The sequence below is a fragment of the Perca fluviatilis genome, chromosome 9 (genome assembly GCF_010015445.1).
Source record: "Perca fluviatilis chromosome 9, GENO_Pfluv_1.0, whole genome shotgun sequence".
Taxonomy (NCBI): domain Eukaryota; kingdom Metazoa; phylum Chordata; class Actinopteri; order Perciformes; family Percidae; genus Perca; species Perca fluviatilis.
Window position 1 is genome coordinate 27,345,747 of NC_053120.1, and position 111,695 is coordinate 27,457,441.

At 40.7% G+C, this 111,695-nt stretch overlaps 4 protein-coding genes across 4 annotated transcripts in view; 1 reads left to right on the plus strand and 3 right to left on the minus strand.

Moving 5' to 3' along the window:
* The window catches only part of si:ch211-212d10.1 (granzyme B), a 4,851-nt gene extending 225 nt beyond the window's left edge, over positions 1 to 4,626 (minus strand). Inside the window, exons 1-5 of the mRNA XM_039811712.1 lie at positions 4,499 to 4,626; positions 3,411 to 3,570; positions 3,103 to 3,235; positions 2,627 to 2,854; positions 1 to 569 (exon numbers count right to left, since the gene is read on the minus strand). The exon at positions 1 to 569 is cut by the window's left edge and continues 225 nt beyond it. Of these exons, the coding sequence (XP_039667646.1) occupies positions 414 to 569; positions 2,627 to 2,854; positions 3,103 to 3,235; positions 3,411 to 3,570; positions 4,499 to 4,556 (735 nt within the window). The 5' untranslated portion in view covers positions 4,557 to 4,626 and the 3' untranslated portion in view covers positions 1 to 413. The remainder of the gene's footprint in view (positions 570 to 2,626; positions 2,855 to 3,102; positions 3,236 to 3,410; positions 3,571 to 4,498) is intronic.
* Positions 4,627 to 27,062: 22,436 nt separating this feature from the next.
* On the plus strand, positions 27,063 to 31,308 carry si:ch211-212d10.2 (uncharacterized protein LOC557710 homolog). Its single transcript, XM_039811440.1, has 3 exons — positions 27,063 to 27,515; positions 27,926 to 28,041; positions 28,723 to 31,308. The coding sequence occupies exons 1-3, from the start codon at positions 27,326 to 27,328 to the stop codon at positions 28,855 to 28,857; spliced, it is 441 nt and encodes a 146-aa protein (XP_039667374.1). The 5' UTR covers positions 27,063 to 27,325; the 3' UTR covers positions 28,858 to 31,308.
* cilp2 (cartilage intermediate layer protein 2) lies at positions 30,965 to 50,640 on the minus strand. The gene is made up of 10 exons (XM_039811439.1): positions 50,364 to 50,640; positions 42,833 to 42,910; positions 41,929 to 42,198; positions 41,524 to 41,706; positions 40,819 to 40,974; positions 40,406 to 40,723; positions 39,775 to 39,883; positions 38,786 to 38,943; positions 34,506 to 36,923; positions 30,965 to 34,415 (listed from the first exon to the last, which is right to left on the minus strand). The coding sequence occupies exons 1-9, from the start codon at positions 50,425 to 50,427 to the stop codon at positions 34,516 to 34,518; spliced, it is 3,744 nt and encodes a 1,247-aa protein (XP_039667373.1). The 5' UTR covers positions 50,428 to 50,640; the 3' UTR covers positions 30,965 to 34,415; positions 34,506 to 34,515.
* A 5,214-nt stretch (positions 50,641 to 55,854) lies between these two features.
* Positions 55,855 to 107,652, minus strand: yjefn3 (YjeF N-terminal domain containing 3). Its single transcript, XM_039811803.1, has 6 exons — positions 107,159 to 107,652; positions 76,423 to 76,531; positions 63,446 to 63,556; positions 57,562 to 57,675; positions 56,916 to 57,066; positions 55,855 to 56,639 (listed from the first exon to the last, which is right to left on the minus strand). Exons 1-6 carry the CDS (start codon positions 107,224 to 107,226, stop codon positions 56,443 to 56,445), a joined length of 750 nt encoding a protein of 249 aa, XP_039667737.1. The 5' UTR covers positions 107,227 to 107,652; the 3' UTR covers positions 55,855 to 56,442.
* Positions 107,653 to 111,695: the final 4,043 nt, after the last annotated feature.

Sequence of the window (111,695 nt, forward strand, 5' to 3'; positions counted from 1 at the left end):
ATACTTAATTTGTGTGCCATGTTTGTTAAAGTCTAGTAATAAAAATACCTGCATGTGCTTGGTTTAAATTTGCTTATATTCTGAAGTTTATTCACCATTTTTTTTATTGTCAGTTGCTAGCCCCCTGCAACAGAAGAAAATAACTGTACCATAAAAATCTAAAACATGTCATTTAAATGAAACAAATCACATTAATATATTTTCACTTCTCATACAGAAATGTAATTTGTATAATGTGGTAACGTCAAAGTAAAGCACATTTTAAATAAATCTGTGTAAAGCAAGCAAGTTCTTTGGTCTGACAGTGTCATGGCTATGGAATAGGTTGTGATATTAGCATCTCAATTATCAGCTCTCCAGTGTTATACAAACAGTAAATTCAAATCTTGTGATTTGATCATTTCAAAGCTTGTTCATGCATTTGTCATGGTCAATTGGATCCAGCTTCTGTAATCAGGAATCTTAGCGAAACAATGGATTACCGGGCCACCTGATTCTGGTCGAAAGTCATGGGACACCACACCGTACGCCTTCCTATCTCCACAGACCAGTGGACCTCCAGAGTCTCCCTGGAAGTACATACACAGTATGCAGTCAATTAATTTACATTGTTGACCAAGGTTTGTCTGTTCAATTATTAGGGGTGGCACAGTTCATGAAAAAACATCTGAACCGCTCGGTTCGCTTGTCTCGGTTCGGAGTGAGTGTGCGTCGCACGGTTCGACAGTTCATGGCATGCGCAATGTAGCCTCGTGCCAGTATGTGACCTTAGACAGTCTATTTCCCTTTTGCGTGAAAGAAGAGGTGTGGACATAGACAGTAAAAATGTAGTGTGGAGTGCTGCAGGTCATGTCACGTGTAGAAATGGCAAGTGGGAGAGATAAGGAAGGCTGCCCGGAGTTGGAGGATGCGCCAGCGTCGTATAAGGTTCTTATGCAATGCAAACGTTCACTCCTCCAGGAAATAAGAAAGATATTTATAGTCCGCTCGGCTCGTAGAACCCTTCAGCTTAGCTACGAGCCAGAAAGCTAACGCTATGCTAGCAAGATCCAAAGTCAATAACATTGTGTACAGTTGGCAATCAGTAAAAATAATTTGACAGTATGTTGAAAAACAAGACAAGCTGGCTATCCAGCCATGTCATTGACGACTTTTACGAACAATTTTATCCGCGATGTGTAACGTTACTGTCGGCCGCAGCCTGAAGTAGCGACCTGAACAGCGAACGTTATTCGCTGTGAAACAAAGTCAGTTCAGAGGGGCAGTATAACCATTGACATATAATGGACCAATAGACCCCGTTGCTCTGGACGGAGACCAGTGAAGGCTATTAGAAGCACTTTTCCGGTGATCTCTTGCTTTACTGCGCAGCCTCCAACTGAGAGAGACAACGTAAATGTGATGTGAGCAACCTGTCTGAAAGTTGTAAGTCTTCTGGTAGCTGTGCCAAGAGAAATCTCAATCATTCCCAATCTTACAGAGATGGAGAGTGTAGCTATATGTAAGGAGATAACATAAGCACAGGCTAATTATTGCTAACTAACATGCTAGTTAACATTAGTAATTAAACCTAAAACAGCTAATGTAAGTCGAAACTGCCTGCGAGCTTCTCCTGTACTATACGGTAATTCCTCTAATGTGCGACAGTAAGTCACGTGGTTATGACACAATCGTTAGCCTATTTTTACAAAAACGTCTGCTACGGAGCCATAACGTGAGGTACAAGGTAATGGAGCCTTTTATACGTTGTCGTGTTTCTTTAGAACTAAACAATGGACAAATAGAGTCTTTAAACGCTTCAGATGTAAAGTTATTCGCAGTCAAGTGACGTAAAAAAAAAATGGCGGTCAGTGGAATGCTAACAGGAGGTGATACCTTTGTAGCAACAAAATGGCGCCATCGGAGGTTCGTGTTCTGAAGCGAAGCTTACCCCCTTGAGTATAACTTACTTCTTGCAGCTTGTGTTTTAGCGGACATCCCGTGGTGTTCAGAGGATGAGTTGGAAATAACACATCAACATTTGCATTTTTGTTTTCATGTAGCGCATTCATTTAGAACAGTAAACAGTCAGTTTCACCGGAACTCCTTTAGTAGGTGTCCTACATCATTTTTTTATGGACACCTTGCAGCCAATCAGAATTGAGTATTCACCAAGACCATAAATGCTAAAATGCTAAGTTATTTCAATTGATATTCTGTAATATTTCAATCTTTGTGTGCTAAAAAGGCACATAAGTTCCTGTAGATAGCAATACACATTCTCCTTTTTTTGCCAAATAAATGAAAAGCATGTTGAAAACATTAATGTCTTCCCTCTTGCTGTATCAAAATCTCATCTGGCTTTCCTCAGAGATGGTCCCAATGATGTGCTTAAAGTCAAGTCAAATTCAGTTTGTGCATGATTACACGATATAACTATTTTTTAATACTGTATCCTACATTGTGGATAATTAAGCTATATATCTATGCTAAAGTATATTTCTGGAGTGTTAAAGATTAAAAGAAAAAATAACCACAAGAACCGTACAGAACCGAAAACCGTGACCCTAAAACCGTGATACGAACCGAACCGTGGGTTTTGTGAACCGTGCCACCCCTACCAATTATACGTTCTAAAAATACGTACCTTACCAGGTCCAGTTACTCCCTTAGAGCAGTACACGTTGTTAGTAGGACACTGCTTACTGTCAATCAGTGTTACATTGGCTTCCATGAGTACAACAGACATATTAGGTATGTTCTCGTCTGTTCTTCCCCAGCCGGACACTATACATGATTTTGGCAGAGAGCCATCACCTCGGCCTGCGAGAGCAATGGGTTGCACATTTTTGCTAAATTTTGCCTTGGAGCTCAACTTGAGGAACAGGGAGAGAGAGAAAAAATACACATAACGAAGCTGAAATATAAATTCAGGTGCTCACATTTGCCTGTTGTCTAATATATTTCCTGATAAGTTAATGTTCAGTGATATGCATACATGAAGTATTTCAAGCCTACTCTTTAATAATGCATAGCATTTGCAAATAACATTATGAGAAACATAAGTAATTACTAAAATAGACCAAAGCTAATTTTTGGCTCAAACTGGGAGAATTGACTTACCTTGAGAAGCATGATGTCATTGTTCAAATCAATTTTATTGTAGTCTTTATGTGGAAATGCTTGCTCCACAGATATACGCTGTAATTCATTACTGTTATGGAAATTGTGAAGTCCTAGTAAGACTGTGTAAGAACTGAAATGACAAAATGATATGCACAACAATTATATAAGAATACAATTATACATTTTATTCACAATATAGAAATATTAAGAGAATTGCATATTTGTCAAAATCATTAAAGCCATCATTAAACATATTTGCCTAAAATCATCATCATCATCATCATCATCATCATTATCATCATCACCTAGCTTGGCAGTGGGCTGCAGTCATCACAAAATCCTCATTCAGAAGGAAGCCACCGCAGTTTTTTCTGGTACCATCCTGCATGCGCTGCTCCAAAAGCACCATGTAGGGTCTGCTATGTGGCACAGCCTCCTGACCTCCAATGATTTCCCCTGTATGAACTGATAAATGTGTATATATGAATTCACAAAACTAAACTGACCATCGATGGCAATTAATGTTATTGATGTCTTTGAAATAAACAGACCCATCCTGCTGCATTGTATGTCCTGCAGTGTGGAATGTACAGTATCAGTCAAAAGTTTGGACACGCTTTCTCATTCATTTGAATGGGAAAGTGGAAAATGGTGAAAAGGCATTGTCATTTCACCATTGCGATATCTTAGAGAGACATACATTTTTAAGCTTTGACAATTTCAAACATTTCAAGTATGCTTGTTTGGTATATAAACTGTTACATAATCTTGCACCCCCCTCCGCTGCATGGCAAAAGGGGACTGTGTGATACCATTTAGATGCACCACTTCTGGACAAAATATATTGTCAATAAAAGGAGGTAAACTCTGGAATAGCTTGCCCCTCCCAATAAGAGAGTGTCATACATGTAACACCTTTAAAACTCACTTAAAACAGTTGCTTCTAGAAAACCAGAGATGCACTCACTTTTAACCGTCACACATTTCATCACCCATACACTTTCACTGTTAAATTGAATGCATTACAGAAGTGGATGAATAATGTCTTTGTCATCATGTAGTTTTGTTTTGTTTGTTTGTTTTTGTCAATGTATATGTCACCATTGTGTGTACCTTTTAATTTATAGTGAATGAGTGCTGTATGACTACTGCCTGTCTCTATTAGTTAGTCCTATGTCACCTGCCTAGGGACTGCAGATGAAAAGTAGTTATTTTGACTAATTCTGGTATATTTACATGGTGTTTTTCTTATACAACAATGTTCATAAATATGCATGGTCCCTATCAAATAAACCAATACAATAAAATAAAAAAAAATGTAGCTCCTCATGTGCTGTGCATAACAAGCTCAATAAAAAAAGGAATACAGCTGTAAAAATGCTTCGTAACTTACCTTGGCCATCAAGAGTCAGAGCAAGTATCAGTATTAGCAGTTGACAGTGGATAGACATGGTGAGATCACAGTCCAGCTGAGCTCCTGAAAAGCAGTGGCTCACATCACTGACAGGTTCAGTCTTTAAATGCTTCCTTGTATTAGGGTGGGTATTCTGCATATGCAAATGATGTGGCTTTGATGAGGGGACGTCTGTCACCTCCAGAGCATGACACAAAGTACTTTGTCATGCTTGTCATAAGATTTTCGTAGTACAGGTCTAACTTCTTTAGACAATGTTTTATTAAGTAGATGCGGTGTGTGTTACATATACAATATGTAATGTAACATATTTGAGCTGGAATTTAAACATGTGCAGCCATGACACAAACACTGATTCATTTTTTAAGTCAAGACTGATGTTGTGAGGCAAGTAATGCCTTTCACAGTAGACTCTTTGATTCGCAAATTATCTATCTATTATGAATTCACTTTTTACATAAAAAAGACAGATGCCTGTGACCGCATGTTAAATTGTCATTGAGTCAACTGTTGCAAGCTTGAGTAGATTTCAGACCAATGTAGTGAACTGTGATGGTCATAATTTATCCACTGATGCCTTTGTGGTAACATTCACAGCCTTGAAGATCTCTATTGGCATTTCATGTTCAAAGCTGTGGCTTTCTTAGAGGAGCCTCTATGTCTGTCACACAGCCCCAAAGGTAACATTATTCTGATGTTATCACGTCATAAGACAGTGTACAAAAATAGGATTTGTTTGAAAGTGTGGTTCGTGGAACTTAAAGTGAAATGGGACCCCTGAGCTACCAGAGGAATGAAGAAGTCATTAAGATTATGTTGGAGGCAAAATGAGATGTGAGATGAGATGAAACCAGCATTATAGTAACAGAATATTTTGGGACCGTCTTTGTCTTTTAAGCAAGGAGCCACTTTAACAATTTCTTTATTAGAAAAATGTATGTGTAACATAAATCAAATGCAATTCATAATGTGTGTTCATAGTTTGTGGGCTCTCTAAACCGTTTTGCTTCAGTTTGGAAAAAATAAAGGAAAACACACTTACTAGATACTGACTGCTCTATTTTTGTAACCAATGAGAAGGAAAGGAAAGCTGGATATTAGTTTAGAACAATGTGGATCAAATAGGAATGAAGGTCATTTGAAGATATGAAGAGATTTGCAACACATTAAAAATAGTGGTGGCTATAACCCATTCCCCTTCAGTGTAGTCAAGCCTAAAAGTATGCAGCTTATGGACCACAGAATACAGATATGTCTGTTACATCACTTCCTTAGTCTAGACTCAAGTATGTCCCTCTTATATCTTAGTCACAAACTTTATTGTAATTGTTTTGAATGATGCTCAATAAAGTTTTCATGTGTTGAAGAAAGGGGGGAAATTAGTAGGTGGGGGAGGATGAGAGGAAAAGGAGTGAACACGTTTTCGGGATGTGAGCTCCTGGAGTCCAGGGCAGTAATGGGAATTACAGGAGGAGATGCAGAGAGGAACTTGCTTGGTGGAACAGGGACTTTACGGTAAGCCCGTCAATTTTATGGGGACCCCGGGGCTAAGAGGGCTGGCTGGTTTAGCCATTGGACACAGCAACAAGGAAATGGGGAATGAAATAACGGCCATGAAAAACCATCAATCATAGTGCAAATTACATGTTTATTAAGGAGAAAGGAAAAGGACAACAATAAAAGCCGACAGACAGAGAAACAGACATTCCTAGAACAGTGATAGATCAAACCGTGGGTTTAACGAAATCACATATGGAACCGGAGGTTTATGGCCCGATCCCATGCTGATGTGACACTGTTCAACAATTATCCTGATATTAGCTGACTCATGTATATGCCTGTCTTATGCTGTGCTCACACCAAATGCAAATATAAGAAAATATTTCAGTTCTTTTATAAAAATTAAGAAATAAGACAACCCAACTCAAACTACACCAACTATAAAAACGTGCATGAATTTCTTATATGCTCTTTCTTACTTCAGATTAAAGATTACTCAGTGTGTTGTGGCCAATTCTATTTCTATGCTTGCGGCCCAGCATTCTGGAGATGGAAGCACTTCCTGTCCGCAAGAACGGACACAGGACGGATCTGGATTCCAAGACTGTAGCTCAGCCTCTGTGATGGGAATGGAACCACTGTCAGGAGAAATTAGACTGTTCCCAGACAAAAGTAAGACAGCCTTCCCGATTGGGCTAAACACACACACACACAATCACACATAAATCTATGAATAGTTTTACCAGCAGTTTGGTTTATAACAATATCCTGTGGCTGGTAGACTCCAAGGTGTTTAATCTTAAATCTTTCATCAAAAGGCAGAATTTCAAATTTGTGCTTTACAAGATAATCCACATAATTCACTGTGTGTGACCGCAGTTGCTATCTTCTTTAGAAGAAATACTAATGGCTGCCAACTACAAGCAAATGAAACAACATCAAATTGCAGCGGTGTAACAAGCAATCAGGCCCACATGGTGTCGGATGTATGCCCTGCACTTTCATTGCAAAAGGCTTTGGGCATGTGTATTGGCGTTTTATTTCCCACACTCGGGGCACTTGACATTGTAAGTGGCCTCTCTAATACACGTGTATTGAGAAGGGACCCTATTAACTTTTTCCGAACGGCATGCTGGGTACATTCAAGAACAGATGAAGAAAGAGAGACCGGAGATGTTAAATTGCAGCAAACTCAAACATTTCAAGCATCAGCAACTTTCGCAATGAGTGCTTTTGTTCCCGGAAATAGCCTGGTCACAAATAGCTAGCTGTTAGCAAATGACGCGTATTCTTTAGCATTGCTAGGGGACACAACTATGTCATGGTAGGTGTATTTCTTAGGACCCAAGGGAGCACACTGTCAAGGGTGAGCAGTACTTCCAGAAAACTAGATTCAATTTATTGACATAAATAAAAATAAAAAAATGTAAATAGTTGCTTTTAACTACAGAACTGTGATGATGCATGGCCTTGCACTTTTATCAGTTTTATCATTGCACCATCGTTGACAACAGAGCTGAGTGTAATTTGAAAAAAATTTAATCAAATTTACCCAAGGATGTGACATAGACCACGTTAAACTGTTATCTTTATTGCTAACTTGATCTTGACAGTCATTTACTCTCCACTGAACAAGAACCCACAGAAAAAATGAGGCACGTAGGAATGTGGTTACTAAGTGTCATGCAATCAGTACAGAAACTTGCCTTCCTCAAGATGAAGAGATTGAACATACAACTGCATTTTCGTTTTTGCTGATGCATGAGTAAGAATTAATGAATCATTTATTTGAAGATTGTTAAATCTACTACATAATAAACTATGAAAATAACTTTTTATTCCACTAAAATACTTATTACAATGACCTTATAACTCCATTCTTAATTGCCTTACCAAGGCCTACCTACAAGAAATAAAGTAGCTGGCAAAAAGATGAGAACATCTCCTAAATGTTTGTTATCAGACCTTGGCCACTTGTTTTAAGCCTGCATAGATAATAATTCATGCATTTATTTTCAATTCTTCTGAGCAGTATTTTTACAGCTGGAAAAGTAATGCTACAGCGATAGACAGAGCTGGCGGTTGATGCGTGCAGAGAGTCCACAAGAAGAGAGAGAATTGAAAGCATTCTCGAGTGCACCTGTGATTTCAATAAGAGATTTTTATTCCAAGTCAGGCTTTGTTTATATTCAATTGAAGTTAGATATGTGCTGTTCAAATGAACTTTGACAGACATTGCATGATGAAAACATCCCATAAACTGGAAGAGGATATAGAATTGAGGAGTTATTTGATTTTGCCAGGGGCTTCATTGACCCGACATACTGTCAGGGAGTGTGTTTTTATGTGAAGTGCAGCTTTTACTTGACTGACATAGTTGAAGTGCCTCATTTTACTCTGCAATGTTACTGCACAGTGCTGTGATTGGTTATGCACGAGAGTTCCATTCAAAATCTATTTTTAGACCCCAAAAAGTGCCATTAAGTAATATTAGTAATAAAAACTAATTTCCCACTCCGCATAAGACTAACTAATATCTTCAATATTAACCTGCATTGTATCTGATTAAAAACATTATAAGAGAAAGCTATTGGTAGCGAACATGTCAATTTAGAATAAGTATTCCTACATAATGAGTATGTGTGACAGCACTGTTGTGAAACACAGAAAAATGAAGTCTATCTTATGAAATCTCATCTCCATGGCAAAAAAAACAAACACTTTCAGTTTCCCACCGTGGACTCACATTTCTCTGTAAAAACGTTTTAGATTTGGCATAGTCCTACCACACTGATCAAAGCTACAGGAGATTAGATATTGTGATTCAAACCTACATATGTTATCGTATGCTGACTCATGCTGCTTCTCCTTGTTTGACAGCTTTCTGTGAAGAATGTGCTGCTATCCTCAAGCAGCAGATCTTCTTCCTCTCAGAAGATGCTTCTTTGCTCCAGCAGTAGCTTTTTGTTTGTTTTTTTCTCAACCACGTACAAACTGCATTAGGGAGGGACACATCCTTAATTTCCTGTCGTCAGTTTTATTCACTAATCTGGGCAATGTGGTTGTGTAAGCAGTAGAGCCCAGTCAAAATATTGACCTAAACAATGAAAATATGAATAGGCAGACAGTTAATGACAATATGTAATTACCTAAGAAAACCACAGGTGACTTCTCGCCAAAATGTAACCTCTACTCAAGTAACATGGCCAGCAAAAAGCAGACATAAAAGAGGCAAATCATTTGACTAAGCCTCAAATGACATAAATTATGTCAGCTCTATGGGTGTTTTTCTGTTCTGCTCGAACCATTTCAATCCAAAAAACATATGCGCTCTAGACATGGGATTCATATTTAGATGTATCAGATTCAAACCAGTATAATGAGATGATGGGAACTTTCTTCTTTTACCCGCTTTTCATTTGGTAAAGAATGAAGCTTTCCCAACAAAACAGTTAGGCCTCATTTTTGCAAGAAAAGTGATACCAGTAGCTAAAGGTTTTTGTGTCTCAAGTCGTGCAATTCATCAGGCCTTTGAGGAGGACCTGATGAGGATACTGTATAAACCCACTTGTGATTGCTAAAGTTAACAGTGTGTTCCTGTGTGTTGGCCTATTCAAGTCTCATAACAGGCTCCCAAATAAGAATGTAGAGTTGAAGTTAAGTAAAGGTCTAATTTCCCTTCCTTACAACATAATTGACCTTTCGCTAAGCCCTAAATAGTTGCTGATCAGGCTGTTACTTTTTCAAAAAGTCAAGTACAAACAAATTCAATACATAATTTGTTAAAATACGGTCAAACACAACTCGTATAGCTTGAGATACCCCCCCCTATTGGTGTCATATCATTGCACTGGGTGTCTTGAGTAAGACGTTTTTTGTGCTAATATGCGTTGCCATCAATAAAATACTTACACACACTGCATCTCAGATTCTTTGGTGTGATTATGTGATCAGTGTGGCTTTGGTCGCTAGCGTCCTCCTCCATTATTTATAAGCTAGTTAGCCGCACACGCTAACATTTGCAAGCTTAGTTTTTCAACATTCAGATAAAGCCAAAGCTTGACAAAGAGTTGCAGTAATTCTAAATTCTCATCAACATAGACATTCTTACAGTTTGTAAAGCCTGACTGAGGCATACAAAGCCTCCAGAATTCAAGGGATATAACAGAGGGTGACAACAGCCCCTCTCTCTCCTACACACAGATATGCATACACACACACACACACACACACACAAACAGACAAAATACCTTTGCAGTGTCTCCTCATCAGTCTGTCTGAGCACACAGATCAGATCTGAGCACACAGAGAGCACCCCTGAAAGAAAAACGTGTCGGTCAAACAGTGTGGAAACAAAAACAGACCTTTGAAAGGGTGCTGTATAGGTTTTCACTGTGGTGCAAAAGAGGTCTGTAAGTAGCAACAGAAGACTAATACATCAGCCCTTTTCATGGAGGGCAAAGTATGGGTCGGATGTAATAGATAGGAATGGTAAACTGATATTTAGACATTCCCGTTAGAGATTGGAGTGCCAGATGTGGAATTTAGAACTAGTTCAGTCTGACAATGTCATATTGGGTCATGGTATCCACCATAGAGCTTTGTTGTAGTGACAGAGGTAGAATTGAAAAAGTCGTCATTATTGTAAGGGCAGGGTCCAGAGGAAAAGGGATGACAGGTAACCTCTTAGATTCTTAGCTTCATCCTCTAAGCCATAACTCTTCCAGCCTTCTCTGCTCTGGGTGGCTGACGTGAACTTTGCAAGATGTCATTTTGCATCAGGTTTTTCGGTCTGCTTCGGATTTGGTGTGTGTGTGTATAAATATAACACACACAAATGATGTGGTTGTGTTAAACTTGAGGTCAGAAAAGTCCCCAACATATTAGATGTGTTATTCATTTCTTTAGTAGAGAAATGAATCAGGCCACACTCCTATACTGTATGCTATATGCTATATGCGTCTACTCTGTTGTTTGCATTGTGGAGATTTTAAAAATGATATTAGCGATTTGTGAGAGAAAAAAAACATCTACCATTATCTGTTAGCAAGCATATCTGCAGTGCAGTGTGGAGGCCTTTCATTGGGGCCAAGCTTCCAATTCCATTCTTTACTTTTACACAGGAAACCTTGAGTAGATTGGTCCCACTAGATGTAAAAGGACACTGGTATTCTGGGTATTTGGCAGCCAGTGGGGGAAGAATAGGCAGGTATTTGGAGTTCTTTGGACACATAGTGGACAGACAGGAGGTGGATAAAGAGGATGAGAGTGAGGACAGTGGAGTGGTCTGCCCTAGGGTGGAAGAAGAGTCAGACAGTCTGTGTTTGTCATTAAAGGAGTTTTTCAATGTAGAAAACAGATGAGCACTTCTTATCTGATGATTCCAGACAGCTGTGATCAGACAGGAGGGGGATCAGCGTATGAGTCTGTGTGGGTACATGCTTGCCATGTCCCTTTATGTTCTGTTTTTCTTCCCAAAGACCACTGCAAATGTGCTGTATTTTTTCTTCTGTTGGACTGAAGGTCAGAGTTAAAACAATAACACTCCCCACCATGTTCTTAAAACAGTCATTTAATTGCTGAGCTGCGATTAATTTTTCTGGCCAAATTCCAGAATATTTTTTATTCGGCTTCCTTGTGTTGTTGTACACCCTTTTTTATGATTTAGTAGTTGAGTAGCATGACATCAGCAGTTCAGTCACTCTCTTAATAGCTGCTATTTTTCACTGTCACACTTGTGTTTACTGACCTAGTTCTGACTCCATATGGCTGGGTAAAACTGTTTGAAAAGAAACAAAGAAAGGGAATCAACAGGAGGAAGCATGAGGAGATGGTGAAGTAGAACCTTGAGTTCATGGAGGGATCTCTGTTCCATTAGTTATCTCATTCCCATTATTGTCTAATTGAGAAGGCCGTTTGTGTTCCCTCACAGTATGTATTTAAACACATATTGATGATTGCATTATTGTAGATCACCTTTTTCAGTCTCTTCGGAGCAAAATTGTGGTTTCAATTTCTCCTTATTAATCAAATCTTTTTATTTTACATTTAGTTGCAGAAGATAAAAGCATTGACCATGGGATGTCTTCAGGTTAACTTGTTGATGTTAGTCACATCTGATATGTTGCATAACTGATGTGGTGGTATTAATACATTTCCCTTAGCACCTTAACTACTTGCTTACCGCGGCATCTTATGCATGACCTCTAGTAAGTTTAGCTAACAAAAGCTTAAAGAATTGTTTGTGGGGTCAGATGTAAGTATTCGTTCGTTTATAAAGAGGACCTATTATGCTTTACCTTATTAACTGTCATATATACAGTACAGGCCAAAAGTTTGGACACACCTTCTCATTCAATGCATTTTCTTTATTTTCATGACTATTTACATTGTAGATTCTCACTGAAGGCATCAAAACTATGAATGAACACATGTAGAATTATGTACTTAACAAAAAAGTGTGAAATAACTGAAAACATGTCTTATATTTTAGATTCCTCAAAGTAGCCACCCTTTGCTTTTTTGATAGCGCTGCAAACCCTTAGTGTTCTCTCAATGAGCTTCATGAGGTAGTCACCTGAAATGGTTTTCACTTCACAGGTGTGCCTTGTCAGGGTTAATTAGTGGAAGTTTTTCCCTTAGTAATGGGGTTGGGACCATCAGTTGTGTTGTGCAGAAGTCAGGTTGATACACAGCCGACAGCCCTATTGGACAACTGTTAGAATTCATATTATGGCAAGAACCAATCAGCTAAGTAAAGAGAAACGAGTGGCCATCACTACTTTAACAAATGAAGGTCAGTCAGTCCGGAAAGTTGCGAAAACTTTGAATGTGTCCTCAAGTGCAGTCGCAAAAACCATCAAGCGCTACAACGAAACTGGCTCACATGAGGACCGCCCCAGGAAAGGAAGACCAAGAGTCACCTCTGCTGCTGAGGATAAGTTCATCCGAGTCACCAGCCTCAGAAATCGCAAGTTAACAGCAGCTCAGATTAGAGACCAGATGAATGCCACACAGAGTTCTAGCAGCAGACACATCTCTAGAACAACCGTTAATAGGAGACTGCGTGAATCAGGCCTTCAGGGTCAAGTAGCTACTAGGAAACCACTGCTAAGGAGAGGCAACAAGCGGAAGAGATTTGTTTGGGCCAAGAAATACAAGGAATGGACATTAGACCAGTGGAAATCTGTGCTTTGCTCTGATGAGTCCAGATTTGAGCCGTGTCTTTGTACGATGCAGAAAAAGTGAACGGATGGATTCTACATGCCTGGTTCCCACTGTGAAGCACGGAGGAGGAGGTGTGATGGTGCTTTGCTGGTGACACTGTTGGGGATTTATTCAAAATTGAAGGCTTACTGAACCAGCATGGCTACCACAGCATCCTGCAGCGACGTGCCATCCCATCCGGTTTGCGTTTAGTTGGACCATCATTTATTTTTCAACAGGACAATGACCCCAAACACACTTCCAGGCTGTGTAAGGGCTATTTGACCAAGAAGGAGAGTGATGGAGTGCTGCGCCAGATGACCTGGCCTCCACAGTCACCGGACCTGAACCCAATCGAGATGGTTTGGGGTGAGCTGGACCGCAGAGTGAAGGCAAAAGGGCCAACAAGTGCCAAGTATCTCTGGGAACTCCTTCAAGACTGTTGGAAAACCATTTCAGGTGACTACCTCTTGAAGGTCATCAAGAGAATGCCAAGAGTGTGCAAAGCAGTAATCAGAGCAAAGGGTGGCTACTTTGAAGAAACTAGAATATAAGACATGTTTTCAGTTATTTCACACTTTTTTGTTAAGTACATAATTCCACGTGTTCAATTCATAGTTTCGATGCCTTCAGTGAGAATCTACAATGTAAATAGTTATGAAAATAAAGAAAACGCTTTGAATGAGAAGGTGTGTCCGAACTTTTGGCCTGTACTGTATAATTTTCCAATGTTGGATGTTCATGTTAAACATGTCCAAAGCTTCAAATAATGCGGTAAACATATGTAAAAGTAATTCCTGTGATTTCAGACCGTTATGAACGCTTCACTTCCAACAGTTGTTTCTACTTTCGGCCTAAGCTTCTGCCGGATTTCTTTATATGGTCATCTGCTCCAGCCATGTTACTGCAGTGTTTACATTACATACACTGCTACAATACATGTAGCTACATGCTAACACAGGGACACCTGTAATCTTCGTTGCCGATATTGTTAATTTATTTCCAATTTTGGATCATATTCCTGCTGGAACATGTTTGATTGTGTATTTTTGGGTTTAGAAGATTTTATTGGTGAATTTTCACGGTAGAAAGTGTTGCTATAACGCATTCCGTTACAGTCATTCCACTGCTACATGTAGCTACATGCTAACGTCAGAGAAAGCTGTAATCTTGGTGGTCAATGTTGTTAATTTCTCCCCAATTTCGGATTGCATTCCTGCTAGAACATGTCTGGTTGTGTAGTTTTAGTTTAGAAGCCTTTATTGGTGATTCTTCACCTTATAAAGTGCTGCTATGTTCTGTTACAGTCAGTCCCCGGCTGCAATGACAGAGACGGCAAGAGCAAAGAGCAGAAGACCCAGAAACGCTGACCAATCAGAGGAGACTGGACTAGACTGGAGGCGGGCTTAGAGAGACAGACTCAGGTGCAGCAGCCAAGGGCATATTGAGAAAAATAAAGTGTTTTTTGAACATTAAAGCATGTCAACATGTTTTGGTAGAAAGCCAAAATACAAGTATGGACCTGAATATGAACATAATAGCCCCCCTTAAATGCAGCATATATTTGTGCAAATATTATTTTGATGCAGGAAAACAGCTCTATGACAACTGGAAAGAACTTTTTAAAATTTTTTTATTTAAGATTATTTTTGGGGGCATTTTTAGGCCTTTAATTTTCATAGGACAGATGAAGACATGAAAGGGGAGAGAGGAGGAATGACAGGCAGCAAAGGGCCGCAGGTCGGAGTCAAACCCGCAGCCGCTCCGTCGAGGAGTAAACCTCTATATATGTGCGCCTGCTCTACCAAGTGAGCTAACCCGGCCACGGAAAGACATTTTTTTCACTTTATACTTCTTTAGTTTCACATGCTTAAAGGATGAATAAAAAGCTGTTTTGTCACAATGATTCATGGCTCAAGCGTCTGGCCTTCAGCAGCAGTCCCAATACGATATTCCTTCCAAGGTCTCAGAGTTTTCATATTGCAGGCCACAGCTTGATCTGGGAAAAGAAATTATGAAATAAAGCAGAATATTGCCGGGGTCAAATGCAATGGCAGTGATGTAAGCATTGTAAACATATCTTTCTAAGCTCCTTGTGAAGTGTCGCACACACAACTGCAACAATATATACCATTTAATCACACAGGATCTTTGTGACCTGTGAAGGCTGCTGCACAGTTGTCGCCTATTATAGAAAAAAATAACAAGGTCAAAAATATTGACTGAAGTGAACTTCCTACCACTTCTGCAGAAGTATTTTAGCTGCACAAACAGTATAACCTGTGGAAAAGAAGAGTAAGCAGTCAGGATTGAGGAATGGTATTTGGAGCAAAAGAAACAGCTTGAATTCACCTCTTTAAAAAAATATTCATAACTGCAATTTCAAACAACTATGTGCCATTGTGCCATAAGTACGGATTCAGCAAACCGATACAAGAATTCATTTTTAACGTGGAGGAAGTGGAAATTTCATATTATCCCCATTTGTTGAAGTCATTTCAGTGTTTAGCTCATTTGTTCTTCTTTTCCATTCTTCAGCACGTGTCCCTCCCTAACCCTTCAGATAGCTTGAACTAAATAAGAATGAGTATGTATAAGGCCATGTAACAAGGTCATGTTTAGTGTCAGAGTAGCTGCTGCAATTATCTATCATTTCATCTGAAACCCTCGCAACAACAGAAACTAGTTCATAGAACGCTGCTATGGTGACCTCATTTTAAAATCCTCTTTTAGTTTTAGTTTTAGTTCACAAGAAGTATATATTATCATATAATTAGAATATTATATAACATTATATATATATAATATAATAATAATAATAATCAGCATACAATATAGAATATCATTAACCACTTTTACTGCCTGAGACCACAAACTGGCTCTGGTTGCTATCTGGGGCACAAGGCAAAATATAATAAGCTGCATGTATAGTCTGATGCGTGCACACTGTATGTGAGGGGCACTAACACATAGAACACACACAGTGGTGAACACACACAGTGGTGTAGTCTACGTGATACGCAGGTGATACCCACTAAGAAAGCTTTCCATATACCCTCTTAAAAATGCACGCAACAACATACTTTCCATTATATTTTTGATATATTTTGAATTGTCATCTGTGTTTTTCTTCTTCGCATAGGCTAAATAAAGCTATTTCCACCGTAAATTGGTGAATAAAAGTTATCTGAATGCAGGAAATGAAGTCTTTAATGCTCAAAATAACCCTGGGGGAGGGCAGCCAGACCCCCCACTATGATATGCCTGCCTCCCCCAAAGGCAGATTCTGGCCCATATATATAGGCCAATATATTTTTATACAGTACACTATACCCACTACAATACATTAGACTACACCACTGAATACACATATTACACATAGAAACACGCAGAGTGGAAAGAACGGGGATCTGGTGGCCCACAGCTCATTTTGCCCGGGGACCCCCTTCTGCTATCTTCAGATTTCTTTTGAGTGTTTTTGTGGTTGGGTTTACAGCAAAAGTATCTTTTAGATCCCCTTTAGAATTGGACCCAATAGACAGAGTGAGCATTTGTCGGCATCAGCGTTTTATCTGGTGCAACTTTCTTTCTCAATGAGAGAAATGCATGTTTGTGATCCTTTGCAGTTGTTCTCATTTCAAGACCACAACAAGATGTGGGTGATAGGCACTTTAGGAAGTGGACTAGATATGTGCATTTTGCAAATAAAACACGACCTGCAGAAAGATATCAGTTTGAGTTGTAGATGCCTTTTGTGATAGAAATGCAAAGTAAATGAAGTTAAAAGCTGGTTGAGTATAGAGCTGCTGCTGTAGAGAGATGCAACAGTGCTATAATAATACTATGACAGAATATTGCAATTCTTTTTTATTAATCCATGTCCACACTAATGTGGAAACATTTTAAAACATATTTTATCATTCTGTTTTAGACTTCCATGCACACTAAGCTTTTGTTTAACATCCCCCACCAGTTAAATTTATACAAACACTCAACACTCAAGATAGCTTATTAGGCAATGCACATTCTGGGGGGGAGAGATTCCATAAATGTTGTATTGTTTTGTCCAGAAATCTTAATCCCTAATGCAGATGGGATCACTTTTACACGGAAATGTTGTTTTCAAATGTATCCCCACATGTGCAAACATTGCGTGAGTCTCCTAGACTGGGTAAACCCAGGCCGATCTAGATTGAGCTTGGTTTGGTGATAGCCAGACTATGAGTCTCCCTGAAGATGGTATAAAAACAGCTAACATGCTGGGTTTCACTCCATGAGACCTTTGTTTCTGAATGTTCACTTTCCCAGATGGACGGGTCCCCCCCTTTACAAATCGATCCCTTCTCCATAGGTCCCTGGCTGGAGAGGCTCTTTGTCCGAGTGCTGTGATGTGGTTAGAAGCTGTTGGCCAATGCACATTTCATTGTTCCCTTTCATGGTCTATCAAATGGCCTTTTATAGAGCTGAGCTTTCTTTGCTTAAATATTTACCTTCAGTGTGACCAGCCTATCTAGAAGATTGATAGACATGTCTAGGTTGGTGTTGTTTTTTGTGATCTTTTACATATCATCTGGTCATTACACCTTCCTCTCTGATGGAAACTGGGGAACATGTTAGATCTATTGATGCTGGAATGTAATATGGGATGAATTTAGTCGGATTGCTTCTGTTGATCTCTTGAGCAAAATAACTATGGAGAGTTATATGTCTCACAAGCTTACAGCCTAGGATATACAGTATGTGGACTTTTTTAATGATCTGTCTCCAATAAAACAAGGGACATGCACGCATGAATTCAATTGTTGTTTACTTTGGGAGAAAGCCATTGGTCTCCATTATCCGGTCTGTGATCTGTCTTGTTCCAGACTGTAATATTCATTCATAAAATGCACTCTCTTTGTTTTTCGAGGGCCAGGGAGTAAACTAAGTCAAGAGCGCTATTGTGGGACACATGCAGATCAGTAAGGCTTGAAGTATGCATAAGATGAAAAGTAAGACTTAGTTTGAGCCGGGGATGGAATCTACAGAAACAGTCGGTCAACAGACGGGAACAGGCTTAACATGTCTCCATGGGCCGCTTTCAAATGCAATGTTCCTACAACAGTTTTTCTCTCTGTCATGAGGCCCTAGCTACTAATATTTTTAACACACCTGAATCCATGCATCATGTATTTCATGTCACCTCCTTTACTACCTGCTACCTGTTGTGTTCTCTGCAGGCAAAGACATGTTTTTTTTTTTAAATTCATCAGGCTAAATTAGGAATTGGCCTCATAAAGTACTTCTCAAGGCACAATTAATTGCGGGTTGTTGGCCTGGTGGAGCCAAAATTATTGTTTAAGTTGCTGGTCCGTGTGCCTCAGGGCTGAATATGAATAATATGTTGATTTGTAGGAGCTTGATGTATTTCAGAAGGTCTGGTGTGTGACACCTGCAGACTGAGGGAGGGTCAAGTGATTATAGGCCTGTGAGTAGAACACTGTGTTCTGTGTAGTGGAGAAACTGCTCATCGTAGTGTGATGTCTGTGTGTGTGCACACATTTTTAAAATTATTTTTAACATTGTATGCAGGTTTCTGAGGTGGTCTCTCTTTCTTCAGTATCTGCATATTTAATTTTTAGCTTCATGGTTGAAATAGGTGTTTCTTTAATTTTTTTTTTGTAGTTTATGTTTTAAATAAAAAAAATGATCTATATATGTCCATTAAGATCCATTAATCTTTATTGGCATGATATTTTGTTCAGAAAAATGTTGCCAATGCATATAAACCGCATAAGATACATAAAGTGAATGCAGGGAATACACACAAAAAAGTAATAAAAAGCGGCACATGGAATTGGAGCAACTAGCAAATAACGATAAAGTGAAATAAGGACAAAAATGTGTTTTTTGCCCTCTCGCTCACTCTCAATGATATTGCGGCTTACTGTAATCACCCAAAATCCCTGGACCAACCGGGCACCCCTTATTTCCTTTAGCCATGCTAATGCGTGGCTGTCTGTAGGTCCACCACTTTGGTCCAGACTTAAATATCTAAATAACTCTAAACAAGCCGTGAAATGTTAAACAGAAAATCCACAGAAGCAGAATCCGAATGACTTTGGTGATCCCCTGATTTTACCTCTGGAGCTACCAGGAGCTTGACTTTTCTGCTTTTCAGTGAAATATATCCGCAATTATTTGCTGGAATTCCACTAAATTTTGATATCTATGTATGGTTACCACAGAATGAATGCTAATAATGGTGATCACCTGACTTTTCATCTAGCATGACTAAGAAGTTTAACTTTGTCCATTTCTTTTGATTATGACTAAATACCTACAGAACTAATGACCCTTCAGCCTCAGCGGAACTTTCTGTTTACTGATAATTAGCAAAATGGCTATAAGTAGCAAGTTGTATGAAGTAAAGAAAGCAGAAAGAAAATGTATCATACATGCTTGCCAGATGGGGCCTAGATGATTACATTGTATAAACACTATGTATGTTTTCTGGGTCTTAAATCACCCAGTTCCATTATACAGCTCAACAATGTATGCAGAGGCCTTACAACCTCAACACAAAAGTAAGTAAAGTATTATGTAGTATAGTCAGTGTTGTGCCTGAACGCGTTCATTGAATGATAGTTCAAGAACTCATATTTTGGGCAAACTTGAACTGAACATACTGTATTACTGCCTGATGAACATTACTGTGAACTCGTTCATTCTGATGTCTGCGAACGGCACGCTCTCTCAGTTTAACTTCATTCAATAGGGTGCCAGATTTCTATAGAGCCTTCCAGGCGAAAACTCGCCTAAAAAACACCGTAAACAGGCCTTAATATGTAGCAGAAAAAACACCCAATCTGGCAACACCAGCCACCAGTGTCACACCGCCGCATGCGTCATCAAAACAAAAAGCAGCATGGAGGCGACAGTAGCAAGGAGACTTTGTATGATCATTTAAACGAGTTTTATGACAAGGTCGGTGAGGATGGGAAAAATCTTACATTTCTGTGCAAACTTTGCCCGCCGGCTTTCAAAAAGAAAATCCGCACTTCAGTCACATCCACAGGAAAACTGAAACGGCGCATTGAACTGATTGGATATGAAGATGAAATCTGACGCATAGTTTCAGTGTTAAAACTGATGAAATAATTGCTGTCTGTGGCAATCATTTTTAAAAATAATAGCTTTCAGCAACATGTGGAAAAAAAGATCTATGAACTAGTTCATTTTTGGAACTGTGAACTTAGTTCAAAATTTTGAAGTATGAACTATGAACTGAATAGTTCATTTTAAAATTTTCAAACTGAACTTTTTACATTACATTTAACTGACGCTTTTTATCCAAAGCGACTTACTATATATACATGTCAGAGGTCACACACCTCTTGAGCAACTAGGGGTTAAGTGTCTGGCTCAGGAACACATTGGTCAATGTATCGCAGTGGGAATTTAACTCAGGTCTCCCATACCAAAGAAATGCGTCATATGCACTGCACCATCACCACTAGTGCACTACGTGAACTAGTTCATGTAGAAAGTGAACTTTCCCAACACTGAGTATAGTTGTGTATAATGCCCATTTAGCCACATACCATGAACTGATTCTGGGCTTCCTGAAAACGACCAACAGCATATATAACCAATCCTATTTCCTCCAATCAACACAATATATCAACACAATCCAACATAAACCCTATGGCGCACTGTAAAACCATCATCACAGAGGCAAGTCACAGACAACTACACGTCTGCATTTTTAGAAGGTGAACTCCTCACCATTCAGACACTACGTCCTCTAACAGTCCTCCTGTTAAGCTGGGAACCTTGAAGAACAAGATGTATTGTGTCTGGATAAAATCAGGACTGAGGACATGAAGGAAGGAATGTTGCATAGTCTGATCTCTCCTGCAGACATGTATGCAGTGGAGGTGGAGAGGTGGGGTCAGACTTTACAGAGAGTGACTCAGCAGCTTGATGTCATGCTCTTGCTGTTCTCATGGGTACAATTAAATGATGTCTTTCCTCGGCAGTATGGTTGAAGAAAAACATTCTAAGGTTTTAAGATGCTTGCATGTTAAAAAAGGTGCACTTTACAAAGCGATGCTTTCAATCTTGCTCTCTGTCACCTTCCATTGTCAGAACGTTACTTCACATTACACGTAAGGAAATGATGCTGTATAACATCACTTCAGATCACATTTATTCTGTCAGATTACATTTCTAGGAAAACAGAATGCTATATCCAAATGTCATCACTAACCTTTATTCATGAAGAATAACATTGTTAAGGAACATTAAGGATGTCAAAGTAAGTTTGTGGAGAGATGGAGAGATGTATGTTGACACGTTGAGAAATTAGACTGTGAAAATGTGGACCGAGTAGAGAGCAGGAAGTGTCTGTGTAACATTTCAGCACCATCGATCACAGTCCAATCTCAAGAGAAGCAAACAATAGCCATTAATCAACATTTCAAAGTCAATTTTCTTCATCTGTGTTTGAATTTTGATCCACACAATGAAAGAGGTTGGAAAAATAACCACAACACATAAAGAATGACTGACCTTCAAGTAGCAAAATCCCAATAATAAATCAGGCTACACAGATGTCACATACCTTGATTGTCAATTAGCAGCAAGAGGTCTGCTCGGCCTGTTTTCTGCAAGTTTCTGTAATTGAGACCAAAATTTGGTCTGATGAGTCACCTCACCATTCACCCTTTTTCCTTTGCTCAGGCAGCTTTATCTTTGGAAAAAGCCAAAGGATGCCTTTAGCTGTGTTGACTGCTGCCAACAGTTTAATACAGTGACTCTGTAATGGTGTGAGCAGCCATTTTGTGTCATTAGATCTGATTATTGCTCTGCGTGGTCATATAATAGCTAAAGAATGAGACTATTTTACAGGTTAAGTTGGTGCAAATACTATTCCCAACTACGATCATGTTTTCCAAGATCCTGATGCGCCCATAAACACTGCTAAACATATCAAAGATTAGTCTCTTGAACACTATTAAGAACAAGATCCTTCCATGTCCTCCCCAGAAACCAGATTTAAACAACACTGAACCTTTATATGAGATCGGGAGCAGAGTGTGAAGTAGCCTCCGTCCCATTTCTCACCGAACTGGAGGATTTCCTTCTTGACAAACGATCCGACCGCACTTATTTCAGGATTTATGTGGCAACTCTCAAAAGAAAGTTTAGGCTATTCTCTTATTATTTGGTGTTTTTATTGTATTGTCCACCCCGTGGATTTAAGACTTGGTAAGGACTGAGGTTGACCCTAATCAGGGTTCTCCCTTCTTAGGATCTGATATTATTTTTGAGGGGGGTGGGAGTCCTGCTGCAAAACAGGAAGCCCAGTCCTATTGTCAACCTAAGCAATGGAACTTTTCCAACTTTGGTTAAAGAGACACACTTACTTTCTTGATAAGACTTAAAGGTTACACTTTACTTGAAGGTATCTACATAAGAGTGACATGACACTGTCATAAACGTGTCATAAACATTATAAACAAGTCATAAACATTTATGACATAACGCTTCTTTTAGTAAGTGTCATTCGGCTTTTGTCATGACAAGTTATAGTCAGGGTTAGAGTTAGGGTTCATGTGTCATGACAGTGTCATGTGTTCATGACACTGTCATGTCACTCTTATGTAGATACCTTCAAGTAAAGTGTTACCAACTTAAATGTGAAGATTGACACCACTCCCATGTCAGTATGGTAAATATGAATCTACCAGCAGTCAGTTAGCTTAGCACAAAGCATTAAACAGCTAGCCTCGCTCTGTTTTTGGGTAACAAAATCTGCCTACCGGCACGTCTACATCTCACTAATTAACGTGTTACTGTATATCTTATTGTTTTAAACAAAACATACAAAAAACGTGTGTAGGTGTGTAAATATGACACGGGCTTCAGGGATTACGTGCCAGACTATTGCTTTGCCAGGCACAGTGACTTCCTGGAATCTTGTTGTTACCGTGATCCATGATCTTGCCAGACAACCACCAGCCAAAAAATAACTCGGCAGATTTAGCCTACTACTACTTAAAACAGAGCCGGGGTGAGCTGTTTCTCCCTGTTTCCAGTGTCTGTGCTGAGCTAAACTAACCTCTGGTTGTAGCTTAATTTCATTAACACGTTTTTAGTAGTCTGTCTCACGCATGTCTGACGGAAAAGATACGCTTCTATTTAAAGTAATCCAGTTGACACAGGCCACGTAACAGCTCACGCTATAGGTGTGTAACTGCGAGCCAAAAGTGTTCTTACGCCTCAAGTCTATTTTCATCCGGTTTAACACATGTAACTACAGTGATTGTTTGTTTGGAGTGCTGCTAAAGTGCAGGTAACCTACACTGAATACTGTGAATGAATGCATCCTCTGTAAACACAGATGGAGGACTGAACGGTTCCTGGAATTGCCGCTGTGCTAATGTTCTGCTCACGCTATGCCTCCCATGTAGACATGGTGTAAGAGTGGTGCCGATCCTCTCATCTAACTCTATGCAAGAAAGCAAATATGCGTATTTTCCCAAAATGTTTAACCACTTCTTGAACATCACCTGTGTGATCAATGTAAGTTCAAGAGGGTGCAAGGGCTCAAAATGCTTCACGAGGAATGAGCCGGCACTTGATGAAATCACGTGTTACCAGGGGAAAAATGGGTATCTGTGGCACCTGAGTGCGAGACTTATAATTCTTATGTAGTTTATTAAAAGTTTGCTGCTCTTTTGTTTGATCAGAGCATGTCAATAGCGTAGCGAATTGAGCCTTCATAAAATAACTAGACACAGTACTTGCTGCTGTATGTTGATGCACTGAGCCTCCTGTTATCCCTATTTTTAACATTAGAACACTATCAATTTTGGGCAATTCCCTCAAGCAAAGCCAGCTGCATTGCAAACTTACATAAAGTGTGCATAAAGAGCTCAAACGTTTATTAAAGAGCCCTTATAAGTACTTATCGTTTTCACAGTGGGACCGCGCAGAGCTTTGGGGCTTATTGGGAATGCAGGTCTGTGAGGGCAGACATTGGGACTGGGCCCAGCAGTCAGTTGTGGGTTCAGTTTCCTGTCCACTTAACATCAAAGTTGAGTCTGGATTTGCATTTGAAGTGACATTACGACATTATGGCTATTCAAGTTCAACAGTTATAGAGGACATCAAGTACCAAGCAAACAATAGTGTTATCCTTGTATGAGCTCCTTGTGGGAGCTTTAAATCACGCTTTCCTCATATCGGTACATGAAATGAGAACCACTTGAATGACAAGATCTTTTGGAACAAGGAGCAAAGCAAGCAGGTAGCGGTGTTTTGAGCTTGGCTGAAGCATTTGCTTAGCTAATGAAAACCACATTGGCTGGAGATTTTGTCTTCCCTCCATCCTTGGCGGATGAGCTAGGAGACATTTGAGGGTGGTTGCTGGGTTGTGGACAAGACAAGGCTAATGATAGATGAGTTTTGGGCTCAACTCTCAGTCTTATATCATCCAAGCCAGACTTTCTCTACTTTCTCTACAAAGAATTTGCCTTATACAGATAGTTACACTGTCCAGTGGTATTGCAACGAGAAGTCAAAGAAATCTATGGACAGCGCTATCCTCATTTTGGCCTGTCTCTCACTGTCTGCATCTTTGTTTACTAATCTCATCCAGCCTACTGATTCATTTTTTCCACAATAGGCTACATCATTTTGATGGATGTAATTACTTCTTTTTTTCTCTCTAAAAACTGAAATCATTTGGAGCTCATTTAATTTAATATCAGCGTGTACCTGGCAGTTTTCTCACCTTCCAGCATGCCAAGCAGAAGAGCTGTTGGTAATGTCTGTCAGTTTGTCAGTGCCACCTCAAACCTGCAGACTGTCCACTTCACTGTGCAGCTTTTTGGCTGAAATCCCTTAGGGACCATTTCCTAACCTCAGGACCCCACCCTCTAATTAGTAATACTTGGCTGCATTATTGAAAATAAACACCTTTGGTGATTTTCCAAACCCTAATGTATGAATGGGGCTGCATGATTCAAGCCTACTGTACCTGTGCTAATCAGCATGCCAAAATATTCCCAGTTGTGTTTTACTGCTGCTGGTTATTTGGGTTTTATTCTGGGTATTTTCACAGAAATGCTATAATTGGGAAATCTCTGCAAAAAAAAATAAAAAACACACAAAGATTTTTACAATACTATTATATGACATGCTAGTCCATAATATGTAGATGTTAATCAAAACTATTGGCATTAGTGGTGGACTGAGGCTGTCTGAGGGGCAGGGGTGAAAATAATAAAAAGGGCACCAGCTGCATGCGACGCCCAGCATGCAGAATGTTTTCTGTCTATATGGCTCTGCATTGCATTTTCTAGACTGGAAGGGCACTGTGCAGGGCACTTTATCATGTTTTCTCTACCAAGGGGGAATTGTTTTTTCGAACATTGGGGCATACAGTATGTAGCTTCAGCATTCACACTTAATATATCTACATACGGTTTTAAAGGTCCCAGTTGGAGATGTATGTAGATTGAGTTATAATGATGAAAAGCTGTCAATCTGCTTAGGCTGCCTAGAGCACAACATGTTGGAGAATTCAGTCACTTAGCTCAGGTTTCTTTACACTGGCTCTCCTTATTCTTCTGTGATTTTACTTCATATTTACTCTCAATGAGATCCAACTTCTGACAAGACGCAGCACACATTCTTTCTGCCTGCCCATGACACGTTTTCACAGCTCTCCTCTGCGCTCACGCTGCAGCCTTACATGAGACGGTTTCTCAAAGTCAGGAATCAGAACAAGTGGCTTCTGTTATGCATCACTCCAGTCTAGACAGTAACTCACATTCTGGGCTAAACTGCCTGCAGGATTGTTACTGGCACAATAAAGCGATGGAGACAAAGTGAATCAAAGTTGAGGAAATACAGATCATCATTTATGTGTTTTTGTTTTTTGCAATTTGCCAGTTGGACAAATTTGTAGGTGGCAAAACTATCAAATTCAATACTGCTGGAAAGGTCAGTTTTATACACTGGTGGTAATTATGAGTCACTAATCTTCTTTGATCTTAGACAGACAGCCAACTTATTCACAAATATAAATCTCTTTAAGGTTAAGCTGATTGACTGAAGTTGGATATCCTGTTTTAAGATATATCTTTCTAAGGCTACGTTTTATCTGTTATGTCAACTTTTAGTAGGCCTACTGCAGACTGATATGGATTTTTTTTTGCAGCGAGTGACAACATCACACAGTTGACCTGCAAGCTCAACAACTTAAACACTGGCAGAGACACAGAGCTCACAAACTATTAGTTATAATGTTAAGAACCTGCACTGTGGAAAACTCAACCTCAAGAAATCAGCCAAATCCCTGTCTGGAGCACCGTAGGCTACACATGGAGTCTGCCATGAAAGAACAATACCAGGCTTTATAACTGATAATCAAGAAATGGTTTTTAACTATTTGCACAGCACATAAAAAGTAATGTTCCACATTTACCACACTCTTTGGGAACAATTCCAATACTCTATTAAAGTGTTCTCAATAAACCCAACAGGGCAACCAAGAAAGCCTAGATAATTGGTATAGTTGCAGAGTTGCATTGTTTGAACAGCAAACGGTGTCACAGACTGACCCTACTCAAAGAACAGGAAAGGTTTGTCTGGGTCTATTCATAATGAAGCATGTTATGATGGACAGCAGTCCCCACATTAAACTCTGAAATGATGAAAGGCCCGTTTTTATGAAGCTTGGTCGGGCTGCGCCTCGATTATTTTTAGAGCAGCTGTAGCCTATATGTGCAACTGATAAGCCAATAGCATAATATATCTGTGGGTTTGTGAGGAATATCTGTGCTGTTTATTCATTGTTAACTTGCATGTAGCTTAACACGCTCAAGCGCACAGCGTGCCTCGGTGTGACGGTGTGACGGCTCGCTGGCAGCTGCTGCAGCCCGGATGAAGGCAGCCCAGTCCCGCACGGCTGACCGTCGCACCGCTCGGCCTGCTGGTTAATTTGGAATATTTTCACCGAGCGAACCGCCAAATGCATTTGCACCGGCGGAAAAAAGCTGCGCTGTAGTAGCTCAAATTAGAAAACCAGTAAATTCGCCGTTCCCCATGGCTTCTGGCTCCGGAGATGAAGAGGGAAACGCGGAAGGCGTTTCCTGGAGACTCATAGGCCCGGCAGCGGGGCTCTCCAAGAAGCGCTGCCGTCTAATGTACTCCTCCCTCGGCTACGACTCTGATGTCTGCCTCTTCTACGTGAAGGGGGAGTTTTTTGCCATGGATGCTCGCTGTTCACATTCCGGTAAAGCCTCAGTGCCAATCGCTTATATTAACCATTTAGCTCTCTCTAAAGGCATAATAATGCATAATGCATCCCGTTTTAATACATGTATAATAATACGTCTATTCACCGTAACGTGGAGAATGTAGGCTACTGTACTGTACTTCTGTGGGTTAGACTTTAACTGTAGGCTATGCTACCTCCAACAAAGCATGATGTATGAGGATATGATTTAGCCCATTTCTCCCTCAGCTGGTAGCCTACTTAAAGGTCTCTATGACAGCCCCCTGCCGCCATAGACCTTTCACCTCTTATCAGTTCCACACCATGTTAAGCGAGCCTCACAATCACATTTTCCTACAAGGAAGACAGCAACAGTCATTTGTTTTGAGAGGAAGAAACTGTGATTAACAATTTCCTGTGTCTCCCAGGCGGTCCTCTGTGCGAGGGGGACATCGAGGAGGCTGATGGAGTCCTGCAGGTCTTCTGTCCCTGGCACGACTATGACTTTGACCTCAGAACTGGGAAGTCAGGGACCTCCTTACAGGTCAGTTATAAAATATGTCCTTATCTCCTTATATGTCTCAGTATACAAATACAATATTAGTAAAACACATAAATAAGACTCCAAACATATCCCAATATGTCATCAGTACTTAGTGCACACAGCTATGTGTGTCAAACCTCTAAATAATACCCAAAAAATCATATGTGAACGTCATTGTATCCCCATCTTCACTTGCTGACTGCACCTGGAAGTTGACGTGAACATTTGCAGTGATATGTAGACAAATCATCCACTATTAGATGTAGGAAGTCTCACTGATTGACACGGCATAAGAAATCAAAGCTCAAGAGTCAGAGTTAAGATTATGTTCCCCTTTTTTTTTGTCAAACATTTTTTCTCCCTGTGTTAGCATGCAATGAACAGTCCAAACAAGAGTTTCACTTTCCATAAACATCTCGTCTTTTTTTCCATTAATCATTTGTATAAACTGTTGTTCCTCCAGTACATCACTGTGATGTCAACTATCAAGCAGTAGAAGAAATATTTAAAGAAATATTGAGACTTTTCACAGGACGGTTTGCTACATTTCTAACTTGTAAATAGTGACATTAAATACATATGTAAGTTTACTTGTACCTGTGTGAGTTCCACGGTAGCACATGATGGCGTGTTTCTTCCAGCTCTTATGTCGTTTTGTATTCTTTGTTTTGATTTTTACAGCAACAAGTGTATGAAGTCAAGCTGGAGGATGGCAACGTGTACGTGAAACATGTCAGTCGTCTCTCCTTGGAGCCTTTTCCTGCAGATCAGAAGAACAGCCTAAGCGTGACAGCCTCATCTTCCAGCCCTTCGTGATGCCGCTGTTAGAGGTCTATTTTTAAGACTTGTTCCACAAACCCAAGCCATCTGAAACATTCCTTAGCCTTATCTGTCATTTTCACAGACCGTTTCTACTTTGATTGCTGTGAACTCAGGACGATATGGAGAGGATTGTCTGAAGAGGACATGACATCATGAAATAACTTCAGAGTTTTTCTTGCTGCCATTCCAGGTAGAGACTCATCATCACAGACACTGAACATGGAGAGCTGCAAGCTCACTGCTGACCTCAATAACACACCAGACAGTAGCAAACATGCAACATGAAAACACATGTTACTAACATACAGTATTTGATTATTATAATTTGATTATAATTGATCATTTTCTAGATATTTAAGGATTCCTTAAGATAATAATTATATAATTTCAGAAAATATTACAGAGTGATATGTTCTGAAGTTTTTTTTCTTTACATTTGAGCAATGAAATTTACGCAAGCCAATACATATTTAGTTGAAACTCACTAACTACAAAAGTGGATGTGCAAATCTTTCAAAACTTTTCATTGCAATTCTCAGATTCTCTACTTGTCCATCTTTTGCTAGTCTTGTTGCACTTGTATGCACTACCAAGCAAGTAATGTTATCTCAAATGTAATGTATATGCACAATGATAATTTGCAGAAATAAAACCATAATTGCAGTTATAGGATACATTCACATGCAGGTAGAAATAATTAGTTAGATGTAAAAGGAGTCATTAAAGTATATGCAACATGCAGTGATCTGCAAATGCAGTTCAAATAGACAACATGAACAAAATGAATAGTACAGATGTGCAGAAAACGAAGATTATCATCTTGATTTATTTAACAAAACATGTTGATTCTTATTACCAGTTGTGGTACAGTTTTTGTGTATAAAGCTTCCACTCAGTGGAAACATACATTTTTTTCAGCAGCTAATATCTAACTAAACTTAACGGTCTCATGGTCATTACTACCAATAATCCTCTTCCATGTCTCTAACAAGCGTTACCTGAGGCCTCCAACTCTTAAACTCTCAGACGAGCAGTCACACTTGCTGAGTTGTGGCCTTTGGATAAATTTAGACATTTATTCCAGTGATGTCACGCAACAGAAACTCCCTTTCAGAATTTGTATTTCTGGACAGTTTTTTAACCCAAATAGAGTTCCATCAAGTAGAACACACATGAAGGGCACTGCAATTACGATTGGTGACAGTCCCGGCGTAAAGACGTCTCCATCAGCATTTCTCTCCGTCCCTGGCCAGTGCACAGACAGGTTTTTCTGTTACTGACGCAATGGGACTCAAAAGAAATGGTTAGTAAGGCGCCGGAGGGAGGTTCACGACCTGAAATGCACCATTGAATCAAGAAAAATGTGTTTTTCTAGCTTTATATGTGTGTGCGCGCGCACTGATGCAAGTGTTTTCTTTGTTACTCGGTGGTGAGAGCAGTCACTCACTATATTTTCTGTCAGCTCCATTTTCTGGCAGAGGCACAGAGCCCAGTCATGAAGGTGTCAGTGACAGTGAGGCCCGACATTCATTTTCCTCCCTGCTGTGCTACTTTATTATTCCACTGGAGAAAAATGTGAGGTTTTACTCTGTGCATTATAACTCATCACCTGGAGGGTAATGGGCATACACAACGGAGATGCAGCAATTTTGTCAGTAGAAAAGTGAGAGTAAACATTGTTCAAGATTCTGCACAGAACAGGAGTGGTTTCTTATATTTTTATTCTCACTGAGTCTCACTGAGAAAACCATAATTCTTGGCATCCCGTTGCTATATGTTTCCTTAAAGTTATTTCATATGCTCTGCTGATTTTAATGCATTTTATTTCTTAATATGTGAATTATGTATCTGTCAAATACTCTAACGTTTGGCACATTTACTTATTTAACACTACCATTTGTACTGTAAGCAGCTGCTGTTTTGTATGTTGAACTATATTTATTGTTGTGACCTTTGCAAAGCCAAACATTTTATCTGTATTGTTTAATTCACAAATTAAATTATTGTATGTTAGGAACACTATAAATTGACAAATTAGTTTTAAGTGATTTTTCAGTGGGTCCTCAAAACATAGAACACAACTCAGGAAATAGTAGGAATCAAAAGTTTACACAAAGTCATTTATTTACAGTTTCTTGTTCATACAGTAATAGTAGATTTCATACAATGCACAATTTACACATAAAAACTTAACTCAGAGAAAAACGAGATTGGCATCACCATGCAATAGTTAAGCGTTTGCAGAGTATTATCAGGAGTTCATTTATGTCATTTTTTTACTGGAGCACATTGGCAAATATACAACTCTCTTCGCAAACTCCAGAAAGTCGTGGAAAAGGTCAAAGATGACGTCCTGAATAAATTATGATCTCCTTCAAATCAGCTGGATGGTACAGGAGTGAAAATGGATGAACCCATTAGGTGACTAATAAAGTCTTGGTGTTTTCTGGTTGATTGAGAGTCTTTTCTAGTTAAAGTTTTTTTTTTTTGCCATGCTACCATCGTTGTTTCCAGGAGACCATGGCTAGCTGTTTCCCCTGTTTCCAGTCTTTATGCTAAGCTAAGCTAACAGGCTGCTGGTTGTGGCCTCATATTTAATGGACAGAAATGAGAATGCTGTTGATCTCCTCATCTAACTCTTGGCGACAAAGCAAAATGCTTATTTCCCAAAATGTGGAACTATTCCTTTAAAGGTGTAAAGCAAAACTACATAAAGCTCCATTAAGCCATATTCGTGATATCAACATGAAATGACACCCTGTAAAAGACAACAGTTGCTACTTCTACTGCCATTCCCACTGAGATTCAATGAGATAACATTGTATTTCCATGCAATGTGTCTTATCTGTATCTTCCATCCCATCTTAAACTCACTTTATTTGATTCTAAAGACTTTGGAAAGTTTTTCTTACAGTAAGTCACTAAACCAAACATTGCAGAGGTTCTTTAATCTCCCTTTGAAGTAAATGTTTCCAGCTCACTTTCCCATGCAAAGCCTTACATAATGGTTAACTCAACCTATTATTGTTACCTTGTCCTTCAAACTCCTTTGATAACTTCTCCTCATGAATAAGCCAATTCTCCTGTCAAAGCATTCTCCTCAAAAAACCTGCATTCTTCCATGTGCATCCACTTTCAAAGCCTGAGATTCTGTAAGTGATGGACTGTGAGGCCAAAGACCACTAATATTTTCCCTTCCTTTTTTTTCCCTTTACCAAACTGTTTCCCAAACATTAAATCCCTCACTAGATAATCTCACTGTTATTTCTCTTGATGTCTTTGGTCTTACATTTCCTCCAGTTGCTCGACAGCTGTTGGGCCTCCTCAGCTGACCTTACACAACCATTTTATTTGTACCGGGCTTATCTCTTCCCACACCTGGATTCAATCATGCTATTTTTTATGGGGTGCATGCTGCGTCTGCTGCGGGGAGATGTTTGTTTTCATCTGCCGATCTAAACTGTTGAGTCGTGGACGGCCAACAGGCCTGTGGTTAGAGAGGTCAGTGATAATGGCGAAGGTACCCCGGATTGTCACAATATATTACTCTGTTTCTGAGTGGGCTGCTCATATAGTACATAATGGAAACATATTGTTTTTTCGACGTGGGGCCAAGTACAAGTCTTGGGTTACAATATATGGTTTTCATTTATAAGTACAACTTCACATTGGCGCCTTTTACTACATATTGAACAATAAATCTGTTGCACATTAGGAATTAGAATGTAATCAGGCTCAAATGGAGTTGCCTTTACTGAAGGCTGGGTGCCATTTTAATTGGTAATATGTTTGACCATATTCTTGCTGGGCCCAGTTGTTGATTACTTCATCCTGTGTATCCCGGATATTATCTTGTTTGGCTGTCAGGGTCAAACTGTTTTAATAGTTCTCAAGAGAATATGTAATTTATTTAGTAATTAACAGCAGTCATATATTCACTTGTAAGCCTCTCCTGGTTTCTCCATGGACCACGGCCCCCTTATACTGTGTATGGCTTTGGATAAGTTCAGCTTGAAGAGCTTTTCCCATGGGTCCGCCTATTTTGCAGATAAACAAGCTTGGCGCTTTTATCACAGAGGGAAGATTCTTGCTGTCTCCAACCTCAATTAAAATAGCATAATATTTGTTATTTAAGTCTAATATTCTGTCTCAATATCTACAGCATCAAGATGTATACTTTAAATGTACTTATAGTGTCACAATGACAAGATTTATGAAAGCATTGCAAGTAAATTCATTAGTGTGTCACTTTTTAATTATCACTCTCACGAGTAAGAATAATGAAGTGTGTTTTGTTAATGAAGAGAAGGCTCCACTGAGAGTTTGACTTCCATTTAACAAGATTGCTCTCTGAAATTGAAAAGATTACTGTGGTGTACACATTGTAAAATAAACTGAGTCATGCAGCAAAGTATGAAAATGTTAATAGGTACTCAGTTCAGAGAATTGAAGAATGAATACATTGCAGTTAAATTATTTGCTTGAAATGAGTCTTGTGTAGGATCTCGTACAAACACCTTAATCTGCCACACATACCGAAGGAGTTGTTGCTTCATTCACCAGCAGAACTTTGTATGTACTATAATAGTTTGTTACATGCTGATCTTAAGTTAAATTATATAGTTATTGCACTTCAAGATACAACAATGTTACAAAAATGTAAAAACAAAAAAACAATTTAGACCCTGAATGGGTCTTTGTAAAGTTTTATGAGAAAGTAATATATTTGGGAATCATTTTCTATGGTGATGCTAATTTGGAACGTGCAGAGGACAAAAGGAAATGATGTCATAGCTCTCAATCAACTATCCTCATTTTAGACTGCCTGCCACTAGTGAGATCCATGATTGTTTTGGCGGAGGCCTTGGTCTTGCACATTCTAAGTAGGTGTGAAAGGACGTTTGGCTTGATCACAGTTGGCAATGTGGCATGGTAATGTAAAACATTAGGAAGCAGCATGACTGAAAACATCCTCTGTTCCCTGGGTGGCATGTCTCACCCCGCTGCATGTGTCTTTTTCACCTCCCCTTGGTGGAGAGAGTTTCCGAGTTTGTAGAAAATAACTCAGTGTCTGCTGCAGACAACAGGGACCTCAAGTTGGTTTCTTTCTGATCTTGAAGAGAAGTTCAGTGGAAAGCAACGGCGAATTATGAGGTGTTTGGGGCCAGGTGTAGTATTTGAAGTTGTGAATGTTTGGTTTCAACTCTAGCATTGAGAGACGTCAGCAAAAGGAAAGTGGAATGCCACAAATTTGAGCTATAAAAGTTAAATTCTCAAACGTACAATTACACCAAAGCTAATTAAGTAAATGCCAGTCTCTGCCTTCCATAAAGTCAAATGATGCATGTCTTTTAGGAGGGAAGGAAGAAATTAATATACCAAACCCTTCAAGTAAGTATATAGGAAAAGTATATCTTCAATCACTTTTTGCTGAATTGCTGCCTGCTTCGGTTTTGTGGTTTCCATAGTGAAGAGGGAGTTCATACTCATCAACAGACGGGCAACTATTACTTCCTCAATTTGATGACATCATATCAGTCTTGACAGAAGACCTAGAAATGCAAAGGAAAGAACATTTAAATCTATGTGATATTACTGTCAATGTGAAGACATCTCAAATTATCGTATCTAAACCTTCCTACCTTGGAACATCTATTGCCGTTGCTGTGTACGCATGGACACTCTCCTCCTTGTTGTAGAGCTGACTCTGCGACTCTGGGTCCTGCCCCGCTGCTCTGAAGGATAGGCCACCATCTGGGTGGATAATCCTTGCAGACCCTCCGACTCCCTCATGTTCCTCGCCATCTGAGACAGAGTCTGACCCGGGTTAGTCTGCAGACGTTGGAATAGACTTTCTCTGTTAATTTTCCTCTCTGGACAGCTGAAGGTCAGCGCCACTCCAGAGTCTGACTTCATCTCCCTGGAGAAACCATCAGAGGTGCCATCAAAACAGCGGCCTATAGCAATCTCCTTGGCCACCCTGGGGTTCTGGTCTGTGACTGTGTAGATGCCATAGTTGTGTCCCAAAGGATCAACAGGGGCTAGCATGGTGAATCCGTGGGACTCGTTATTTTGAGCGACTGGTGGATGTTTGATGAGATACTCTTGTAGGAGGCTGTTGGTGCCAGTTCTGCGGCAGTTCCCCTGTGGAAGGACTGATATGATGGATCTGTCCACCTCAGCTTGATCAAACAACATGCCGCTGCATTTAAACTCTAAACAGGCTGCTGAAACGTTGGCCTCTCGCATGTCCCGGGTGCTGCGAATGTCTCTTATGCCATAAAGTTTGCCTTTCGTTTCTCGGTGTGTTCCTCCCAGATTCCTCGACCTGACCATCACTTCCTTCTGTCCGTGGATCTTGACCTTAATGAAACATGCTCTGAACTCCTGGGGGTTAGGCCACCAGGAGAGGTAGTCTCCTGTCCAGGTCGTCAAATCATTCTCCTCAAAGGGGACAACATTGTATTCATACTTGTCCTTTTCCACTCTGAAGAATCTGAAATGATTGGCATCAATAGGGGCATTTTCACAACCTATTAAACTCTGATACGGATATATTGGCCCATTGGTCTCATCAAGATTATTTTGGTTTGGCTTTGCCAAGTTGATTCTGAAGGCTGTTTTCTTTAGAGCTGGATCGTCGTGGTCTGAGCGCTGGTAGTTTATTTTATCCAAATATGGCTGAGACACTCCAATGATGTTTGGATTCATCTTGGGGGAGGATGGAGCTGCCTCCAGTTCTTCCCCACCTATCATTGCTGTGACATAAGCTGTGTAGGCATCGGGCATTTGGGCATCACAGAAAGCTGGTAAACAGGCTCCGTTGGATCCAGTTATGACACTGTCAAAACGGCCCCATGCCCGAGGATTAGAGGAAAATCCAGGTTTGGGTTCCAAGTTTATCAAGCTGATCACAACCCCCTCCAATTGTTCACTATGTAGGAACTTGTCACTCATGTAGGCTCGGACTTTGACGTAGCACCGTCTGTTTTCAGGCACGTCTAAATTAAAGAGCCTACGTTCTCTGATCTCCATGTTGCCTATGAGGAATGTGCGGTCCTCTCGTTTGCTCCGCCCATGACCACCAGTAGTTGTGGTGTAGGAGAAGTTACTCTCTTCTTCCCAGACTCCTGTGTCTGGGTTTAAAGACCACAGTTTCATTTTGGGAATGTGCTCTTGCATTTTAACGTGCTGTGTGTCGAGAAAGACTTGAACAGCTCCAGCTCCAAGTACCTCCTTGTTGGTCTCATCTCTGAAGTCCACAGAGAACATGCCATAGGTCCTCAAAGGGAGCATGTCACCTTCATCGTCCACAAAGTTGAGATCGCCAGGGGCGGCGGCCGCCGTGGTGATATTTCTTGGGTCAATGAATGTGACGCTGGCTTTCACAGTTCCCTCATAGATTTCTCCATTGTCCTTGTGGAAGGAGTTGGGAGGAATGACCAAGTGACCAATGGGGTCTTCTCCTTTAATTTCCCCTAGGTTAATAGAGTTGGTCTCTCCTGCATTGATATCAATTGCTGCCTGCTTTCTCATTACCTTCACATCATGGTAAATGGACCCACCTTTCTTATCAAGGATGAACACCTTAGGAGTGTCAATACATTTCTCAGTAGGGTCAACAAAATTTACCACTAATCTCTGTGTATCAGGAGTAATGTGCAATGTGAAACCTCCTTGGTATCCAGTGGTGCCTACCCTCTCTTTACCAATGTAGATGTGCCCAAAACGCAGAGGCTCATCATTGTCAGCTGTGACCACTCTGCCACGAACCAGCACAGTGGGCTGCAAACACTTCTGACAGCTGCACTGTGTCACAGCCCGGATAGGGAGGCTGTAGCTCCCACAGTCAATATTTCGACTTTCCATAGTTTGGACCCCGCAGCAGAAGCTAGTTTCATCACTGCAGCGCATATCAAAGTCTAAGGAGCCAGCACATTTGTGGTGAGGGCAGCGACCAGCATTGTAGTGCATGGAGTCGGTCCCAGGTTGAACACAGTCCATCGGGAGTCTGATGAGGTGCGTTTCAGGGGTGGAATTGCATGCTGTCTTTCCTTTTGCTGTGAATTAGACGATAAATTACATTAGGCTGGTATTGACACGACACAAATTTTTTTTTTCATGATATAAAACACGAAAAGCTTTTTCTCAGTGCAAAGCAGAACACAGGCTTGCCATGTTGAAGATGTAACTGTTGAAGTTCTACTTCCTCAAAGATCTTCAAAGTGTGTCAAATCTTTTAGATTTTAATTATAAAATTGTGTGGTACTAGATAATTGTATATGACTGCATGAGTGAAATAGGAAAGTGTATAGTGAATAAATTGGAACTTGCCAATTGAGTATTTAAAAGGAATTATTTCTGCCTTTCTTTTTTCACACATGGTTGCACATAATTTATTCATACACACACGCAATGTCTGCATGGCCTGAAAGTGCAAGTGAGTGGCCAAGTTGGACGGAGAAATGTGCATGAAAGAGTAATTAGACATTAGGTTGAGGAGAACATTTATCTACCAACCATCCAGATGGGAGTTGGAAAAAAAGAATTATTGTTCACCCAGACATTGGCAGAATAACCAATGTGCATGATATCATGGTTGAGCTTATAGTCAAGCATCCTTGTTAAGCTCCCAATCTCTCAACTAAGCTGATAATTGCAGACACATGGAGCAGTGTGATGTGTATGAAAAACCATAACGGTACTACTGATGGCTTTACCAACAGGGCTTCGAGTTTCCTTTGATGTTAAACTTCTGTATAATGTAAAATGTGAGAAGAAACTGCACTGTGAGGAGTAAGAGTAGGTTTTTCATCCTGTTCTGAGGCGCAGGTGTTGTCCTGCACACATACAGCGTCTTCTGCCATTATGACTTTTGGAGTGAAGGGATTCGTCTGCGGCCTAGGATAGTTTACATTAGCACTCTACCATGAAAACCTTGTTCGTTTAGCTCTTTCTTAGCTAACAAGCATTTGAAGGATATACTGTAAGCAATGTGTAGCTCTCCCACACAGATGTGAAAACGTGTACTTGTCTGACTCTGAGAAAGAAAAAAGATATTGACAATCTTGGATTTCACTTTAACACCGGGTGTTCTGGAGAAATTGGATTTGAGGTTTTACAGTGTCCAGAGCCATTTCACACAATAAAGCAGCGTAGGAAGCCGTAGCTTCAACCAATGTCAACATAATAAAAATGTACTGCTACAAGCACTGCCAGATTGTGTGTGCCCTAGTCATTTTATTTTTCTATTTACTTTGCCTGTAATGTTTTTTCCCAATGACAGAGAGTCTATTAACTGACTTGTCTCCCTCCCTCAGATGTAGGACACTGTGGTTTTGTTTGAATCCTCTTTATGCATGGCCATGGATCATGGATGACTCGTTTGGAGCTTAGCGCTGACATTCCTCTTAAAGTGTGTATTCAAGCTCCGACGCAGCTGCTAGTAAATCCAGTAAAATATATTGTGGTTGTTTGCTTTTTGTGGTTTTACTGTGTAGAACTTTGACTAAACACGTCATGACAAATGCACCGGGATAGCAGCCATCCTGAGCTATAATCCCTGTGTGCCGCTATCATCATAGTAAATTATTTTCTCTCCAGGCTGATGATGATGAATTACAGTTTACATGACATCACTGTGCCACTGACTAGAAGGGAGCTTTTGTGTCTTTTTGACTGAGAACAAACTTAGACCAAATAGTTCCACATTTTTCTCCACAACGTTTGAGCATTTACTAGCACTAATGTGTGTCATCAAAGTTGCCCTCAAACCAGCAGATTAATGTGGTAAGTAGTGGCCTACACATAGCATCTTTAACCACGGGTTTATGCAAAAGTCGAAACACCATAAAAATTACAGTGATGTTGAGACACAATTGTTTTCAGTAAGAAATCCAAGACTACAGTATACTGTACGTACCAATAACAGTGAGGAGGGCTGGAGAGGACTTGATGCTGCCTGCAGAGCTGCTAGTCTTGCAGTAGTACTGCCCTGACTGCTCCGGCTTCAGGCCCCACAGTACAAGGTCCTCCTCATACTTGTACACCTTCCTGTCCAGCAGAGTCCCATTGTGGAACCTTGAAAAATAGTTATAGAAATAAGACTTTCTTTTTTTTTTACTTTTACTTTAGTTATTTGTTGGTAGATGTATATAACAATATACTAAAATGTATAATATGTGTAAACATTTATGTAAAATGATGATGGTACGACTTAAATTTTGAAATATGAAATTTATTCTAAAAATTTGATTTGATATTTAGAGCTGAACAATGGACCAAATAACTGTGTTATGTGAAATGGGCTTCTTATAGTGATTTACACATGCAGCAATACATGGAGCAACTTTCATCTCATTGTTTTAGTTATTTAGTTCACCTTTATTTTTACAGGCAAGTCATTAAGAACAGGTTCTTATTTACAATGGCGGCCTGACAAGTGGCATAGCCACTTAGGGAAAGGGAAGGAGGGCTAGAAAATAAATACATTAGAAACACATACAGTTGCTTTAGAAATACATACAGATTCTTCTTTTTTTTCTCCTACAAACTTATTTAATGCGATTGATACTGATACTGTTTTGATTCAGGCTCGTGGCTCTCATCAGCTTTGTTTTTCAGCTGCAGCAGGCAGATGTTTTCAGCAACTGTATGCTAACTGCACAGCACCAGACAGCAGATGGGATAAAGCCCCTAACTGGGGAACATAAGGGAGTATTTAGCAGCTACAGAGCCATTTTTGTAACGGCGGGTTAAAGACCAAAACATGTTACAATTAACTGATTAATGCTTCTTGGATTGGATTTTTAGGGACCTCCAAATATAAATTTCCAAATGTGTCAAAGTAATCACACACTGTTGCTAGTTGTTTCTGTGCTTAATGATGTGTGCCAGCACTATTCCTCTTACCAGTAGTATTTGTCAGGTGTTGGTGATCCCGTTGCCTTGCAGCAAAACATCACCCGTCCTCCTTCATAACGCATTTTGTCCTCTGGGTGCTTCACAATGTACGGCTTTTCTGTGGAAAGCAGAAAGAGCAAACAAGACCTTCCTCTTACTGTTGTTAATGGTGCCGCAGAGTTTTGAGACCTCATAAAACTCAGTCAGACGTTTTTTCTTACATTGGTCCCTGTGCTTATGATAAATGATTGTTGAGGGGATTACCGGTAATCTTTCAAAAGCGACACAGGCCTATTTTTATTTGGTCTCCATGCAACCAAGCAAGTAGGTGCTCCAGACAATGTGAAGTCTTACAATAGCTCAGACTGTTTATGTTGTAGCTTTGTCAATTTCCTGTTTTCTACAGTCCGAGAATATGATTGAAGGATTTACTGGCCCTGTGGAAGGATAATAATGAGAATCAGGAAACTCTTACTTGAAAAACAAAGTAGCTCTTTTAAGAAATTGCCAACAATATCTTCAATTAATACTAAATTATACCACAAACTTGCTTTGTGTTTGGTTCGATTGAAATCAATAGACATCAATAAAAACAAATTTATAGATTAAATATATATTTAAAGTTTTTATTCGCACTCACCAGCTGATTTGAGGGCAGCCCGTACCCATGACAACCCTGTGGTGTTACTGGTGGTGGAGACGGTGATCGGGGAAAACTTCTCCTTCCTGATGGAGATCAAAGTCGAGCTGAAGGAGCAGATTCCTAAGAGCCTGAACTGACCTTTGGCATCTGTTCGGGCACGGATCACCTTGGGCTGGCTGGCCAGTGACACTAAGGCTGCTGCCACAGGGACACCAGTCACACTGTGGACTTCTCCGCGCAGCACGTGGTCGTCACATGTACACCGGCTGCAGTCCTCACTGGGGCGACCCTCGGTGCACACAAGCTGACATTTGGCTGTGTAACAAAGACACAGAGATGTGAGCACGGACGGATAAAGTCGCCAATACAAAGCAAGATATCACAACTTTCACAGTGTAGACTCGGCACACCTGGGCATGGACTCTTCCCACACTTCTGCATTTCAACAGGCCGTCCAGTACACTGAACCTTCACTGAGGTCCTCGCACAGGTCCTCCTCCTAATCCTGCGGCCTCCGCCACAGGTCGCTGAACACGCCCCCCACTGACCCCACGGACTCCACTTGGCTGATCACACAAAGAGACAGGGTTAACGTGAGTTTGGAATACATACCAGTATTTTGTGTTCAATTTGTGATCAATCTTTTCATTAATTCTGTTATTCAAACATCATACAGAGTGGTCTAATGAAAATTGTTAACTCTCTTGTGCATAGGCGCCCCATGTCATAATTATTAGTTATTAAATGGTGCAATTATCCAGTATTGTGGGCATAAGAAGTATGAGAAAGCTGAATAAATAGCTGCAATTGAAAGATTGCTGATTACAAGTAGCTCAATCAAGAACACTTGAAATAATGTTTACAAAGTTCTTCTCTGGAGGGTGGTGTCTGAAACTCTAGCAGAAAATGGCACGTAGGCATTACATGAGATTTGTTAAACATACAGTAGCTGAATAAAGCAATATGGTATTTTATGCACCTCCCTAATTAACCCTTCACAAGGGAGGTCAGAGGTTAGCAGCTCAAATACAGAGCAGCTACCTGCTTGTTGTTTCACGTCTCACATTGTGTAACTTAAGGTACTGGCAAAGTAGGTGAAATCTTGGGATTCTCACCTGTACATGGAGGGTTAGAGCACTCTCTTCTCTCTGAATGGTGCCCCTGGCACGCTGGCACCAACAGGAGAGGCATGGGCTGGGTGTTCACACATTTCCTCTGGCGGACCTGGATGCCTACGTCGTTACAAACCGTGGTTGAACAGGGACCCCACTCGCTCCAGTCAGTCCAGTAGCTCTGCTCTAAACACACACATTGAATAACAGGGTGTGAAAGGTGGCATTATGTGCTGCTGTTGGCAAGCAGGATCAGGAACAGGAAGTAACAAACACATTACTTAACATTATTTAAGAGCATTCATAATGGGTGATTCCTCCCTTGAGCAAGTGATTACATGCATGCGTGGCTGAATGTTCATATCTGTGACAGCTTGCACAGGCCTTAGCTGCTGCCGTCAGAGCTACCTGGGGGACACTGAAAGCGGACATGGTAGTTGGAGCAGACGCGGCCCTGGGGCTGTTCCCTGTTGATGCACCAGAAGCCCTTCTCCAGACTGGAGTGGACCACTTCCCCGGTGTCTGCCGCTGCAACCCAGTCTGTGGTGCGAGCCTCCATGGCCATGGGCCGAGCACAGACCCTCTCCCTGTAATAGAATCGGATCGCCTCCAGGCGCTCGTAGTCTCCATTCCCTCCAGGATGGTCGATGTTGAACCAAGACGTCCACTCTGTCACGCCTGGAGGCACGTGGAGGGGAGACATGGATGAATATCAAAAGAATGGAAGAGAGAGAAAACAATTCTCAGGATCCAGAAATAAGAGAGGGGGAGTGGGGGGAGGGGGTTGGAGCTGGTCTTACATGGAGGGGAGATATGGGTCAGAACCAAGAAAAAGCAAGAGGGAGGAAACGAGCAGGGATGGGTTACAAACTTTAAGAGGAGGTCTGCTACCACCATTTGAAACTGACTTCATGCACCCCAGGGAGCTTTGCATTGTCCAGTTTCTTTCCAACCCCCCTGGCTTCACTGATGAGGCAAATTGTCTAGGGTTTTAGTCTGCTGCATGTTCTGAAACCTGAGCATTTTCTTTAGGAGAATTATGAGGAATTCAACATAAAAGAATGCATTAGCAACCGGCTGATTATTTATTTCGTTCACAAAGTAATGATGGGACAACAATCTAAACGCAGTAATGCTGCTGCTCTTTTCTTCAAATAAAAGCAGGATTTTAAGTCATCAACACCTCTGCTCCAACTGCTGACCCTGTTGATAAACGGGACAAGTCAGCGGGTCAAACTACAATTACCAATTTTGTAATCTCACATTTTGTCATACAACCAGCTCTTAAGATCACTGCTGATGGATTCAGTACCTGTTGTCTGTGTGTCAGTGAATGCTTTGAAGGCCACTCTACTGCTCCTGTCTGACTGGCTCCTGGTCCTCACAGGTCCTGCAGACAGGAAGAAAAACATCTGGATATCAAGAAATACGCAAATTAAGCTATTCAATCCTACAGGTTATAGCCTTAAATGTAAGCATTTCCTACATGTAGTTCAACTAGTATAACATGAAGGTAGTAGCAGAGCCCAACATTTGTATGCACGCACACACGCTCACACAGTCCAAGCACGTTTTGCTTTTTCTTCATGGCATGAAGGCTTTTCTAATTACACGCCTTCCCTCTGCCCTCAATTTTTTTATTCTCTCCATTCTTTCACTTTGTTCATTTTAGTCACAGGCCTTCTGTCCTTTTCATGTGCTGGAACACAGGCTATAGGCTTCTGGGGCGACTTAAGAGGGAGAAAATGGCAAGAAATTGTTTGCTTTTTTGTCCATTTATTGTTTCTTTCCTCTCTTGCAAGCGTTCATCAATCTAACATCTCTGCCTCCACCCCCCCCCCTTTTCTCTCTTCTCCATCCATCATCTCCCTCCATGCTCTTTGTCATACGTCTTTCCTTACCCCCCCCACCAGTCTTCTTGTCCTCCTCCAGTCATCCCTTCCATTCTTGATCCATCAACAGGCAGCCGCTGTTTAGGATGCTAATCAAGCTCCAGCTGTGACAAATCAGTGCACGCATTCATCTGTTCACCAGCGGCATCGCCAGAAAACTTCACTCTAACTTGCTCCATCACCTCTCTCACACACACACATACACACACACACAAACACACACACATACTTTTATGCAGCATTTTGTTGCTGATTTCTTTTTTGATCTTAAAGATATATGATTATAATACACATATCATGCACACACATAGCATGCCTGTATCACTGAGTCATTCTTACATCATCGTCATCTTTCATGCATGTGCTTGAACCCACAACAGCCCCACGGTGAGGATCAGGCGAAGGTAAATGTCGCCTTGTTAGAAAGAGAAACATATTCAACCTGGCATTCATTGCACATTTGACTCTTTGAATTATGAAACATGCACCATGGCATTTTTTTCCCTCATGCTTTGAAGTTTAATGATTCATTTTTCCTACAGAACGTTTTTTTTAATGTTTTAAAAAAATGTTGTTTGCTTGACATTTCATCTACCGGGTTTCACTTGGGCTGTGCGGAAAAAAATAACTGTCATGGTCTGTGACAGAAAGTGGCCTCAGCTCAGTGAGTGTGTGTGTTTGTGTATCTGTGTGTGTGTGTGTGTGTGTGTGTGTGTGTGTGTGTGTGTGTGTGTGTGTGTGTGTGTGTGTGTGTGTGTGTGTGTGTGTGTGTGTGATATGTGCAAGCACTTAGCACTTTCGGGGAGACAGTGCTGAGTTTACGAGCAGAGACTCCCAGCACAGAGGCCAGTATCGATCCCAGTCACGCCAGGTTTTAACGGCTCACTTCAAGTCTTTATTGTCATGCCAGCCCATTTCTTTTCAACCCTTTTGATAGATTTAGCAAAGAAGGAGAGCAGCTCAACAGAACAAAGATCCACTGTCCAAAAATGTATTATGTAAGTTTTAGGGTAACACAGACAGTCAGCTGACCCTCATGATTGTTAGTGTTTTTATGCCCCTGGCTTTAAAAACCATTGATGGTTTTACGTATTGACTCTCTGATACACTGGAATAGCTGGATAAACAGAAGCAAATGCTTTCACACTGATCTGCTGGGCAGATGTGGCTCTGCCTGCAGGTTTAGTTTAGTAAATCAAATCACATAGTTTTTCCACCCTTCTCCTTCAGTCTCCTGAATTCCGTGTCTGTCCTGATTACATTTTTAAAAAAAGCAGTTTTTCTGCCACTGGACAGAGCATTTCTGCTGTGTGTTTACAATCAGCATGCTCTAAAGTTCATGCTGAGAACTTAAAAAAAAAAAAAGTCTTACGGAAAGCATGTAAACCCTTTGTTTCACTGACTTGTGGCTAATTAATTACCCGCACCACTCTAAAGTGCATCCATTTATTTGTAAGAAATTTTAAAGAAGTTTTCCTGCTCTTGTCACATTCCATCCTCGCTCACACCAAAACAAAGGGAATTCACTGCACAACCATTTGGCTCCCAATTATCATTTTAAGATGTTTGACAATGAAAACAAAACAGCAAACGATTGTTTGAGTTTTATGAGGTGACGGTTTTAGAAAGTTAACAGAGGAAACCCAGATTAGCTTTAACAGGAGGCAAATGTTGGAGTAGTGACCTCAGTTATGGCCGGAATGAACTGGCCCGAGTTCCCGTGGTGGACTTACAGAGCTTATTTTGCTTTTGAGTGGCATGTTAACACTGTATGAATTTTAAAAGCCAGGAGATTTTATTGGGGCGCTGCTTAATACGGCTGGTATGTGAGAGAATTTACCTCATCAAGAAGCAAGTTTTTCAAGCCAGAGGGAGACCGGTTAGAACTTATGATTCCCTCTTTAGTTCCCTCCTTAAAGTGCTCACTGGTACAGTATATCTTCTTTGTCCTTGTTCATGTGCTCTGTGTGGGTTTAGTTTCGTGCTTTGCTGACACATAAGTCTTTTTTTTTTTTTTACTTGCAGCACCAATGTAATGTAATAGAACCAACAAGTCCTCCACAAAACATGTCGTCCATGCCCTCTGGAACGACACTTAGAAGCGTTTTCTGATCCGACCCACCTATTGGCAGGATGACGTTGTTTGTCTGTTAAAAATCACTGTTGAGAAATGAATCTGTTTTATGATGTGACCATGTCTCTGGTAAAGGTTTTTGGTTAGGTTTCAGGAAACGTGGTTTGGGTTCAAATAAGTGACTGCCCCCCATCATTTGAGCAAGAGGCCCAAAATGAGTGACAGAGCCTTCTACTTGCCCTAGGAGTTGTGACGAGAGCAAAGGAGGAAGTAAGGTGGCATTGTTAGAGACCAGCAGTTTTTAAAAGTGAAGCCAAAACATCTGGATCGCCCCCTGGTGACTTGCTGCAGTATAGGTCATAAGCCTCTCTCCCTCCGTGTTAGTGGATGGGACATGGGCCAAACTAAAAACATCTTTAAATCACTTTAAATAATTTTTCCCAAAGATGGTTTCTGTCATTTTAGGTAGTTTTTATCACTCTGATGTTTGTTCGGGCGATCACTACTGTGCAGACCTTGGCTTCACTTCAGTGGGAGGAAGTGTAGATGCATCGTCCATCTTTTTTTTCTTTTTTTTTTTACAGTCTATGTTAGAGATGCGTAGGGAGGAGATCGGGGCAGATGAACAGGTCAACAAAACACTTGTCTTTAACACAGGAAACTGCTGTTTGACCTGTGTTTGGCCAAAGTCTCCCTTCACGGCTACATTACCTAAAGCCTGGAAAAAGAGTCAAGAGGAGGTGCCGAAGTCTAGTTTTCTCTCAGACCACTTGAATTACAATATGCTGAAAGATTACTATGGAGATTTTAAAAAAATAAAGGGCCTTAGCCTACCACAGCTTTAACCTTAACCACGTGGTTATTACTGTAACAATGATGACGAAGCTCCCCTAACCTTAACAAAGTCATTATTTTAACCAAACTACGGTCTTTCCCTAGACATAACCAAGTTGTTTTTGTTCCTAAACCTAACCAAACCATCATGTTGTCATTCTAGAAGAACATGTCTTGTCTTGTAATTTGGAGGACTTGTTGGAAAATGAGTCAGGTTGGGCATCCTTCTTCTTCATGAAAACAATAATAAACACGTGGTCAAGGTTATGGATCAACGGTCCAAACAATGTTGTTAAAAAATGGAAGTGAACATTGTTCTCCTGTGTTAATGTCCGATGTTCGGTTGACTGATCCATCCACACTGGCCTCCTCCTCCCTGTGCGGACTTTGTTTATAACATCACCTGACTTCCTCCTCCGTGCTCGTCATCATTTCTACGGTCGCTAGAGGTCTTTGTCACTTGAACCTCACTGAAACGCCTGATGCTGTTCTTTGGAGGACGGTCTCACCTTCGCTGGCTTGGTTTTGTTCTTTGCCCATAAAATTCTCTTTACGATTTTGACTTTTCACAGCCCATGTCGTGAATTCACATATAGATGTCTCTATCTCTCCCAGTGTCACCTTTGACATGAACCCTGCCACGTGACAGTTATTCTAATCCTCAGCCGCCTCACCAAGACCCTCATAAACCACGGACAAGGTAACAAGACACACTATAGTGGCACCAATATACTAGAGGAGACCTGCCGCTGTGGGCTGGTTAGAATTTCTGTTCCACATATAGCCGTGGCAAGCACCTGAATGCCAGACAACATGTCGGAAACATAGCTACTGGATTACTTTGTATCCCACACTGCATTCATTGTCATCTCTCCCCTCTTTAAGTCGGTGGTAACAACTGCAAATCTTATTTTAGAGGACTATTTTGGTATATAACGATTTACGTCAAACAGGTTCGTTCTGAAATGACGTACTTATAGGCCAGGCTATACAAAGGCAAACCCTCTATTGTGGAGTGGGAGTTTTCTGCCATCGCCAGAATCCAATAATAAAAGTCTGCTGAATAGAGGAAGGGGGAGGGGGGATACAGGACTTTATGAAGTTGCACCAAGAATGGTCTCAGTCAGATTAGAGCGGTATGGTTGTGCCAGATGTACGTTGGCAGAGAGACAGCGCTCAAATAGAAGGTCTGGGTCCTGTTTATAATATTCCAGATCCTTACAAGAGGGAGAAGACGTGAAAGAACCATCCCTCCCTCCTCTCCACGTTATGTAACCTATTGGACAAAGTAAAGCTCGCTAAGAGAACGAGGTTGTGCAGTATTTGTGAAGACTTGACGAAGTCTAAAACAGCGGTATTTCACGCATGAATTCACTGTGTGTTTGTGTGTGTGTGTGTGTGTGTGTGTGTGTGTGTGTGTGTGTGTGTGTGTGTGTGTGTGTGTGTGTGTGTGTGTGTGTGTGTGTGTGTGTGTGTGTGTGTCTGTGTGTGGTCCTGCGTATGTGATGATCTGTTTGCCATGTCATATGGAAGCTGTTTATGTGTTTGGCTAGCTTCTTAGCTTCTTAGGTGTGTGTGGTTGCAGTGGAGTCTGCTTTGTCTCTCTGCACATATCTCTCTCTTTAAAAAAATCCAAGTCTGATTCCTAAAACATCTGTCGCTCATTAAAATCGGCAATTCTGTCCCTGACATTAACTAATGATGCAAATCAACCACATGATTTAAGGATTTACGAAGGTATAACAGAGGCTTTGTGCTTTCAAGCATTTCATCCCTGATGCTATTAAAAACACAATCGGGCCGCGTTGAATTATTTCCGCATCAAAAATATCTGTTAGTCCTTGCATGAACCTCTGCACCTGTGCACAGGTACAGAGCCAGGAGCTGGAAATAGCTCAATTGAGAGCAGCTGATTAGTCCTGCAATAAATAATATCTTGGCACACCCACACACGCATGTACACATAAATAGAAGAAAAGAAGAAAGATGTGAAATGGCTTGGAGCTTGTCATTAATGGGAATTTGCGCCTTCTCCTTTGATCCATTGTAATCCCTGTCTCAGTCATTAAAGTCAGCTGGCCAGACAGCTCTGTGTTTGGAGCAGACAGTGGTCAGCATCTGGAGAACGGCCCTCCAGCTGCTGCTCACATACACCAACTAGCTTTGCCTGGCGCTAATGCAACAAGAGAAGAAGAGAAGAGTGTAGGTCCTGTGGTTAAAGAGGGCACATTACAGTAAGTTTAAAAAAAAATAAAAAAACCTTGGAGCTGAAAGCAAGACTCATGCTAAGCGGTGGTAATGCCACAGCGTTCCCCTCTGACTTACAGCCGGCATTCAGCAACAGTTGCCGCCTCTAAATAGGAAAACAGCTTGTAAATCTGTAAGCTCCGAAGTGTATGGCGAGAGTGACAGAGAACAAGGCGAGGAGAGAGCGTTTGATGTAGTAGGGCAGAGAAAAATAGGTGGAGAAAGGCGGTGTGATGGAGTGAGGGAGAGACAGAGGGGGAAAGGTGAGGAAAGTATTTGTGAAGAAAGTCCTGAGGGAGACAGATTAGAAAGAACAGATGAAAACAAATGGACGGATGGAGACATTACTTTAGTGGTGGACTGAATGCAGCAGGGGGGGGCTGAGACCATCAAAAAGGAAAAAGGAAAGAGTGACATGCCGGCCGAGTTGACTGGGGAAAAAAGGACGGTAAAGTAATTTTACCTGCGCCCTTTATCCTCCCTTTTATTCCATTTTCTCATTTAGCCGAGCACAAACCCGGCAGGTGGGAAAGTGGGTCGCTTGGTTTGTGATTATTGCTTCCTGTTTCCAAGGTGACTGGGTTTATGTCTTGAGGGACTGCTGGCACGACGTTTGAGGGTGAAGTGAGGACAAAATGCAACACCTTACTGCAAGATGTGGATGTACCGCTTAAGGAGCGTGGCACAGCGTGTAAAATGTTTCAATCCATTTAAAGGCCGGCATTTCCATCGCAGCTGTAACACAGTTTTCCACAGTTCCACAGTTTTTGTCTGAATCACCATTTATGCATTTACCCCATCTTTCCTCACCAAACCGTCTTTAAGACATACTCATCAGTAGATGGCGCAAAGCCTCTGCAAGACATTTACGACTCTGAGGCCTCGAAGTTTGACAATATATGGAGACTATTAAGGTGTATTCACACTCATTTGCTTTTATGAACTGCCAGCTCCCTTTTCTTTAAAAAAAAAAAAAGTTAATGGGGAACAGCTGTCATCTAAACAGAAAGTGACAGCTTTAGAAACAGTGCTGCTACTGCTGCTGTCATTCAGGAAGAGTGAGCGTTTAAAGGATGATAAGAGCATAAATCATGGTACGGCCTACAGTTCACCACAGTTAAACAGTGAATTATATTGGGGGGGGGGGGGAGTATAAGTTTGAATTGGCTCTTTGTGAGAAGCGGTGTGCTCGCTGATAGTGGCGGCTACTGTGCTGCAGTTTGTCATAATGAATACAAAATATGGGCCGCCAGAACCTTTAGTCACCAGCAGCACTCTTACTCTCATCAACAGAGCTTTTTTTATGATTGAACTTACAAGGAGATCTCCTCCTCTTCTATCACCACGTGTTGTTGATTAGCCGGCTGGGGAAATGTGCTGCTTACTTAACAATAGAGATTAAGAACTACTCAGGCGGTCTAAAAAATAACACACAGACACACACACACACACACACACACACAGCCAAACACACACTCTTATCACATGAGCTCACCACCAGAGTCCTCCTGCTCAGACATCCTCAGGGAAATGCCGTCAACTTAGAAAACTCTACAGTTATGTTTTTTCTGCATATACTGTATGTGTGAGCAGTCATACACCATCCCTCTGATCTTAGAGTATGTGATTACTAAAAATGATGAGAAGGGAGATGGAAAATAATTAAAAAACTTCTAACAAAAGTCATCTTAAAATTGGTTGTCTTTCAGATAACATTTTGCTGGAATCTCTAGATTATCAATAATTTTCTTTTTTAAATAGCAATAATAACTGTTGAATTTTCAGTCTTCACTTACCTTGGCCCAGAGCCACTGAAGCCAGGACAGACAGCAGGAGTGCCACCTTATTTAATTCCAACATGGTACCACACCTTCAGTTACAGATTTCTCAGATCCTCTATAACATTCATTTAAGAAAAAAGTGCTAATTCTTCAGATAGAGCTGAGAGAAGCCGCTTCAGTTTGTCAGGTGTGAGTGGAGATGCTGCTGGTGGAGCAGAGCAGAGCCGCTGCCCTTTTCTCATGTGAGTTTAGTTGCTGAGTTGGAGACAGGAGCTCAGGCGTTTTTAAAAGAAGGGGCATCGGGAGTGCACACCAATCCAGCCCCTCTCTGCTCACCATTGGCCAGTGAAATGTAACATCTGGGTCCCCCATATCATCTTCCAAAAAAAGGTGAGGGTATGGTGGGGGTAGAGAGAGAGGGAGACACTCACAGAGGGAGGGTGTGTGTGTGTGTGTGTGTGTGTGTGTGTGTGTGTGTGGGTTGTGCATATTCGGTGGGGGGTCCAAAAACCGTGAGTCCAGTATACTTGTGGGGTCCCAACAGCCACAAACCCACAAGTTTAAAGGGCTGTTTGAGGTTGTAGCATTATGGATAGATTAGGTTATGGTTAGGGTAAGGGTTAAGGTTAGGCATTTAGTTGTGATGGTTAAGGTTAGGGTAAGGGGCTAGGGAATGCATTATGTCAATGACGGGTCCCCACAAAGATAGTACCATAAACCTGTGTGTGTGTGTGTTGTGTGTGTGTGTGTGTGTGTGTGTGTGTGTGTGTGTGTGTGTGTGTGTGTGTGTGTGTGTGTGTGTGTGTGTGTGGGTGTGTGTGTGTGTGTGTGTGTGTGTGTGTGTGTGTGTGTGTGTGTTGTTACTGAAAATAAGGTGTTTCCTGTTTGTCCAAGAAAGAGCTCATAAGTATTGGCTTTTTTTGCAACAATATTTTCCTATTTATTTGATTTGTAATCCTCTTTAGCTCCAGTGTAGTTGTCTTTATCTACAGAGCAGGTGTGTGCGTGCATCTGTGAAAATATACAGAGAAGCTTTTGGATACTTTATTTTGTTTCATGTTTTATTTGCTGTGGGCTTTTTTTTAACATTCGAAATATGGGAAATTGGTTTGAAACAAAATGGATGATTTTCTTGAAGACTTTGTTAAATAAGGCAAGCAGTTCCTTCCAATCTTTTTCTGTGAAATGTCATGTCCTTCATTGCCCCTTACCTCCCATCTGTCTTTCTCTGTCTCACTCTTTTTTATCTGTCTCTCCAGCAGACACAGGACAGTGCCAGATGCTGCTCTGCCTCTGGTTCGACTTCTGGTTTAGTTTTGTAACTTTTTAACAGTCGCTGATTGCGGGGCGATGCACTGCCAGAAAATGGAAGTGGCGTCATATGGCATGCCATTCAGGAAAAACTCCTCAGAATGCAGACACGAGAGGTGCTTATGAGGTGCAATGTACTCAGGCTCCTTTGCATAATGTCAACTGTTGCAATTTAGCAATGACGCTTGTAAAAAAAAATTAACAAAAGTTCGCAGACATAATGCAAAGAAGCCTAATAAGCACCTCTTGTGTTTGTGTATATATATATATATATAAAAAAAAAAAAATATATATATATATATATATACCATGAAAATTAAAAAAATGTTACATACATTCTCTTACAAATCCCTCTCAGGTCAAAATGTGAAAAAGGTGTTTGAAAGAATATTTCTTTTCAAAATAAAGGCACTTCTTGAGAAAGATGTTCACATACATTAACATGAGTCACACACTGGATGCGTCTCCATCTTGATAAAGTTTGGTGGCACAAGGATGGAAATAAGTTCAGGATTTCTTCGTTCAAGCCCTGACAAAGTTTAAACAGTTCAGCGGTGGAAAGGAACTAAGTACATTTGCTAAAGTACTGTTCTTAAGTACAATTTTGAGGTACTTGTACTTTACTTGGGCATTTAATTCTACTCCACTATAATAAATATTGTAATTTTTATTCCACTACAGTACTGACAGATATAGTTACTGGTTAGCTTTGAATGATTTTACACACAGAAACTGCCTACATTGTTAAAGATTACAGTGGTTTCCAAACTTGTTGGCTCCTTGTTGTGACAATGCAGGTGTCTATGAGTTGTTAACAGTTCCGCCAAATAAATAACTGTCTATTATTTCACAAATATAAAGATTAGTGAAAAGTCCAAGCTGTAGATATAAATTTATGTCACAGAACTTTTGTTTCTTCTTCTCTCTTCCATTAATTATCTCATGACCCCTCAGATTTATCTTGACTAAGCTACTTACCCACTCATAATACTTTGTATGTCAGCCACAGTGTAGATTTAACTTTTAATGTTGATACTTTAAGTACATTTTGCTGATAATACTTATGTACTTTTACTTACGTAGGTTATAGAATGCAGGGTTTTATCTTGTAATGGATTATTTTTTACATTGTTGTATTATTACTTTTACTTAAGTGAAGAATATTCCTCCACCACTGTCACAATTAAGAATTATCAAGAGCGGAAATAAGTCTTTAATTTTTTTTAAATAATAAACATATTTAGAAATGCCTACATAATCATGCTCCTATAAGAAGTGCTCAGTGAAACTACAATGAAGAATTGTAGTACCTTTCATTAAGCCTTCTTTGGACAGACGTCTTTCTCTATTCAGGGGATCAACATGTAAAACGAGCTCACATTTTAAGAATATGACACATGCAATGATTGTTTGTCTTTAAAGCCCTGCAAGACCCTGTAAATTGTGTGTGTTCTACAACGCAAGCACTAATTTAAACTTTCTGCCTCACTCCACAAAATCATTTGACTGCATTTCTTCTCCATGTAAGACTCTCGCTGGATATTACAAGTGCCGCTGTCAGTTATGATTGTTCAATTCTACGGGCCACCGACGACTCTGAAGCTCATTACTCAGCGGCTCTTGTGAAAAGCACAGACGACAGAGTGGTGACAAGTCGTTGTTTCCTGACAGGGATTGGACAGGCTTAAAAAGACAGGACCACTGAGCCCTCAGACATATTTCTACAACCCTCGTCTGTTCGCCTCTGACAGATTTAATACCACCGAGCACCACCAAATCGACATTCCTTTTCACTGACTTTCTGCACCCACTCACACATGTGCACACACACACACACACACACACACACACACGCCGGGCATTAGTGCATTAGTATTCAGAAGAAGCTCCATAACTTCATATAAATACACTATCTTGTCCTGCATGAACATACACATTACCTCATCCATAAACAGCACAGAAGTCTCGCTTCGTCATTCTTATTGAATCCCCGCAGCCCTGAGCTCAATAATGAGAGGCCTTCCTCTCCAGCTGATTACAGTATGATCACACGTGTTTGTGGCTTTCATTACCAAATCAAATCCAGTTGGGAACCGATAAACAGAAGTAACAGCATGCGCTCACCTAAGAAGCACAACACTAATTGCATGTGTTGTGCATGTAACACAGCTAGGTGGCCTCGTGATTAGAGACCGTTATTTAACAGAACGAGCTGTGTTCAGGGTCTGTGTTAGCAAGCAGCTACCCTGCTGAAGACACCCGAGGACACCATCACTAGCAGCCACAGGGGATTTTTTCCTCCAGCTTTGAAGATCAAATCTATGTGTGTTTTATGCTGGTGTGCATATGTTTTTTGTCTTTGTGAAGCATTTTGGTGCAAACGTGTTTGCTTTTAAAGTGCCATGTAAATGAAGTAAACTTGAAACTTACATAATTCCTTAAAGAAATTATATAATTTATCAGTGGGGATGGCATGTCGCTCATCCGGATCGGGAAATCAACTTGCCACTCTCTTGCCGACTCTGCTAACCTCCTGCTAGCCTGGGCTAGTTAGCCAGCTGACCGGTCAAGTTTTCAAATGCAAACATTAGAGTAACAGGAGGAAAAGGTGGAGAAAATCTCAAGCTAGCAAGACCAACTCTCTGCGTCCATCCCATGACTACGAGTCACTCATGAGGATAGGGAAATCAACTCTGCAGCAGTCTGCTGCTGCCTTTGCTAGCCTGGCCAGTCAAGTTTTTCAAATGTAAACATCAGAGTAAGCACAGAGGAAAAGGTAAAGATGGCTATCAGCTGAGACGGTTCCGCCATCCATTCCGCCATACCCCCACTCCGACAGTGACGTCTAATTGTCGGTGTGGCGGCACTTCCATTGTTTTCAAACGTCCCACCACTCCAACAATTTTTGTTTCCATTAGGGTTAGGGGTTAGGGTTAGGGAATAGCAGCATGTCGGAATAGAAGCATGTCGGAGTGGCGGCATGTCGGACTGGCAGCATGTAACCAGCTAAGACCTATGGCCACGATCCTGACTATGTGGACAAGCAAGACCATCTCTGCGTCTATCTCCATCTGTACATCAGAGGGGGCACTGATGCAAGCATGGAGGAATTAAACACCGATTGAGACTTCTCTGATCCCGCTAGCTAATGTGCAGGCATCGGACGGTGAGCTGGGTGGCCTCCGTGCCTCCGTCAGTTTCCAGCAGCATGTCGGGAGCTGTAGCGTCCTTTCGCCGAGACTTGGCTGGATCCTGGAGTGCTGGTGCCATTCAACCGGGTGACTCTTCGTGTTCCAATCTGGCAGCCACATTCTGCTTGATGATGAATCATGCACGAGTTGAAGAGCTCATGGGATAACAAGTTTGCACAATTTCATGTGTCAAATAAAATTGATTGAGTCATGTTTTTGTACACTTTATGAATATGTAAGTCCAATGTTTACTCTACGTTTTCGGTCTCCACCAACTCCTGAGAAAAATATCTGGTATTTTAGCTGCTAATTGCTCCACTATGTTCACTAACTAGTTGCTAACTGTGTCCGTCCGATGTTTATTGTTGATCAGGTGGGTCACAGTGAGGTTATCTGACCTTTTTCGCTGAAAACAGCTGCCTCAGGCAGCTGGACACATGCTTGATGAGAGCAGAGTTGTGGGCAAGAAAACCAACAACAATTATCCAAAAATAGGCAAAAGGCACCATGGAAGCTGTAGAGTTGGTCTGTGATTCTTGGCGGGTTTGTCACTACGAGCGACCCCCTTTCACATTACACGTAGTCATTTTTATGCCTCCGTGTCAAAGATAGCTGGAGGCATTAAGTTTTTGGGTTGTCCGTCTCGTCAACGCGATATCTCAGGAACACCTGGATAGAATTGAATTAGAATTTGCACAAATGTCCACTTCAGTTCAAAGATTAAGTGATTCGAATTTGGCATTCAAAGGTCATTGTGTCAACATTTTTGGCCACAACTCAAGAATTCCTACGCTAACTATGACAACATTTCACACAAATGTCTAATAGTATAAAATGATGAAGTGGTGACATTTTTTACCCAAAAGGTTAAAGGTCAACTTCACTGTGACATCATCATCATTATGTTCTGCAAAAACGGAGGCATACAACCATGAGTCATTGTTAATATAAAATATATTGATCAGTGCAGCTTCACGTGAAGGAAAACACCAGAACACCAGAAATTGAATCCTTAAAAAGGACGTTTTTTTTATTAGACAACAACTGTCTGGGCCTTTTTTTTAACAGCTAATGAAGTAACTGAAACAAAAGTAATGCCGAAGTGCAGGCTGACAAAACAAACCTAAAACACATAAATGGAAAATTGGAAATGGCCAACCTACACAACATCTCATCTCAGCAGCACACTTCAGTAGAAAGTTAAACATAAGACCATTAGAACATGAACATTTTGTGAAGAAAAAAAACTTTCCAGTGGTTGGCATCATAGAAATATCACCTCTCTTTTCTGACTGTGGAAAAAGATATTTCTGTCTTTTGCAAAGTAATCAGAAAACAGTGTAATGCTACAGCTTTTACAAGTAGACTGACACAAAAACTCCTCATGCCATTCCCTAAAAAGACTCAAACCACAGCTTCTAAATATTATCCTTTTACTTTAGCTCAACAGCATATTTGGCTAAGGTGTAGCCTGATCTACACAACTGAGCTGTTAACATTAAATCTATAAAATACAAAACAAAGAGAATAGATCAACTGTACGTTTTTTGAAAATGAGCAGCGGCCACACTGGCTCTTATGTTTCCCATGTGTTACAATTCTATAAGACAGTCTGTGCCAGGGTAGTCTGGGAGGTTAAGCTCGTATTTTTTCTGGATGTCATAGGGCAGGAAGCGTCCGGCCAAAAAATGCTTCCCAGAGAAACTCATGGCGCACTTCTTTGGTGCTGTGAGTGAGATGAGAACTTCTGGGTTAATGCCATCCTGACTTGGTTCTTCTACGTCCCATCCTGAGAAAAAGACAGAAAGGAGGAGCAGAGGAATTTAAAGGGAGAAGGATTGTGGTAATTTTCTGCCTGTTGTGCTCAAACTCTGCAGGGAGTGCATTTGAGGTATGATGAGCTCACACTGAGGCAACTGTAGTGTAAGATTTATCCTCCATGTGGGCCTCCAGATTTTGGAAGTCCTGCTGAGCCAAAGCTCCCAGGGAGCTGCCCGGAGGCCAATTTATCAAGTTGTGTTTCTGAACCTCCAGCCTGATATCTATAATTTGTATAAACACTTACCTGAGGGCACATCCACACTGGCAATGGGGATCTTGACTTGTTTCAGGGTGACCAGAATGCCAGGGTAGGGCTCCTTAATGTTGGCACAGTCTGCATCTGGGCCCAACATGGCATCAATCACTAGGTTGTAGGCATCGTTTATGAGCTGTACCTGAACATAACACATCTCAGCATGAATAATTGGGGGTTGCAAGATGAATAACAGCATAGAAAAGCAAATCAAATAATCATCAATAAGGGTTCACAAGTAGTAGTAATAGTAGTAGACATTTCACTTTTATTCAAAAGGGTCACATAAAAAATAGGTGTTTCTTAACTTTTTTATTGATCTAATCCAATGCCACAATTCAAAGCATTCCTAAAAAGTTTGATATTTTAGGCAATAGGCTTATTTTCTCTCTTGCAGAGCGACAGATGAGAATATTAATACCACTCTCAGATGGGAGAGTGGTGTCAATCTTCTCATCTAACTCTGGACACGAAAGAAAGTGAATAAGCACATTTCCCAAAATGTTTTAATCAAAGTGATTTCACTGTTACAAATGAATCAACAGTTCATACAGTTTTAATGTGTCTTTATAGCAACAAGCTACAAGACCACTGAAGCTCTTGTAAATTGTTTTGTTCTGTAAAAAACGCTGCTGACCTCTGTGGGAAGATAGGAGAGGAAAGGGATGTCCATCTTCTCACACTGAACTGTAAAGTCCTGGTGTAGACTTTGAGAGGAGCGTTTAGGGTGGTAGATGGTAGGCTCATATTCCTGTGTGAGACGAGGCAACAGAGACAAACAACAAAGGTGGGGTGTGTGTGTGTGCGCGTCGGGGGGGGCACAAAGGAGGAGATAAATAAGAATAGAGAAAAGGTTACGTAATATCAACAATTCTATTTCAGCCAAGACTGACATGATTGAATGTGTATGATAGATTTGGCCTTCAGTTCATGACAAGTAAATATACTGTGGACCAGTGATCAGAAGTTTTGGTGGTTTGCTGCTTCCTGAATGAATACTTCACTTATAAACTGGAAGCTGAGAGGAGTAGAAATCCAGACACCCGCAGTCTGAAAAGTCTGTGATGCTCAGCAGGAAGCACCTGTGACCTTTACACGGTCCTAATATAAATCTTAAAACCTAGGAACCACTGTCAGAAGTGTGTGTGTGTGTGTGTGTGTGTGTGTGTGTGTGTGTGTGTGTGTGTGTGTGTGTGTGTGTGTGTGTGTGTGTGTGTGTCTGTGTGTGCGTGCGTGCGTGCGTGCGTGTGTGTGTGTGGTCATTGATAAATATTCTAATAATGACTTTTAAAGGGCAGGTTTACCCATTTTTCTCTCACTTAAACCTAATGGTATCAAGCCATGAAAATAGGTTTTGTTTTATTTTGCCCAGGGCTGAGATATCCATCCACTTATCCATGCTAAAGCACCAATGGAGTGCTCATAGCTTTTAAACATTACTTTAAAAAGAGAAAAGTAAGATCTATTTAGAACAATGTGCCATTACTCTGGATAATCCACAGCACACACTGTCAGCAGGATTCATAAGAAATATTTCTTCGGTAGAAAGCAATTCCAATGAAAACTGTTGATAGCGAGGCCTACGCAGAGTAACTGGGTCACTGTTTCTGGAAAGACACATTGCAATCGAACTGCTGTCATAGTTGTGAGCCTTGCCACCACTATGGCTCTATGCTTGGCAATGTTGGTCAGTTGGTTGGATTGTTGGTCCATTACTTTGCTCCCGACTGAAATATCTTAATATTACTATTGGATGGATTGCCCTGCAATTTTGTACAGCCATTCATGGTCCCCAGAGGATGCATCCCAATGAATTTGGTGATCCTCAGTCTTTTTCTCTAGTGCCACAAAGAGGTTGAGATTTGTGTCTTTTAGTGAAAAACAGTCTGCCTTCAAAGGAAGTGATCTGTCGGTGAGATAGACTGCTGCTTCCTTGGGGATCCTAAACCACTCAAACAGCCACAGCCACTCATCACTTGACGTCATCTCCATTGTGATCTCCGCAGAGCGAGCAACCAGACCAAATGCAATCCACTGTGTGCGTGTGTGTGTGTGTGTGTGTGTGTGTGTGTGTGTGTTTGTGTGTGTGTGTGTGTGTTTCCCTTGGGGTAAGCCAGCCGCCCCCGGTATGCCCTTGACCTCATCAGCAGTTACACCATCTAACTGTGTGAAACTAAAGAAGAATTCGAAATGACTGTCAGTGTCACTGAGCATGAGCAGAAATGAAGCGTGAGACAGAACCATGAAAAGGGTACAAACAAGGACTTTTTCCAGGGTTACACTTCCTCTCTCTGAGGGATGATGGTGTCTTGTGGTATTTGGATTTTTTTTCAGAAGCAAACCTTTACTCTTAAACCTTGGCCCTCTGACACCCCTTACCTTGTTGGGAAGAAAGAAAAAACTACCAGCCTAGTTTACTGTGTCCTCTCTTAAAGAATTGCAAAAGTTACTTATGACAATTCCAGGTCTGAAGCAAAAATGAAGACGCTAGTCCAGCCTTAGCAATGCAACGAGCACACATCACAGAGAGAGTGAGTTATCTATCCAAGATCCTTGAGAAGGTGGTTGCTAATCAGTTATGTGATTTTCTACATAGCAATAGTTTATTTGATGACTTTTAATCAGGATTTAGAAAGCATCATAGCACAGAGACGGCACTGGTGAAAATTACTAACGACCTTTTAACTGCTGCAGACAAAGGACTTGTCTCCATTCTTGTTTTACTAGATCTTAGTGCTGCATTTGACACTATTGACCATACAATCCTGTTACAGAGATTGGAACACTTAGTTGGCATTAAAGGAGTTGCTCTAAGCTGGTTTAAGTCCTATTTCTCTGATCGATCTCAATTTGTTAATGTTAATGATAAATCCTCCAAGTACGATAAAGTTAGCCATGGCGTTCCTCAAGGCTCAGTGCTTGGACCAATTATATTCTCCTTATATATGCTTCTTCTAGGCAATATTATAAGGAAACACTCAATTAACTTTCACTGTTATGCGGATGACACCCAATTATACTTGTCAATCAAACCAGACGAAACTAGTCAGCTAGCTAAATTTCAAGCGTGCATTAAAGATATAAAATCCTGGATGACCTATAATTTTCTGATGTTAAACCCTAACAAAACTGAAGTTATTGTACTGGGACCTCAGAACCTCATTATCTAAAGACATAGCTACTCTGGATGGTATTGCCCTGGCCTCCAGCACTACTGTCAGAAATTTAGGAGTTATTTTTGATCAGGATATATCCTTTAATGCCAATCTAAAACAAACCTCAAGAACAGCCTTTTTTCATCTTCGTAACATTGCCAAAATTAGGAATATCCTGTCTCAAAACGACGCTGAAAAACTAGTCCATGCATTTGTTACGTCCAGGCTGGACTATTGTAATTGCCTACTGTCAGGTTGCTCAAATAAGTCCCTTAAGACTCTCCAGCTGATCCAGAATGCTGCAGCGCGTGTTCTCACAAGAACTAAGAGAAGAGATCATATTTCACCTGTATAAGCTTCTCTGCACTGGCTTCCTGTTGAATCCAGGATTGAGTTTAAAATCCTTCTCTTGAACTACAAAGCTCTAAATGGTCTAGCACCATCATATCTAGAAGAGCTCCTAATACCCTATTGTCCCACTAGAGCACTGCGCTCCCAGAATGCAGAGTTACTGGTGGTACCTAGAGTCTCTAAAAGTAGAATGGGAGCCAGAGCCTTCAGTTATCAGGCTCCTCTCCTATGGAACCAGCTCCCGATCTGGATTCGGGGGGCAGAAACTGTAATTGCTTTCAAGAATGAACTTAAAACTCTTCTATTTGATAAAGCTTATAGTTAGGGAGTGAGGAGTTGCAGTGCTCACCTAACTGGCCTACCTGCTTCTCTTCAAAATTGTTAGATTATTAATACATAACAAAGTAGAGGGAGGCAGGCCAGCCAAGCCCGATCCGACAGGGGGAGAGTTCTAAGCCCGAAAAAGCTACCTCTCCTTATGACCTGTCTCTCTTAGTTACGCTGTTATAGTTACGCTGTTATAGTTCTAGACTGCCGGGGGACTTCCTTCCTTTGACACACTGAGCTGCTCTCTCCTCTCCCTTTCTATTACTATTACTATTACTATTTGTGTGTATCCCGTCCCAGAAATGCTTGTTACTAATCCTAGCTTCTGGGGAGTTTACTCCCCGGAGTCCTTATGTTTTTTCCCCCAGCGTATTTCCTTGGAGAACGTTGGCACCAAGATCTTGGTTCCAGCTGTCGCCGTGGTCCTGCTGCACTCCCTGCTGAGCTCAGCGGTGCCCTGCAATGTCATGCTGCATCCTGCTGAACCCTGCTGCTTCCGGCGGAACCCTGCAGCTTCCCGCTACATCCATCCATGCTCTGCTGGGCCACGCTACATCCTGTAACGCCCTGCAGCGCCCTGATATGACATGAACTACTACAACTACCATTGAAGTCACTGTTCCATTATTAATGTGACTACTATTGCCACTGTTCATCACATCCCCAACCGGCTTGTCAGACACCGCCTACCAAGAGCCTGGGTCTGTCCGAGGTTTCTTCCCAAGAGGGAGTTTTTCCTCGCCACTGTCGCACTGCTTGCTCTTGAGGGACTTATTGTAATTGTTGGGGCTTTGTAAATTATAGAGTGTGGTCTAGACCTACTCTATCTGTAAAGTGTCTCGAGATAACCTATGTTATGATTTGATACTATAAATAAAATTGAATTGAATTGAATTATCACCAAAACAAAAAACAATCGCATCATCACACAAGTTATGTGTGCACTTTAGCGGAATATGGTGACAATGGGTTGGGTGCGACGCCTTTATGATATAATAAAGAATATTTGCATTTTGTTCATGCCATTCATGCCATTATAATGTGACTAACATCAGACATGAATTTTTCATTCAGTGATTGTCTATAGAGCACAATGCAGTGAGCCAAACATAACATCATGTCCAGTTGTCTTAATACGAACAATACAGCGGAACTAATGTGCATAGGACGTGTTTATTGTTCTCATCCAAAATTAGCTTTGATCAAGAGATATCTGTGTCTTCCGGTATGCAACATTGTGTTTTTTTGTCCCATACCTAACAGTGGAAATAATCAAACATGCATGAGAGACTCAGACACAACCTGCTTTTGTGAACACGGACTTCTTGGAGTGACGTGAGAAGCAAGTTGGCCTGTTTGCCTGCAGCTGATCATTCATTTCTATGCTCTGTCTAATCACATTTACAGCTCTGCATCAGGGGCTCAAGGCGCTGTGTGTGTGTGTGTGTGTGTGTGTGTGTGTGTGTGTGCGTGTGTGTGTGTGTGTGTGTGTGTGTGTGTGTGTGTGTGTGTGTGTGTGTGTGTTACTGTAATGTGCGCGTCTCACATGTATGCTTGCATGTCTTCCTGCTGACAGGGATCACATCGCACCATGAAAAACACACACTCTTACACCAGGAGAGTGATTCACAGTCCAAAGTAAGTACTCAAGTTTCTCAAGTTAGAGCAAAGTCAGACAAATGTAGTCTCAGTCGGCCTATTGTAGAGTGCAGTCACTTTGAAAATATTAATAATAAAACTGTTTTGAAAATATTAATAATAAAACTGTTTTGATATAGGACATTTCAAGATGCAGTCAAATGTTTCACAAGAGGTGACAAATACACAGGAGGAGACAGCAGCAGCAGGTGAAAACATGAGTTATAGAGAAGCTCCTCATTTATTTCTGCAATGCCAGGGCAACAAATATTTTCTTCTGAGCGGACCTCTGACCTCATCCTTGGCCTTAAGAAGGAAAAAGACAGGGTGGGAAGCTAGGGAAGAGAGAGACTCCACAGAGAGCCATCAGAGTCCATCTAACATGGTTTTAATCAGAACTATCAATGCACTATAAATCTACTGTGTCAGACACATATGGTAAAGTGTATAGATGCATTCCATCCTAAACCAAAGATCCCCAAAACACATATCCAATATTTCCCTTCCAATAAAGTCATAGACTGGGACGGGGCTACAGCACCAAGTAATGAAATAAACTGTGAAAAAGGAAAATCTTTTTCAAGTCGTGATCTGTAATGTGTTTAGAGAGGATGAATCCGGCCTCCAAAAACAATTAGTCTTGAAAATGTCAGTCAGTATGTGGCCTAAGGGGCAGACATCATGGTCATGACATCATATCGTGGCTGTGGAGCGTAAGAGGCAGACGGCTTTAACGAGGGTAACAATAGCATGATATCATGACTGTCTGTGTGCCCTTGCGGGGAGGGTAATGGGATAACTGCTCCAAGCCATTTACAGGAGCTAAAATGAAATTCTGTAAAGCGCAGAGGGCCTGTATAGGGGATACCCTGCTAGTCCTGACGTGAGTTAAAGTTTTTATTTAGTTTTTTTTTTTTATAGTGATATCATCTAAATGACTTGGTAAGCACCAGACTGTGTTTTACAATGGATTATGTGTGGTGTCGTTAAATATAAAAGAGATTTACTCTGCTGAAAAGTTGCTTTTGTGCACTGCGGTAGTTTACTTACATATATGCGCAGGTGCCGGGCACACACCAAGCCAATGGAGCCGTTTTGATCCGGACCACAGATCACCAGCACTGTTGGCTGCTTCTTTGATAGAGAGCTGAGAGGGTAGGCCTGATGGAGAGATAGAATGAGAGGTATAGGCAGTTAGAAACAGGAGATCATGACTGAGGAGAAAGCATAAGACACAGAGATAGAAGAGATGTACAGAAAATAGACGGAGTTATTGATAGAGAACAATAGTGAGACAAAAGCAAGAGGCAGACAGCTGGTCATCACTATGCAGTATATATCCCTCAGACTCAGGCCTCCTATTCAGCACAGGTCATCCGATCTGTGCCTCTGCCTCTCCATCATACTCAGAGGGCCTGAATGCAGCATGCCAGTCATGCCAGACAAGGATGGAAATGGCCCCAGCTATATTGTCTCTTCCGTCTATGAGAAAAGGCCCAATCTAATTAAAACAACCCTGGCAGCAGTGGAAAAAAATACCAGTGTCCTCACCATGGGATGCTTCCGTATGTGTAACACACTTTCCGTCTTGGCCTCGGCTGCAGCAGGCTGCTGGCATTTGCCTCGTTTGCTGGCCACATATTCCCTTGTAAATCACCTTGCACCTTCTTAAACGAGACAGGTATTTGCCTGAGGAACTGTCAACCTGAGTGGCTAATCTTCCATCTCCAACACTTAAAGAGAAGTGCTGAGTGTGTGTGTGTGTGTGTCTGTGTGTGTGTGTGTGTGTGTGTGTGTGTGTGTGTGTGTGTGTGTGTGTGTGTGTGTGTGTGTGTGAGTGTGTGTGTGTGTGTGTGTGTGTGTGTGTGTGTGCATGTGCGTGCGCACTCACTAACTGAAAGCCCTGAAGGTGTCTGCCTTCATTTTCCACAGTTGTTCAGTGGAGAGTTTCTGCATTATTACATTATACAGGAATGATTGTTCATCATCATAAGGCCACAGCATCATTTTCATAGAAGAATAACTTGAACTGAGGGAGACAGTTGACGCAGACTTCTGGAAATCCTGTCCAATTAAATGTGTGTCAAAACACAAGCCGTAAAAACAATTAGCCAAGGTCTGTCACCGCCATAAATAGTCCACGGCCGCAGTTCACACTAATGGTTTGGATAAATGGCAGTGCAAGTATTTTGTTATTGTGGGGCTCATATAAAAGAAAGTACATGATAACATATTAATGGAACAAAACTACAAGTCTGAAAATAAAAGGGTAAAAGTACTTACTCAGAACTAAATTAATAATGATGTATGTTTTTCATATATGATTATGGGGTACAATGCCTTTAAATCTATACTGTATATGTAATTTACCTACAGTCGGCCAGCTACATCTTTGTTTAGTCTATTCATAAGTACATGACCGTATCCCATAATGAATTTATGAGCTCCTCATAATAAAGAAAATGTTTCCTGGGCTCCTTTTTAGTGGTTTATCTTAACTACATCACTGTACCATGTTATTATTTCATAAATATCCTATAATCAGAAAGTAGTTACACCATAATTTACGAGTTGTTACCCCTTTATTACAAGGCAAGTCAATGTTTTATTGTACCCCCATAAAATGATTATAGTAGATGAAATTACATTGTTTATCCTTGGCCTCCAAAGTTTGGAGATGAGCTCAAAAACTGGCAGAGATTCTGCCAACGCACATAAAATCCATTTACTTCCACTTCCACTAATCTATTCAGTAAAGGAGAAAATTCATATGGAGAAATAGGCCATTTACCACATTGTATAATTGCCAATAACAAGACTCAAGAGTGCATTGACTGTAGCGATGAATCCAGGAGAAGAGACAGCAGCCTCCATCATAACCGCTCAGCTGAGAAATCATCACACAGACTCGATGAGATGGAGGAGAGAGTGTTATGGTCGCTGAGGGCCATGGGGCTGATGGTAATATTAGGAGAGAGGAGCAAGGAGTGTTGAGAGGAAAAGAAAGTAGAGACGGAGGGGAAGACGGTAAAACAGGACAGCATCTTTCATTTTTATATCCAATGAGACAAACGCTCTAAGTGAGTTTCACACTGTCTAATCTGATGTTAATGAAACATCGCACCGAGTTAATTAGTGTGTGTGGCATAATGTCAAGCTCTCCATTATAAGCTGCTCCCTATAGAGGGAAATGCTAACTGTAACTATAAAATGCATTTCCTGCAGAAAATGCTTGTGAATGCTGAAAAGCTAAATTGCTAAAGCTAAACTGGATTGCTGGCATAATTGCGTAAGAAGAAGGTTAAGAAATGAAAATAGTTTGGAAAGTGGGAATGGTTTTAATTAGTATGAATTGCATTGAAATGTTGAATAATACCAATAATGTATCAAACAAAAGTGGATTATTTTAAGGTTTTATTGAAAAGCTATCACTACACTGAATTGCTGGTTGAAATGTGTAAGAAGGTGAAGTTGTAGGGAAAAGTAGATATGGTTCTAATTAATAAGAATGTCTTAAAAAAGCTGAATAATACCAATATTGTATGAAGTCATAGAATAAAATGTTAAAAATAAAACTTACAGTAAAAAGTATATCGAAATAAGTCATAGTATAGTATGTCGAAAAAAGTAATAAAAAAGTTGAATACTTTATATATATATATTATATATTTCCACTTAAGTGTGGTGCTTAAGGAGCAGGAACTTTTTTGATAGAACACTTGTACTTTTACTCAAGTCTGGGTCTCTAGTACTTTATACATGTCTGTTAAAAAGTCATTGTAGAGTATGTCGAAAAAAGTGATAAAAGTCATAGTATAGTGTGTTGAAAAAAGTCATGAAAAAGTCGTAGTATAGTATGTCGAAAAAAAGTCATAGTATAGGATGTTGAATTTTGATTAAAAGTCATAGTATCGTATGTCAAAAAAAGTCATGAAAAAGTCGTAGTATAGTATGTCGAAAAAAGGGATAAGAAAGTCATAGTATAGTATGTCGAGAAAGTCATAGTGTAGAATGTTAAAAAGTTATAAAAAGTCATAGTACAGTATGTCGAAAAAAGTGATAACAAAGTCATAGTATAGTATGTCGAGAAAGTCATAGTGTAGAATGTTAAAAAGTTATAAAAAGTCAGTACAGTATGTCAAAAAAAGTGATAAAAAATTCATTGTATAGTATCTTGAAAATAGTGATAAAGTAATAGTATAGTATGTCGAAAAAAGTGATAAAAACATCATAGTATAGTAGTCAAAAAAAGTGATATACAATTGCATATACTAATAGTATGTAGGAAAAATTGATTAAAAAGAGTCAGATGGTTTAGAACCGAGACGCCCCAACTCGAGCTAGTTTCCTGTATCTTTGTCACATGGGCGCCGCCACTGCCACGCCTCTTAAGGAGGTCTGAGTATATTGATTCCAATAGGAGAATTGTCGTGAACACAGATTATGAGCGATCCTTTCGCCCCATAGTCACCAAAGTAGATATTGATCCCATTTCTCACAAGCCACATATCTCCAGAGCATTCTGACACTAAAATTGAAAAAATTAACTTGTGTTTGAGACCTGTTTCTGTCTCAGGACCAATGTCTCACGAGATCTGGCAACACAGAGAAGCTAACATCAGCTAACGTTAGTGAACGCCCTAACAAAACTAATCTCCATGATGCTAAATTTGTCTTATTTAGCTGTGTAAATATCTAACGTTAGTAAAAGACCATATATTAATAATTATTCAAAAATAACTTTTCATTCATCCACATGAAGTTCACTACACGTTCAAACGAGGCAATACCTCTTTAGGAGACAGGAAGTGTGTACCGTTTCATACCATTGGCGATGCTTGAAATGCATCTTTAGTATAAAGGATATTTGGTACAGTATGTCAAAAAAAGTGATTAAAAAAGTCATAGTATGTCAGACGAAAAAAACATCACAAGAGGGGTAGGCATAGACTGGGTATGGAACCAGTGTCAGAATCCACACTGACTACTTGCTGGTTGCTTGTTGGCAGCAGTCTTAACCATTGAGCCATTAGGCCACTGAAGAATTTATTTTGAAATAGTGATAGCTTAGTATGTTGAGAAAAGTGATTAAAAAAGTTACAGTATAGTATGTTGAAAAAAGTGATAACAAAGTCATAGTATAGTATGTCAAACAAAAGCCATTAGAAATTCAAAAAAGTCGAAAAAAAAAAAGTCATGAAAAGGTACAGCGGGGAATGGGTATTGAACTTGAAACTTGAAGATTGCTTGTTGGCGGCAGTGTTAACCATTGAGCCATTGTGCCTCCAAAAAGGTGATAACATAGTATGTTGAAAACTGAATTAAAAGGTTCCAGTCTAATATGTTGAAAAAAGGGATGAAAAGTCATAGTATAGTATGTCGAAAAAAAAGTCATAGTATAGTTCGTCAAAATAAGTCATATTATGGTCTGTCGAAAAAAAAGAAGAAATTAAAGTCATAGTACAGTATGTCGAAAAAAGTGATAAAAAAGTCATCATGTTGAAAAAAGTGATAGCATGGTATGTCGAAAAAAAAGACATTAAAAAGTTACACTATGGTATGTCGAAAAAAGTTAAATTAATGTCATAGTTTAGTACGTCAAAAAAAGTGATTAAAAAGTCATAGTATAGTATGTCGAAAAAAGTGATTAAGAAGTCATAATATAGTATGTCGAAAAAAGTGATAAAAAAGTCATAGTACAGTATGTCAAAAAAGTGATTTAAAAAAAAGTAATAGTATAGTATATCAAAAAAGTGATAAAAAAAGTCATAGTACAGTATGTCAAAAAAGTTATTTAAAAAAAAGTCATAGTACAGTATGTCAAAAAAGTGATTTAAAAAAAAGTCATAATATAGTATGTCGAAAAAAGTGATTAAAAAGTCATAATATAGTATGTCGAAAAAAGTGATAAAAAAGTCATAGTACAGTATGTGGAAAAAGTGATAAAAAGTAATTGTATAGTAAATGGAAAAATTCATAGTATAGTATGTTGAAAATAGTGATAAAAAGTATTTTTTGTATTGTGTCATGCATACAATAAAAGTTTCCCCAGCCCAAACGGGCTTACAAGACACCATTATTCATAACAAAGGACCAGATACCAGAATAGCAACATAAATTAAACAAATAAAACTTCTTGTCTTTTTTGATATGCACATGACTTTCAATGTAAAAAGAAAAAAGCTTAATATTTTAAAAAGTATAAATGGCAGAAAAAGTATGCAGACGTAGTAGGCGACCGAAAGTCGTACTCAAGAATCGGATAAAAATAATGTGCTGCTGAAACACAATTACTGCAACCAGCTATTAAAAGGCTAGCCATCTTTGATAGTGCTGTCGCCCACTGTGAACTCGCCCATGTAGGTGTTTACAGTTTTTGTCAATTGCTTACACAATGAAATCAAAAGTATTACACAGTCATCAAAACCTTACACTCACGTAGCAAAACATTGACCCAGATGTGCACCACTATAAGCACATAATGTCAGCCTCACACTTTTTGCAAAACACTACACACAGTGATTTGCAAAACATTAAACACACCTGTATACATTAGACACAGAAGTATATCATGATGTCACTTCCTTGCAATTCCAAAGCACTGACTGTCAGATTACCACACCTATGAGCCAATCTGTGAAACACAGCCATCAGGTGCGCAAACACATGATTGCTTACTGTGTATTAAAATAAAACATCTATGGATTAAAGGAACAAAGACGTAGAGTTAAAGCTGCACCAATAAATATTTGTTATGCTAATAAAGGATCAAATTACTATGTGGATTATGAAAGACGTTAATTATCAACCTACTCTGTAGTTCCTAACAGATTTTACAGACTGTCTTTTGGTTTATTTTCAGCAAAATCCCTCTGATAATGGTGCATTCTTTTTGTCTTGTAATCGTGACTAGTAGCTCAAGCGTGACGTCACATCTGTGTCAAAATACGAATAACCGCGGGTTGTTGCACACAATACTACGAGTCGGAGAAAAGATGGATTTTTGTAACATTTTTAGTAACATTTAGGATTCTATTCACCCAGTTATTGACATATTACACACATATATTTCACAGTTTGATACATGAAAATTACGTTTTGATTAACGTTAAAGTGCCCATATTATGAAAAAAACACTTTTTCTGGGATTTGGGGTGTTCTTTTGTGTCTCTGGTGCTTCCACACACATACAAACTTTGAAAAAAATCCATCCATGCTGTTTTGAGAGAGATACGGTTTCTGAATGTGTCCTGCCTTCAGTCTCCTAGTGAGCTGTTCAAAAGCGTTAGCATTAGCATGCTAACGCTAATGCTAACGCTAGCATGCTACGTCGTTCTCAATAGCAAAGCACTGCTACAACACACACAAGTTCACCATAATCTACAAAAGAATTACTTACATGTGCGCCCTCATTTAGAAGTCTCCCAGCTAATCCTGCCTTGTAACTGACTGGAGTTGTAGAAACAGGCTCTCTTTTACTGTCTCTAGAGTTAGCTAGCTGACATGCTCTACATCTGAACTACTGAGCATGTGCAGTGCAATCAAAGATAGTAGTGAAGAAGAAGATGAAAAGAGGTCTCACTCTGTAGCTAAAACAGAAACGAAAAAGAAGGATGAAAAGAGGATCTGCAACAGTGAGAGAGAGCTGTGCAGTACAACAAAAATATGGTGTTTTTTGAAAATTAAACCATGTAAACCTATTCTGGTACAACCTTAAAATACAGTTATGAACCTGAAAATGAGCATAATATGGGCGCTTTAACGTTAGGCTACTGCTCTGCTTTCTACTCAAGACTTGGCTTAAAGCCATTGTTGTCATATAGCAACCGAGCGTCTCTAGCCAATTTCAGCTGCACAAGCTACAAAATAACTAATCAGGCGGTATTTAACTCATAATAAGACTGTAGCGACATGCCTATAGGTAGCAGTATACAGTGCTATGTGTACGACTTCTTCATTTGGTTACAACAAAGACAAAAGTGCTTAAAATTGTAGAAAACCACAATGTTTACTACATGTGATGCACGACGTAGCCATCTTTGAAAGTGAGCTCGGGGTCCTCTGAGTTCAGACGACTTGACTAGTCGTAAATACGAACTCGGGGGCGTTCTTTTTGCAACTTCCGGGTAGTAACTCCGGAAAACAACTCGTAAAACGACTTCGGTGGACAAAAAGAATGCACCATAAGCCTACTCTATACAACTGTTTCAATTCAAAATGGCAGACAGACTAAGTTAGCGACTAGCTGGTGAACACAGTGTAACATTTTTCAAGGTAAAGTTTTTTCTTACAGTAGGAGTTGGTGGACAGCAAAGCAAAGCTAAAAGGAGAGTGAATACTGGACATGAATTTGCCAGGTGGCCAGAAACACAACTTAAAGTCAAATGAATGCTAATGTTTCTCTATCTTTCCTGGAAGTGTAAACAGACAATTGTTTGCTAACATTTTAGCCATTATAACCATAATGCACCTTTAAAATACAGTAGCTTAGTCTTTCTTCATTTGTACATTTTCTTTCTCTGTTTCTTGCTTCCCTTCATGCGACATCCAAAAGAGCACATCAGCAGGTAATGGCCTTTTCTCTAAATGTTAAGAGCCCGGGAGGATCAGTGATATCAATGCTGGAGCCATTTCATGCTGCTGGAGAAACCATTAGAGCCACACACTGTTGAAGGTAAGCAGCTATAAAGGGAGCAGGCTGAATCAATTCAGGCAGCGCTCTGATGTGTTTTGAAGCATTTGTCTCATCTCGCTTGGAAAAGAAGTTTGATTTACTCTAACACCTCTCTACTCATTTATTCTGATATCGAGCCTCCACATGGATCGCTGAAATGGAGAAAGCAATTAGCAAAAGAGGAGTGTTGGTGCTGCTGAAAGTGCTTTTTTTGTTTGTCTATTTGTAGAATGAAAACAGAGAGATTCCCGGGGCACTCTTTAGGTAGATACTGAATTTGATAGCTTCTTTAGTCATTATATAGTATGACCTCACTGGTGTATTAGACCCTCAGAAAAAAGTATTTTCTTTTAATAAAATTCTCAAACATTTCAAACCAGCCTACAATGACTTTTTAACAGACATGTATAAAGTACTAGAGACCCAGCCTTGCCAACAAATGACACAGTATTATTTTAGAAAAACAAGTATTTACGACTCCGTTTTAGGCCAATAAACTTGTTGAAATGTTTTCCAGTGTTTGAGATATTTATGATATTTTTGATGTGGAGGAGGTTTCTACAAGTGCAGACAGCTGGTTTGTTGTATCTGTTCAGCAGGTTTGTGCGCTGGTTGCTTCTTTTTATCTGCTCATATGGAAAACTTTTGACATTTTCTCAGTTTAAGGTTTAAGGTCTAAGGTTTAGGTTTTCCAAAAATAAAAAATAAATGAATTATATAGAAAAGGGCACTCCAATACAGGATTCTAAACCAATACTCATAATAGTTTTGCAAAAAATTAATTGTAATAATGAGCTTTAGGAGGATGATTTAGGAAGGGTCCAAATTGAGAAAGGTTTGGATAGTGCAGAGCACTGAGAGGACCCCCCTCTCACTCACACACACGCACGCACGCACGCACACATACATACACACACACACCTAAAAATATGACTGTCTTGATTGTAATAAGGTCTCCAAGGGACTACCTCTTTGAAACAAATGTTGAAGGCACATGTTCTTTCACCACTAATTAACCTGAAACACACACTGAGCCTGAGAAAACACAACCATGGCTCTAGAAACCCAAATAAACTCACATAATGCAGAAAAACAGTGTCTTTAATATTTGTACTAGAGGACTAAACTACAGCCTAGTGGCTCCTGTGAACTATAGACTAATGCATTGCTGTGTGGTAACAAAAACATCTCCTGTCTCCATTCAGGTGTTGAAAAGCCTCTGACTGATACAGAAACACACAAACTGGTCTGGTGGCTGCAGCTGTTGGAACAGTAAAGGGATGACTTACACAATACCTGTGTGTGTGTGTGTGTGTGTGTGTGTGTGTGTGTGTGTGTGTGTGTGTGTGTGTGTGTGTGTGTGTGTGTGTGTGTGTGTGTGTGTGTGTGCGTGTGTGTCTTTGTGTGTCAGCTAGACAGCATAGGTGTTTTTTTGTGGTACATTTGGAAGCCAACAGCAGTAGGCCAGCAGTGAAACCAGCGAAATCAGACTGTCTGCATCTCCTTCTACTGTAATTTTCCTTAAATAGCAGTGATGTCATGTAAGCAGTAGCGTGCTGTGGGCAGCAGCGATCCGCAGCGTCCAGGCCATGTTTGTGTAGTAAGGCTACGCTGTTGGGGCTGTTGGTGGAGGGCCAGGCATGGAGCCAGCGGTGACTGATGATAATAGAGGGGAAGTGGATGTGGTGGGTTTAATCACACACTCTGAGGGGAGAACACACAGTCTCTGATGCTGCCACTCTGCCTGTCTCAGCCTTTACTTCTTCTCTTTTCCATTTCACTTTCTTTAAGCTGTTGCTGTTGTGTCTGCATGTTTCTCATCCCCCAAGAATGTAATAGCTTTGTTTGTTTGTTTGTTTATAATACAGTTGTAGTGTTGTAATAGAAATACCTATAAAATCAAACAAATTAAAAGCATAAAATTAGTTCCAATCATGAATGCAATAAGGACTCAAATGACACACTAAAACAAACACTAGTTTAATCTGCATTAATGATTTTGTTTTCTTGGCCACTTGGGGCAGCGCAACAAGCTGCAAACACAATATTGACTTATCACCTTATAAAGTTGACATGTTATCAGACAGTTATTTATTTATACATCCAGTAGACAAGGAGCAACATTAGAATTAATTAGGGCCGGGGCGCTGACAGCGGCGAAGGCCCTATTAAAACTGAAGGAATTCTTTTTCTTTTTCCCGTCAAATGAATTGCCTTTTTGAGGGGCTTAACATATTCAAAAACTCACCAAATTTGGCGGTCGCATCAAGTCTGGTGAAAATTACGTATTTTAAGGGTTTCGGAAAGAGGCGTACAAAAATGGCTCACTAGCGCCCCCTACAAAGGGCCCCTGAGCCCCTGAAGTGCATTTAACGTAGACTCACAAAACTTGGTACACATATGTAACATGTCAAGATGTACAACAAACTTCATTAGAGCCATACCCTAAACCCATGAGGAAGTCCGCCATTTTGATTTCAAAGAAATTTGTGCGATTTTGGCCATTTCCACGTCATACTTTGACGAACTCCTCCTAGAGATTTCATCCGATCAACTTCAAACTCGGTCTGTGCCATCTTAAGAAGTTAAAGATGAAAAGTTGTTAAAAGAAAAACTTTTCGTCAGAGGGCGTGGCCGTGGCGGGGCGGCCATTTTGTGCGTTTCGCCGCCAAAACAGGAAGTGGGTGTAACTCGAGTGTACGTTGTCCAACTGGCTCGAAACATTTCAGGATTCATAAGAGTCCAACCCTGAGGACAAATAAAGGCCCATATTTACTTAAAGTCATAGCGCCCACTAGTGGCAACAGGAAGTAGGCCTAAAAGTCAAGGTGCTATACTTTAACGAACTCCTAGAGATTTCATCCGATGGACTTCAAACTTGGTCGGTACCATCTCAACACCTTAAAGATGAAAAATTATTGAAAGAAAAACTTTTCGTCAGACGGTGTGGGCGTGGCATGGCTGCCATTTTGAGTGTTTAGCGATGAACAAAGAAGTTGTTGTAACTTGAGTGTACGTTGTCGTATCTGCCCGAAATTTCTCACGATTGACAAAGGTCCAGGCCTGAGGACACCTACAGGGCAAAATTTACAAAATATGACAACGCCCACTTACTCAGGCCACGCCCCTTTTGATAACATTTGAACCGTTTAAGGTAGAGTCTTGTGTGAGGTGTCATTGAACTCAGCAGAGAGTTCCTTCTTCATTGTTGATGGTTTGGCCCGCCCCCTATTCTTAAGCCACGCCCCCTTTTCATAACATTTGAACCGTTTAAGGTATACCCTTGTGTGAGGTATCATTGAACTCAGCAGAGACTTCATTCTTCATTGGTCATGATTTGGCCCGCCCCCTAAGATTTAACCACGCCCCCTTTTATAACTAATGACCCGTTTGATGTAGACCCTTGTGTGAGGTATCATTGAACTCAGCAGAGACTTCCTTCTTCATTGGTGATGGTTTGGCCCGCCCCCTATGTTTAAGCCACGCCCCCTTTCTCAGCTAATGAAATGTATGACGTAGAGTCTTGTGTGAGGTATCGTTGAACTCGGCAGGGAGTTCGCTTTTCATTGTTGACGATTTGCGGTGTCTGAGTGCCGCGCAAATGCACGGTCGCAATGTGCGGCATCCGCTAGGTAACCCCGACGCGCGCAGAGGCGCGAGGGCCCATCCATCGCTGCTCGCAGCTTTAATTTGTAGTTCCTTTTACCACCTGGCGAATGTATTCACTCTCCTTTTTAGCTCTGGTTTGGTCTCCACCAATTTTTTCAGCTCCGGTTAGATATCTCTGATATGTCCGTCTTCCCTGACTGTCTCTCTTCTTCTCTTTCATGTGTCTGTCTCTTCCTTGCTTTTTCTGAAGAGAGATGTAAAATATATCCTATTAAACTGCTTTTATCACTTTTGTTGACTTGTTTTTTTGTAACTTTTTTACTGTAAACCACTCATTTGTGTCTCTGCTTATGTCTTTGTCTCTTTCCTTCTTGTTCTCTTCATCCCTCCTTCTGACAGCAGCGCAGGGTTTCATGTGTCTTGTAGCTCAGACTCTTATTCATCACAGCCTGTTGAAGAGTCCGCTGAGGAAACCATTGTGGCGTTAAACCAAGCCAGTGGTCTGGTCAAAGGGAACCACATGTGTTCCTAACAGCCCTCCACTGACACACACTCTTGGCTTGACACAGTCCAGACCACAGAGAAGAAGAGCTGTGGTTCTGGACCGGTGTGGTTAGGAATGCTGCCACAGAGTGAGCTCAGGTGTTCTGCCTCGAGGTGAGCCCCTTCAAATGTTTGGAAGTAAATGTCACTGAAAGTTAGAACATTTCCTTTCCACATAATACATTTTGTAATTTAGGAATGCAATGCAAATTAGGAAAGTGTAAGTTGCAGCAGCTGTGACTTTTTGCCCTCTTGTACAACCAAACAGTCACACCAGGGTCTCCCTGATGGTTCTAATGAGTACTGAGGCCCAGAAGGACAGAATGTGCAGCTTTTCTAAAAAATAAATAAATAAATAAGGTTTTGCTGAATGATACACAGGGAGGCTATTAAACAGATTTGCACAGTTTGATTATATTGGACCTGAACTTGTAACGGTGGTTCTGGATTGAATGGCTTCATGCAGAAAGTGACAGTAATTGGAAAATATGCATGACTTCCTTTGATTTGACCATTCTTTTTTGTGTTAATACTTACAGCTACGATATTGGTAAAAGGACAGATGATAAAAAAGAACAATCATTCAAAAACAAACAATTATTAAATGTTACATTTTCCTGTTTTATTCAATACAAAGACAGCAGAGCAGAAGAGGAGATACAACTCCTCAATTCATGGAAAACATAAAATATATGCAAGAAAAATGTGATTGCTGGTTTGTAAGAGTACTGCTAAACACACTTAAAGGCAGACCCAACACACACACACACACACACACACACACACACACATCGCATCACACCACATCACATCACATCACATCACATTAACGACTGTTCAGGGTTTGGTGCCATTGGGTTAATGGTCCAAAGAAAAGAGCTTTGAAAGCAAAACATCACATTAAAGCACAGGTCCATTTCGCAATAAAAACTAAAAACTAAAACATAAAAACATACTGGAATGATGTTATTTGCCTGAGCTTATATTTATAGCAATAGTATCGGATGGATCAACCCATGACCACATACATACGTTTAGATGGTTGGATGGAAAAGGATGGATGGGGATTATGAATAAATTAAAAACATAAAAAGAGTCTGCCTTGTGTTGTGTTCTACCTCCTACTTGGAGAAGAAAGACAGAAACAAAGACATGCAGACTGAGAAGCAAAGGAGATCTGGAAATTAGAAGGAGTGCTGACCTTAGTGATGGCGTGGGCACATGCTTGTCCCCAAATCTCTATCAACTGCTGTTGTCCAAACCTGTAGTCCCTCAGTAGCTCTGTCTCGATAGCTGCCGCCTCCCCCTTACTGTCAGACACAGAATAAGACACGACATAGTGTTAACGAGAGAGGTATTGTTCATAATCATCGTCGTCAATAAAAATTATCATCAGCATAACTCTGAGTGGAGGTGCTTAGAAAGCGAATCGTGTCGTCACTAGTGTGCTCTGAGCCTCATTTCTGTAAATGGCTTCACGCATCATTTAGCCCACCAGCAGAAACGCACATAATTTAAAGTGCCTGTAGTGTGAAAGAAATGTCCTTTTTGCCTGAATGTACTGTACAAATGGCAGTGCTACACTACAGGTAATAGCAGGCATATACAAGGTAACATTTCTTTGAAATGATACATAATTGAGTGGTTGTATGAATAACACAGTGACCCATGAGACACTAAAAAGGTTTTTTACAACAGTAAAATTGATCTGCTTACAGGCATAAATGCTTAAGTGGTTGTTGCATGCCTGTTATAAGCAGCAAGTGTTGCTTTAGGTGAATTTTTAAGACTTTCTATTTGTCAACGTCTACTCAAACCTTCACAGCTTCTGGAAAACACGGTCAGAAAGTGGGTAATGAACTGAATTGTGGCCTTTGCCAGGTTGCGCCTGTGTATATGTGAACCCAACCTGACAATGTGATTTCAGCATTAGTTATGATATTTTGTAATCTAATGTTCACACATGGCTCATTGGTTCTGAACAGATTGTCCCTTTGCTTCCTCTGGCTGCTCTGTGTGTGTGTGTGTGTGTGTGTGTGTGTGTTTTTTGTGTGTGGTGTGTGTGTGTGTGTGTGTGTGTGTGTGTGTGTGTGTGTGTGTGTGTGTGTGTGTGTGTGTGTGTGTGTGTGTGTGTGTGTGTGTGTGCGTGCAGGTCTTTATTAGGGATCTGATTCTGTAACGTCATATACATTCCTTTTACTCTACAGACACCTGGTGTTCCTCCTCAGTACTGCAGCTCAATAAGAAATATTGGATTATTTTCAATTAGAAACAAGACTGGCTGTCTTAATTTCTTTTCCCCCATTTGCTGTACTTTAAAACATCTCAGAGAGACGTGAGAAAACCCTACAGCAGAAGGAATAATGCAGCAACTAAAATAGGATGAAAGAGTGATTATATGTTTGCGTCTACCCTTCATTTTATCAGACTAACGCAAACCAATAAGAGCACATGATAAAGGGGTCAATGCACATCATCCATATTGTGCTTCTAATCAGCACTGCCGCAACAGGGTTGCTCTGCTCCACTTCAAATCTTTACCTCTCAGAAAAGACGAAGAGCTCTTTGCATAAGTGAAGGTGTACGTGTGCCTGTGTGTGTGTTTTTCTTTAGGTTACATTTTTCTTTTTATTGTTAAATCATACGTACAGAATATGCAACCACCCCATACAATGGATTCATAATATTAGACATTGGCATACAGATTAGTAGAAGTGTGATGGAAAAATTTTGGCATTTATGTAGTAACAATGCTGTATTATGCCACTGTCTGCCCAATTTCAGCTCCAATTTCCAGGAAGAGACAGAAAAAACACTTCTGTTATGTTCTGTTTGTGCTGAGCAATTACACTGAAGGGCTGCATCTGAATCTCTGGGTTATGCTGTTTCCGTGTGTGTGTGTGTGTGTGTGTGTGTGTGTGTGTGTGTGTGTGTGTGTGTGTGTGTGTGTGTGTCTTTGTGTGTCAGCAAGCCATTGTGACTAAGTGGGGTTTCTGGCATTTACCTGTGCCAGTGGAGCGGCAGCAGCTGTCACCCATGGCTCACCTCAGGGATGTTTCCTGAGTCACTGTGACAAGTTGATCTTTAGAAAGTTCACCTTGGTCCACAGGGTTCGCTCTGTGTTTGCTGCACCCGGCAGCACCTGAGCTCCTTACAGTTTTAATTGAGCCAAATTGATTCTACATGGGGATAGGCTATTTTATTTTGTTGCCTTTAAAACCGAAAAGGGTAACTGTCTAAATTATGCAAAGAAATCCCAAATCTGCGGTGCTGTTGCTGGTTGGTGGAGAACTTTGAACCCAGGACTGATACTATCATATGGTGGTGGTGCTGAACAGGCACTTACTCTTGATCCTTAACATTTCTGATAGAACAGTGTTGTGGGTGTACTGCTCAGTTGCTTGTGTTAGCCAAGAGGCTCTACCACAAGGGAGCAGCACACAGCATTCACGATAGACTCAAAACAGGTGGCAGATGGTTTCATGCCACATACTGCATGTTTTTTTGTTTTTTTTATTACCAGCGCTTGCTCATCATATGCATATGCGCTTATCATAATTATTAATTCAACCATTTGTTTACCTGTAACTATGAATGAATGAGTAAGGACCTTGCTGAAAGCTTCAAAACTAAATTGCTTCTAAAGAAAAGCGGGTATGCAGATATAACCCTGCCCTTGATTTAGAAAGAACAAAAAATGTGTGTGTGCGTGCGTGTGTGTGTGTAGAGCAGCTGCAGAGAAAATAGGGCCTTATGAGTATTAGCTTGTGTTGCACCTGTAGCCACAGCACATTAGCAGCCTCTCCCCCCAGAGGGAGGGTTGATTTCCCCATGCTGCGTGTGATGTGCTCCAGCAGTGTGTCATCTTCATTGTAGCACTGAGATAAGCTAAAAAGAAACGTTAATGGTTCCTATGGGGGAATGAGGACACTGCGGTAGCAAATACTGGGAGTGTATACAGCAAAGATAAAAAAAAATTATATATATATTAAACAATAATGGAGAAGTTGGGGGTCCTAAAAACATTAAAATGCAAATTTCAACACATGAATAAATTATAATGTGTGGATGAAAGTGTGACAATTACAAAGTGTACAAAAAATGAGCAACACTAGTCCTTCATCATCAGCTCTCATTCTTTCCAGCATATTTGTTGAAAGAAATAACTCACATAAGGCATTTAGAGTTACATGTTGTAGCCTATGTAACATTCTCATCTGGAGAAAATATAGCAACATGCCACATGAATGCAATGGGTGAACACAAAAAACACCTGTTAAATATAATGTAACCCAATGCAACAGCCCTGCAACAGAACACTCATAACGTGTTATGTGTTGTGCATCCTTGTATGAGGGATGAATTCTTCACTAAATATCAGAAGGGCTTCTATTTTTCTAACAGTGGAAGACTGAAATAACCACATTCCCACCCCCTCCCTCTCAATTTGCCTCATTTCCACCTTTTCAGCATGACCTGCTGGTGAGATAAGCAGCGTGATTAAAATAACTAAAAGTGAAATATTGCTGTTGATATCTTTCCAAACTCTCATTGTACTACACTTGGCAGGGGGAGCGCTATGTTTCAAAGCAGAATTATAGAGAAACAGATGGATAATGGATAATTTTGTTTTACAAAAATACCAAAGAACTTCTGGCAAATAAAATTAAGAGCATATGAACACTACTGCTCGTCACACTTGATAATATCTTTGAGTTATGTTTTAGTTAAGCTAGCGGCATGCCAAGCAAATGTTAGCTAACATACCACACTGAGAGGTTTAAAATACAAAGGTTATTCCTGCTAAAAGTTTGTCAGCAGTGTCATTGTGAGCATGTTACTGTTAGCATGCTAACTTTAACATTAGCTCATAGGACTACACCGTGCCTTGGTACAGCGTCACAGAGCTGCTAGCATGGCTGTAAAATTGTTTCTTTCTTTTACACAGAGTACTTATGGTTTATGGTCCTAGAACACTATTTCATTGAATGTACCTCAAGCCCGGACAGAGATGTTTAAAAAGGCTTTCATGTTTGCTGCTCCTTCTACTTGGAATGACCTACAGAAAACACTCAAACGACAGTGTCTAATTTCCTTAAACGACTTTAAAGGTTATGTTAAAACCATAGAACATGAGTCCATCCACACGTGCAAATGTTTTAACTAATGGTACTTTTATTTAATTGAAATGCACTTGAGATGTCTTTGCCTCTTTTGTGATTGTTTTGTGATTGTAAATTGTTGTTTTATGTAACATACTTGTTCTGCTATTTTGGCCAGGTCTCTCTTGAAAAAGAGATTTTATATCTCAATGAGACTAACCTGGTTAAATAAAGGTTAAATAAATAAATAAAAAATTAGCCTTGTCAACAAACTGAACTGCTCTCTGCCAAAGCAAGAGGTACTTTCACGAAGACACGAAGAAGAAAACAATTTTCCTGGACGACAGAAGTCTAACATTCATTATTTTTATCTTGTTGTTGGATGTGTTGTTTGCACATTGCCTCATTAAAAGTGATGGTACAGCCCGGCTGCTGGCTACTCCAGATTTACTGTTGTGTAATTAACTAAACTGTCCCCACTAGTAGAAGGCCATGTGCATGCGTGATGGGAACTGTGCTGGTCAAATAAAGAGTAGGTAATATTAGTCAGATCCCTGCGTTGGAGAGGACATAGAGAATAAAAACACAGTGTCCATTAGGTCCACAACCCTCTTTTCTATCCCACTCTGTGCCTGTCCTCTCTCCCATTACTGTAACTGTCCACTTCACACTCTATCTCATACTCAACCCTTTTTAATGATACTTCAGGCCCTTAAACGCAAATAAAGCACCACATCAAACAACATGTTGAAAAGAAGGATGTCTTTGTATGTCTGTTTCTGTCCTCTTTATAGTATACAAATCTGTGACATGTCCATATTCATTAACATCTATTTTGTTGCTGTCTACAGTTAATAGAACACAAATATAATTCAGCCTAAATAGGTAGTGAAAAACAGTAATTGATGTGTTCTAAATTTTTGATGAAGAACCAATATCTGTGGCAAACCTTCAACATGATATCTAAGGAAACCAATGTCTCAGTACTAACATCTCATTGGAAAACTGTTGCTGCATGTGTTGTTTGTCACCAAATATATACAAGAAATAATTGCCTGCTTTATCTTTTAAATTTGTATTAATTACACTGCCAAGTACTCACTGGCCAACTATTACAGTATAAAAGGATTCATAGATACTATTTATCAACTTACAGGTGTCAGTTAAAGTCCAACGTGTGGTTCCCATAGATTGCTTACCAAGCATTGTGTTTCTGCGTGATATTCACTCCTTAATCTGTCATCATATCTACAGAAGGTCCTTTTTTATGGCATTACAGCAGCAAAGAGAATTATTATTGTAAGATGGAAACCCCTGCATAGTTTTCATATTTAACAGTGGGCGTCCTCTTTTCCCGATCTTCATTTTTTTTAATGTTGATTGTCTATAAATGCTCTTGGTTGATCTGGGTCTCTTTCATTTGTTTTCCTGTATTTCTTTTCTGCAACAATCTCAGTCAATTGTATTTTTATGCCTGTGACGTTCCGTGTGAAATCCTTTTTTTTTTAAAAGTTGGTCACAAAACACGGGATATCTCATTCAACCATGATAAATATTAAAGAAGCTTCTACATTGTGATGCAAAAATATACCTAGGCCGAGCTTTCTGACCTGTGTAACATTCTGTGGTACAAAAAGTGCAGCAAGAGATGCTGAAAATATTCACTCTGCTATTTCCTCCTCTCTTATATCGGCATACTCCTTTCATTCACCTCACTCATGCTTTCTCTCCACTTCCCTGTCCTATGATCTCCAACTTTTCTGATCTGTCCTTCTGATCTCTCACTCACCCTAGCTTACCATTTTCCATTAGGTTCGCACTTCACTGAACCAGAGCCATGGCAGATGAAGGGGTGGCAACAAGAGTCACGCAGAGAAAAAGAAAACAGAGAGCACATGGGAGATGACTCACCCTGGTTGATTTGATCTGTTGTGTGTGTTCTGTGTTTTGCATCTTCTTTACCTACATATTTTTTATCGGAGGAATGTTTTAAGAGGACATATGCAGAATGTAGCCTTATACCACTATATAAGCAGAGAGGTAAAGTTATTATTACTCATCTTAAGCCTCACTTTCATCAGTACCCTGAAGATAATCTCGTTATGGACACTGTCTGTGCGGACAGCTTTGTTCCAGCTAAAAGGTTTTGGACATAATTTTGGCATCATTCTGACGCTTATGTCCTACAAAGCCTTATAGCTTGTACTATGTTGCTGAAGGATGAATCCCCTGCCGTTAAACAAGATTAGCAGTAGGCTTTCCCAGGTAGGTGTGTGTGTGTGTGTGTGTGTGTGTGTGTGTGTGTGTGTGTGTGTGTGTGTGTGTGTGTGTGTGTGTGTGTGTGTGTGTGTGTGTGTGTGTGTGTGTGGTTCTGTGTGTGTGTGTCATCTAATTCAGTGGTTCCCAACCTTTTTTCCTTGGCGCCCCCCTCGAGATAGAGCCTTACTTTCTTTTTTGATACAGGGCAGTTATCAGCACTTTTACGTTTCTCCACCATGTCTCATTCATGAAATAGTGATGCCGTGGCGGCAGGAAAGACGAGGATGATAGCAGCTAGCAGCTGACCTGATGACAGCAAGGGTCCCAGGTTAAGAGGTCCCAGAGGTTTGGCGTACTAAGTAGCCTGCCTACAGTTTTAAGCGAGAACAAAAATATATAGTTTTTATACCGACTTTTGTATACATTATATATTCTAGTGTATTATCATAATTTGTTTAACATGTGCAAATATTTTTTTTTACCTCAACCTCAAACCAGATAAAGACTTGCGCCCCCCCCTGTGATCTTTGCCGCCCCCCTAAGGGGTGCCCGGACCCCAGGTTGGGAACCACTGATCTAATTTAACACGTGTCATCTCAAGACACCTTTCATCATCAGTCACACCTCCTGGAGTGTGTCCTGCAGCATCCAGCTAAGAGGCGATGTAAAGGGGAGTGCAACAGAGAAATGCAGGATGGTTCAGCTCCAAATTGCTTCAAGTTTAGAGAACAGAGATCTATCTTTTTTGGTAAAAATGAGAATAAAATTGAAAATTGCTTTTAAAAAGGCATTAATGGGAATACCAGCAAATAGCGACACATCATAGGCGAAAAATGCATGCAATGACATGAGCGTGCACTTTAAACAATGCAGTTACTTGAGCAAAACATAAGAAACATCAGGCCGTTACACAAAACATATCTCAAATAAAAAGAACAATGCCCTACAGTATATGAGTTTATGTCTGAATGTGTTGGTTATGTAAGTGTTTCTTTTCTGTCTTTGCTATCTGAGTACACAGCATATGCAGTGTGGATAGTGCAGCATTACCATGTTCCATCTGAGATTACTACAATCCTGGAATAATTAGTATAATCACAGCATTGCTGGCCCAAAACACGAACGAGCAGGAGTTATTACGAGGTGTTTATTGTGTCACATTTGTAGATCGCTAGAAGCATAAAGATACGTGTTATGTTTCCCTCTGCAGAATTTGATTATGAGCGGGTGGATCAGGTGCCACAGTAGTAGGAGTGTCTGAAAAACAGCCTCAGCTGGCACATAGGAGCTGGCCTTGCGCCTCCATATGGTCTCATTCTAACTGCCCAGCATGAGCTCCTTCATGCTGCTCAATTCTTATCAAATCAGGATGGCGTGATTCACTTTGTTTCAAGTCTCCTTTGGCAATAATTTAGGTGTGGCTGTGTGTGTGTGTGTGTGTGTGTGTTTGAGAGAGAGAGAGAGAGAGAGAGAGAGAGAGAGAGAGAGAGAGAGAGAGAGAGTCACATCCATATGACTATCTACAGGCGCATCATTCTTTTAAATCAGGCTTAATCAGTTTAGCTGTCTGCTCATGTTCCTCATATCCGGTACGATGAGACAGACATTCTTTAGCTAATCTCAATCGGTGGCTCCTGCATCTTGCTCTCATAACTCATTTCATCCCCCAGCCATGAACATGAATCATATTTACCTAAAGCCACAGGTGTTGGCAAGCTCATTTCTGTGTTATATTTCCTGTAAGTGTGTGTTCTTGTGAGCTAAAAATGTCCATCCATGAGTCAGGTCTATTCCATTATTCCGTTTTAGATGGCATGCATTGCAAAAGGAGAAGGACTTTTATCTAGATGGAGGAGCACTCACACCCACCCACACATGCTCAAACACAGAGATGCACAAGACATACATGAGAGGGGCACACCCATGTGTAATAACAGGTTACATAATCCCATGACCCACCCAGTGCTCTTTGATCCTTTGACCCAGTTATCCAGACTATCCACATAAAACCAGGGGGCCAGGGGCCATCAGCAACACAAAATGTGAGGCGTATGTTGTCACATCCGATACATTTCCACTGAGACAGGGTCTTGTCCTCCAGCTACTGGAGGCAGAGCAGAATGCCTAACGCAATTTATAAGGCCGCCAGCCAGGACACGACAGACTGATGACCTATTTGTGTTACCAAGTGACCTGAAGTTTAATGACCACAATGTATCAGTGCTTTGTGCTTCAGGAGGAACAGCTTGTCTTTGGAGAGAGATGTGGCCTGGCTGGGGTTATATTTGAATCTGTCTGTCTCTCTACCTCCAGATAGATCCATAATATACCTTAGAGTGACTGACCGTATTCACACGCAGCATCAACAAATGTCAACATCTGTCTTCAGTGACCATGATTAGAGTTTGCTTTTCTACTCGATATAAAAATCCCATAATGTTTCTTTGCAGCCAGCAGATGATGGTTTAACTGAAAGGTAAACCTCATTTTCTCCCCCAGTGTGCCCCTTATGGACAGCCCCGGTGCCATAGCAACAACGCTCCAAGAGTTATGTGACCGCCCATAATGAGCATGCTGGAGAAAAAGAGCTCAGTGTGCCCCTTTATATTCAAACAGTAACTGACCCACAAAAAGACCATCCATTTTAGCATCCACCAAGTCAACTTGCTTGCTTCCATGAGTGGAATTGTAATTTTGGTGGTTCACCTTAGATCAACAATGTGATCGAATGCATCCACAATCACCTCTAAAAGTGATTGGGGTTCGGTTTGGTTGGACTGTCAGTTGTTTTCCTGTCTGGTTGTGAGGGCTTTAATCTAAGAAGAATTGACTTCCCTCCTTACTCAGTTTTTCACCTGTTACTGACAAGTTTCACAGAGAGGTCTTATGCTATGCCCGTAACACAACATCCAAGCACAGTGACGAGGGCACAATCCTTCATTGGCTTCCCACCCAAAAAAAAACTAAGGCTATTAATCTATTTCGACTAATCTATTGCTACCAGATATCAACAATTGCACCCCTCCCTCTTTCTCTTTACATTACCCCCACTGTCTTTACATGAAACTCAAAAGTACAAATTTGAACTGAATTTTCCATAGGCTATGTTAGCCATTTTCTCAAACGAACTCCGGACAATGTTAGGAGAATCAGATGCGGACATTGTCTGGAGGTTCCCTTTCACACATGTAGCACGTGAGAGATCGTCTGTGCCAGATGCATTCTCACTTACTAGAAATACTGTTTGGTTTAGGCGAGGGGTGGCGCCTGGGTAAAGCGTGCAGGAGGCAGGACATGATGCAGATTGCACTGTGGCACGGAGCAGTTCACAATTTGGTCATAAACAACAAAGTCTCTTGCCGTTCCTTGAATTTGTCTGACGATTTCAGCGTCGGCCTTTACCGAAAGAAGTTCCCAAATCTCGTCTCTCCAGTTAGACATTTTCTAGGCTTCTTTGTATAAATCACTTTTCTTCTTCGCCCTCAGATGTTAGTTTTCTTCCGGTTTCGAGTTGAATACTCTGCACAATGACCTGCTCTATTCACACAGGGGCTTAATCCGAGATTACATGGAGTTGGTACTAGTGAGCTGGCAGGGTAAATTACGGTGGCCCTGAATCACGGCAGCAATTCGCACAACACTACAGCAAATCACCACATAACACAAGAGTGAGTGTTGCACTTCATGGTCACTGTAGTAAAGACAGCTGAGGATGTCTGATCCAACTGATTTGGACATTTGCATTCTCACATACAGCTCCACCGGGTACTGTCTAGATAATTTCAGATTTACAGTACATGTGTGAAATTTTAAACACTAAGCATGAATACTTGATTTGCAAACAGAAGCCAGTCAGTTCACCTGCTCAAACAAACTGGACAAATGTGTTACTGTACAATGCATGGGCAAGGCATTTATACAATTTATATATAATATATAATTATGTAGTAAACACATAGATCCATGTTTAGTCTTTCAGCTGGAGTTGTGTAGCTGAGGGGCATCATGATGTGGAGGAATCCGACCTCAACATGGAGCATTCATCATGAGTACTGGCTGTTGTAACAAACCACTTGATAAGAGTCTTGAATGTTAGCAGAAAAACAGGCATTTCCATAACCGTAACTGGGTGCTCAAAGCATTCACAATAATGGTGGAACAATGGGTCTTAAATGTGTGGAACACAGTAAGCAGTAAGATTGATATTGTTGAAAACCCTTTATCTCTCTGTGGGGCTGTAATAAAAGTGAAAATGAGAAAATAAGCTGTAAGAGAGAGAGGTCGAAGCTATTATGGCAACATAACAAAAATAAGTGAAGGATAGATGGTGAAGGTGGAGAGGCTGCAGACAAGAGGAAAAGAGGAGAAGAAAACGACACGGCATAATTAGAACCGCCGCCACCGGTAATGCTGAGATACGAAGGAACAAGTCAGACTAATAAAACCCTGCCATGAAGAGGACAGTCTTCCAACCTCTCTGCTGTTTGTGGCTAAATAATTGCTTTTCTCCAAGGCTGTAAACTAAAAGACCACAATGCTTTACTGTGGCAGCACGAGACAGCGTTTAATCAGTGTCAGTGCTCTATCATTATGTGGCCAATGTTGACTGGGAATTGATAGGACCACTGAAACCAGCCGGAAGTGAATAACATGATGTTTTGCTGTGTTTTAGGTGGGTCTAGAATCCCACCGGGCCTCTGTCTACAGCGTTTACACCAATTTGGCTCCAGATGTCACAGTTGGTTAGCTAACAGGACAGTGTAACAGAGTGGAGGGGAAATATATCAGGAAATGTGTTGGAGGAAAGGATGTAACAACAAAAGAGAAGGACGCAAAAGAGAAGGACACAGAACACACAGGCAAATTACAAATACATGCATTTACATACACATTGCTACAGATACATAACAGATATGAAGATTACCGTAGGTTTTTGCACGTATGCTTGACTAAACTGCTTATTACAAAAATATATAGGCTTTCACTTAAAAAAAAGATAAATGTTGCTGCAATGCTGCAATTTAAAAATGTGCAGTGTAGCTAAAATCAAGTAAATGTAATATTCTGCTGATCAGTCCAACAGTAAACCCCTCATTTCTCCAGAGAAGAACATTTAAAAGATTTTATCATCGTTTTTGATGGAAGCCATCTTATTGGTATTGCATGAGGGTTTTGCCTTTTTTCTGTTTAATTCTAATCAGTCGCTGCACAAGAGGGAGCTGAGGGCTGCATCTGCTGGATGCTGAAACCTTGTTGTCAGGCAGTTATGTTGTCATGCTGCTATCATGTGAAGAATGAGTCATACTGCACTTAGTAGTCATATGACTGTAAGTAAAAACTTAATAAATGCTTTCATAGTAATGACAATGCACAAAATATTTACATAAGTAAATGTTTTTTTAAATTATGATACAACTGTTTTATGACAAAATATTAGTATAACCAATATGTTTTATATTAATAAGGGATCACAACTATTGTTATATGAAACGAGTTGTTTGTAGTGATGAACCCATCCGTTTTCCTCAGCTCTACAGCGTTGTAGCCTCTTTCAGGCAGATGTTTTTAGCAAAAGATCTACCCTAAGCCTGCTGTATGCTACCTGCGGCACCCAAACTGCTGACTAATGAGAAGTAAGCGATTAGCTGGTGAACACAGATGAGCGTTTTGCGGCTTAAGAGCCAGATATTTCTCTCAGGAGTTGGTGTAGACCAAAACAGGGCTAACAGAAGAGTGAACATTGGACTACATTATCCAGGTGGCCAAAAACACAACTCCAAATGAATGCTAATGTGTTAGCTAGAATATTGTGATCAACCAAATCAGACGCAGAACTCAGCTCAAGATCATTAGTGTGATCCTTAGTAGAGCAGCTTCACTAGACTGTGACTTGTGACCAGATAGTTATTTGCTGACCTTTTGTGATTTAATGTTCAGGACTGCAGGCTCCAAATAAGGTTGTTTACATCTACTGGGTATTAAATGCTGTTTTGTACTGAGGCAAAACTGGAAAGCTCGGGGTGAGGTTGAGATGTTATGAACTTGTAGGGCATGTCTCTTGCAACTCTTGCATTCCTTCCCTCTCTACATCCTATCCCCTGCCAGTCTGTCCCTTAGCGGGGCAGCGGGGCAGGTTCAGCTGTCAAACAAATGATGCACAAAGGGCCCACCAGGAGCTCTGCATGTTTTATGTCATTCTGCCAATTCTGTCTGTGTTTATGGACTGGTGATTGTGTTTTATTATGTTCTATTCTACAATCAAGCTCAAAAATGTACAATAACATCTAAAGACAGAAAAGAAAACATAATGTGCATGTGCTGAAATAAGGGCCCTACTTCTGCAATGCACAAGGGACACCTGTAGTTTTTCTCCAGAAGCTTCACAAAAAGCTTGTGAGAAAAATGAACAGTTTGGAGTATAAGGGTGCAGTGTGGGTGATGCTGAAGATAAAAAACTTGGCACGGTAATTTGATTTATTTTCATCAGTAAGTGTTCCCATTCCAGCAGGACAGCACGGGGCCCTGTCTACCCAGGGGAAGACGAAAAACAAAATGATGCTTCTGCTGCTGTTCCAAAGCTTTCTTTGAACTCTCGTTCTACCTAATCATCCTGCCAGTGTGTGTATTGGCCATATGTGAATGTGTGATCTAATCCCATCTCTCCTGACTCATTTCTCTTTCACTGGCAAAATGCATGGCAAAATGGATTCTGTTTCATAAGAAAAGGCCGGTTGGTCAACTGAAAGGCAATTAGATACAGAACGCATGCAGCACACAAAAACAGCCGCGAGCATATCAATGAGAAAGTACAGCCTCAAACTGTCAGTGTCTCTCTGTGTCTCCTCACGTTTGGCCAGAAGCCTTCACACCAAGTGAGGTTTTGTTTCTGACACAACAACATCCCTGCACCTGCAAGCGCACACACAAACACACACACACACACACAGGGTGTGTATAATTGATGAGCACAGCAGTAGGGGGAACCATGATAGGGACCAGAGAGCCATCGCATCGAAATTGGCATTCGGCCGACCTTTTGCAGCTACGCTGGCTAGTGTGTATGCACGCATGCATATGCGTGTGTGCGTGGGCGCATGTGTGGGTGTGTTTATGCTGCTTGGGTAGCAGGTGGCTAGAAAAAGAGGTGCGAAGAGACCAAGGCTTAGTTGATGGAGAGAGTATTCTTCAGAGACGCTTTGAATAAAAACAATGATGATGAGAGAGTTGAAAATAAGGTGGAGGAACGAGAGAGGAATGCTTCAGTGAGGTGTCTCTAACGAGAGCAGAGCAGCCAGGTGCTATGATAAACCTAAACTTAACTCCAGATCGAGAAGGTGGGACTCATGTGACTCAATCACGCAAACAATGACACTGTTCTCCCAGTCAAGTACCGCTTCACACAAGCAAATAGCCAGCCCCTGTGGCATGGTGTTGTGATATCGACACTCTTATTACACATGTAACAGCCTCATGACTTCAGAAATGGATACTAAATTCCAACTGCTGCCCCACACTCACCCTTGGCTTCGTCCCTTACTGACAGATGAACTTGTCTGTTAAAGGTCCATGTGTGCAGCTGTAACCTCCGGCTACAAACGGCTTTTAGCTGTAATGTGTGCACATGTGACATTTCCCATACATTAGGAACAGAATGTCGCACAAGCTGTGCAGCCCGGGAAGCCTAGCAGGGAGTAGTATATGAGGTGTTTGTGTGTGTGTGTGTGTGTGTGTGTGTCTCTCACATGGGGCTTATGTGAGTACAGTGCGTACAGTCAAAATGATAAGAAGGTGAAAGAGCAACAGCAGCAGGAGGAAACAGAGGTACAGATGTGTGAGCTGCACGCCGCAGAGGTGTGATGTGGAGGACGAGCCGTCATGCAAAGCCGGCTTCTGCCACTGCTGCCTACACGAACACTTCTATCGGCTCGGTTACAGCCAACTGGCAGCTATTAGACTGCCGTTAAGCCATTCGTTTTTATTAATAGATTGTCATTTCTACAGGATTATAAAAAGAAGACTTAGATTAGAACTTGCATGAATTAAGTTGTTATAATATTGTCAATACAACTCATAGTAATCTTTTCATACCTTAGTGCAGGTTGCATTATGGGACTAAATCTAGCACAGCCCCAACAACAAAACCTTTATCTCCTGCCATTGGTCACTACTGGTCAGGGCAATTATGCACAGTCTAAAGCCAGTGATATCAAGAACAGCAGTTTTTTTGCATAACTAAATGGATGGTCATTATTAAATATCCTCAACGCTGGCTAATCTCATAACCTCGACCTTGAGTGTGCTGTGGAGGAAAATAAATTGACAGAGGAACTTTTATTTAACTGTTACTGCTTCAAAAAACTTTCTTCTCCTTCTCGTCCAACTCATATCCTTTCTTACATATATTCATTGATATGCACTTTTTTAGCTAATCCTTTGAGAATTATTTTTGTTTATTTCCTCCTTTGATGTAGGTTATACGATATGACTGTTGCAGTTACTGGGAGCGCTTACTTTAATTTGTTGATCTTGTGTTATCCAGGAAGTAAATGTATCTGGTCATTTTATTCTTGTCTAGCTGAACTACTGTGCAGGTAGATAACTGAAATGTAAAATGTAAGCCTGAGATTAGAAAGGAAGGTAGCAATTGCACAGAAACAATTAGCAGACAGCTAAATAAATGTCATCATCATCATGAAAGCACAAAGATAATTCTGCCTTTATCCACCATCTGAATGACAACAAAGACCAATTGTGGCTACAGACTGCCGACCTGGTTTGTTCAAGGTGTGTGACGTTATTCACACAAACATGCCAGTTGAAATAAAACAGAAGAATAAGTCGACATCAACTTATCCTACATTTGGAAAAGTTGATGAACCTAGCTGGATTGTTACAGTGTCTGCCAGATTTGTGCTAATCAAAGCAAATGCAAGAAGAGACAGAGCAGAAGCCAAAGGTATTTAGCTTTAACATTTAGCTTTAACATTTGAACGATCAAAACAAGAGCTGAAGAAGAAGAAGTGACCAAAGCAGACCACATCTATATGTACAATAGTTAGCTTTCCTGTCTACATCTTTTCTATCAATTAAAGGCACAAAAGCCCAAAAAAAAATCTTTAAAGCTTGACGTTGGGGTTTGAGACATCTGTGCTGCTCAGTTCAGGTGATCTAGATCTGTAGGTAGGTTTTTCCGCACTAGACATCTACAATGAGTTTGGGCTCTCTTATAACAGGTAGAACAGGTGGTGTTAATATTGTGAGGGATGTTTTCTAATTGTAGTGGCTGAAACAAGTGCATGATTTTACTAAATTGTAGTACAATCAGCAGAAGTAATCAGCCTTTGCGTCTCCGTTGATATGTATGATTAGTGGCTTGGCATCACATCCTGTGTTTTCAGATTTCCCATGGTGCATTATGTTTGCCTAGCGTGCCCCTCCATCATCACTGTGTTTTTGCGGAGATCGACACTGCACATGTGGCACTGAGGGTGGTCTATTAGATATGGGTCAGTGTAGTCTATATCCACGACGTTCTACTTCCTTGATTGCTCCATCGCCACTGGATTCACTCACTCTTTTCGGCCGGATGTCCGGTACCTTCCACTTCCTTTGTGTTGGAATTCTAAACTCCGGTTGATTTCTGAGGACTATGGTTAGCTGCTCCTCAGATCTCTGCAGGGTAAATCCAGTCAGCTAGCTAGACTATCTGTCCAATCTGAGTTTTCTGTTGCACGACTAAACCAACTTTTGAACCTACACACGTTCCACCAAAACAAGTTCCTTCCCGAGGCTATTTTGCAGCGCCTATACTTAGCACCGCCCCAGACGATTGCGATTGTTTTAAAGAAATGCCAATAAACCAGAGCACGTTTCTCTCCCCTCCCGAAACGCTGTGTGGACTAGCCAGACCCTCCTCCGCAGCGCTGTGGAGCAAGGACTGGCAATGCGAGACTAGGGTCAGTGTGACCATTTGCCCTGCTGCAACTCATTTGGGAGTGTGCCAGAGTGCACAATTTAAAATTCAAACTTAAAATTGGCACTAAATTTGGATGCAAACTTGAAGAGGGGTGTTTCCTGCTCCCGAGTATTGTGAACGGGCAGATATGGTGTTATCTATCTGAAACAAATAAAACTGTGTTTCTCAGTTTCTGAACTATAGTGTTGAGTTTCACACTGAGGATTGTGTGCACACCGGAAGGGTGTTTCCCTGTCCGAATAAAAAAAGCTGTAATGTTTCTCAGTTTTTAATATGGGTGTTAAGTTGCACACCTAGTAAACAGAAAGAAAAAAGAGAAAGGAAATACGTAGAGGGTCTCTGGCTAGAGTGGGCAAGTCACAGTGCAAAACTAAACCTAAACGAGCTTCTGTCAGTACAATCACGCGTAAAGATGAAACTATGTACCAAAAGGTGCCAGAGGTCAACATGCCAATAATCCAGCTATTGAACCAGTTCCAGATGAAACTCCAGAGTGGTTTGTATCACGAGTCTAAGGTGAATTTTACACTGATCTGTTTATAGATAATCTCTCAGGCTAAACAGAGCCATCACACCCACAGTTAAGACACTCCTTATCCAATGAAAGGTTAATTTGGAACACATGACCAACATGATGTATGGGGAAATGGAGTTATGAGTAAATGAGAAGCAGCCAGTGCGTAGTGTAAACCATTATGGCATGAACCGAACATCATCCTAAACTTGTTACAATGCTGTATTCTGAGGAAAATCCAAAAGAAACTTCAAAACTCAGATGAGGATGATGAAGAGCAGATAGCTCAGATAGATGGGTTTTTTTCCATTTATGATCATGGCTGACAATGTTGTGCTTGACTGATTTGCTGGCTATTTGTGAGAAAGCACCAAACCCTAAGGAAAACCCCGTAGCTTGTAGCTTTTGTGTCTTCTGTCAATCAGACTACTGAGTACCATCAGTACAATGGAAAGGATTACCGTTTCATTATCACAAAGGCGCTCCCCGAGATTACTGAGGGTAGAATTAGTAGCAGAAGTCCCCCTCCTTTATAAGAAATATGATGACTCAACAACTTTTGTATGGGCTGATGAGGGTTACTTGAATTATTTCTGGAGAACATTGTCAGAGGGGAGAGGTTTAGGAGGAAGAGGTGGTTACACAGACAGAACTCAGCGACAGCGAGGCAGAGGGAGAGGACAGAGAGGGTCCAAAGACTTTTCATTTTTACCTGTTATATCCTATGATGATCCTCGGATCAGGTTTCAGCACAGATTTTTTATTATTCCTAATTCACTTGTGAGCTTGCTGGGAAGAGATTGGCTTTTTTGGGGGGGTTATTAACATTCACAAAGAAGGGATTCTCTATTGATGTCCCAATAGCAAGTTCTGTTTCATTTTAAACACAGTCAACTGAGGTAGACACTGCAGCTAACATAGTAGGACAGAATGTCAGCCTACAAACCGTGGTTTCAACTCTATGTCTAGAGAAATACTGGCCAGTTGATATACAATCTCCTCAAATATTTGCCACAGACACCATATACCACACCTGGCAATCCTGTGCCTACGCCTAATGAAGCTTAGCGTAAATTCTTAAAGGAAGACTTCATATACCTTTTCCATCACTCATAATGATCAGCTGTTTCATGGTACGTCACTTGTCAGTAGTAATCAGATCCAGCTGTGTCGTTGGTAGTTAAACCAATCAGAGTCGGCCATTTGTCACGAGCCTATCACAACATGACATTCCGTTTTAAATCTGCTCTCTCTTCCGCGGTTGGCAGTTGTCGTTTCAGGAAATAGAGTGCGTCCTCCTCCCCTTCTACCACCGGTGGTCACGCCCTCTGACTCGGGTATCGTCTGCGCTTGGCTGTCGTTGGTTCCTCTGCTCCTTCCTCACCATCACCAGTGTCTGGACTCCATGGGGGGATATGTTTGGGTTTCCTTAACCCTTTACGACATTTGGTTTCGATGGAGTCCAATCTCCAGAGACTTGTTACATTTACACATTTGTCTGTACAATAAATATGTTCACAATTGCAAGGAAGTCTCTCCTGATTGAAATAAAGCTGAGTGGAGATTTACTCAGGACCTCAGAGCAATCAGTGATTTGATTATTCTATTACCACCTATTGTTCCCGATGTTCAATTCATCCTTACTGCTATTCCAGCGAAGGACGCATTTTTTTTTTTATTGACTGAGCAGCAGCATTTTGTGCTGTAGTAAGAGAAATATTGGATCATTTTACACCAGGCTGTACTCTGATTCAATATGTTGATGACCTGTTATTCACTGCTGAGACACAAACATGTGTGTGAAAAAGCCTCACTAATGCTGTTGCAACACCTGGCTCGCTGTGGACATCACGCTTTGTGCTCAAAGTTGCAATGGTGCAAACAGGAAGTTCAGTCTTTGCGATTCCTGCCGTCCAAAGGATTGATGATGATAAACGATGATATACGAACATCTAAACAATCGTGATCGGATTGTTTCATAACACTCACCCTTCTTATCCCTCCCTCTTTATACATTTTTATAAAGCCGCAAAATAATGGTTTCTTGGCTGTCTTACATAAAAAGGCCTCTTGAGAAATTATCTCTAGCGTTGACAATTTTAGTGCCACCCACTCTGTTTGTCTCTGGCAGGCCTTTAGGCTTTATATTTACTAATTACTAAGAGCTGACAGAAATCCAAAAAAAACTGTAGAAACCCATGTGCCTCCCCCTCTGTCTGCCTGGGTGTCATTACAGCAATTGTTAGATAATGCTCACAAAGGAATTGGATTTTTTCACTGAGAGAGCAGGGAAAATAAGACAGATGTGAGCTCAGAAAATCCAATACCTAGATTTTCCAAAATGAAAAGGCAAAGCCACAGCACCTGTCCATCTGTCTGTCAGTGCTTCTTTGATTTTCTCTCCCTCTCTTCCTCTTCTCTCGAGGAATTTGTTGGGCTCTGCCTGTGTAAACATTTAGTTGATTGTCCGTTGATTCCTTTATCTGGCTCTCCAGGTCGCTGTCTCAGCATCACCACTAATCCGCTGGTTCACTGGTCACCAGGGACAATGGCCATCAAAGCATCCAGGAGGCAAGAATTACCCTGCGATCGTCTGACAGCGAGTACCGGAAAAAGACTGAAAAATAGATCTTAGCGTGGGGAGCCTGGGCTGAGAGGCACTATTAGTTGTCAGGCAAAGAAGAACACAAATGTTTTCAGGTGAGTAGGTGACAGAATACTAACAAGAAAGACTACTGTACTGTTTCCATGTACCTTATATAATCAACACATAAGAAAAACTACCATGAAGTTAATTCAATTTGTAGCCTACATTAGTGCCCTATCTAACTTTTGAAAACCAACTTTAATTTCATTTTATATAATCCATCAGGGAATGAGGAAGACCCGGAAAATAACAACAGAGAGCAATATAAAAGACGAGACAAGTCATTTACATAATCAAAATTCAGGGACAGCGTTCCCTCCGATGGGAAACAAAACATAACCGCAATCAGGACTCAGCAGAGCGAGACAGTGAACCCAATTACTGAAAAATTGGGAAAGCCTTCCTGGCTGCAAACAGCAACACACACTCACACACACACATCACTCAAGACACAGTTGGAGACACAATACCTAAGGACAAACACATGATGTTCCTTTCTTAGACTCACAAGGACACAAATGCATTTACAGAAAGGAAAACGCATTAAACAATTCGGAATTTATATAGCTGTTCAGTTACATCTGTCTCTCCTTCTCTTTTTGCCAATTTCTTTTCATTTTCAATCATGCACACGAAAATAAAGCATTATGCGATGAAGATTTGTTCAATAAATCTGTATGTAACCGCAAACTGAAGAGGTCTCGGCTGAATTGTATTACAGGTTAAATGTCGACAACGCCACCTTTGGGACTTTCACCCAAAGAGTACCATACCTTGTGGTTTAAACCCAATTTTCTCACTTTTAACTACTTCCCATTCTCTAAAACAGGGGCTCCCTCGATTGCAGGCAAGTCCACAACAATTGGATTAAGAGACAAAAGTATTATATATTTAAGAAATCTGTGAGAATACACATACATTCAAAATGGGGAGGCACCTAAGGCACCTGGCCTAAAGGTTCACACAACACCGCCATAAATAAAACAAATCACAGCAAAGGCTCTCTTAAGCTAGTCTCGCATTCAAGACCTTCCTCCACAGCGCTGCGGAGGAGGGTCTGGCTAGTCCACACAGCATTTCTGGATAGGAGAAAACATGCTCTACTTTATTAGCATTTCTTTAGACCAATCACAATCGTCTTTTGCAGCGCTAAGCACTGGACGGAGCAAAACAAAAACAGCCTCGGGAAGGAACCTGTTTTGGTGGAACATGTGCATGTAGGGAGGCAAGCTCTGGAATTAAAACGGTTGTCGAGTATGTGATGGGTATTTAAAAAAAAAAAAGATCAATATAATTTGGTTGTCGGTTCTAGTGAATTGACGGGAGTTTAGAATGCCAACACAAAGAAAGCGGAAGGTGAGAGACATCCGGCAGAACCTACGGCGGCACCGGAACAATCCCGGAAATGAAACGTCGTCGATATAGACCACTCTTTAGGTAAAAGCATGCACACATGTGAAAAAGGAGTCGCTTGCTACTCCTTAACCCAGCAGCTGTAGCCGCTATTACAAAAACCTATTTACAAGAGAGATTTAATTTAGTTGTCCTCCATGAATCAAAACTAGAAGCGAACTATAACCAAAATAACAATAAAATGTCAACTAAAACAATCAAAAGGCCGTACAATAAAAACCAGGCAAAAGTTAATAAAAAGCTCACTGGAGTGGGCATGACAAAGCCCGACTGAACGTGCCGGTTACATCCAGATTTAATTTGAGAGCTGCATCCCTTCAAGGTCTTTAAAAACACATCACCTGCATGTCTCAGCCAGCCAGGCAACATCTCTCGCTGCGAATGGTTTCTATGGCAACTGGCCAAAAGCTGACGTGAGTGACTGGTGGTAATAGCTGACAAAAAAATGAGGCACAAACCCCCTCTGGATCTTATTATCAGTTTTCTGGTTCTCACCCACTCTTTTTTTAATTTCTCCTTCTCGCTTTTTCTCCTCCTCTCCTCTCTCTGTTTTGGTCGATCTGCACCTTTCTCCGTCTCCCCACATTGATTTCCCCGTGGCGAAGACATAAGGCGAGTTGTTACTGGGCATCGCTCCCATTCTGTCACCATGAGAACACTTTTCCTTTCCACTCACATTCCTCAGAATAGCTCTGACCCCAGTCAGCAAGTCGCCCACGGGGTCCAGAGGAGACTCCGCTGAAGGCTGAAGAGCCAGAAATGAACATTGAATTTGAATTTGGTTGTAAAAGAAGATACTGGGACCGACATTTGAGAAAAGGTATGTCCGTTGTTAAAGAGCGTAACGCACAGCATTTAAGTGACTATTGGAATGTAAAGTGAGAACACGGTGAAGAAAAGGCACCACTCCACTGAAGATACTGTAATAAAAGAGGGGACATTTCTATCTCAATTTGCTGCTGAAATTACATTGAGAAGAGTTGACTCTCCCTGCACCCCCTTCCTTTTGAGATGTTCCAGGCACCAGCCCCCAGGGAGTTGTTGACATGAGGGCCTTTTGCTACGGTGACTCCTCTGTGTTTCACATCACTCCAGTGATACTGAAGTCAGATGCCCTGTCTGTGACGGCATGGTTAAACAGGATTTGGACCCAAAAGCATGACGCACTAAGTAGATGGAGTAAATACAAAGTTTGCTGAAACATCTATGTTTATATGGACCCGAATATTCCACTGATAATCAGAATAATATTCCAATCACAATATAAAAATGTCTCATTTAAACACTCCAATGGGAAGAGACTGGCCCGATCGGAAGGAATTTTCAATCGGGTTGAGTGAGGTGGTGTAAACCTTAGATAATCTGTTCAATAGGAAAATATTAGCACCTAATAACCATGTAAACGCTGCATCTGACCGTTTTCTTCTAGTTGGAATAAAGATACACTTTGCTCTTTTTGCTTCTGGGAGGGACAGAAACATAGCAGTAGTAAAGCAAACGTGGTCTGTGGACGATACAACTTTTTCGGTTGGAGACCTTAAAAGATTTAAGGATTGTTGATCATCGTAAGGTTTGAAACAACGAGTTGTGTTGTCAAACAAGTGTTTGAAAAGATGAATGAAGCCATCTCGATAAAGTTGGGGGGGAAAAGCTTATATTATATTTCTAGCAGAATAGAGCCTTTAACAGCGGGGGGATCCACTTTGCACAGGTCGAAAAAGTTCCTCTCTGATTAAATGTTTTGGGGCATGTAAAACGCACACCTAAATGAGTCACTTTATTTTAGAAACATTGTCCATGTAACCGCAGCTAATGAAGGGTGCAAAGGTCAGCAACAGGTTCTTAGTCTAATCTCAAGCTAAAATGTGTTACCTGCAGGAGAAAAGGCACGTAAGGGTTGAAAAACAAACAGGGCAGGCAGAAAGCGGTCAACAGGCACCTCCATGCGAAATGCCAGCCCTGGCTAGCACTACCCATAGTAAGATAATCATTTCTATCGCTTTTAGTTTGACACGGGACACAAACAGCGGTTTGTTTGGTGAAAGTCCCGTGTTTGTTCGTCCGATCCGTCCACCCCAGCCTCCTTCCTACGTGGCCTTAGACTTGATTAGAAATATATTCGTGGGAATTGGGAATGCAGTTTAGTTGTATGGAAACGTAATCTTTAGGAGACATGGCTGGACTAGGAGTGACTGGAATGTCAGTTATTGACTGGCAGGTAAAAAACTGACTGATGCGATGACACTGTGTGGTGATGGATCGGTGGCAAACATTAGCTCAAGATAGTTGGAGATAACTCTTAATATAAAGTCTACTTGTGATTTATTCCAAGGACTCAAGGAAAGAGACTGTCGCCAGGGAAATATCAGATTATTTAAACTGCGGTATCTCATTAATTCAGATTGCCTATTCTATCACTACTCTCTTGACACAATGTGATGTAAAGCCTCTCAAAGACAAATGCTTGGGCACATGTGCACATGGTGTGAAAAGAAATTGAATAGACAATATAATAATCAATTCCTCCCATCATCCTGCCCTTAAAATCAATAATACGAAGACTGGAGATCATGCTTGATATAGGGCACTATTGACTTTTTCAGAGACAATGACAACGAAGATTATTTTCTCTTCAGCTGCACAATAAATCAGACAGCTGTTTGAAATTGTTTTCTTTTTTAAACCTGTAGTCTGTATTAGAGACTGTGATGACAATGTCTCAGTGTTTGTAGAAATGAAAGTGGAGCCAGCTCAAGTGTTCTTGTTGGAAACTGACCCTTATTGTTGTAATGGTAACAGAAGAATGAGGGCGACAGGGGCAGCATTCACAAAACCTACTTTTTAAAACCCCCACCACCTGATCCATCTGCACATACACTACACACCCATAATCCTTCTCTCTTTTCTTTGCCCGACTGTCAACTTTCTACATGTCAAACAAACACTCACACATGCAGCCTGTCTACATACATTAAAGTCTGTATAAATATCATCTAGGCATATAAACAAACACAAACACACACACACACACACACACACATTAATCCCACAAATGCTCTTCAGCTCATACATCTACACTGCTGTGACTCACATCTTTTTTCTGGGGAGCTTATCGGAAGCTGTCCTGGTATTTATTATGTAATGTGGTTTAAAAAATAATGGTGCTTAAAAGAAAACTTTAGTTTTCAAAACATGGATCTTATTTTTATAGTTATTATGACCATAATTTCTTTAAATGGCAGGAAACACAGGCAGGTAGATGAACAGGCAGATTGACAACAGTTCAGCCGTATCAACAAAAAAAAATCAAAAACAGAGATGAATGTGCCTGAAATTTTCATCACAATCCTCTAATGTACTGCAACAGGTGAAAATGGAAGCACAAAGTATTCGTGAAAAATTAAATGGATATTTGTAACACTTTGGATAAGACCTATAAAGGTCCCGTATTGTAAAAAGTGAGAATTCTGTCTCTTTTTATTATAAAGCAGGTTAAGGTGTTATATAATGTAATATAATATATAATATATGACCTTGAATGCCCATCAAAATGCATTTTGTTTAAAGGTGGCAGGTGATGTAGCCTTCCATGAATGAATCACTGACGAAAATAATGAGTCGGAAATGAAAACATCAGGTGAAAAAAGACAGTAGGATAAGCAGTGAAACCATGTCACCTGCAATATCATTAAACTGACTAAAATATGTAAAGAGATCCTTTTTATGCAGCACAATAGTTTAATTCACAGTAGTTAATTAAGGCACACTGTGGACCTGTCAAATGAAATAATGGTCTGTCTCTAATAATAGCCTGATGCTCTGTTTCACTGAGTCAAATGAGAGCTCCTGTCATTACTGGGGTGTTGTAAAAGTAGCAATTAAAAATCACCTTCCACTTGGAGTACAATGGACCGGTCACACAGTGTAGTCCCAGTTATACATATTAGAACCAAACTCTCATTCCTGCACTGCAGAGTGAGGGCAAGCGTGTGTGTGTGTGTGTGTGTGTGTGTGTGTGTGTGTGTGTGTGTGTGTGTGTGTGTGTGTGTGTGTGTGTGTGTGTGTGTGTGTGTGTGTGTGTGTGTGTGTGTGTGCATGCGCATGAAACAGTAGCTGCAGCTTTGTGGCAGAGTCCAGTGTTTCATTGGGAGAGATGAGGGAGAGTGGAGAGGCACCAACAGTGAGAGAAAGAACATGAGGATGAGGAGGATGGGGGAGTTTTTTCTCTTTCTCTAGCTCTGTCATCATTATCTGGGCCAATGTAAAGCCAACACTCATTAGAACTGTGGATGAAGTAAGAAATTGATGAGAGGGCAGCTTGATCAGAGTGTGTCCCTGTATGCTCATTCACCATTACAAACACACACACACACACACACACACACAGTGTGAATTGACATGCTCTGGCCCTATTACATCTTGCCAATTTGAAGCACAAATTATTTGCAATTTCCTCTGCAAAGAAGGTTTCATAGGTGGTCTCTCTCTCTCTCTTTATCGCTGTCTCTCTCATTTGCTTTACTAATGCATGAACATTTTCACATACACACACACACACACACACAGCCCCACTCCGTGTGCAACTGCTGTATGTTGACAGACAACTTTTTGTATACGGCTTGTCAGAGTAAACCCAGAGTGAAGATAAGCAAACTAAACTCGCCCCCGCCATTTCAATCTGCAGTAAGTCTTTGACCTTTTCGCACTGCTGTCATCTCTCCTCAAATCAACTTGTGCTAAACCAAGATTAGTTTCCTTCTGAATCTGTCATTGTAAATGTTATGTAAAACAAATTGGGGCACCTTAGGGAGAATTTAGTTTTTTTTTTTCCCCATGTCCCCAAATATCCACTGAAATCCTTTAAATGATTCACGCCACAGCTTGGACATAATGAGGAGGACACCGTCTTGGCTCAGCCTTCCTCAAATGGCTCTCTTGTGTTCCATATTTACAAAGGCTGCCGACTAGAGATTCATGTAAACCTGAACAAGCAGGGTTTTCAGCTTTGAGGTGCTCAGGCACGTAAAGCTTAGCGAAAGTTCAATCAGGAATACTTCCTTTACTCATTTATTCTCATCTCTCTCTGCGGCTTCCACTCTGTGGGCTTTCGCTCTCAAGAAGTCCAAGCAGATCTTGCCATGATCTCTCCGAGCCAATCATATCCCCACTGACTAAACCTCAAAATCCATTCTGCTCTCTGCTGCTGTCAGTCGCCATTTCAGTACAAATGGATACAACCCTCCCCCACCCCTTCACCAGATCTTCATAATATCAGCGCCCACTCCTGCTCCACATTCTATCATCCAGGTCTTCAGCAACTCTCTTCACCACCACCACCACCAGTGTCTGGAAAGATCCTGAACTAAGAAAGCCATCTTTAACCCCCTGAATATACTTAACATTACATTAATATACATACCTAATTTAATTTAAAAACAATTTTAAAATGTAAATTTACAATCTAACGCTTCATCTTAACTTGCATATTTATATATATTTTGCAAGTATGAATATTATTATACTGTTTTAATAAAAAATACAGTAAAGTAAAAATATTTATATATATATATAAATAAAAAGTTCACTCCAATTGCCGGAAAAATTTCGGTTCTGTATGTTAGCTAGCCGTAATGGTTACACTACCACTTTTCGGGGATGCTTTGCTTGCTGTATGCCTAGTGCAATCTTTCCATTTAATCAGACATCAGCATTATATCTTCACAGAGCTGTTAGCATGTCCAAAGACTCTTAGCCTTGTTATTACCTGGGAATTGGGTTAATCTAACTCTTATTTCATGCTAGGTACTCACCGTAACTAGATCATTGTGTGTGAAAGCATTTAGAGGTGTCTGGTTTCTTCTTAAATTAGCTTAGCTCACACTTTACAGCTATACAATGCTACTTATGATCAGAAATAGCAGACTTACTGTGCATCTTAAAATGTATTTGAAACCAATCATCAGTCATCATCCTGCTTCGCCCCCCACTCTCCCCCACATGCTCCTCTTTCAAACATGGTAAATGGAGAGCTCTTACAGCTAATTAAGGGGGAAATTACATCCAAACACTGCACTGGTAGCATATCATCTCTCCCATAAATTCTCCCTCTCGGCATCTCCACCCCTCTGCCCCAATCATTGCATTTGGCCTATAAATAAATGCCAGAGCTGTCACAAGCCAAAAGAATAATACTAAGTCCAATATGCATCGTTGCCAAGTTAGGAGAGACACGAAGGCAAAGCAGGTAAAGTCAGACAGCTTGACACACTGGCAGCAGCTCCGATAGACAGGTAGGCAGGCCAGCAAATGGAACAAAAGACAAAAATACATTTCACTGTGCTGGCCGATGTATGTTGAGTCACTCCTTGAAAAGAAATTGCCACTGAGTCCAGTTTCTAAATTCAAAGTCGCTCTGAAGAAAATCTGGCTTTTGTACGGATATTACCAGTTCTAATCTGCTGGTTGGAGGACATTTGCTGTTATTTGACAGTAAAGTGTCAATGCAACTGAACAGCTACGGATGTAGACAAGAACAAACACTGACCTTTTGGAAATGGAGGTCGAACCATTTAATTTGCCCAAATAAATCATACACACAAGCCCAACATTTGCCCTGTACATTTGACCCAGCTGAACTTTCGGAAGCTAAAGACAGAAACCAGGGACCGTGCCGGACCAGATCCAAGACCAGCTTAGAACCACTGCCAACATTTACAGGTTATCCACCACCTCAGGCGTTTCATCAACTGAAAAGGTTCAGCAATACCTGCGCTTTCACGTAGGGCTACTAATATATGCAAGGTTGTGGTCAAATTCATTTCTATTCCAGGTGTGGATTCAATTTGGAAGAATTAGTGATAGATAGCCTATGTTGCGTTATGTGCGTGTGGTTTGTTTAATCTGTTACTCTGGAGAAACAGCGGTGTGCAAGATGAGTCGTGCTTGGAATTAATTTTGATCTTTTCTTTTCTGCCACCATTATCACACTAAAACAGCAGCATTGTCACATATTGGGAATTTCATGAATTAGCCTACTAGTTTTCAGCTTGCCATTGGCAAATACATTACTTACAATTTCGATACAATTATATCAGATCATGCAGCTTTATCAAAAGGGTGTCTCCGGGCTAATATTATCTCCTGTGGATGCGGTTTTTTTACATAAATCAGGAAGCTTACTTTCTAGATAGGGATGATCTTCATCGAATTTTACTTTGCTCACAAAATCCACACCAAGATTTTGCTAAAACAGACTGCTATAACAGCTGCGTGTCGGCTATTGATTGGCAACCACCATGGATAAATATCTACACAGCATTTTAGAAATAAACAGGTTAATTTAAAAAAGGGAGTAAATTAAAACCATGAGGGACAAACTAACACATATAGATCTGTAGATGAGGATGACAGCAGCTGTATAATCAGTTACCGTGCAGCAGTATATTGAAGCTTTAATTGACTGCCTTAATTAAGCGGCAGAGATCTGAGTGGTCTGAGGACTGGAACCAAGCCTCATGGGTGTTTGTTATCTGCCAGTCTCAGTTCCTCAGATGTTGACACACACCGAGAAGTGTAAATGCAGCCAGCGCAAAGGGGTTAATTACATATGTTATAGAGAAGAGTAAAAAAAAAAAAAAGCTCCCAGAATAGATTTAGGATGCAGGTGCACACACTGATTGACGTGTCAATAACATGAAGACAGCGAAATAGGCGGGTGTCAGGTGTTTACAACAGTTAAATCATTGACTGAAGAAGAATGAAGTTGTCTTCAGGCACTATATGTAGCCTACACTCATACTGTAAAATCAATCACCGGCTCGCAGGGTGATTTACTGTATATAGATAATGATCAAGACAAAAGTATATGTTTAGGCTATATTAAGCACATCATCCTATTTGAAAAGCAGTGAAGGATGAAAGGCAACAGTGATGTTTCCACCTGAGTGACAAAACGCCCCAATTTATAACAGATTAAACGGTAACAAAAAAACAGCAAGGCCACAAATCCTTCAGGCATTTACACTCTATTCTTGACATAACAAAATAATTTAACACCACAATACGTCTGTGTGTGTGCGTGTAAAGTTTGTATTTGGCGTGTCTGTGCAGATATGGCTGTAGTTAAAAAAGTAATCCACTGATTTAACATTACACTCCTATTACATTGTCAAACTCAGAACAGACAGTAAAAAAAAAAAGAAGCAAACCAATGATGCCGAGACTTATTCCAGGCATTCTTTTCTCTTGTCAAAACCTGGCGCCTACATTACTCATTATGCAAGTCGACCACTCATAGTTCGAGCAGAGATTCGGGTGGGTTAGGCAACCCCAAGCAGAGATGAGGAGTGGGTTACAGAGGTCTGATAGGCTCACTTCTGTCTTACTCCACACCCCCAGATTCCATCTTCAAACTTGTAGTTCTCAGCCCCACACTGACATCACATCACTTTTATCAGATTTCGCACAGTTCCCTCTGGAGCCACAAAAGGCTTCATACAACTGTTTTTCATGTATGTAGTAGTACTCCCCAAGTCCTGTGAACAAGCTTTACTGTGTAAAATCAGTGGAGTTCCGCTTTAACAGTGGTGGCCCAATTGACATTTAGCTTTAAGCTATTCACAAGTAATGCAATTTGTAATTTTGTAATATATAATACTTTTTTTCATAAGAAAAACTTACACTTTTTTTTGTCATAACTGTGCTTGACCACATCAACAAATTCTAATTGTGTGATGAAACCTCTTATTTATGGAGCTTGCTCTGCCTTAAATTAGCGACATAACCATGTAAACATTGTTCTCCATCGCTAAAACAAATGAGTAAAAGGATTTGATTGTTGTAGTTTTTTCTATTTTTCCTTAAGAGGGACTTTCTTATTTGAGCAGCATTTTTTTGTGTCACAAGTTTGATCATGATGGGCTAAAGGCTGTGTGCTTAGTGTGCATCCCCAGAAGGACCACAGTCTGCTATTTTAAATCTTAAGTGAATCTAAACAGAGTAATTGATATTTCAACTTACTGTTTTTTTTTCTTCTTTTCTATCTACTGTTATTCTTTAATGGAGCCTAAGCTTTTCATATGTTTGTACTAGTATAACCGGTGTGACATTAAACATCTTGTGCATGTGCAGTTTGTGCGTGTGTGTGTGTGTGTGTGTGTGTGTGTGTGTGTGTGTGTGTGTGTGTGTGTGTGTGTGTGTGTGTGTGTGTGTGTGTGTGTGTGTGTGTGTTGCCGGGCCGAAAAATGTTGGGAAAACGGCTTACCTGTATTTTACTATACAAAATGTCAGGAAACACCAGCACATACAAGCCAAGCACATCATAAATTCCTCTCTGTTTCTCAAATCCTCCTTCTTCCTGCCACTTTGAGAGTAAAGTGATGCTACAGAGGCAGCCAGGGGCACAGAACACAAACCTCTGATTGCATAACAAACCGATTAGACGTCTCATCCGCAAAGATACTGATAATGTCGAATTAAACATGGGCACCCTAATTCAATAAGAGCTCATATTTGTAGTTCAATTTGAGGTTTGAGTGGAGAGGAAAAGAGCAACAAAGGAAATTCTGAAAGACTTAAAGTATGAGTTTTTTTGTTGTTGTGGCGGACCAAAGTAATCCTGCAGGCACCACAATCATCATCTTCACCATCATCATTACTATCATTAGTACTGGTATTCATGTGGCATTTGGCAAGCAAGTCAACTTAAATAATTGATATCTCATATTACTTCCTCTGCTCTGTTTTCCTTTTAAAAAAGCTTGCTCTGGTTCAAACAGACTGCCAGATGAATGTACACAGTAAGTCTCATGTAAGAAGACTTCTCTCTTGGGTCTTACAAGAAGATTTGAATGTTTCTGTCTCCTCTAATTCTGCCCGCCGCTATCGAGCTCTTTCTCACACCGTGCATTGACTTGAGAGCAGTCCTGTGAATTGGTGTGACAGTAAAATAAACAGAATGGAAGAGCAGATCAGAGAAGAGAGCAAAAGATCATGAGAGACATGCAACAGACATGAGCAGGTGCCTACCTGAGGTAACGCAGTGGTTCTATGGTTTCAGCCTCTGCCTCAGCTGAGCTGTGGTTCATCTTGTCCATCTGTGTTCACCCTGCACGACTCGGCAAATATGAGAAAGAATGAGCTGTGCCACTTCCGTTCCTTCTCTCGGACTCAGATTCAATAAGCACACTGTCTACCTCTGTGCCTGGGAATAGACTGAGAATGTAAATGGGCTTCCTCCCTCTCTATCTCTCTCTGTGGTGGCTCTTGATTGGTTCAGAAGCTGGAAGGTAATAACTGGCTGCTCCACACACACACACACACACACACACACAACACAAACACACACTCTGAATATTGCCTCTATATCTCTGCCTCTCCTCTCTGTCTCTTTCCCGCTGTGGCCCCGGCGCATTCTCTAATAAAGCCAGCTGGCTCTGTGCATCAGCTTCGCCCACAGGGCACAGGGAAAACCAGCCGATTAAGAATCAGGAGGCATGGTGCTCGCAGGCGGATTGGCTCAGGTTGCCTCGATCATCTCTGTTCATCCAGCCCCCCCCCCTACACACACACATACACACACACACACACACACACACACACACACATCAGAGTGAGGAGACACCTTTCATTTGGGGGTGGGGGGTAAATGAAGCCCAGTACCGACAACTGATATAATAACACGATAGAAGCTGAGTGGGTACACAGCAGCACTTGAACCAGCACAAATGATGGCTGATATGAACACACGCACAATGACCTCAAAAGGGACTTTGATGCATGCAGGCTGACCATATGGATTTAGGGCAGCTGACGTGAAAGAAGAAACACACTCTGCTACAATTAAAATGTACAGTCTGACACACAAAGATACACACCAATGCGCAAACACACATACACAGCAGAAGGATACGTACAGTAGTATCACGGGGAGAGACTGCGGCTGCCAAGGAATGAAGCTCACAAGTGGGTCGTGGTGGCAAACAATAGCTCACTTTCTTCTGTAAAGGTCTCGCTCTTTCTCCCCTCCTCCTCCCTCCAGACGACATGACCTCTCCTTACAGCTCAGCTAACAGAGTTTAGTCTGTTCTCTTATTACATAGATTAGGGTGTAAGTCTTTGTTTTTCTACAACATCACACAAATGATGAAGATTAAATTCCTGTAAGGACTATTGAAGACAAACAGGGTCAATGAAAAGCTGGTGCACTTGGCCACCTAGGGGTTATCCACTGCTATTGCAGTTTAAGGCAAGAGAGTCAATACTGGGTGCAGAAAACTAATCTTGATGTAAGAGAAAGGTTATATACAGAATTGTATTGTTAGATGCAACTTAAACTCCAGGCTTGACAAACATGTTGCATGCTCCCTTGCCATCACATGCCCATTTGAACATTGAAAGCATTTCTGGTCGTTGTAATTGGTCCGCTTGATCATATTTCCTGTTAAAGTGCTAATATTATGCTTTTGGGCTTTTCCCCTTTCCTTTATTGTGTTATATATATATGTTTGTGCACGTTATATGTTTACAAAGTGGAAAAGCCCAAAGTGGTAAGTCAAATCTAAATCATTCCGAATCTTGCAGAGACGGAGAGCGTAGGTATATGTAAGGAGATAACATAGGCACAGGCTAGATATTGCTAACTAAAATGCTAGTTAACATTAGTAATTAAACTTAAACAGCTAATGTAAGTCGAAACTGCCTTCTCCTGACTATACGGTAGTTTCTCTACTATGCGACAGAAAGTCGCCTGGTTATGACACAATCGTTAGCCTATTTTTTACAAAAACAGCTGCTACGGGGCCATAATGTTTGATACAAAGTAATGGAGCATTTTATACATTGTGGTGTTTCTTAAGAAATAAACAATGGAAAAATAGAGTCTTTAAACGCTTCAGATGTAAAGTGATTCGCTGTCAAAGTGACGCCAAAATGAATGGGAGTCAATGGGGTGCTAACGGGAGGTGATGGCTTGTTAGCCTACAATCTCCCCATAGGAGGTACGCTTTTCAGATGCTCGCTTACCCCCTTGCTTCTGACTGGGTAGTAGTCCTTACCTAGCTACTGCGCATGTGAGACTCCCAACAAAGATGGGATAGAAGTGAGATGCCTCACTCTGTAGCTGAAACAGAGAGCTCAACACACAGGGTGAAAAGAGGAGCTCCACAAAAATATGGTGTTTTTTGAAAATTAAACCATGTAAACCTATTCTGATATAACCTCTAAATACAACTATGAACCTGAAAATGAGCATAATATGTGCACTTTAAGAGATCCCTCAGAATAGCAGTTCAATGGATTCTCAGCTGATTATTAATGGCACATGTGCATATGGGTGAGTATTATATTAAGATACACTTGTATCCTTAAAACCCAATGTTTTGCACAGAAGGTAGGTTGGGATGGTTTGAATGCTCGCTATTTTAGGGCGTTTTCACACATACCTCGTTTGGTCCGGACTTTCAGACTTTTTAGTTTGATCCGAACCAAAATTACAGGTGTGAAACCTCCCCCGGACCACGGTCCGGATCAAAAGACCGAATTTTGGTCCGATAAAAAGAGGTGGTCTCGGTCCGGACCAAACTGAACCATGGTCCGGTTCGTTTGTAGTGTGAAAGCATTTTTTGGATGGTTCGGACTTTCGGACCAAATACAAGAAGCTCTGGCAGGCTCCCCTTGTGTTACAAGACCGGGGAAGCTCCCTTAAGGAACAGCTCGGTGCTTAGTGAGAGAGAGAGAGTGACGGTGAATGCGCTCAAAGAAGACAGCTGTCGGCTATCAGAGCAGAGAATACATCAGCAGTTTATTTGTTAAGTGGTAGTAAATGTACAGTGTAGGTTTCAGTTTGTCTCTGAATAAATGCTCCAGAAAGAAAGTTCCCGTATCTTGCATCTCAACATCACAAAAAAAGGGGAGAGCAGCGGTCAGTTGAAAAAACTCCGACACAGAGAGAGGGACGGGGATGCCCGCTTACAAACCAATCAATTATAATTATCTGGAGACGCAGCTCACGTATGTGATGACGGCAGGACGTAGTTTTGTCACGTATAGATCTTTAGTGCTCTTGCAAAACTGCAGTGTGAAACCAAAACTTACCAGATCAAATGTAGGCTATACAATGTAACAAAAACATGAACCTTGGTCCGGACCTTGGTTCGGACTTTCATGTGTGAAAACGCCCTTATAGTCAGACAACTGTGCGAATGCTAAAAACTGTGATTCCTCTGTATAGTTTCCTTTCATAATTGCTTTCTTTTTTTAGCTTCAAAGACTGGTGATGATGTAACTGCTAGAAAAGAAGCCTGGTTTCTATGTACACTGCCTTGTGATATGCAGATGCTTGTGTGCAGGGAGGTAGACGCAACAAAAGCAAAACAAAGCAACCGCTTCAATTCCAGTGCAAAGGCCACGCAATAATTACTACCTCTGCAAACATCTCGATATTGACCACTACAAGCTTTACAGACAAAGCGTTACAGTGTACCACACTGCGTTATTATATTGGTACATTTGTGTCCACACAGAGGAAGATTTCAGCCTAACTGGACCTACACTGGGCTTTTAGTGTATGTATTCACCTGCAGTATCTCACAAGCCACTGAACATTAAGGGCAAAAAGAAAATCCAGATTCTTTTTATTATTGATTTATCATTTTGCCTAAAGACTATCAAAAAAAATATTGAAAAATATCCTTAGCATCCCATCCCATTCCTCAAGCTATTTTTTTTTTTTAATTCTTTTTTGCTAGAGAAAATTGAAACAATTGATTGATAATCAGAGTAATTACTTTTCTGGTGATCGACTAATCGGCTATCGATGAAGCTCCACTGTGCTCAAACATCGTAAATGAACAGGCAACCCAGCCATGAAAGAGGGGTTAAAATTAGTTTTATTATTATTTGATAGAGCAGAAAAAAAAAAAAAAAAAAAAATCCAAAAAAACAAATACTTCTCATACATCGTTTTCTTTTCCATTTGGGCCGCGCTGCATTCCGCAGCAGCTTTGACCCCAAACAAAACGGAATGGTGATATTGTTGTCACACAGCAGCAGGCAGTAGTCAGGACAGCACAGGGTTACACTTAGCAGGGCACAAAATGATGGGGCTCATTCCAGATTGCTTATTTTGCATCCACGAGACGCGGGCTGCTACCTTCTGCCTGTCGGGAATGTACAGACAACCTGGAAGATTTTCGATGCTACTTTGAGACAGAAATACAAAATCTTGAGCACTTTAAATAAAACTTTGTACGCTTGTATTTCTATCAGCAATGTACATAGTGTATTGTTGCACCGTCCTAAATGAAACCCGAACGTACAGTTATGATACCCCAGTACAGAGGGATAAAGGTCAACTGATGCCCAGTTACCTAATGCAGTGCACCATCTTTTCAGTACGGATCCTGATAATCAACGAGCTCGAGAGTGCACTCCGGATACAGGACATCAAATCCTTACAAGGTTGCATTATTTAACACATCATGGATGAATTATGATACGCGGAGTGAGGCAACAGGGCAGCAAGACTCCAGGTTTGTAATTACATAGTGATAACATCATTGTCACT

Bases quoted from the DNA above. Each gene is read 5' to 3' on its own strand.
- yjefn3 (XM_039811803.1), bottom strand. From the start codon at position 107,226: ATGGACAAGATGAACCACAGCTCAGCTGAGGCAGAGGCTGAAACCATA. The intron at 63,557-76,422 runs GTCAGCACTCCT...TCTCTCCATCAG, and splicing joins GTGCCCACGCCATCACTAAG to GCCTACCCTCTCAGCTCTCT. The intron at 57,067-57,561 runs GTCAGCAGCGTT...TGTTATGTTCAG, and splicing joins TCTCCTATCTTCCCACAGAG to GTACAGCTCATAAACGATGC.
- cilp2 (XM_039811439.1), bottom strand. From the start codon at position 50,427: ATGTTGGAATTAAATAAGGTGGCACTCCTGCTGTCTGTCCTGGCTTCA. The intron at 40,975-41,523 runs GTGAGAATCCCA...TTGTGTGATCAG, and splicing joins CTCTAACCCTCCATGTACAG to CCAAGTGGAGTCCGTGGGGT. The intron at 39,884-40,405 runs GTGAGTGCGAAT...TGCTTTCCACAG, and splicing joins GGCTGCCCTCAAATCAGCTG to AAAAGCCGTACATTGTGAAG.
- si:ch211-212d10.2 (XM_039811440.1), top strand. From the start codon at position 27,326: ATGGCTTCTGGCTCCGGAGATGAAGAGGGAAACGCGGAAGGCGTTTCC. The intron at 27,516-27,925 runs GTAAAGCCTCAG...TGTGTCTCCCAG, and splicing joins TGCTCGCTGTTCACATTCCG to GCGGTCCTCTGTGCGAGGGG. The intron at 28,042-28,722 runs GTCAGTTATAAA...TGATTTTTACAG, and splicing joins AGTCAGGGACCTCCTTACAG to CAACAAGTGTATGAAGTCAA.